Below are 144179 nucleotides of genomic sequence, written 5' to 3' on the forward strand. Positions count from 1 at the left end.
ATAATTTTATTGCATGAAGCAAAATTCTTTTGCTTCGGGCGTAATGCGACGTCCATAGCAATCGAGAATTGATTGCGAGTGTGACAATAATTTCGCGGCCTATACTTTTACTCGTTTCTCGAATAGCAAAATTATTGTCCCTTTATTTTCTAGAGAAAAATCTAGATTACTCGCCATTAATGATACTGCTATTTTTCTCTCAGCGATAGTGGTAATTAAATTACAACTCACGCGGTGCATTATATATGTTGTGAAAAATAAAAATAATATACATTTCACTAATCTTTCTTAAAATATTGAGGGAAATCGATGCGTATGAAATAATAAGCTGCACTTTCCTGAAATGTAAAATAAACATTTTATTAGATTAATTGTGTGGAATGATTACTTATATAAGAATGTTTCTTAGCAATTATATAATTTGCATTTTTTTTAAATCTTCATCAAAATATCATTTAAAGAACATATATTATAATTTCTCGTCGATGCTTATCGATCTTGTAAGAATTTAATATCTTTCTTCTACCGCTCTCTTTTCCATTTGTATTGGATTATATTAGATTATCTCGAAGAAAACTTAATTTAGTTGACTTTCGACACACATAATGTCAATGTGCGTTGCATCTCGTTATTGACTCCTCATTATACTATGAATAATAATTTTAAGTAGAATATATGTATATTCATACTTATATATAAGTATACTTATATCTATATATGCGTATGTATATACACGTTTATTCGCAATATTTACAGTAATTAATATATGGCATTTAAATACATATAGATACACTTTATTAAATAATAACGATGTTAAAAATTGGCGCATCTGATATTCTCAAACGCAAGTCGCAGATCGTAACACGAGGAATGAACAATGATGTTTACAATTATACGTTTCGATCTTAAATAACATTAAAAGCGCGCAAAAGACACAGCTATGACATATTGTTGATTCACTTTTTCAAGCTTTTCCGTTATGGCTATTTTATTATGGATATTTTATTTCAGTGAGATTTTATGTGAGTGCATTTTTACAGACGGAAGAAAAAAATATGAGATAGCATATATGCGATTAATATGTTATGTGGCTTAGGCTCTTTGTTGTGAATCACACGATACATCGTTGCCATTATTACATTGTTTACTATACGCTGTTTGGTCATTGCTTTTTAGATGTGACTCAATGGATGATCGTCGTTATCGGAAAATATATCTAATCAAATAATGTCTGCTTAATTTTTATTTATTTTTAAACATATGTGCAATAATTTATATAATTTCTATCATTGAGATCAACGACGATCTATCTAAACCACATCTAAGTTCTTATTGAATGGCTGCTGTAACGTCTTGTAATCGTCGCAACTGCAGATAATTATTGAATTTGTTCTAAAATAGCAATATCCCCTTGATCTCTTTCTTTTCCAGATTTATTGCTAATCTATTTCTTTAATCTTTAATTTTATATAAATTATTAAATTTATATATTACAAATTTGTATCAGTTAAATTAATAATATATTTTATTTATATAATTAGCATTTTATTAATTAAAGTGATCGATTAAATATCCTCTATGTCAGCCATCTCAAATTATAACATCAGAAATACGTGCAAACAATTTTTATAACTTGCGTATATGTATAAACAAGATCGCTGATAAAATCGCTGATAAAATTTGATAAAAAATAATTCATGAAATGAATTTAAATCGCAAAAATTATTCATCCACATTTCCTCAGTATTGTCCAAGATATTTGACGTAAGCGTCGAGAAACTTTAATATACGTTTCGAAGACTTTTGTATCTTGGTATTAAACTGCGGTTGCGACTGTCAGCCTTCCGTCGAAGAGATGCTCCGTGTAATTTATCAGAATAACCATATTATCGATGCAGTCTTGAGAGATTCTCCTGGACAGTTGCACTCACTCCGGATCGTAGTCGCGCTGCAGACAACGGATCGATCGGGAGATCGTTTTGCGCTGATGCGCCGTGCTCCGTCAGGTGTTGACGGATTGCCTGACGAACAGGTACTCGGAGAATTGCTGGCCCTCGACGCCGCCGCCGTTGCTCGCGACCACCCGAAAGCCGGCGTTCAGCAGTCTGGTGATCGCCTGAACCGAGTTAAGCTTGCAATAACCGTTCAGCGGAAACCTGATTACGTGACGGGCGTCCTGCTGATGCCAGGCGACGCCGGATCGCGCGTCGATCACCGCTTGCGTCGTCTCCGGGAACACCTCGTCCAGAAGGGCCCGTCCGCCCGACAGCATCACCCGCTCGCCCAGATCCGGACTCACGTGTAACGCCACGCACTCGTAGCTGCAATTGCCGTCGTTACCGCGCATCTTCTCGGTATCGCGATTGCAAGGCGCGGTGGTGCAGGCTGTGGTGCCGCGACCGGAGCCGAGCTGACCGGAGGGCGGCGGACTCGGCGACGACGCTGTCATCATCGTCGTCGAGCCGTTTTTTATGCGCTCCTTCTTCATCTGTTCCAGTTGCCTGCACATCGCTGCAAGAGAGATGCGTTTACGTTAGGTTCATGATCTTACGAAGAAGAATGGATTATTTATTTAACGATGGTTCGTATAAGAATGTATTAACCACATTGACAGATAACTAACTTTGAAGTTTGTAAGTTTCTTTTCTGATAATATATTATTGCATTTTATGTTTCTCGGGTATAAATATATATGATAAATTACGAAAGCTGCTTTGAAAAATTTTCTACGAAGCCAGATTTTTATCGAGATGAAGTGTGTACACTGATTATACTGTCCCGCGGGATCAATTTCCTTATTTCCATCATTTTGTAACATTCAAAGTTCTGTATTACTCCAGTAAACAACTACTTTAGACAACCACTTTGTTATTACTATTCTATTACAGAGAGCTAATGTACTGCACAGTTGAAAGTCGGTCGAAAAAATTAGAAGAGAAATGATATATCGCGATTTGTATATTAACTCTCTCGTCAGGCACGGAAATTGTTGCTCTTCTAATATTTTACGATTCAGATTTTTTTTTCATACGATATGCTTAAAAAATTGTTAGGAGTCACACAAGTGATTAAAGTAATTAAACAACGGAGAAAGAATTAATTGAGTAATTAACTTACGGGCAATATCAAAGTATCGTGCTTCCTCTAACAGCAAATCGAGATCGGCAAAGTTGTCGGGTATGAGTAGCCGGGAATTTCGCATAAAATTGAGTATGTGCCGGAACATGCCGCCGTCTCTATCGATGAAGTAATGTTGTTTTAGAGAATCCAGAACGATGGGGATGCTGCCATTAAACAATTTCGCTAGTCTAGATTCCGGATATCTGAAAGAAGTTGTAAGATTTTTTTTTTTTTTAAATAAAATTATCGTATGTGAAAGTCGCAATTTTTTATAGTCTATAAGCATCAATCACAACAAACACACACATGGTAGAAAGTCTTAAAAATTTATGCAAATTTTGTATAGATTAATATCATCAGCATAATTGATTACATTATCTTTTATCAAAAATAAAATAATGTGTTATATTCAAAGTTTAGGAAATTCAATATTGTAGAGATTTGCATCGCGTATTCAATGTAACAATGTGAGAATTACGCTTTCTATTCCTTCGACCAACCGTTAACTGAGTGTTGGCAGGTGCTAATACTTTGGTCACCTGCCGAAATCGCTTCAGGTAGGATGTAGTTTCAAATGATGGTTCAGTACAAGCAGCTGTTCATTGAATAAATTCCGACTCAACGCGCTCGCGCGTTGCTTATCATTAGTTAAATTTAACCATAGTTCAGTATAACAGAGTATCATAATCATGTCATTTTACAGAATTTCGGTGCACGTGTATGTTATATGCTATTAATAATTTATTTATAATATATAATATTTTTTTCCACACATATAAAATCTTATATCAAAATTATATAAAATTATTAATAAATACTTAAAAATAAGAATATTTTAAAATATTCAAAAATATCTACAGAATTATTTGTGTAGAGAAAAAAAGAAAAATATGATAAATATAACAAAAGAGAATAGAGACAGAGTGTAAAATTGAATTATTAATAAAATCCATTAGCTAAAATTATTTATAATATTATAAAAACTTTGTTTAATTCAATTTAATTAATAGAATTATTTAATATCAACAGAAAAAAGAAATAGAGAAGAGACGTATTTAATTCTATCAAAACTTGTCACGCGTGAATGAGGATGTAACAACAGATCTCGCTTACTTTGCTTAGGATAAAAAAAAAACGGACACGTGAAATATGCTTTGGTAGATATGCAGATGCACGCGAGTGTGTCTCGGTCGCAGATCCATTGCATCGTATACGTGTCACTTTTTTCGGCTTCTTTAGAAAGTACCCGTGACATTTTCAAGCGCGTTTCACAGCACGTGTTTACGAATACAACATCGTTCAAAGTAAGCTGCGACTAATCTTCTTATTATATTATCTCGACGCTATCTGCGTTGCCGTTAAGATATCTGCCATACTTCATTATCTCAAGAATAATGAGATTAATGTGACGTTTCGTTACGCGAAATTTCACTTTCTCAATTTTTTTCTATCAGTTTGATGAATTGATTTTGTGTCAAATATTCTATCTTAGTTTCCCAAGAAGTACTTTCGATTGTATTTTTTAACACGTTATTTACGCTATAACAAAGATTGATAAATGTCTTATTTCAACGATAGCATATTTGAAATTAATGCAGAAGATTAAAAATTTCTCCAATGTAAAGCTAATAGCGTTAAAATTCGAAAACGATGAGGTTTGCTCAACGCCTTGTGCTATATATAACAAAGGGTTAATAATGTTACGACCTCGTGCATTGAAACGAATCGCTCTTGTCAAATCCACGTGTCAAACAGCTTCACGCACGCGTTTGGTCGTGTAATCACGAACGAGTGAAGCCGTGCCCTGCGTGCATAGCCGAAGGTCATCGTAATTTAGCATATAATAGACGAGTGCTCTGGGAAAAGGACGGCGGGCGGGGGAGGGGGCAAAAGAAAAGAAAGGGCGAGAACGCGTGGGGAAGAGGATGGATAGAAGGTATACGCGGGTGACTCTGAGGACCGCGAAGGGACGTTGGAGAGGAAGAGAGTCGGCTCTCTTTCTCTCCGCGTATCTCGTCGGTGCGTTATGGTACAACGAGGGGCGGGGGGGGGAAGGGGGGAAATACCGAGGTATAGGTACTCGGTGCCCCCTCAGGCCGGTTCCCATACCTTCCACGGCGATAACATATAATAACGTCGGGCTCGTGGAGCCTGTGGGCGATCTGACTTTAGCGAGGAAGAGAGAAGAGAAGATACCGCGGGGTACATACGAAGGTATATATACATATACAGATATAGAGTGGCTCTCTCTCTCTCTCTCTCTTTTCCTTCTTCCTTTCCCCTTTTCATCCTTCGCGAGTCTCTTTCTCTCTCTCTCTCTCTCTCTCTCTCTTTCTCTCTCGCAATCTCGCTTTCTATCGACTTGCCATTGCGTACCTATCTACCTTGGCTCAAAAGGATAGAGAGAGAATCGCAACGCTGTCAGGATGGGGAAATGAAAATCGCTGGATTTTACCTCAAAGCCTGCGCGAAATTTTATACGGTATAGTTAATTTTCCATAGAATATCGAAACGCGTTATTGTAAGGGAAACTTCACTCCCTTCCTCGACGTGCAAGCCCGTTCCTTTTCTTCATTGCGATTGCCGCAGGTACGTTAAAATTTACACTATAATTTCGGTCAGTGAAGACATGAAGATGATATACTTTCTATTTAAATGGATATCATGTTTCTTTTTCTTTTCAATCTCTTTTATCTAGCGCACAATCGATAAACTTTTTCTTCCTTTATGTCTAATTAAAATGTAATAATAACCTTTTTTTTTTTTAAAAAAAAAGTTCAAAAATTGAAATAATTAATCAAAATTAAATTTTTTAATTCTAGGATTAATTTGATTTTTAGTTCTACAGATAAAGGTGTAACAAGCACTAATAGAAATGGAAATGGAGAAGACAAGGAAAGGAGCTTACGTAATTCGCCTTAAGAAACAGAAAATAAGAGAGAAAGTGCGAAAGTGATCTCATCTCGACAAGCGTGAAGACGACGCGCTAGGCCAAGGGCCAGCGATGTTTGTGGAGGTCGAGGCGACCGAAGAGGGGTGATAGCAGGGGAGGAAATGGTACCAGGGGCGGAGAACGAGTACCGTGATTACCCGCAGCGATTTCTTGGGCTCACCGACCAACCGAGGTCCGATCCCGGGTCAGATCCGTTCGCTATGGGAAAACGCTAAACGATCGGCTCACATCACTCAGATTCCGCTCTGTTTTATATACAGGCTGTATTCACAAAGTTGCCCACTCCTTATTTCACAAATTTCTTGATAATTTTTGGGCTGTCTGATATTTCCTTGAAAATATCTCGTGCGAAATTTTATATCATAAATATTTATTTAACAATGATAAATTAACGTACAAATCTAGAGCGAAAAGTAAAAAAAAATTCAACCTTGATAAGCAGCTTGATAAGTAATAGATATAGATTTTCTTATAACAGAATTTTAAAATATATTCATATTTGTGAAAATGTTCAATCAATTAAGAAATCTATAAAAAAAACTTACTATATTATCTTTAATATAATTACATTGCTAATATTTTCTTAAGCTATTATTTTTCCGATTTTTATAATCAGTCTAAATAATTATTTTAATTAAATTATCTTAGCAAAACAAATTAATTATCTGTTTAACAAATAAATTAATATTAATTGTCAATTTATAATTAATATTAAATAGGACAAGATAGGATCATTTTGCAATGTTAAAATTTTTTTATATAGATTATGATATTGTGAAAAAAAATTGCTAACAATGATTAGAGACAATCATTATTAATAATTTATAATTTTTTATTAAAGTATTCCTTATAGAATTACAATCAAGAATCTTCGATAATTGTTTTTATATATCATGTTGTGTACAATTTTTAGCTCGCAGTGTCATTCAATTCTTGTTTTTCGGGCCTAATTATTTTTGGCGAATAAAGAAAATTCTTGCTCGACGAAAACATTTATTCTTGCCGCGTTTTGATAATTGCATTTTATGTAGGCGAGAGTAGAGATAATTTAGATGAACGTATGTGCAATTATGTGTGGCCGTTGCATATGCAGGACGTGTGAGCTCGAGAACGAGACACGTCCGCCAAGACACATTCCGTTAGGTCCCGCTAAATTATACGTGTCGGGCTAGAGGGTGCGGAAATGACGACTTAGTACTTCACCATGGGATACCCTCGAGGCCCTATGCGGCCTCCTCGACCGGCAGGATGATCGACGATGTTTTAGGGATTATGTGATACCGGAAGCGTGGACTAATGATCGGCTATTACGTCATTTCTGTAAACTCTTGGTAGAAAATGTCGATATGAAACGATTAATCTTCTGCAAGACACGTGGAATTTCACGGCAATCTGCCTTTGATCGATATTATTAATGACACTGCGAGCTAAAAATTGTACACAATGATATATAAAAATAATTATCGAAGATTTTTGATTGTAATTCTATAAGGAATACTTTAGTAAAAAATTATAAATTATTAATAATGATTGTCTCCAATGATTGTTAGCATTTTTTTTTCCACAATATCATAATCTATATAAAAAAATTTTAACATTGCAAAAGGATTCTGTCTCGTCCTATTTAATATTAATTAAAAATTGACAATTAATATTAATTCATGTGTCAAACAGATAATTAATTTGTTTTGCTAAGATAATTTAATTAAAATAATTATTTAGACTGATTATAAAAATCGGAAAAATAATAGCTTAAGAAAACATATTAGCAATGTAATTATATTAAAGATCACACATACATATAGTATCAATTGTACAATACAGCGATATAATAACTTTCGATTTTTTTTGTTCTAAAAACATATCCGTAAGAGAATTGTAAGCGAGTATTACGTTTGTGGCGTATAAACTGGAGCTGCGGGTTTATCGCATAAATAGACATTTGCTAATTAATATCGCGCTAGGCCGGTTGTTACAGAATAATAAACGCGTTTAGCGTTATTTTGGAATTAAAATTGCTGATTATACACCGATAATTGAACTAAATTAATCAGAGGTATGAATTTATGATCCATACATATACATTGTATTGACCTGTTTGCTTCATCAATAATGTCGTACGGTATAAACAAGGCACTTAAATATGCTCGATTTAATAGAAATTATTCGCACGACTGTTCAATCCCTCACGTTTAATTAATGCAAATCAATGATAAATATTTAATTACTTACACGCCGTTTTAAACCTTATCTCAATACTTAATATTTTGTTTTTTAATAGCATTTAACAATAGTCAGAATCCACATTTTTTATTTTCAGAGATATCCTTGATTACGATATCTCTCTTAAAAGTAAGAATTTTTATTTAAAGAGAGAAAGAGAGAGAGAGAGAGAGAGAGAGAGAGAGAGAGAGTGAGAGAAAGAATTATATACAATCTTGAATAGATTACATTCTACATAAATCTCTCACTGCTATACGAGTGCTTCCAAATTTCAAAATAATAATTTGCGAATTTGATGCTTATTGATGATATTATATTTTATAAAAAATTTCATTATTTTTTTTATTAACCTTGCATATATATGTCGTATTTATTCAATCATATCTCTTCCAGCGATCATTTTGTATCATACTTATTATTGTTATCTTCCTGTCACATGTTTCTAGAGCATTCGTTAGCCTTTACATTAGTTAGTATGCATAAATATCGGCACGAGACTCGATGCTAAAAATTATTATCTTAAGTACGAACTGCGTCAATGCTGTTAGGCGATTGCGATGATTTAATCGCTGTAAATCAATTGCACGAGTTGCAATATCACGGTATATGAAATATATGGGATATTCTGTCTGTCTCTCTCTCTCTCTCTCTCTCTCTCTCTGTCTCTTGGCAAGATTTTAACATGATTTTAATATGTGGGAGAAAGTTATCTAATTGACGCGTTTATTCCATTACGAGATAATTAAATCCATGTTAATGGGTGAGCAATATGACACAACGATCACCAAATGCGGGTTGAAATTGCATAACATATTGCAGATCTATTTTGTCGAATGGTAGCTTTTAATATTATTCCTGTAATGCTCTGACAATATATCATTAACGATACAAAGCAATGACAGAAGCACTGTCATTTTATTAATCGCATTTTTGCTCAAGAGAAAATAATAATTGTTCAAACTTTATATCTCAACGTGAGTTATATAATTCGAATTTAAGTGTCGATTAAATAAAAGACAATTAATTAAATCGTTATCAAATTAAACCTTGATATCTTAGAAAAAGATATATGGAAATAAACTTTTTTTTCAATTTCGATTTTGATCCGTTTACTTTTTATAGGAGAGATGCGTTGTCAAATGAGATCGTTTTTTGCATGTCCATATGAGTCTATCTGTGCAATTTATACGCATTTGCTACGCATGATGCAGTCGATATACTTTCGACAAAAATAATAAGCTCATATTGTGTGCAACTCAAGCGTGACGCGATAGAGATGGCAGTGTCGGGTGGACAAGTCGTCGCGATTCTACGTCGTGATATTCATTTTGCGTTCGACACGCCGGCGACACTTATCCTGTCGACATTTCTATAGATTAAATCATATTCGCGTTATAACGGTTCATAAGAACGGACCTGCGCTCCACTAACTCAACTAACGATAATCCGTGCATCGCGTGTAAATTTGCCTCCACTGTGTTGTTATTAGTTTAGTTTCGTTTCGCGCTGATCCTCGATAATTTTGAACTGTTATTGTAACTACTATTGATTTAATTGAATTTTAAAAACTCGAATTTGATTTTTATATATTTTCAGGACAAATTATATATAAGATTTTTTCTTATTTTTGTAGCTCACTTTTCTCACTTGCCCTCATTTGATAAGAAGGCTCGATATCGAGAAGTATGAGAGTGTCCATTACGGTTTTCTTGCTCATTCATTATAAATAGCCTAGATAGAAACATCTTCGCGTAGCGAGTCAAAGCTTCTTGCCTATTCAGTTAACGAGACGACCGGGGAACGATAAGGCCACCTGTCAATTATGATCAGCTTTCTCACGGATGCATCGGTCTACCGGTGCTGCATTTATGCATACTGCAGTCCGACGCTATGCGTTCGTGATCTCCTTGTGAAAGGATCGATTTTCATTGCCGTTAAGCGCGCTGGATATTCATCCAGATTAAAGATGCATATTAGGCTCGTGTAACGAGCATCGCTCGAAATACGAAAAAAGATCACGAGGCTACGGTGACATTTAGCAATCTACTCTAATTGTGTTTTGTAATTGTCAAGATGCATTGCCATATGATATGAAAAATGTGTTATGTAAACACAGAAAATTTATTTAAATTTATATTTATCTTTTATATAATAATATAAAAAAATATATATTAAATTTATAACAGCAATAGTATATTTTTATTGATTATATAAATCTAATTATGTTTATATATATCACGATTTGAATCTGAATTCAATGTATGTTATATTTATATTATTAGATTTAGTCGTTGCAAATAAATCATCTTTCGATTGTAAGAAATATTATTTTATATATCAGTTGAAACTTTACGAAGAGTATAATATTCATGAATTTTTTCTCTCGTCCGAGCAGAGAGGATACCTGCAGGGTGATACTTGGAGGAGATTAAAAGCCTCTCTATAAGCAAAGTGCAGTTGTGCTTTCACGTTACGTCTCTTTTATGCATAAAGCGCACGGGCAGACCGCAAATAGCCTTTGGACACTGGCGGGCACCGGGTAACGGTGTGCCTGATTGCGAGCGATATGTTCTCAGAGATATTGCTCGGTACGAACATCCTCGAGCGTTGTCGATGGTCACGTTTCCGCGATCCGGACATCACGCTCCCTTTCTACTCTCTCGCTCGTTAGAATCTCTTCATGCCGACTTTAAAAGTCACACTCCGCGTGCTCTCGCGCTAGGATATCTCCCGCAAAAGATGGATCCAATCCCGTTTTCAACATACATCTTTATACATTAAATTCCGTTTCCTTTGTTACATCAAAGTCTAATGTTTTTTTTTTTGCGAACGTGTATAAATTTTTTTGAAATAATGTCTCTTTTTCTTTTTTCGAAATATATAATATATAAAGTCCAAATGAATATTACCGGCATAAAATATTCCTCGATTTTGGATTTTGTTGACATACAAATTAGGCTTTTACAATACGTATTACACTTCGATATCGAACGATATCGAATTCCGTTTTGTTCTCTATCTTGTATCATTAAGAATTTAAGGTACATTCTCTTACTTTGTTAACGTCTCGAGGGAGGATGTGTATATCGTGCCACCGACGTCGATGTGGACCGGTGCGGTGTACCTCGAAGCGGCCGCCACACAAGGAATACCGGTCATCTTTTGATTGTAAGTCGGGGCTGCCGGTGTCGGTGGTGTCGGCGACGAGGAATTCGACATTGTGGGCGAGGTGGCCGGCGAACTGCTTGGCGACAGCAATCTGAGAAAGATACTTTTGATATTAAGCATCATAAAATTGTGTGTATACGACTTTGGCTAATAATAGTTTTCTGAGATTTTGTATCACGCGATCTTCATATCAGATATTCATGAATGAACGAAAGGCCAAAAATTCGCAAAGTTTTTATGTCATAAAAATTCAGCAATTCACAACTTTAAATTAGTGAATTATTAATCAAAGTTATGATGTTGAGATCCTTAATAACGCATTTTTCATATCTTTGGCATTCTGAATGCAGCTATATTATCTGTACACAAATTTTTTCCAAATTGTTGCAATTTTAATGTTACATTAAATGTAATAATTTTATATATCATGTTATAATTTATTATATATCATATTATAATTAGTTATATATCATGTTATATATCATGTTATAATTTTGAATAAAATGCTGTAATATGAAACGAAGATGAGTTATAAAATCGTGAATGCGAAATCGCGCGTACATATGTGCGCGATTTTATGACGTAGCGAATAAAATTAAGTCATATTTTGCAGAGAGAATTTCATAGAACTACTCGTGTAAACTTAAATTGGAATACTCGAATAAAGATTTATTTACCTCATTTTAATTTGAGCGCTAGGGAACATATTGCGTTGCGCCGTCAACTCAGCCTTCGCCTCCTTCCCATCGGCCTCACATTTCCGTCTGGAATTAAAAATATGTAAACATTATTTATACGTTATTGCTAGTGAAAAAAATAAATTTGCGTAAATAGTGTGTTGAATTAAAAATGCACGAGCAATTGAATAAACGGATATAATGTAATTTGACATGTTTTTTTATTCTTTATGCATTGCTTTTTTTCCAATATCATATTTTATCAATTATTAATGTAGATAGCCAACTTTTTATTCGACAATATGTCAATCAATAATAAAAGTAATTTTATCAAGTGCAACATCAATTTTTTTGCCTTCATTAAACTTCATTGTTTTTATATTTTACAATTATATAAATATTTATTTCTCCAATTAAGGAAAAATCTTGTGTAACGTTTGCCATATAAATTATCGACATTAAAATTGAAAGCGACGTTTTCTCCATGTGTTCAATGCTTATGCGTTTTACTTGAGCAACGTAGGTGTCGATTTAGCGTATCGATCGACACAACTACTTTCGAATGGCGATAATACTAGTTTAACAGTCCATTGTTTTTGGTCAAACATCGAGAATTATATTGAATGGACTGAGGGCTTGGAACATTAACGCGCAAATTCTCTTATGCATTAATAAGGCAATTAGGAGCGAAACAATATTTGGCAGGCGTTAGCATACCGGCCGTCCAAGGGTATTCTTTTAAACACGCTTCCAGCGGAAAGGAAGGGTCGGTTTGGTTCCACGAGTTACCCCCTCAAATTTTCATAACCCTGTGCTCGCGAAAGGCCAGCTCATTATTAGCTATTATCCTAGTCTGCTGTTCACAGCTTCCGTAATGCGTGGTTTTTAGGGGCGCAATTAAGGGCATTATTTTTCTTGCTTAAAGAAGCCGATAAAAAATAATAAAATCGTGAGATTTCGATAACTTTCATGTAAAATTTTAATTCTTAAAATATTTTTTTACATTTAAAGGTCTATTATGTTACAAAATTGATTAAAAAATTACAATCTTTTGTCCTGAAATCCCGTGACAATCATGAAATTAAAGAAGGGAGCGATGCGTTTATGGTCGGCGACTTGTTTTCCATTGTCCGGCGAAGAATTCGCGACGGTCAGAAGACAAGGTACCACGGGGAGAACAGGAAGGGGGAGGGAGGGAGGGGTACCGGTTCTCTCTTCCATCCACCACCCACCCTCGCCCACATCAGTCTGCATCGTTGCGGTGCATCGCCGCGGGAGATGCCGCGAAATGCGATGCAGCGCCTTTTCTCGGCCGGCGCGCACGCTGCGAGAGGTCGTCGGGCGATGCTTCTCTACCTGAAGAAGTGGGGAACGACGGTCGTCGCAAGTCGGACATCGAGTTAAGGAATAGAGCGAGAGAGGTGGTGCGGCAGAGGCGGACAAGAGGAAAAGAGAGAGACAGAGAGAGCAACAACGGCCATCACGGCCGCGCAGACGCCGCGGGCTAATCGCGAGATTTATGTAGGGCTCTATGCATTTACGAGAGTACAGAGAGAGACGCATACTTGCATAATTAACTCGCGTTATTGTTGTGATCTTTAGCGTCGATGAGGGATCGATCGTAAAACCGCGCGGTAACACGTGTCGCCGGAATGGTTGCACGTTGACGGCCTCGCGGCGAAATTAATGAGTTTTGACGGCACTTCAATCATATTCTCCGTGTTTGAAAGTATGCTCGAATGTCAGATGTGGGCGAGATGAAAAATCACTCGTCGTCGTTGGATTAAAAGGGGAAAGAAGTAACATGGTATTATTAATTATTTTATTACACAACATATTTCCTTCTTTCAAGGATTGTTTGCAGTTTTTATTAAACTTTTCTGTCTTTCATATCATTTTATCGATAATTAAACGTAAATTAAAATAGAGAAATGTGTGTTAATAATTTTGATACATTTTTATCACTGATGAGGTCACGACAAATAGGATATCTTCGATTCGAGCATTGTTAAAACGATGTTATCAGGTGTGCTTGTTGTAATACAGCGCTGAAATGATCGACAGTGCCGACGAAAGAAGAATCCGCGAAACAGCTATAACAATAGCGATGATTATCATGGTCGTTCGGATGCCTCGGGGCGATTGATTGCTATATACAAATGTACATTACGATCGATGTACCGAGGACCGCTCGGCGATTAATATTATGCTTAATTACACGCGTAAAATCGATAATTAAAATTCAACATAGAAATTACTATTCGTAGAAATAATTTAGATAACTTGGTTACACGTTACGCAGCTATTCTCGTGGTAAAATTTTCAATCACGTTCGATCTCACAATTAAATCCTACTACGTGCTACTTTGCGCACAGGGATACATCAAGACTTTCGCGTCGTGAATTTAGAAAAGAAATCCCGGAATATGGTATTCAGAATGAATGTCGTGGTAACGATATATCCGCAATAATGTTTACCGCGACGTGACGATGCCCTCGAGCCAATTGTATCACGTACGCAGATAGTTTTATTACATGCATACATTCGTATGCGTGCGCCAACGGGATAAAGATAAGTGGGGGGAGGGGGAGGAGAGAGACAGAGAATACATAATTATTGTGTATTATCTGCGCAACTGCTCGGGTACCAATACGACTTCTTCGTTAATAAATTGGCTTTCCACGTACGACGATATTAGAGTAATCCTCAAGAGGATACTATGGCTTGCGATAAAGATCTTCCTTCATGCAGATTCGATAAATAAAATTATAAAATATAATAATAAAAATTATTATTGCACAATAAACGCTCGGTTAATAATTTAATAAAATAATTAATTCATCCACACGATACTTTATATGTAAAATGTGAGTGTCGCTGCAAAGAATAGTTTGCTTTATAGGGCGTTTTGCGTTCATCGATGAATATTTAAGAGACGGATTCTTAGAATTCAGATTCTTGACTTGATCTTAACAAAAATGTTGAAGGTAGGAATCATCATAAATATTCAATTTCCAAAGTATTAAAATTCTTAAGAAATAGATTTCTATCTGAAATTAATCAAAATGGAAAATTTTATTACTTTTCACAATTGCAGCACTTATTTTTTATCAAAGTTTTCATTTTTCCTTTTAATATAAACATCAAATCTAAAATATTTTTCAAAAAAATGCAACGTTTCTAAAAATTATATCTAAAGTTATTTCAATTATTCGAAATCAATAACAAGATTCGAATTGTTTATAATTATATGCAGCACGTGTGAGCATTGACAGATGCTATAAGACTCTCCAACTGTGTCTGTGCTAGTTTAATAACAACTGTACAAAGTAGATCGCACTAAAGAAGAGAAAATCTAAGCTTTACAAGTAGTAGTCTGTCTCTAGATAGGCACGTGTCCGACGTCGTAGAGGCGAAAAGTGTTTCGCCAGGCGTGAAGATGCAACGTCGTCGCCTCTCGAACGTCAAATTAGAAAGGATGGCGAGGCAGAAGGATAAGAGACGCGGGAGGGTAGGTGATGCAAGTCGCGAAGACGTCGTCCGCAACGACATCATGATATTCGCGTTATTACCCGAGGCCATCGGAGGCCTCTTACCCAGATATAGTTCTGATACGCACACACGAGCGAGAGGCTACCACCGACCACGCTGCAATACGTATAAATTCGCGCACATGTGTTAAGGAAGGTGATCATAGCTCGAGGATACGAAATGAGGCGGCTCACGCGTGCTAAGAACGCGCGCGTGCACGATGTCGTGCGCACAAGAAGGGCACTACTAACTTTACGTGGACGTTTAATGGTCTGGAGATGTCGACGTATGCAAATTTAAAAGCACTCTGTTACATCGGGCAAACGATGTATCATCGGAAAAGTCTGCTACTAGACGTGAAAACGAGCTAATTTTGTAGTGTCATTTTATAAAAAAAATTTGTATAAATTATATATAAACGATATTAATCAATAAAATATGAAAAGAATTTAAAGAATTAATCCAATCTTTAATTTAATATATTCAAAATTCTTAAATAACAAAGTAATTATTTGCGAGGAAAGGTACAGATAAGCTTCATATATTAGTGCATCTCTTGTAGAAAAATTAAATTAAAATAAATAAATAAATAAAACTAACACATAAAGAACACGCGCGAAAAAAAAAGGAATTTTTTTTTATTTACTTATTTGACAAACAGCTTATCTGATTAGGAAACCAGTGTGTGTTGAGCGAAATGTTACATTTATGTGACTTGAAATTAATAACAAATTCAATAATAATTAATAACAAATTCATAAAATACTGAGCTTTTCTATGCGGATAGTAAATTTTAATTACTCAAACTGTTCTACGAATTTTTTCGAAAATCTTGCATGTTTATGCTCGTGCGGGTACAAAGCTAAAATAACAGAGATATCAGACGGAATCACAAAGTGATGAAATGATATCGCATACATCGAATTCATTTAGACGGACAGACATTTTCCTCTGGTGATTTCATTATGTGGGCCAGTCAGATCGGCTCTCTCTCTCTCTCTCTGAATAATATTTGTAATGGAGAGCCATTTTCGAGCTCGTTCGCGAACCGCAACGTTATTAACATTATAATCTAGAAAATGTAATCTTTGCGCCAAAGTCAATACATCAGCTTTCTCGAAATAATTCGATATCATGAATACATTTTCGAATTTTTTGTTTAATCCGAGTCGTTTTAATCTATCCTCTAGTAGAGATATCTAATAGTTTTTCTATAAATCTATCCTATGTAAAGTTGTCATTTTTAGTTTCTTCAATATATGTATGTGCGAATGGTAGGATATATATATATATATTTATACTTGCAATTATGATTACTGATATTATTTGTAATAGACCGATTTAATTGCGCGATATCAAGATACGTCAGTTAAGATTTTAAAAGTAGTTCAATATTTCCTTCTCATCAATATGTATCTCAAATGCTCATAATTTTATATTGTAAAGGAATTTATTATGCAGGCACATGGATGTAGGAGAACAAACATGAATGTAGGAGAAGAAATTGATTTGGGTGGAGTTGCATTCCATGAATATTGAGGACGCGAATAATTAAAGATTGCGATAAATGCAAATTGCAAATTGCAAAAGAAATGCAAAATAATGCAAAAAGAAATATTGCATTTTCTTTTTCGTAAATAACATTAAATATTCGAAACGTTTTTAATGCTAAAGATGAATTATGGTATCATACGTGTCATTAATTAGAAATATTATTCTGCAAATATAATATTAGCAAATATTATGGTATTTAATTAATAATATTTTTGAATTTTGATTAATAATTATTTTGCATAATATTTTTGAGAGAAATGTGTAAGTATATATATAATATAGTATTTATATGTCCGAGAATTTATAAACGTTATTCGTAGAACACAAAAATATTACCGTTGTGTCTTATTAAAATTTTTTTTGTTACAAAGAAACTTGTGGCAAACGTTAATGACACATAGCACTATAGTAAATGTCTTTTTAAGAATATTATTCTCTCCGCGAAGAGAGAGGAACGTGCTTATTTAGCTGTTATTCGTTGCTATTCACGCGAATGTTTCACAGAGTTTGTATCAATCTCTGTCACGTTTCGTAACAAAATACTATATTCCCAGCTTTGCTTACCCTCACTTTATACATACACACGCACATCTGATATGAATATTTTTTATTTAATAATCTAACTCTTAATAATCCATATGTATATATAGATTCCTATATTCTATTATTCGACACAATAAAATACTAGAAACTATTATAAAATTTTGGAATAATGCGTGTCGCGTTTAAAGGTAAGAATTAAATAAAGAGTTTGTTTATTTGTTTGTAAATAATTGCTCAAGGGAATTTTTTCACTTTTTAGAAAAATCTAAGCGAATCAAACAATAGATGTCTTCATCTTTCTCTTTGATTAGAGTTAACATCTCTGCTCGCGAGACTCGTAGCGTTGTCTCGATAAGTGCATAAGCTACTGCAACGTAGTTGATTGATGGATTCATTTCTTCGCTGCAATTAAGCTTCGCGCACAAGGTCGGCGAGTGTAAATATATTTGTAGCGTTTTATCATCTCTGTCATCTAATGTCCAAAGATGAAAGCATACCGTTATATAGATTGTATTCATAATACAATGCCTGGTCTTTCGATATGCTGCGCGGTGCGATCTCTAATTTAAGAGGCATTTAAATAGCATATTTATCGTTATATAGAATAGTGCGATATTTTTATTAATATAAATAAATTAAAACACGCGTATTAAATCAATAAACATTCGTTATATGTGATATTACAATATTTTGTGTCCAACACTGGTAATTATTTATTACGTGACATAATTCATATAAAATAACGTTGGAATAATATGTTAATGTATTAATATTTAATGCTTACGGCATAATAATTTTAAATTGTTCTTAATACGAGCATACATACATAATGAAGCTTTTGAAATGCTTTGTGCTAATCTGTATTTAATTATACGGATGATTAGTTATATCGATTAGTTAATGATCAGTCGGGGAATGATGTAATAGAGGTTTTACATGCATGAGAAAAATATCCAACCAGAATAACAAATAATCAAAGGTTTTATATATAAAAATATTTTCCAAAATTAATTATTTTGGAAAATATTTTTATGTATAAAATTGAAATTAAATGGATTTTTCGAATTTAATTATAACGTTCTTATATAATTTTATGTAATTACACACACTATTTCCAGTCCCAACTCACAAAATTCCTCGTTATCATTTCATCCCGAATTACGTTCCAGCGTGCTTTTAATCCACACAAATCATGTTTATTTATACTTGAAATTTCTTGTACTTTTTATATCGTTCTATTGACCGCTGCGAATTGCCTCGCGGAAATTCAGTATAATTATCGTCGCTAATATGTTGAAAGTCTTTTGTACAGCTTGAATTCAACGAATAATCGTTGCCAGAGAAAGCTTTTATAATATTAATTGCTATCACAATCGAACGCTACTCGCGGTCGTCATGCTGCGAGCCACGCGTTTGTGTGAGCCTTGTTAAGGTTTTCAGTTGCAACGCATGTTGAACCTCTGCCTGTTTTCGCGAACGCGTCCTTTTCCTTATACTCTCGCTATTTACCACCTGGTACTTCATTACCGGAACGTCAATCGTCGGATACAAACGATAGACGTAAAGTAGTTGTCGTCTACTAAAGAATCATTACCCGCCAAATATGCGTGCTTGTTTCAATTGTGGGGCCACTAATTACTCTATATAAATTAACGATTATTAGAGAGTGACGCGACTGTTTTCCCGATAATTGCGCGTTTTGTACTTGGCTTTTTTTTTCGGCTGTTTACATGTGTATATTTAAATGCATTTTCAATGTACATTAATAAAATGCTCGAACGTCTGACAAATGAGATGACTGTTTTTATCGAGTCATGTATATAAATTTATACTTATCTATATGTTTTTTACAACACGTACTCAATCTCCTATTTGCAGCAGCAAACTTGTCAAACTTGTTCCGCAACGATTTGTCGTGAAAAAAAAAAAACATATAAGACACGTTCGCGGTGGGCGTTCAAGATAATTATAACACATCTCGCGAGTTTACGACACTTTGTCGCGACGATATTTCCATGTCATTTAACGTGGTTAAAAACAGAGAGACGAATATCTGTCACGCGAGATATTCGTTCTCCAAATCGCGATCTCCCGTTGATGTAAGAATCAAGACGCTAAACGCATCGCCTCTAAACGCGCCGCGAGTGCTCTCATCTCGTCGGTTATATTCGCTCGAGTTTTTTTATAATATTTTATCGAGTGGGTGCAAGACACGCAAAGGATAGACGCTCGGTCCACCAGCAGTGTAAATCTCTCTTTGCGGCTCTCTCGGTGTGCCTGGTGGCACTGGCTCGTATATATACCCGGGTACAAGGGGCAGGTATGTATCTATCTACCTGCCTACGAGCGGCTGTTGCAAGCGTCGTTATTTACGACGGATAACGCGAGGTATGTAGGCACGTACCTGCTCACACACACACACACACACACATATATATATATATATATATATATATATATCTATTTATATACATACATACATACAATGCATACATATATACATACGAGGCCTGTTCCGTTGGCGCGGAGCGGCAAGGAGGCACTCCCGACACGCGCCAATGCATGTCTTGCTCCATTTCATCCTCGCCTATTCCCACCACTTACTCACCTACTTACCCTACGAGACGGAAACTCTCTGACCGAGACGACGTGCGGACCAAACGAGATAGGAATTTCATGCGCCGCAAACGCGAGTTATATTGCAACACGTATGCATTATACTCTCTGGTCCGACCCAGGTGTGTTCGCCCAGCGCGGACAGATTTAGAAGAAATTCACCGCACGAAATGCGGAAGCGCATTTTCGTGCTCTCTCTCTCTCTCTCTCTCTCTTTCTTTCTTTTCAAGATTATTAATGAATTTTTCAAGAATTTTTTTCAAGAGAAAAATCTTGGAGTTCCTCATCGCGATTATATTGAATTATAATGTATCTGTCGGAAGAGAAATCATGTAAATTCTTTTTTTTGCATCTCGAAAGAAAATAGATTTTTCATGTGCCATCACATTCGGTAATTTAGATTAATGGAACATATATGCATGTATCAAATTTTGTTTTTTTTTTTTTTTTTTATTTGTTCAGCAGTGAAATGATTGATAAATTATTATAAAGTCAAGAGATCAATTTTTTAAATTAAGTTACATATGCATTCACTGATGCGAAATAATATATAATAATTTTAATTAATATGATATGGTTTAATTTAGTATTTACACGGAGAAAATTTTACAGTACAAATTACATGGAAAATACATTCCCTTTTACAAAATTTATAAAACTGGAATATAACGATATTAAGATATTTATTATATTACTACAAAAATAATAAATTTGTTTTAATGATTATACATTTGTTTGTGTATCAGTTGTGTATTTATAAATTACAATATTCTTGTGTAAAATATAAAATATATATAATATATTGAATAAAGTAAATTAAAATATCATTTCTCTTATTTCTCTTATAAGTTAGTCTATTCCATGATATTTACAAAAATTATATTTTAATTTTTACTATAATCTCTTCTCCGTGTAATTCTTTATAAATTTAGGATGAGTGCAAAAATAAGCGCGGTGGTATTAAATGCAGAAATCAAGCGCGTTATAATTGCAAAGTAGAATTTTAATTAATTAAATTACGGAAAGTTATTATATATCGTCATACAAATTTATTTTCGCTGCGGGCCATATCCATAAATAACGTATTTTCAGGAAAGAGTAAATTATTTCGAGTTTTAACTGCATATATTTTATTTACATGAAGCCTCCTACACATATTGCAAGCTGTAATAAGCGATCGGAGAAATTTCATATTTTATATTTCGTATAATAACAAGTATATGCGTGATTGATCATTTAGTGTTTATATTGAATTTTAATATTTCCCTTTTTTTAATATAAAAAAATACTAACTTACATTTTTCGTATTAATTCTTCTTCATCTCTCTCTCTCTCTCTCTCTCTCTCTCTCTCTGATGTACATTTTATGACATATTTTTATTCTTAACTGACTGTTATTAGTCTATAAAAAAAATAAGAAGAAGACTTTATATACTGACATAAAATTGATTAATTATATGCAGCTAACATGTATTTTATCTTGTTCTTTCTTTTGATTAATGTATCGAATTAATCATCGTACGCTAACTCTTCAATGACAGCGTCAATGTGAAGAAAAAAGAAAAATATTTTGTCACGCACATTCAAGATTTGAAATTCAATTAAATCAATTTTTTTCGCTGCGTAATCTTTATTATGACATGAGTAAAGCAAAAAAAGCTCGATTTATTAAATGCGCGACAAATAAAATATTCTACATAATCTATATCATTAAACGCATATGATAGTTGTGGAGATCGCGGTTTCTACCGACGATTTAATGATTCTTTTATTTTTTTTCGATTTTCTTGTCAATGACGTAAGACGATCGCAGTGCGACCGATCGAGTTCAGTTAGGACTAAAAAAAGGGATAGATCGGAATACGCGGCGCGTTTGTTCGCTCAAACATATGTATACGTACACACTATATATATATATATATATATATATATATATATATATATATATATATACGGGGCGATATCTCGGACGAGGCAAAATATTTACGAGAAAATTTCGCCGTGGGTGGCGCGCGGCTTCATGAATAATTTCGGTCCGCAGGAGACTCGTCAGCCCCGGGCTATGTGCTCGGGGCGCACGGTTCTAATTACGGCAACTGCAGAGCGCGCGTCTGCGCCCCCGGCTATCCCTCCAGCCGGTTTCCAACCTCCCTTTTCCTATCCCAGCACAATTTCCACAGAGCCCACATCCGTTCTGAAATGCTAGCAATCCTCCTCCCCCTCCGGCCTCTCGCCTCTCTCTCTCTCTCTCTTCCTCTCTCGCACGTTTTCTCTCGCGTTCCGCATGCTCTCTCCCTTTTGTAGCTCGAGGTGTACATCGACTATTACGTTGCAACCAATTTTTGAAAAGTTTCTACAATCTATATATATATATATACATATATATATATACATATATATATACATATATATATATATATATATATATATGTGTGTGTATGTATGTATTTTTTTCTATAGTTCTATGTGCGCGTATTTTTTCTACGGAGAAATAAATAGAGTTTGTACATGTTTCACGTCCGATTTTTTCTCTCTCTTTCTGTGCGTAATTAATGCGATTAATACAATGCTATCATTTATTAATGCCATGTATGAGTTTCAATCAAGACCTTTTTTTATATTACAAAGATTTTAATTACAAAGATTATAATTAAATAATTTAATATAAATATATATATATATATATATATATATATATATATATATATATTTCGTTATTTGTATTACTAGTTATTATGTTTATTTGATGCACAAAATTATTTTAGCAAAATTCTTGTAGTAAAATTCCATCATAAATTGAAGTGAAGCTGTTAAGTGCAACCGCTTATTAATTCGCAATGATTGCGCTGAGATATCTAGGGGGAAATAAAAGATTGAATCAAGTAAAAGCCCATGTGATATTAATCATGTTATGATTGAAAATTGCATCACGCATCAACTAGCTAACTACAAATTCATTTTATCGTTATAATATTTTAATCCGCGCGCGAGAAATTAAAATTATATAATTATATATTATATGTATGTATGCTAAAGAGAGGCACATTTTTTTTTCATCTTACTTATACCTTATTTATACTTTAGTTCTTCGACTTGTCTGATTTTTAGCCAATCATTATAAAAATTCATCTATCTTTACAAATTAATGCATTTACTTCTAGATTCCATAGCTCATTGTGTCAAGAGAAGAAGAGCATCGATCCATCAGACACGAATCTCGATGCAATACGAGTCTTGCAGGTTGATTTCACACAAAAATATTTAAAAGGATTATTATAATTTATTTTCTAAGAGAAAGAAAAAATATAATTTAAAAATATCATTATATATGATAGATATTCGATTAATCTTCTTCTACAATCCTATACCTCCTTAAACTATTTTATGTCAATCACTCGCGTTAATCTTGAAGATGATAAGACCATTATTTCGATTTTTTATCAGATTTTACCATGCCATTCGTCTCGATACGTTCAATGTTACGCCAACATTTTATATATTCTCCTCTAGAGCCTCTCTTCTTTGCCTCACTTGTGATTATTCGCGACGCGAAATGCATAATTGATCGTAACTATTGTTCGATGACGAGGGAATGCAACGCATAATTGAGCAATTGCATTGTCCTGTCGTGTTTCTACATATGCATTTCTAAAGGCACCGACACCGTATCGCGCGCGCGCGCGGACACGTCTGGCATAGATTAAACTTTCTTTACCCGCGGTGTCGTGAGATCAGATTGACTTTCTATCGACTCAACTTTAACTCAATTGCATAAAAATGCCCCACCAACGTGCGCGTAGCTGATTATCCGATGTCGTAGCATTTTCTCGCAAAGAAAAATTACTGCGACGGGCATTTAAAAGATGTTACAAGAAAAGATTAAGCTCTTCGATTCTAGTTCTAAAAGAGATGAGAAACTCTTGGCGAGCACTTAGCAGGAACTTGCAATATATATGTTTTTTTTTTAAAAAAGATAAGAGAAATAATATATAAATTATAAACAAAATAAATTATATAATTTATAAATTATAGGATAAAATATATGAGAAAATAATATTTTTGTGCCAAAATGTTGTATAAAAGATTGCTTAAAGTTCAAATTTTATTATTTTCTGTAGATAAATCTATGAAGAACTTGAAATGATTAAAAAATTATCAATCATTATATTAAGATTAAAATTGATCGACCAGTTAATCAAATATATGTGTCTTTTAGATGCTTGTTTTATTTTGTGCTCAATACTCAATCCCTGGAAATGTCTGTTTTTATTATTAAAATTATCTTCTATTTTCGTTAGATTAGACGCAAACTCCCTGTGCGTACTAGAATGATACTTATGTTAGCCGCACCTCGCGAGTTTCCAGCGACATAATTAACAACGTGAAAGTATACCATTTCCATACATGAATATCAGTTTGTCACGCGATGTTTCACGTATCCTATACATATACAACGAGAAAGATAACTTTTTCTAGACGTTTTCCTCTGCCGATAGTACGATGACGTATTTTCTTTACCCGGAAATCTTCGATCAATAAACTACACTGAAATTTATAAAATAAAAAGTCTTTCATAAAAATGTGTTAAAGTGCATGAAATTAAAATAGGCTTGTAATATAAATGAATGTTATCTCAATGCGAGATTGCGTAACATAAATGAATGAATAATTGAGATATAAAGCTCTCCACATATAAATTTGCGCGACGACAATTATATTCTTGGAGCACACTTGCGTGACGATATGGACGAGAAGAGAAAAAAAAAACAGATTCACGAGGTACACGTCCTTGTCGATCTCGCGATAATAATTCTCGACGTTTAATTATCACGTCTAAGCTTTATGTCATAAAGCAAGCAATAACTGTGGTCGATGCAATCATTGCGGCTCGAGCGTATATTACTTTAATCTCGCGGTCAACTTGCTCCTCGACATTTCCGCATATGCAACGTTGAGGATTTACATCTCGACGATTTATTAATATTCACTTAGTCACTTTTATAATTTAACGATTTACCGATTTATCCCAAATTAGACAGATCTCGTCGTGTAAAATAAATTTTTCGCGACACTCCAATTTACTTATACATATATTCGCACGCGCGTATTGCTATATTATTTACATACATAATCAAATAATTATAAATCGTGAAACTTTCACGCTCACCGTTTCTGGCACGTGGGCTCCAGGTTGACGGTTGCTCTCGTGTTCACGGCTGCGGGGATTGGGGAACCCTGAAGTCCCGGTCGCGAAAACTTTTCTCACTGTCTACGAAACACCGTCTCGCGAGCAGCTCTCTCCTGTCACGTACTGGGACCACGTGGCTGCGGTTCACGTGTCGAGGGACAAAAGTGGCGCGAGCCCGCGCGCGCGCCACCGCGGCTTTCGTTGGACTGCGTGCGTTGCGGTTCTCGTTCTCGCGCTGATCCCCCGCTGCCACCACCACACTACCACCTCCATCACACCACACCATCACCATCGCCTATACCGTCATCCTCTGCTACCACCGCTAGCTATTCTCTCCATCCTTGTCGCTCTCGTTCTTCCTGCCAATCTGCATCGGCTCGTCTTCGTTCTGCGAGCTCGCGGCGTTTCGGCAAGCGCCCCGAGCTTGCGACGATTCTCTCCGCTCACCCGATGCATGCCAGTTTCAACCCCCTCTCGTGCATTTTAACCATTTGTAAGAGGATACAGTGATGTCCGATACATTTAGCATTTCTATACTTTTTCTATGTGCGTGTAAAAAAGCTTAGAGTCACCGTACTGACTTTTAAACTTGTTTTAAATGCTTAATCTAGAATGCTTTATAATTATATTTTATACTTTATGAATGTATTCTATATGTGTACGCTATCATACAATTTTTTAGATTTTTTTAGACACGTTACTTTTGACACAATATAATAAAAAAAATTTGACATTAATATATTATAGATGTAATGTAAAATTATTATATATTATATAAGTATATTATATAATATATTATTATAGTATTAATATATTATATATTATATGTATATGTGTGTGTTTTAAAAAAGTATACATATTAATGTATAAATAGAAAGAGAGAGAGAGAGAGAGAGAGAGAGAGAGAGAGGGGAGAGATTACGAAATAGTTTTGATAAATATTACGTTTCGTAGAAAATGATGATTTATTTAAATGTAATCCTTCAGTTGATACAATGCCATTAGTTATTCACATTTGCGGTGTTACATAAGTGCTAGAGAAGAATAAATAGACATATACTCGATAAGTCTCTTGATCATATGATATGACCTTTGTAATCGAGATGCTATCCACTCGCAACATCGGTCATTCGAATAGCATTACGCTTTAATGATCAGACCTACGTCTTAAAGACGATGTATATAGTTCGATTTATTAAATACGATAACGCAAATGTAAAGGTGTCATCGTAGAAATGATTCAGATATTTTTCTTCTAAAAAGCTTTACGGCGTCCGTGAATTTAATCAAAAGTTATATAGACTATCGGCGAGCGCTGAAAATACACAAGGAAATCGTCAATGTTATTTACGAAAATGATTATTGAAATCGAGAAAGAGAGAGATCCGCGATGCCGACGAATGTCGCCGGATAATTGTAACATTTTCGACACCCCCAACCGTGGATTTCGTCTTCGTAAAATTACAATTGGGTACCTCGTCTGTACGATTGGCCATCGGCTATCGAGAATAATGGAGCAGTTGGCGAGAGCCGATATAAGGGCGGGAGGGGAGGAGGGAGGGTGGAGGGGAGGGGAGAGAGGAAACCCAAGCCAAGCTCGAGCCTCAGTCTCTGTCGTATTCGAGGTGCCCCGAGGCCAAAACGGCCACGGCCGACAACATCGTTCCAGAATGCCCCGGGCACTTCCAAACCCACCGGACGATGTTGCTCGCATACGTAAACGCCAACTTCGTCAGGGACAAAGTGACGCTCGTATATATATATATGTTGATCCGGCCGAACGTGGGGAAGAGAAGAAAGACAGAAGAGAGGGGTGGGGGTGGAGGGAGGGGGAGAGGGGAACGAGGGAAAAGCGCGACGAGGGAAGAGCGACTTTGCCGTTTCGAGATTCATTTTAACGTTCGCCTGAAATCGGGCTCGTTCGTGGCTCGTTTCTGTCATTCGCTTTAGGCAATATGCCCGCCAGGCAATTACGGGACGTCCCGAATCTCCTCGATTCCTCGCTTTTGGGAAATGCGTAGCAAGAGCCGCTGCGTGTCTGAGCATTCATGTGCATGTTGCAGTCATGTAACTATTATATATCGCGCGCACAAAGCATTTATATGCGAATAAATAATAATATATATAAATAAATTATATATATATTATTTATTTATATATATTATTATTATTTATGTTATATTATTATTATTTATATATATTATTATTATATATATATATATATATATATATATATATATATATATATATATATATATATAAGTCAGCTTGTCAAATAATATTATATATATTTCACGCCTGTATACAAAAAGACAAATGTAGACACTCAATCCATAGAATAGTTACTATTTAAAGACATGACAGATAGATTGATCTATCTCTTAAAGTAACAAACTTCAACATGGATTTAGCATGACAGGCAAAATTGTTACATTTAACTTTTCTCTCATCTTTAATATATCTTGTGCAAGGGCAACATTATTGTTGTAACACGATAACGCTTTTCGCACTGCGGCAAATTAATTTCCAAAAAAAAGATTTAAAATCCGGAAATACTCGTAGAGATCGGGGCGAGCGTCGTGTCGTAATTAATTAGTCGGTGGTGCGATCGCCGGCAAGCGGCGTTTTCGACTCGTTTTCTAGCGGATACGTAATTCTCGAGGCAAAAGGATATCCCAATAGCGCGAGATAGGATGTGAACGAGGAAGGAAGGAGAATTGTGCGGAGGAGGAGAACGAGAAGGAGAACGAAGAAGGGTGAGAGATCACAAGGGATCGGGGAAGGAGGATGAGCATAATGGTGGTCACATGCCCGCGGGCACTTCGCGGAGGAGAGGAATAAGGAGAAGACGGGAGGGGGAGAGGAGGATACGCGGTCCAGAGAGAGAGAGAGAGAGAGAGGAAAATAATGCGATGTTTTTGTATCATACGATATACACAGACTCTCTGGCGGAGACCAGTATACGCCCGGAGCATCCAGCGGGATGTAACGAGAAGAGTCCGAGTGTTGCCTGTGGGTCCACATATTTTAGGGAGAGAAGCCTTCTCTCCTTTCCCTCTCCCTCCCCCTCCTCCTCCCCCCACGTCCCGGTCTTCTTCGCCCTCTGGTTTGAATCTACGTGTCTCTGAAACGGGTCGTGCTGCGCCGAAGGCGAGAGTTCCGCTTCTCCACCTATCCGTCCAGCGTTCTTATTCTTCGCCCACCCTCTTCTCCCTCCCTCCCTCCCCCCTTCCCACGACCCGGCTTGCTTTTCGTTGTCTTTTATATTTTTTTTTTTTTATACCGACAATCTTTATATATGAATCATCGCGCAAATTCTACTGCGACGTATGCAATGTATCTCAGAATCAGGATCGATTCTTCCAATTAAAAATTTTATAATATAATTTTGTGTCGAATTTTCCTTCGTGAAAAGAGAAGAAAATGGACAAGCGTTTATTAATGTATGTTCTTTTCAATTTTAATATTAAATCCCTACACGATAAATTTTTAAATTAAGTATCTGTTAGAATCGAGATAGAGTCAATTGAGAAGTAAGATCTTTTTTCTATTCATCTGATATTCAAGCTCAAAATTACGTAATTACGCGCGTAATTCTATAATTCCTAAAGTTGAAAAGTTTTGCAATATGTAATGTCTGTCACGTGAATGTGAGAAAACACCGCGAATCTCTAAATGAAATAATTTCCTCTCGCTTCTCTCTCGCTCGATACAATTTCTGTGAAGTTCTGCTACGCGCGACCTGCCAATCAGTTTGAGATTCAAAGTGGATCCCTGTTCCGTTTCTCATCTTCTCTTTTGTCCTCGCGGGGCCATGCATATCGTTCTGCATGCGCAAAGTACACGTACATGCAACGGCCATAGGTTGCGTTCCAACGAGGGGGAGGTAGCCTGAGCGGTCTTTCTCTCCGATGGTTACGTGACCTCCGGTGGGTGTATGTTTAACCTTTTCGATGGCAGTCGAGGCAGAGAGGAGAGTTTCAGCCGGCGGCCCCCTCACCCCCTCCACCCCCTCCCGCCTCCCCCTTCTCGAGTCGACGATCACCCACGCAAGCGAATGTAAATTACCGGAGGCTGTGAATCATTTTTAGAAGATCCCAGACGACCCCTGCGGTCTTTCTCTCCTTCGCCGTAGCTTACCTTTTATCTCTCTCTCTTTCTTTTTCTACCTCCAGCCACATTCTCCTTCACCCTTCCTTTTCTTTAGCTATACCTTCACCTCTCGTTCATCCGTACTTGCCGTCTCTCCCATCGTCCTACTTTCCTCTCTTTTCTCCTCCACGCCGTCGCGCCGTCCGTCCTCGTTTATCCCGCGCGAACTTATGTAAGATAAGAGAGAACGCTCCCTGAGAAAGGTAGGCAGCTCGCGTAGATGTGCCGTGGGATGTGCTCCGGGCCTCGACTCCCACCTAGGCATGATCCGGACCCCGCTAACAATGCTTATTAAGCATCTCCAGCGGATCTTTACGAATCCTGGAAGATGAGACTTTGCGCTGCGGGAAGAAATATTTTCAATCGACGCGCGCATCAAAGCGCTTATCATTTGTGATTTATGTTAATAGCGTAATTCATTCATATCGTTTTGGAGACTTATTGTAAATTTGAAATACTGTTTCGATATTCCGTTTTATTTGTGCGCGTTACTTTATTGCAGTTTGTACTCTCAATTAAAAGAATTATAATTTATGTGGTCAAATTATTTTATGGGAGTATCCAATTTCACTGTTATTAGTAAATTTTATAGCAGAGACTATATAAAGAGCGTTAGATGCTTGACGAAGCGTAATTGGCCACGATACTGCGGGAATTATTTTATAGAATTAACTAATTGCACGCATTATAATAAATTTACGAATACGCATTGCTGATTTTCCACCGATTCTGCAATCAGAATGTCTGTTGCGAATAATCGTGATATTAGAGGCACTAAATGCATATCGATATATCGTATTGCTTTTAAACGATCTCAATTGCTGATTCTCTCTCTAACAGAATGTCTGTTATTTTAATATTGAAATTAATAATTTAAAAAAATCTATTTTTTTTTATCTCGGTGATTTATATGCTTGGTGATTTAATTTACAAGCTGGCATAATCTAAACAAAATCTCAATGCGGCATTAGCAATGACATTTTTTGTGACGTCATTTGTAAAGAAAAACGTCACGTAATAGTATTTACATTCGCGTGCGACCACAATTTAATAAAGAAAGAAAGATTCTTTACGAGTGTAGAAATTATAGTGTATTAATACAACGTTGTTTTATCGTCACCATAGGCTATATTTCAACTCATTCACGCTGCTTTAATGAGGAGGCTTAACCGCAATTAATCTCCGAGAGACTCTCGTCTAATAACTCTCTTATAATCACTCCATTAAGTGCCATTGCTGACTCACCGAGTTCTTACCACGATTTTATATCTTTCTTCCTCCCTTTCGTGAATAAGATTTACACGGGAGCGTTAAAGTTCTGCCTTTTCCTGGATATGCGTAACATTCCGCAATAAAAGTCAACGCATTTCTCACGTAAAATTCCCTTGTACGTACGATAACTCGTTGCCCGCGAGCGTTGCGGTAAGCAAAACCTTTCGATCCTATACATATGCATTTTTTTTTATTTATTTCTCGCCGATGATGTCGATAGTTTGAATCATCATCGCGCCATACGGTCGAAAACGTGCTGTTAAGTAATAAAAGATAATCACGTCGGGCTTACGAAGATAAGAAGATTGCGGACACTTGAGTGACAACGTACTACTTATCGCTTTCGATTAAATAATGTTAGAATTAATTTTCTTTAATATTCCTGATATTGCAGACGGAAGAAGTATCAAGCATCAGTTTAATAATGGCAATTACGAAAGAGGAAGTTCAAGTACATTTTGATTTGTAAATTGCTTTTCCTAGGCAAGTGAGAGTCAGCAGCTTATAGATTGAAATTAAAATTAATTTAGCATTACTTATCTTTGACTTACTAATCATACCAATTGCAATGTATTTTGAAATTGTTTATATTGATGTAAGAGATAGAAGCGAACGAAATGTCGAATTGTGATAGAGGAAGGGAAAGAAGGGGGAAGGAGGGCAAAAGAGGGAAGGAAGGGCAGGATGTGCTGGACCGTTTCTGCTTTCCTCTTCTGTCCCTCGGCGTAGTCCTGTAGGCTTATAGGCAACAAATCCCGCGGCGACTCGTGAGAATCGTAGAGATCGAGCGAGACGGTAATACACACGAGAAAGGCGCTGGTCCATCCTGGCTCGCGGGGGCGTTCGATCGCTTCGAAGCATACGACAGAGAAGAGACACATGGAGCATCGGGCGAAGGGAAAAGAGAGAGAGAGAGAGAGAGAGAGAGAGTGGGATAAGATGAAACGAAGGTGAATATATGGTACATCGCGGAGGTTGGCGAGGCAACGGGGCTGTGCCAGGTGAGAAAGAGAGAGAGAGAGAGAGAGAGAGAGAGAGAAAAAGTGCTTGAAGCATTGCTGAAAAAAAAAGAGAAATAGATCCCTCTCTCCTCTCGCCCGTTTCTATCTTGCTTTCTCTTTACGACTTTCTCTTTCTCCCTTCTCGGTATTCATCTTTCTCTCTCTCTTTCTTCCGTTTTGCGCTCTCATTCTCTCTTTTCCTCCGTTCGTTTGCCTCTCACTGCAATTAGGGAATTGCCCCGGGTATTTTCGTATTCATCGCAATGCAAGCACCGCTGACATGCATTGCCGCGACGACGGTAAAGGTGCGCAATGGGTTATTTTCCATATATTGTTCGCGAAAATGTGGCGCTCGAATTCCGCTGAAGGGCTAAACGCAGGCGGTGCATTATTATTGGCCGGCTGTATAATCGGGATGTGATCGTTTGACTTTCACAAGAGATATTTATCGTTGTAACATAAATGCGTTCTCATTGTCGTGCCACGTGTATACAAATGAATACGATAATTTTATATAAAATTTTACTTGATTGAAGAAATGCAATGAAATAAAATTACATATCAATAACAAATGTGTAATGTTTATCATATCAAGAATCATACGGAGAACCTATGAGTTTGAGCCGAGATAGAAGCATCTAATGATAAAAAAAAAATTTGCTGTTACAGAAATTTATGTACTTATTTTATTTTCATCGATTAGTAGTAGATGTAATTAGTAGTAGATATCATTATGGATCCATATTTAAATTGCAAAGAAATTATTGTGAATTATTCTCAGTGATTTTACTTGATCTTATTGTTAATATGTCTCTCTCTTTTAGCTTGTCTTTAGGATACAAGATTTTTAAAATCTAGCAAAACTATAATAAAACATATCGATATTCTTTTTATCATTATTTTTCTGCGCGTTTCTCTCTCTCTCTCTTTCATCTATAAACTTCTTTATAAAGAGTTCAACTTTTCGTTTCTATTACTTTACAATTTTTTTTGAAAGTTCTTAAACATATAGTTTCAACAATAGCATATGATAAAAAGAAATATTAAATGTAAAAATATAAGAATAATAATAATGACATAAAAGTTTTATATTTTGTTTATATGTATATATGTATTCTTTTAAATAAATAAGAGAGAGAGAGAGAGAGAGAGAGAGAGAGAGAGAGAGAGAGAGAGAGAGAGAGAGAATTGAGCGACACGACCTTCTTCAGATAATACTAGATATTGTTAAATCAAAATGTTACATTGCAATAATCTTGATGCCACGAGAATGACACAGCAGTCGTTTCTTCTCTTCCTCTTCTCTGTTTTCTAGCGATGATTCTTTTACTTCCGATGAGCCAGCCGACTTTTTCTTCGGCACCTGAGGCGTCGGTGGTGAGATGCCCGCGAAAAATGGACGTGCGCTCAGGTACTTCATTAATATTTCATTTCGTTGCTTATCGTTGCCACAGTGCCGCGCCGCGGAGGCCCGCTCCAGGGCATCGTTACTCCCTCCAAGCAAGCGTGCACTAGGAGAGAGAACGCAATAGAGGAGGAGAACGACGGAGGAGGCTATGTGTTAGGGAGATATAAGAGCGTGCTGGCGGTAAAGAAGGACGCCGAAGTACGCTTTATTGCAATTGGGGGGAGGGGGGAGACATTCTAGAAATTTTACGTCTTGGATATACCGGAGACAGTTATGAAGATTTAGAGAGACGTAATGACGCGCCGGAAACATACCGAGAGGTACACGGCGAGAGCCGAATAAAGTCACCGAAAATACTGTAATCATTCGACCGCAGTTGAATATGAAATTGCAACCAAGAAATTATAGAAAAAATTAAGATAAATTAAAGGGACGATGGAAAAACCGAAGTAATGTTTGCATTCTTCCCTTCGCTAATTTTTTACGAGATTAAAACAAATTTTTATTAGAGTAATATAAGAAATTATAAATCGATTGTTTTTACTTGTGTCAAATAATAAATAAAAATAATATCTGTTTCTTCTATATTTTGATAACGTAATTTTTTTTTTTTTTGAAGAAGAAGAAGAAAATGAATTTCTTGCGTGTATCTACGCGTACACAGAATAATTTCAATATCAACAAAAGTTGATGCAAATGACGAACGGAAAGAGTCTCGCGGGGATGAGGAAGAGAAAGAACTACTAGAACGCGAGGCGGGGAGGAGAAAGCAAAGAGGACAAGGAGAGAGAAGAGCGAAGAATCGCCAGAGGCCTAGGGAGACGGGAAAAGAGGGGTGGAGGGGAGGGGGGGGGGAAGCACAGAAAACGAGGGAGAACTACGGTCTGTGCCTTGGAGTCGCCTGAAGCATCACGAAGCGCATTGTCTCGCTGGGTACCCTCGGGGCAACATAGAGAGAGAGATCCCTCTCTCTCTCTCTCTCTCTCTCTTTCTCTCTTTCCGCCCTTCTGGCTCTCGCCCTTCGATCATCTCTCTCACTGGGACACGAAGGTGGAGAGGACCAGGCTCGCCGCGCTATCTTTCGTTTCCGCGCCCGCAGCGGAACGACCGCACCGCTTCACGGTGGGATGCAGCAGCACCGCGTGTCTATCGCCCGGAGCACCATTCGCAGCACAACGATAGCGGACGAACGCAAGAAGAAGAAGGGTAACGAGGGAGGGGGGGGGGAGATAAAGGGGATGAGAGAAAGACGACGTTCTTCTTCTTCTCCCACGCCGCGATCCCGTACCTTCACCCACCGGCCACCCGAAACGACTCTCGCGTATACACACACACACACACACACACACACACACACACATATATATATATATATTAATATGCATATGTGTGTGTGAGTGTGTGTAAGTGCACGAGCATATATGCATGCATGCAGATACGTGTGCCATCGCATCTCGCCGACATTTTGCCTGCATCGCTCGCGGCGTGGTGCGCTACCCCTCCTTCCTCAACTTCGCATTCTACTTGGTTGATGGCATCATTTATCGCGAGAAAAATAATGAGATTAGGATAATCTACCACCGCGGGCGCGTTTTGCAAAATTTACCTTCAAAGTTCCTTCTTCATCGGTACCTTTCCGTTTCGCCTCTTAAAGCGCGCACGCGAACCATAATATGTTATCGCCGTTTCGTTATCGCAAGTCTCATTCAGGCCGCTTCGTATCTTCGGTCGAGCAACCCTGAGGGTGTCTCTCTTCCTCGCTGACGCTACAGGCGCAAGTCGTGGAAAGGGATGCGCGCCTCTTCTTGTTCTACACTACGTAATATTATGCGCTTTTACCCTCCCTCCCCCCCCCCTCCCCCCGAGGGTCAAGAGAACACGGCTCTTGCGCGTGTACTGTCATATTGGCATCTGCCCGGCGTATACCGCTTCCGGCGACGCAAGTGCTTGGTGCTTTTCTTCTCTTCTCTTCTTTCCCTGGCATATTTTTCAATTGCGTGTGCTATGAGAAAAATAGAAACAGAAATTTCAAACAGAAATGAGAATACGGCGATATTGCGGTGCAATGGAAATGTCAGCCGACTCCTGCGACCTTTTAACATATCTCATTTTCCAGCTTGTCTTCTTTATTGCCATGTAATAACCATGTTATCCACTTCAGCTTTACACCTGCTTTTTTCATTTGTCGCGTTGTTTGTAGCGCAGGATCTTTCACTTGTATCTTGGAAAGATGGAAAGTATATAGTTATTTTTATTGCGTATAGTTTTTCATATTAAAAGTTTTATTCGTATAGCTTCTTGATATTTATCTGTACATTTCTTTCAAAGTTAATTATCAAAATGAGAAATAAAGAACGAATGAAAATGTCAATTAATTGTAAAGAAGAACAAACTATCGTGTTTCATATATTTTATATTAACTTCTCTCCCTTCTTCTTCGTTGCGTGAAACTCTTAATCGTCAACTAACAAATACAGTTTTGCATATTAGTGCACAAATATAAATATATATATAAATATATATATATATATAAATATATAAACAAAAATATGCATTATTGCATATTTTGGTTGCATCGCTCATGGCGAAGCTTATCCCTCTCTTCTCCTACACCTCCCCTCTTCTTATTTTTTTACTTCCCTCACTCATTTGCTTCTGTCCTTCTTTAGGTCGCCTCTCTTGTATACGTTGTTCCTTGACCGACCCCTTGTCAACCACCTCAGTTCTGCTCCGGGCAACTTTTCTTTCCAGATAAAAGTTTACGGTATATTTTGCTCGCTTTCTCCTTTCCCTTGTTTTCTCTTATCCTTTTCCTCTCCTCTGACTTCTCCTTCAAATTATCATTGTTCGAGGAACGTAAGAATAACGTATTAAAAATAGCAGCTTTTAATTTTCTTCAATTCCATTGAATTCTATCCTAATTTAAATGAAAAATTTAATCCGAATCAATATAAAGATATTCAAAATTGCAATTACCATATATTTTAGTACCACTGCGAGATAGTCCGTATCTTTTAATCCAAAATTTAATATTACACTAGCACGCAGCGGCGACAAAAATCAAGGAAATAATTTGATATAATTATTAATTTTCTCTCTCTTTCTCTTTCTCTCTCTCCTCCTCCTCTCTTTTCCTTTCTAAATAATAATTATTTTAAAAAAATTTTAAAATTAAATATATTTTGTTCAATGTTTCATCATTCGACTTTACGATGATTTAAACATGATTCGAATTGAAAACGCGCAATAAAATAGTCGAAACGCGGATCCGAATAATTAACGATAAGCTCTGTGATATATTAATTATTAATTTAATAATTGCTTTATAATTTAAAACACATGTATAATTTAATATTCCGTTTGTATATATACGTCATAGTCACGGAAAATATTTCGGCAAACGAATTCATATCAACAACATACAGCCTTGACGATGTAAACATTAGCTACTGTTTACGTGTTATGGTTTTATTATTCTTACGGCGACACTCGAACAGTAAGGAAGTAAAACGCGAGACACTCCATCAAATTTCTCTACTCAATGCGATCGCGATAAGTATCGAAAATAATTTGATATGACAAATAATTAACTATCTTTCACACATTTTAAATTTTAAATAATACGTAATTATATCATAAAGAATTTTGAAGCGCATACTTTGTGTGACATACACATTTAATAAAGAATTGAAATTATTAAACTTAAAATTGTGAATTATTGTTTTGTCGCGATCTCTCTCTCTCTCTCTTTTTCTCTTTATAAACAATAATTATTTTCTTAAAAATACTTGATGTAACTACATTTTATCCGATATGCTTTATTATTCAATTTTTTAACAATATAATCATGATTCGGATTAAGAACGCACAACAAAATAGCAGGCGGATTGATAATTTTATTAATGACTTTTTTGGTCGCGATTATTCACATTATTACGAAACTTATTAAGCTCTATAATTGTATATTAATAATAAATATTGCGTCATAAATCGTTGCTAAAAAGTATCAACAATACTTGCGAATATCGATTTTATGTCTTTTCTAAGAGTGGATTATTTAAAGATTTAATTGATTCTTGATTATATTACAATTACATGTTATTTTCGACAAATTAGTCATCTATCATGTATTAGATATCATATAAATAATAATTATAATGTGATCAAAGATTAGATGTATAAGGTAGATTGGAATAAATTTAGCTATATATGAATATAAGAGATTTTTATTAAAAATTGTTAATGTTTACAATTACATTTTACATGAAAAACATATACATTAGATTAAATTTTTAATTAAATAATTTCATATATTGAACATACATGCCATTTATTTTGAAAATAATGTGGGTGTAATCTTGAAAAATTTATTAGAATCGATAAATAGCATTGGCTTATCATTATTCTTTTAATTCTTATCAAAATTGATAAAAGTGAAACTTTTATAACAAGAGGTTTAAGACACATTTTTATTTTGTTAGCAAAGTTTATATTAGTTATGTATATAATGAATAAATTTATTTCTAATATATTTGTATATCTCATTGGATATAGATACTATTCGTGACATATATCGTATTAAATCATATTATTTAATGAACTTTTCAAGTTCTTCTTAACTGAATCAAAAATTCTCATAATAATCAAATAAAGCTCATTTTTTCCATGTTACATGAAAACAATATACATTTATTTTATTAAAAGAGATATTCTTTTATAAGAAGAAATGTGTTATGTATTTTTTGTTCTGTCTTATTTCTTGTCAAGAGATTTGATATTAAGTGATTTTTTTATCATTTTGTGTGTCATATAATTAAATTAAAACTAAACTAAAACTTGTCGTTGTAATCAGAGAGAGATTATTCTTTGACTAGTTATTATTAGCTTCAGTAAGCTGTTTAAACCAAAACGCAACAAACTTGATTGTTCGGACAGTCGACCGCGTTTTGTTGCAGTCTTGAAGCGCATGCATCCATGCATTCTCCACTATGATGACGGCAATGGGTTCTGAACTCTGATTTAACTGTAATGATAAAGAATTCATCTTTTAAAAAAGAAAATTTTGTAACAGGACGTGTCGAAATGCAACTTCTCAGAATTGAAGATTTCACTGTCGCACAAGAAAAAAAATTCAATGTTTCTTACGTATGATAATAAAATAATAATTCGTTCTATCACTCTAAAAATTGAAGTTGGGTGCCACAGATTTGTCAAATCATTTTTCTGAATAACTTTATTATCTCGATTTATTTTGATTTGGACTTGAATTAGTATAAACTATTATTCTAAAATATGGATAAAAATACTGGTCACCTTTTTTTATTCTTTATCAATTTAATTTATACGTAATCTGAAATTTTTTATGTATTTTCCTGTTTTATATCAGTTTTTAATATTTTTAACAATAACTGCGACAGTGTAATAATGTCTAATAAAAGTGAGAACTTACCTATACTGCAGCATGTGGTACCCTGTTCATGGCACAAAACTTGACTCTTTATTGTTTCCTCGCATTTATCAGGCGTAAGACAATTTTCTTGAGAACATATTTCCAATGCGTTGATATATTCTGAAAATAAATTTACGTCTTTATTGAGATTGCATTTTGACAATTACCGCTTTTTCTCGTTCCTCCGAGAATCAAAGACTATGCCAATTAACGTTTCAAAAACAATTAATTATTTAAAAAAATAATTTCAAAATAATTAATTATTATTTTTAGAACAAACATTTTTTGTATAATTAATATAATGACAATTAAGTATTGTTAAATATTAAACTGCTGAGATAAAATAAAGTTTACATTAGAACTGATGTTCAAAAATAATTATTATTAATAATTAATAATTATTAATAATTAAATATTAGATAAAATTAAAAAAAAATAAAATTTCCTATGTATATACATATGTATATATGTGTGCGTGTTATGTGTTTACAGGGCAAAAATCTCAATTTTATTTTGTTTTGATATGCAAGTATTTACAAAGAATTATTGACTTGTGATATAAAAAAAATACATAAGTTAACTTTTAAAGTAATGGAAAATTTTTTTCTAATGAAGAGAATAAATGTAATAATAAAAAGATGAAAATAAAAAATAGTGACAAAAAAATTTTATTCAATCGTAAGTTTGTAAAATATTTAGCAAAATCTTTTATGATTTTTATTACTACAACAAAATATAAAATTAAATTAATGCATATATGTGAAAAAATATTATTATTATCATTAAATAATAATCTCTAAATAAAAAAACAAATTAAAATTAGTTTCTTTTGTTTCAAAAATCACTATGTGTTAAAAAATACATATTTATGTGTTTAGACATTGTAAAACTATTAGTTATATGATGTAATTTATTATTTTACATAAAAAAGTATTTTACTTACTGGTGTAGAGAAGGACGGTCGCGAGAGCGATAAATATGAGCGTGCAAGATCTCATTTTTTTGGCGAGTAAGAGTGTCTCGGAGTGTAGCGTGTGATTCTGACAGCCGACGATTCAATGATCTCACTTTCCTGGGACGCCACCATTATATAAACACAACCGACCGCGGCGTTACATGTCATACATACACACATACGTTAAAATAAATGGCACGCACACACGACACTATATCGCTCTCCGTGATATACGTTATCTCCTTTTTCGTTTTTGCAATGTAGAAGTAACGTTGCGATTCGCATCTTCGTGATTCATCGAATGATAATAATCATATGTTCTTAGGAAAATTACTGGAAAAATTGCTTTAGGGGATTTTCAAATTTGTTCTTTTCAGTTATTCGTGAAATGTGTAGAGTACCAGCATCGTAATTCTTTTACACTATTGATAAGTTGACCGCAGATAACAGTTGAAAGTTTGTAGAGCCGATTATGTCATAGCAAAAAGAGTTCATTTTAATGCACAAGACAACATTTTCCCTATGTAATTGTGTAATTGGCTTTCAAACTGTATGGTTCTTTTTTATCTTTTTAAATTATCTTTTTCTATCCATTATATAAATTCTTGGCAATGCATATAATATTATTCTCTCTCTCTCTTTAACTGAATTAGATATATTTTTAAATAAGGATGCAGCAGATGTTTGTAGATATAGATTTTATGTCTCATATTTAGTGCTAAATATAATCATTACTCTAATAGAAATATCATTAATTTTTTTTCCATTCTTATTGATCTTATATGCAATGACATTTTGTCTTAGATATTTTCTACCTGATGTATATTAAAAAATATAAACAGATTAAAATCAAGTTAATTATCTTCAGTGCGTTAGACAAATATTATTCTCTAATATTAATCTGATTTGTGAAATATGACATAATAAGTTTATCAATCTTTCGCTGGTCTCGTTATCGTATAATCTTTTTATCGTGCAACGACACCACAGAGATCATACATTGATTTTCCAAGTTTATTAATCTTTATCAAACGATGTAATATTCAGTTCTTATATTGTTATTTAGAATGGTACTCAGTTATGTACAGTGGGAAATTTTCCATATGTATTGCAAGAGATAGATAAACTTAATAAATAAATGCGATAAAGCTTCTGTAAAATCAAGGAAAAATTTATGCAGAAAAAATAAAAATAATTAGCTACATATTTTATACTGCATAAGACGTTTTCTAATATATGAATATAATTTCAGGTAGTGAATTTAATATATAAAAATAATAGAAGACGTTTATTTAAACGATTATCTATCTGTGTGATTTTTCTTCAAAATTATATTAATTTTAATACTTTTAAGAATTTTAATATTTAAATAATATTATTAAAAAATACTGTAAAAATGATCATGTTAAACTTGAGCAGCTTTTGTTATTAATCTTTTGACGTTCAAAATTTTCCATTATTTGCATTTGACAATTTTCTTCAATGTTCTAGCCGAATATACCAATATTATTTGTGTTAATATAGATATTCCTTTAAATAAAGCCCATTAGTAAAAGTTCAGAAAACTTTTGGCAATCAATCAGATCAGGTCCTCCACGACGGAGTTTTTAAGTTATTATTGAAAAAAAAATAATTGAAAACAAGCACTCTGGGTTTATCATTCATCGAAATTGATTTTGTTTTTTTTTACATAATCTTTACTAAATCGAAAATAATTATGATAAAAATTATCTAGAATTTTTTGTAGGCCACTCAAAGGAAAACAATAAGTATTTATTATAAGTTTGCAATTTTGCCTAAATTAATTCTTTAAATTAATTCTTTCAAAGAACAAGTTGCATTTTATTATTTTTGGACTTATTCACATATTTTAAAAGATAATTAAAATACAAATTAATTACAAATATGAATAAATATAGCAAAAGTTATTATAATAAAAATATTATATAATGCAATAAATAAATTAAAATATTCTTTATCATGAAAAAAAAGTAAATGTGTTTTATTCTTTTATCTGTATGTTAATTTTCATTTTGTATTGCTATCCTCGATATACTTAAGTGTATTTGTAATTTAAAATTTCAACAAATATATGGCGTTTTTTTGTTTAAATCTTTATTAATTTTCTCCATTATACTTACTATATAGATGTTCTTAGCATTTCTCCGTTTTTAAATAAAAACGAGCGAAGATATGTATTTATATTACGCGTTCTTGGGAAGAACATACTTCAAGTCTACACCACTTAATATAGTTTTAAATTTATAAACAGAAAAATGGAATAATAAGTACTTACTACTGAATGTACAATTGTTGACTCAGCTGAAATTTTTAGGGCATAAGACGGTAAGCTAACAAAATTATGTCGTGCCATAATATCTGTATTTAATCCACTAAACACGTCTAAACTTTTCTCAAATATTGCTCGTGCCTATTATTACGGATACTTTTTACAATCGAGCCACATTAACTCACACCATTAGTCACGAATTTTAAAGCGAAATAATAATTACATTAGAGCCATTCCTGCGTATCGTAAAATTTGTAGACAAAAAGAATAAACAGAATAACATAAAAGAAAAAGGAAAACAGCTGTCGTGACATCTACTGCCGTAAAAATTTCCCATTTATCTAATGTTAAGACTTAAACTTTATATGTACAAATGGATAGACTTTATCAGTACTGAGCATAGTGACGTACATATTACACATTATTTATGCTAGAATACTGTACACGATAGCACTTTCGTGAGAATTAAAGATTCATAGTGACTAGAAAATGAAATTTCATTAGACGTCCAGACAAAAGTGACGCGACTTTACACTCGAGTCGAAGAACAGCAAAATTTTTGAATATCTAAAGAAAATAAATCTAATATTTGCACGATAATTATACATTTCTCTCCCCTCGTGCTTTCTGCTTTGGCATTTCGATATTACGATATCCGTTATCGCCATTACTTTCGTCTGGATAACAGATTACCAGCGATAGAATTTGCTTGGATGATAATCTTTAATCGCCGCTGAGCTTTGCGCTCGCAGCGCGAATTCTCTGCATTTGTTGTCGACTTTTCTGCGAGAGAAAAGAGACACAAAGTCCAGCATCTTCGATACACGTATGTTTAAAACTAACGATTGTACATTTCTGGAGAATCTGATTCGCGAGGCGTCATGTCTGGCGAATCTATAACGATCTCGTATAAACGTTCCGTCCTGCTTGAAATATTCCCGACGATGTATGTGTGTGTGTGTGTGTTGTCATTCATATTCAAAGAGATTATTAGTTCATTCTGTATCACAGTTAACCGAGATTATTTATGCACCGGGTCGATAGTCTGCTATTATGTTTTTGAGGAACGTGTAGATATCCTTGAAATTTGGTCGCGATGTCTCGTCTCTTCTCCAACATGAACACATCATCCGATAGACTTCTTCCGGGCACATTGTTGGTTTCGGCAGAAGTACCTGTAAATACAAATATTTAAAAATAAACAAGAAGCTACGGAGGAGGAAAAGCTTCGTGAAATTTTCATTCACGACTTTTGCAAAGTCAACTTTAATTGTGTTATTTTATGCCAATAATTATTTTTATAATATATTAGTGTTTTTAGTAAATAAAAAAACGAATAAATGCAATATGTGAGAAATTTGATGGCGCAAAACTTGGCTAGTTTGTAATATATACTAAGATTAAATCCTCGAGTAAAATTAAATTCTGAAAAATGATTAATCGTAAAGTAATCGCTGTGATAAACGTTCACCTGTAATTCTCCTCCGTAATACATATGCTCAGCGTTCTGAATAACTTGATCATTTGACAGATGTTGAAAGGGCTTCTCCCTAGCGAGACTCATTACCTCCCAGAGTGTCACGGCAAAAGACCATATACTACTCGAACATGTATACCTATCCTGAAATTTAAACGGCTCTTTTGATGTTTACGTTAAATATTGATTGCAAATTGATTAGAGAATTAAAATTAAAATTGCAAATTGCGGGACATTCTTTATATAATTAAAAAAATGTATAGCAGCCTAATTTTATAATCATGAACAATCAAAAGATATTTTAATAGTCTTACTAGTAGAATGCTTTCCCAAGGTAACCATCTAATTGGTGCGGGGGGTCTGCCGCCTATATCGCTGTAATCTTTCTTGTAAAGATCGCTGCACATGGCTATGTCAGTCACTTTGACAGTGTAAGAGCGACCGACCAAACAATTTCTGGCCGCCAAATCTTTATGCACCAGATTCTTCGATTCAAGGAATCTCATGCCGGATGCTATCTGTGTACCCATATACAGCAGACAACTTTGACTGGAAATAATAAAAAATTTACAATTCTATGCAATTATTTTACAGAGATAGGTTTATATTTTACACACGATATTCCATCACACATTTCTTATCATAATTTGTATTTTTTTTTTTTTTAATGAGAAAAGTAAAAAAATGCTTCACTTTTCGATCGTCAAAAGAAAAGACACTTTTTATTCTAAGAGCAAGTTTACCTAAGGGTCTTTAGATTGCAGTTTGGCCTGAGCGTTCCCGTGAGTGGTACACTGTACTGAAGATAATGAGCCAGATCACCGAGTTCTGTATACTCGATAATCGTCCATGGCACTGGCTCGACAGTGCAAACCCCTAATACACGTGCCACATTCGGATCGGATAAACACGACAGAAATCGCACTTCTCTCATCTGTTCGACTGTGCTATTTGTTCGAATATCGCTGGTACACAAGGGTACGCGGGCAACGACTAATCTGGGAGCGTCAGATACAACCTCGTCTAGACCGACAGCCTCGCATATTACAGCCTGCAAAGCAAATATTTTCAATATTCCTGTGACGTGTAAAAAAATATCGCACATATATGGTTCCTTTATTTCAATAATATTAATCAAATTGCACATCGTTAAAAAATATTTATAAAAATTTATCGATTATTTTACACGTGTTTGAAATTATTAAATATTACCAGAAGAAACAAATATAACAAGATTGCAGTAAAGTGCGTACGTATGTTTTGGATAAATTACGTTGTTTAGATAAATATGTAAATTGAATTTTTCGCCATCGTGCCCGCAACTACCATTAGGTGTAAGTAGATTCAGAAACGCGCGTAACTGCGGGCACTTTTGCACGTGCTGTATCTCAAATATGTAATTATATGAACTAATGCCCCAAGTTTTTTCTTCAGTTTTTTTTTTTTTTTTATAAATTAAATTTAGTTAAAGAAAAAAGTCGTATCTCGAATAACCTTTATTACTAACGCGATAATGTGCAATTTGCAAAGAATATTATACCTCTCCTATGTTTCTCGAGCCAAGTTTTTCTGTCGTTCGTAGGCACTGACGAGGTATATTAGTTGGCTCAATTTCCTTGCATTTGTACGGTTTGTTCATACTGGGCGCAATATTCCAACTGACGACTGGCGCTGGTATCTGTAAATGAGACGCACGTTTAATTATCGATTATTATATAATCTTGAGGTCTCACCGCCGCTCTCGCGTCCCATCCACTTCTACTTTTAACGTAAATTTATTTCCAACAAGTTAAACAAACCGACTTAAATTACAATCTGGCATCGGGAGGTCAAGAGAGTTTCAAGTAGCGGTAGTTTGACTTCCGGTTTCGTGGATGCAACATACTTTTCCTTTGCCCTCGCGCAATCAGTCAAATGCACTGTTAAATTGTATGTATATGATGGTAAATACGCAGCTAAATGTGTACCTTGTGCTTTTCCTTTGGCGCTGTGTGCCAGCGTTTTGAGTGAACGTGATCGACGTCCCTTTGGTGATTCGGCGTAACCGCGATATTGAGTTTCCTAGTTGGACTGCTATAACTTTGAAGGGTCCTGTAATGTTGGGAATGACGAGCCGGCGAGTTAGTCGGTGACGAGGAACAGCTAGACGGACCGATCGCAGATTCCGGTCTTGCGTCCAGTCGCACATTCTCCTCCGGTATTTCTATGTTTTCGAAATCCTTCGAAGATTCTAAAAAAGAAAAAAAAATGTCTCATCATTTTTCATTTCTCGTGATCAATTTATTTATCGCTTTCCGTTGTCACTAATGTACGATAAGCTGTTTATTCTCACCAGAATTTGCTACGATCGCGTATGTAGATTTGTATTGCGGACTGACGAGCGGCGAATTAAATTGTTCCATCGTAAGTGACTCGTGCATGCTGACGTCTTCTGGCACGTCAGGTGAAACGTGATTGGCGGTTTCCGCTGTCAGCATTCCGCCGGGCGTTAAATTTAAAAGTAGACCCTGTAAAAAAACGTAAATTAGTTATTACATATTTGTCCCGCGGGATGAGCAAGCGTAATTTGTTTTACCTTCATATTTATGGCGAAGCCAAATGGATTTTTCAATACTGTCGGTGAGCTCTGCAACTTCTGTCGTCGATTTAGAAATAGGATAATGAAGAAGACCAATAAGAGCAACAATATAATGGCAGTGAGGACACCTATCAGTACCTCCAAATATTCTTGACCATCTCCTGATGCTGTAACTATACGAATTTATAGAGATACGCGGGACATACAGCATCATTGTTGAGTCAAATAATAACAAAAAAAATTTTTTTTTTTAGTATACATTTGTCTCTACATTTAAATTTTATTCCTTTTAGCCAATAATTGGAAACAATTATTTTAACCGAGAGAAACCATTTTATTGATTGTAAATTAAGGTGGAATTTTTTTTTTAACAATTGTTATTGATTTACATTGCAAAAACTAAGTTTGTCGTACATGTGCCCTAAATAAGCTATGGCAGTACGACTGTGACATTTTTTGTGATGGAAATAAATAAGTTCCTCGAACGGGCGCTCGCGTGATAAAAATCGAGACTTTTCTTCGAATAAGCGCCAAATAGGCCAGGTGGAAAACCGTGACGAATCATTGTTGTAAACGCCAATTTTACTTAATTCGAGAAGGGTTCGTCGCAAGAGCACCAACGCGGACGAGAAAAATCTGGATTTTAAATGAACGCTTCCTCTTTCCATCGTGCAATTGTACAGAAAAAGAAAATTGCCCGAGAAGCGCGGAAACGTTTTTAATTTCCATTCTTATGCTCATGCGTATCCCCTTCGTTCGCTTTCCCGCTTTCCTCGTTTTTTTTTTTTTTTAATTCTTTTTACGGTTCTTTGTTTTTTGAGGGGACAATGGATAACGCTATTAAGAGATAAAACTGTATTCGCGATTTGGCATTATGCACATGTATAGCATTGGACTCTGTCGTGATATTTACCTAGTTTTTTTCCCCTTTTATTATACAATTTCTGGTTCTTTGTTTTTCTCTTCAATGCAGCACGCTGATTGCCTACACGTATCCGTGGCTTATTCTACTTTTTCGATCGAGCGGTGGCAGTCAGCTTATCATTGCTTTCTTTGAGCATTAAAACATATTTAGCAAATGTATCGCGCGTATTGGATTTCCGAATGTCATTTTGACACGATGTTGTTGCATCCGAATCAATTTTATTTTCATTTTTCTTCATCTAGTATCTATTCATCATCTATTATCTTGCTTAACCCATTCTCGCGCATATCTACGGAGACCATATGCTTTTAGCAAGTATCCGTTTTACGAAACTTTTTAGTTTGTTATTAAAATAAAGTAGAAAGAGAAGACTTTACTTTAAAATAAAAGTTTCTACTCTTTTTATAATGAAAATTCATAAAATCAAAACATCTTTATATTCTTCGTATTTAAATTTATAAACACGTTAAAATATTCGCATATGTAATTAATATCACCTTGTATATGTAATTAATATCACCACAATAATCGTTTTTAATATTCCAATATTCTAATATTGTTAACATCTGGCGGTGTACAAATGACATTGCTGACATTTCAAAAATCCGATAATAAATAAAAGAGTTTTACAATATGCGCATTTATGTGTCTTTCTTTATTATTTCTTCGATTAAATAATTATTGTTTACTTCTACATTTTTATTTGCAATCAATCGGAGAAAATATCAATAATCAAGAGAGGATGAAAAGAGTAAGGTTTGACGTTTGCACAATCCATCTCAGAGATATGTAATTATCGAATCGACTGCTCTGTCTGTTTCTCCCTCTTTCTCTCTCTCTCTCTCTCTCTCTCTTTCTCGTCTGCCTTATTTCTTTCATTCTTTTATGATTCTAATCCTCCCTTGCGTTCTGTCGAATCAAACATTGGCTAATCCGCATAATCGATCGCACGGCTATCGGCGCTTGAATTATGAAAGCGTTGCTCTTTCTTTATCTTTTCTTCTCGTAAATTACATAAAAAGTTGCGTGCACAAAAACTATATAATATACATAAATATTAGCAAAGGCGACACCACACCTGCCGCGTCCTTTTGAATTCAGACCACCGTAAAGCGGTCGCTCGGTTTACATGTTGTTTTTAGTTACTTTGTTTCTTTTTTTTTCAACTCCTTGTCGCCCTTCCCTCGCGCCATCTTTTTTAACGCCGCATTTGCGCGGTGGGCGATTTCGCGGCTGTTTTATTTGAGGACCGTTCGCGTTTCCTTTATTTATAATGGTAAACCCCGGGAAAGTGCTCAGTCTATTTTTTCGTCCGGTGAGGTGGAGGAGGAGGAGGAGGGGGGGGGGCAGGGAGGTTATAGGAGGATAGGATTCGTTGGCGGTGGAGTATATCAGAGGACCGTAATTATACCGTAATCGAGTATTTTTTCCTCCCAACATCCTCTCGCGTCCTCATTTATCCGCTGCATTTCCTGTTATCTGTACCTCCTTCAACCCCCCCTCCCCCTCCCCCGTCACTCTGTGCTCTATAAGATTTTTTTTTATTTTTTACTCTCATTTCTCGTCCCCCTTTCGTAACGTAATTTCCTTTTCCGTATTTATGCACGCTTCTCCGTCTATTCGGGCGACAAATTATTGTGTTTTATTTATTTTTTTCCTTCTCTAATATAGTCCCGACGCGCATTTCTGTGCACTTTTATCACACGTTTTAGGACACATTGCGCGGATGAAAAAGCTAATGTAATTGTTTATTCCCCGTATCGGAGAAAAAAAAAAAAACTGGTGGCTTTGATTAAAACTATTTGTGTACATGTTATAAGTAGAAACGTGTATAAAGTGTGTTCCAATTAAAAATACTTTAATATGTCGGAATTTATCGCGCCTACACGCATTATATTCTTGTCAATATTCCTTACTTCTATTTGTCGGTCTCTGTACAACGGCTTTTAATTTTTCATCTGGATGAGCAATTCTTTTGACTAAAATACATTCAATAATTTGAGCGGAAAATACATTTTTTAAATTTGTTTCGCGGTCTGCGGGAAGTGCAGCGTAGGATTTGTTGTTGACACAAATTACGAGATATATGTAATTATGCCAGAGTCAACCTCACTTTTCTCTTCCTTTCTCAAACACTACCTCTTAACTCGACTAATTGTTTACGTTACGAGGGAGTTGCTACGTAAATTACAAAGTGTAGCTGCATTTCTTTCTCTTCTATTCGTCGGACAATGACCTTTCCTAATCGCATCTTCTTCTTGGCAAAGAATAACGGCTTCGCTTAGCTTACAAAGCTAGCTGAATAAATGTCGTGTAGTCTCAAAGCGAACTTAATGCGCGTATATATTTGCGAATTTCTTTATTCAATTATATGTATATGAATCTAATCATCTAAATCATCTAAAAAGGTAAAGATAAAATTCCGATAAATATTAGGCATAATGAATCAAATTATCAACAAAAAGTAATTATTTAAAATAATGATTTTTTAATGTCTTTTTTTTATTATTTTAATAAGATAAACACGCGCACATAAATGAGCTTGTAGAATATTGTTAGATTCTTACTTGTCTTGACGATAAAAATTTATTTTTATTATATGCTGGCTATTTACGTATTAATTAAGATTTAAACTTTCAAATACTGCTTAAGTTCCACAGATTAAATTCATGTGTACAATATCATTATTAAAACATAGAAACGTCACAGTTAATGTAAGTAGCATTAAATAATCAATAAATAACTGCTTGTGACATTTATTGGTATATATATATATCTACCCAATAATTAAATACGAAATTAATTTTGAACTGGCGATGATTAAATTTTAGAATTTGGTCGTAAATATAATATTCAAAATAAACGTGCGTGCAAGCGCACAAAGTATTAATATGTAGTCTAATTACGTGAGAAACGCCCGAGATTATACGATGCGCAAATAAAACGTAAGATATTAAATGTATGAAGTATTCTCGTGAATTTATAACCGTCTACTTAGAAGCATGCGGCACGAGAAATGAAAAGTTTCTAGTATCCGGTGCTTAATTAGAACGAGATTGATACGAATTAAATGCCACTCTCGGTAAGTTACTTACTCGTTTGTAAGTTGAGATCCACTTCGGGGTTGACTGGAATTTCCCGGTTGCTGAACTCGGACGCAGCCTCTTCAGTAGTGTTTTCGTAGGGATTTGCTGAAAGCGGAAAATGTAGCTAATTAAAATTTATGGCAAATTTTAAGATTTGCGAAGAAACTCGTATAAAATGCAAATGTTTTCAAACGTGGATCATTAAAGTTTTTATAATAATAAAAGAAACGATATTAATCTTTGCGTGTGTTAAAAAGTAAACATGCACACACACACGCATGGAATTAATATTATTATATTAATTATAGAAAAATTGAGATTATATTTTATTTTAGAAAAGCAAAATACACAAAACGTAATTATTATTATTATTTTAATAGCGGGAGATAATAAAAAAAATTTTTTTTTTCGGTCTTATGTATATCTGTAATCGAGAAATATTACATATTTCGCGTGCATATCCGCGCAGAGATTTAAATGGGATTATCGTACGTGTGTTACATATCGACATCGTTAATTCAAATGGTCATTAGTGCGGTAAAATTGGAAAAATATTCGCCGCGGATATTCGAGACGAGAAGATGTGATGGTTATTAAACGATAATTGAAGTGGGTAGATACACGCGAAGGAGAACGAGATAATTCAGCGGGAATTATAACATTCATTACAAGATTTTTGGAAGCATCATAATCTCTCTGAATTACGCTTGAATATACGCTCGTTTATGGGTATAAGTTCTTTCTTCTTATTCACGTCATATTTAGGTCAGGTCAAATAATATACAAGGCGTTCAAGGAAACTCGCGGGATCTATCTAGAAGAACATGACAGACTGTTTCTTACAATGCGACGCGAAAAGAGTAATGTAAAAAACTAAGGAAACTTATTGTTTGTCTAGCTGTTCCATAAAATGTTACAGAGACAGAGGAAGCTCACTTGCGTCGAACGTTACTTCGCTGATTATGATCCACCGTGCGGCGAAGTACAGATGTAGCTTGAGAAGACTTCCCTGTCGTCCGTGAAGACCGATGGAAACGTTCCGCGCATTCTCCAGCACTAAGTCCGGTATATAAGAATAAAGCAACGGTTCTTCTTCATAGGTGTTGCCGTCATTGCTGAACCATATAGCCGCCTTTGAAAATACCTGTTGTGCGAATCAATCTCGCATTGAAATGTATATATACTATTTTTGAAGAGTAGCTCGAGAGATGAAGAAAAAGAACTTTAATTTTTTTTTGTAAAAGACATTAAAAGAGAGAATTGTTCTATGTGAAAAGTGAAAAATATTAATACTTTATTGTTAATTTTTTTTTTTTTAATTTATAGAAAAAGAAGAAAAAGAGAGCTAAAGAGAGAGAGAGAGAGAGAGAGAGAGAGAGAGAGAGAGAGAGAGAGAGGGAGAACTTTCATAATATTTAATATATTATGAAAGAGGACATAAAAAGGAGATGTGCTAAAGCTTCTTTTTATTCTTTTTTGTGCTTACATTCGTTTTTATTGTAACAGTTTGTGATCAATGTACTTTGATAGAGTAAAAATTTCTTTATGCCACGGACTGTGTGAGGGCATTGACATCAAAGAAATGTTATAACTGTCATCATGAAATAAATCGTTAATCATGTCATTTATAAATGTACGTTGCAAACCGCTATCTACAAATGACATCTATAAAAAGAGGTAATATATTTCTCTTGTCATGAATATTTTGTTTTATCTTTAAAGACATCTAATTGGCATCATCTTAATTGACATTTGCATTAATACGCGGTATAATTGTTTCATTCACGTTTAATTTGTCAGAAAGCAATAATCATCATTTAAATCCTTTTAATGAAATTGATGAAAATCTTAATAAATACATTCGTCAAATCCTATCATATCTTGAAACGTTTTATCAGTGTTTTGGATGTGATATGGTTTTTTTTTCATTTAGTTACATACATAATTAAAAATGTAGAGAGATATAGATGTTTTCAAAAATATATTAAAAAATTTCAGATATTTTAATGAGTAAAAATGAGTATTGTTGCAAAATTAATGATTATGAAATATTTTGCGAAAAGTTACATATGTTATTAAGCACACTGTCGTTAAACTTTAATTTCATCTTTGAAAGAAGGATTTATGAAAGTGCATGAGTAGAAAAGAAATTGAAAACGCAAGGACGAATTGAAGATTACCTGCACGTCCATTGAGAAATAATTGTTGGTATAGATGTGTACCGCTTCGAAGATCAACGTTGCCTCGAACTCGAAGATGAGCTCCACAAAGTTCTTCTCGAAGGCATCACGAAGCCAAGCAACCCAGCCCGGGCCTGCAGCCAATAAAGGAAACACGTTCATAGAAAACGCAATAAACTATACTTTGTTGTAATTCTCTATGACAGTAAACAAATACAATTATTGTATTACAAAAGTTTATATGTGGCAATAATTTCTTAAAGTTATCTTTATTGACAGGGGGAAAACGTAAAAGGAGAAAGTTTATATCATGAAAGATAAACTTTTCACTTTGAATTCATGCAACAAAGTTACGAAACGTAATTAAAATACGTTGAGAGCGAAGCTTTCGACAATGAAGCATATATATTGAATGCGGGCAAAAAAATTATATTTTTAATGGATTAATAATCATCAAATACAAGAATCATGGATTTTTTCAACAAATAAGGTTTGCCCGGAAACGGTCTTAATAGATAGTTATTAAAAGATATCTTCAGTTTGACATTTCCGCTCGTGTATCCACCCACCGATTACCTTTTCCATTTCCCAAGTCCAGCTTGTAATTATCCGCGCCGACCTCGCCATCGACTAAGCAGCCTAAGCCATTCGTCAATAACTTATTCTGCTTCTCACCGTCGTACGAAATATCAATGAGATCCGATATGGAAGCATCTGGTGTGGTGTAGCTTACGATGCCACCTAAAACAGAAGAAACTTTTCGCGTGACTACCGTGGTACGACGGAGTAGTTTTCTTTTAAAACACACTCGTCTCTCTTTCAAACTTTTACGTTACACCTGACTTTGCAGCGTGCTATTAGCTGTGTTTTGTCTTTCGTTGATGTTCTTTTTCTTTCCTACGCTAAATGATTGCGCGTTGTTTTGGAACTTTCGAATAAAAAGTATATAAAATAAAAGTGTGTATGTGTGTGTTTGTATGCGTCTTACAATACGAAGAATTTATCAAGGAGATGTATCCAATGAATAATTATCTAAATCCTTTTGTATATATCTTAGATTTAAAAAGACACGATATTTTCTTTTGTGCAAGTTCCTTATTACACTAATTATTATTATAATAATTAAAAGAATTACTATAATTAAAAAAGAATCATTTTTCACACTATATTTTACTGTAAATTTACCATATATTAAGCTGCGCTCCAGTTCTCGAATACACTTCGAGAATGAAGTGTCGTTGCTTAATAACGTGCCGTGAAGTGCCATAGCGGAAGGAGCTTAGTTAAAATTAATCAATTAAAATTAATTAAAAGGACTTGGTTGGCGGGGGAGGACGGTCGGGTAGGCGGGGGCGTCCGCAGGGAACGGACGTTGGATTTTCGTAGCGAGGAAATTATTAACGGACCGCAAAAATGGCGCGGTGCGCCCACTTTGCCATGTCGTGTTCAAAATCGCTTAACTACTCTTAATATTTCACGGTATATATACGGTGTGCGGCCGGCCGTCGTTGTCACGCGATGTGGTCAAGCCAGTTTTGGTCAATGTACCTTCGCCTGATTCCGTGTCACGTGGATGACGCCGAGGTAATAATTTTACTTAGAACAACGTAAACGCCATGCGGCTGTTCTGCAACTGGCATCTACCATATAAGAATCATACCGTACGATTGTACGATTATATGAAAATAAGAGCTTGGCCTCGTTCTCGAATATAATGCTCGTCCTTTTAATCAAGATATTTGCGTCCTCTCGAGAAAAATTTTATTTCTCTAAAAATTATTAGATAAACGAAATAGAAAAAAAAATGTAATAAAAAAAAAATGTTTTAAAGTTGACAATTTATTAAAAAGTATATTATATTTATTATATTTATAGAAATATGTACAGCCCGGACATAAAGACGTTCAAAATTGTACGGTTGCAGCAGTGACGTTGATAAGTTGACGATAAGGGAATAAATGGCGAGTCAAATTAATCCGCAATTTGAGGAAGAAAGTCACCTCTTGGCGTGCACTTTTCACGTGCTCGAGGATCGTTCGTGTAAACTGGTGAACATTTCATCGATGTGTCGTTGATATTCCTGCGATTTTTGAAGGTACGAATTAAAGGACGCCGTATTTCAGCACGCGTCAGAAACATTGCTCTTACAGGGACTCTACTCTGTAATCTGGCAATCAGTTAATCTAATCTGCGCTGACAATCTTCTTCCCGTCGGCGCTCCAAAATTATTGTGAATTTTCATTGGGATCGTTAGAGCAATTTCCCAGCAAAGTGCAATTCCTAACAAGTATCGCGTTAATGTAACTTTTTTTAGGCACATGTGAGGAGATGTTAACGATTAACTAATTTTTATATATAATAGATTATTATTACTAGATTGAGTTTTATCTGCTGTAAAAGAAAGGGAGAGAGAGAGAGATATATATATACTTGAAATAATTTATCTTTGCATTTTGCATATACAGTTGACGCACAAGCTGTCCCACTATTTGCAATTTTAATTTTAATAACAAATTTATCTGCAAATAATTAATAACCGGACATCATCATTTATTACAAATTTTTAATATTTTTTTTATTATACATTTTTTATAAATATTAAAGTAAAATTTTATTAAAACAAAATCCACCAGAAAATATAGTTAGAAGAATATTGTTTTGCAATTTGTTGGCGTTTCTCCAACTTATCTGGCGAAAAGCTTTCTTTGCAGATTGTGAGATATTCTATGTAAGAGCGAAAACTCGCGACATATAATTCTTTGCATAACATTGGATATAAATTGCTCGAATAATTATTCTAACAACATCATATGCGTGGGGGAGTAAATAATACCATTTCGATCGAGCTTTAGTGCTGGAATTTAGCACACTTGTATTGTGTCAGATCACGAATGTCAATATCAGAGAGGAGGAATTCCGTTGTGGATTCTGTATTACGTTGACCGAGTAAGGGCCGTATTGCCCACGATTCGGGAGTAATTGTTCGTGTTCGCCAGCACGGGGTAGGGCATCAACGTTGTTTTAACCAGATGCCGTGCACGGCTTCCATAAATCCGGCATACCCGCCCAAGTCGATCTCACACGCTCCGAATACTTCTTATAGCGCGAAAGCTCTCATGTCGCCGTTTTACCGCACTACAACGCTAGCTATATGCATGTGCCATTGTACGAACGTGTGTGTGTGTGTGTGTGCGTTCTTGCTGTTGTTAGATATTGGCGACCCAGAAAAATGATTTATGCAAATATCCCTCTCTTGGCTCTAGATATTGATAATAAAGATGGAGAGATTGTGTGTATGAAAATTATTGGGATTATTCGGCTCTTGAAATAATCAACAATAATAATCATGTTTGTTGGTTATATCTATTTATCTTAAAGTCTCAAATGATACAATCGAAAAATATCGTGAAGGCAAAATAAAATCTATAGACTGTGTAGATAAAAAATATGTTACAAATAGAATTATATCTAAAATAATATAAAAAGTTATAATAACAAATTTTAATATATAAAATCTTTAGTCATATATATGACGATAAATTCTCCGTTATACATATTTTTGAAAATTCCTATAAATTCTTTTTTTAATTTCATCACTAATTAATTCAATGAATGAACAATGTTTGAACGTTCTTTTATTCTATCGCTCTCATTTATTTTTTGGAAAATAAAAATAACCGTTTACGTTAAACAGAATAAAGAGGTGAAGCTCTTTTATGGTTAATGCTTTTTTGCATTTCTCGTTTTGTCTTGCTTTATATAATATTACCGGTTAGACTTGTACGGCTTCTTTTCTTGACATAAAACACATATTCTGACGATTAACTGACTTCTTAACTTTTTACTTGAAACAGGAATGCTTTTGCTGTTGGTAGATAATGAGAAATTTTTTAACGGGGGTTCTTTGTGTTATCTTATCATTCTGGAATAATAAAAAAATATAGAACAAAAAATACATATTCAGATATGAGAATAATGGAATAAATAAGTATTATAAATATATTGTAGTATTTAAAATCTGAGATTGTTCATTTAAATGTGGAGAAGAAATTTTTATTTATTTATTTATTATTAAAAATATTATTAAAATTATTATAATCCCGCCAAAAAGCGACAGTTTATTGGTCTATAATATGTGTTGCTTTCATTTAAGTTTTGCGCACGCGTAGTTTTGTAGAATTTATATAAAATTATGTCTTGAATATTTTTTTTAGCAGCCGGGTAAAGCAACACGAACGAGAAAAGAAACTGTATGCAAATTTATGTAAATAGCATTGTGGTAGCGCGCAGCATGTTTGTTACATATAACCCACGCACCTGTATATAAATTATGGGAATGAGTGTCGTATGCGTCACGAATACTTAACATTCGTTACTTTGTTAGATCAAAGCTAAGAGCTCGGAGAGAAAATAAATTAAAATGTTGGCATGCTCGAAATGTTATTCAAAAATGCTACAAGTCTAAAGTAAAAATTGAGAAAAATTTGAGATGAGATGAGAAAACATTGCAAAAAGTGCAGAAGAAATTTTTCAGTATTTCTTTTCTTTTAATTTTGCTATCTTAATGTATATAGAGAATTATTTTATTGATAATACAATTAATAAAGAATTACATTAATAAAGAATTAAATAAAAAATTATTTTATTGATAATACAATTAATAAATTTTATTTATACATATGCTAATTATTTAAATTAAAAATAGAAATAATACAATTATTTTTTTCATATGTGCTCTTTATATTTTTTCTTGTGTTCATTCACACCTTTATGTAGTTTTTTTTTTTTAAAAAAGTTTTATTAGTTTAGAGTAAGGTCTTTATGAAAATCGAGAGAATTTTTAAATTGTCTCTGGCAACTTCTTATTAACGTGCCTTATCATATGAGCGTTAAATGATGCATTGATTGTACATATAAGAGACATTAAGGTTGTTAGAATTGGGTCGAAAACAAATGTATCAAGTCGACTTAGAAATGAGTTTGTCCATATAATGCTATTACGTTACATTAATGAGATCTAGCATTGTAGAGCCATTGTTAGAGCCGGCGGCACCCTGCCTTTAGCCCGTTTCAACATGTCTCGGCAAATCGAATGAAATTGCAATTTGAGAATTAATCGTCAGATATCTACTCAAGCACCGTTGAGTCATTCTCGTGCAATCACATGTACTACACAATTGCATATATGGTTCCGAGATCTTAAATGTCCACAATTTCAAACACTCAACGTTCAATTTTCTTGATACAAAAATAAGGTATGAATGAATCGAGAGAATCAATTAACATCACGAAAAAAAAGACAACAAGAAATTTCGACAATTTTGACTAATCAATTAATGCCTTTTAAAAAAAATTTCTTAATAAAACATGTGACGTGCATATCATAATACTTCAAACGAGAATCATATTTGCAAATTAATGTTGTTTTGTTTGTTGTGTTTATTAATTTATTAGTAACACAGAGATGACTTTAATATCCACGGGCTAGTAATAATATTCGACGTAAATTATCTCAGTTATGTAATTTTTAATGATAATTTGGTTATGCAATATCCAAATGAGTTCGCTATGCACAGCAATCATTTTGCGTGCAAAAATTTATCTGACCGGACGTGATGGATAATGGAAACATTTGCTTATCCGCATAAAAACCTTTTTAATGAACATGATATTCGACAATTGTCATCATCGTTACCAATTATACTGCTATTATTATAAAAGTCTAATATAAAACATATTTATTAATAATTTAGACAATCTCATTTAACATTATTTTGTTTATTTTATTAAGATATAGACTATGTTTAAAATTATATTATTAGAAAAAAAATTTTAAATTATATTATTAAAAAAAAAGGTCTCTCTCTCTCTCTCGCGCAACTAGATTTTAATTTTTTTTTTCGCACGTGTATATAAAATTAAAAATACTTACTCGTATCCCGACATCCTTTAAGCTCGATGCGAAGGCAAACTGTACGTCTATGCTCGGAATGCGGTAAGATCCTGATTTGGCTAGCAAAGATAGGTGGAACTAGATTGTGCGATACAACGGTGGAGGTGTCGCTGTTGCCGGCTAAGACCTGCAGATCAGTGCAATACGTATTTAATAAAACAGTAAATGTGGTGGAATAAAATTAGCGATTTTTCACGCTTCAATTGACACGAGGATCAGCCTTCCGAATGACAATATTGTCACTTTACGAAATGAGAAAGATTTTTTTTTTATTTCAGCGTTGACAAGAAGAGGATGATTTTTTTTTTCTTTTTAATCACCTGCGAATTTGATGGTGCGACTGTTATACTGAGTTGATATGATTGAAGTAATAGTAATGGACATTCACAATGAGTCTGAAAATTTTGACATTTATAGACATTTCAATTTAGAAGTCGGTTAATATGATGTTAGCGGATATATCTGAATGTGAACAATGGCGTTAGATGTCTTGAATAGAAATATACAATCGGATATCAATGACAGTTATACGTTATGTCAACGATAATGCATTCAACACATCGCGCTAAATATGAATTTTCCGATAAAATTTCGCGCCGCGAACTTTCGTTGAATAGAAAATAGTAACAAAGCATTGCAACTTTTAATAATCAATTATGCATAAAATTGTCTGCAAATATTATATTTTATCTGATTTCATTCCAATTTTATTATCGTATTATATAGAAATTTATTAAAAAGATTATTCAGCGCATATGCAACGATTATGTTATTAAATCAACTTTATTCTATATTTCACGACCAATCATATTGTGCATCAATAGCACGGTAAATTACTAACTACTGTTTTATATAATAAAATAAATGTGTTGCACAATATAAAGTATTCATCTCGAAATACAATGAAAATATAAAGATTATTCTGCTATTAAATTAAATAGCATAAATCCATTATCATTTATCTCATCGTTTATTATTATATTATTCCATACAATTATAATATATTTATAGTCATATAATATTTGTTACATACGATGAGATACTTAATAGTATTATATATTTATGTAAGACTTACAACATTGAATGCGGTACCAAACGGAGCGCGATAGAAATAATTCTACAATAGAAAGGCGCAATGTCGAAGGCAGCGATGCGTGATTCAATCTTGTGCGCGATATTCGAGGAAAGGAGAGGAAGTTCGCGCAGAGATGGGAAAAGGCAGGGCTGAAAATGTCTAGCTCTCGAAAAGGGGAAGTTGCACTTTTAGCGACGCTTAACGCCATACGTTATACGGTACGAAGACTTTACGTGCAATTCCAGCACAGGAGTAGATCGCTTATCGATTGCCGTTTCTCACTTCCCTGTTTCTCGGCTGGATCCTGCGAAGGAAGACATCGCAAAACTCGAAGGGAAGGAGGGAGGGGAGGGGAGGGGGAATATGGCGATCCGATTGATCGTAAAACAAAAGGATTTTGATATTATTGTAGAAAAAAATATATTTTGTCTAAACTTCTTTTGAGAGATAATTGATAAAAGCTTATCGATCTTTCATGTGATAATATTGAATAAAAAAAATTCTGTGTTAATTAAATTGTTAATTAAATTATAATATATATTTTGTGCAAACATTTTGATAAAATAAAATTTGAGGATACATAAACTGTGAGAATCGAACTGTTTTCGAATTTCTTAGAGAACATCTAATAAATATATAATTATCTGTCTGAAAGCATCTTGTAGTGATGTAGTATCTTAATAAAACAAGAAATTCATCATCTATTTTTGCACGTAATTTCTCTGCAAGAAGCATTAAGCCAGGATAAAAAAATTCCTCACGGTTAATTAATTGGCATAAGAAAAGTTCCATCAATTAAGCATCGTTAGGGGAGTGCCAAGTAGAGTAGTTCTAACTATGACTTTGCGAATAAGCGACTTCGCGCAACTCGAAGTCTCTCCTGTATTTCAATTGAAATAAAATTTCAATTCGACACGAGAGCACGTGAGCGCGTTCCCGATCGATTTCGCAGTTTTGTTCTACGCGCGTATCGTTTACGTAGATTTGTTTGAGTTTGTTCCAATTGAGACACAGAGTAAACTTTAAATAATCTGTACACGACAGGTTCTCAAGTGAAACGTTCTACAATCGAATGTTTGTTGCAATTAAATTCTACAATCATTTTCTTCCCTACGGCATACACTATTCAAAAAATACTTTATATAAATCTTGCACATATTTTAATTTATACAAGATGTAAAAAGAAATATATATTGGCCATAATAAAATAATTGCTTAGTAAAATAATCAAACATTAGTAAAAAAAAAATAATAATAATTGAAAGGTTGCTATAAGGATATTAAAAATTACTACCCAGGCTGCTTTTTAATAATAATCTCTTCTTATATTGATATAAAGAGCAAAACATTGTGATCGACTTTGTTTCTTAATGCCAGTTAATTAACTAAGGATCGCCAACGATAGGGAACGATAAGCTTGGCAAATTGAGCTCAACTTATTACTTGTAGAGACTATCAACAGATGTGCAAGTCTTGCCTTACCTCTAAGTTGTCCAGGCGCTTATATCGGCGCCACTCAACGAAGCCAGGACGTCGATATTCTATCGTGTAACCCTCAACATACTCCTGACCGCGACCGTGATCGTAACGGCCCTGTGTCTGCACACCGGTAACGACGTGAGCACCATGTAGATCGACTTGAAGCCATTCGTATACCCCTTTCTCTATTTGGCTTTTCGGACACCAAGCACCGCCGGCGGTTTCCTTCCGGAGTCTGTGTAAAATATTAATGTGCTCCCTAGAGATATTTCTCTCATACAGCTAACATCTGTGACTTAATTTTATAAGAATACGCGAGATTTTTTCAATAATTTTTTCTTTTTTTCTTTTAATAATAAATTTATATATTTTCATATACAGTGTTTAAAAAGTGACACCTTATAAATAAAATATTGTATTTTATAATATTTTATAATATTTTATTTAGAAATTTATAAAGAATAATTTGTAATGGATATAAACATAAACATAAAGGATGTTGGACATTTTATTTCAAAAATTAAAAAAGATAATCGTTTTATTCGCAAAATTATCATTGATCTCTTTTCGAGTATAAAAAGGTCTGCTTTTTTGCTCGATTATATCATGCAATTTTGTTGCTATCGTTTCAATTAAATCGGATAAATGGCGAGACCACGTTTTTAGGAACTTTCTTAAGAATTTCCACCTTCTGAAAAGTATACTTAAACAGTGAATTTCATGATTCACTCGCGCCCTTATTCCTTTATTCCGTTTCGTTCACGTTTTTTCTTCCTCCGTCAATTATTTACATTTGTGTTAAACGGCTCCAATAAAAGTTTGCCAGCTTCAACCACTTCTGGCCAAGTGACGTCCCGTACTTAATAACAAAGTTAACTTCGCCCTAGATCGAGAAAATTTTCGCTTTTTCCCGCCGCCTTTCATTGACGATTGACTTCCGAAGTAGCGTTTGTGCCACATTAATTCGTATTTACCGTTTACAATTTTTACATAACATAGTCTTCAATATAAAAGAATCTCACATTGTTACGGAGAAATTTTGTGTATCCGCGGTTGATAGAAATTTCATATTATTAAGTAAATTGCGCTGCTATGGAAACTTTGTACGCGTGAGGAGTGCCAACTAAGTATGAACAAAGCTCTCTATTAATATTGTAAAGCCGCGAACGGGTAGAACGTGGTATCTTCCTGTGCCATTATGTAGAATATTGAGTTATTTTTCGCTCAAGCTAAAGCTTATATTCAATGTTGCAAAACTTTGGCCGTCAACAATGAATAAACATCGCATCTGTAGTACAATTTTATTGCATTGAATTCTTTGCCGTCTCTTCTTCTTTCTCTCTCTATTCACTGACGCTATACAAAAAATATGTAACAATTGCTTTTTTTCGTCAAATTTTTTAAGAGTGCATTTTTATAGATATAAGCTCTCCTCCGAATAATTTTAAGTGTCCAAATCTTCGGGCGGTACTGATTTATCAGGTTACCCTGACGTCTGATCAATGATCGCCTTTATCACTGTTTTAATTATCCGCCGCTGAAACGTAATAATCTGGCGGAACGATCCGTTTCTCAATTTACATATCACATATGTTTTACTTAATTAGACATCATCTGTTTAATTCGCGTGTTTTTTATAATAAATTTTTATATTCTGTTCCAAGAGTTAATCGGCTGCAAAATGACATGAATCATTTATTATGTGTAGTGAATAAAAAGTTCAATTTTTTCCACCTCCTTTACTTTGCCCATATTTTCATATCAATGAAATGAGTCGATTAATTAAATGTAATATGCGTTATTTTATACGCTAAAATGTACATTTTTTAATTACGATGGGTAATTTTATTCTTAAAATAAGGTTAAAAAGTATCATTTAAATGGCTTAAATAGATTTCTGAAGTTTCGTAGAAATGTTACGCCACTCTCTATCTTCACAAAACGCGATTAGTGCTTTTCTTAACCGGATTGCGCGTTTGATAGTCGCAGGCGCATTAGGCATGTAACTTGAAGGAAATTAGGTTTGAATGAGTTAAATTCCCAGTGAGGCGTTGAATCAATATCGCTATCGCTCGGGAAAGGCAAACTTTCCGGACGGATAGATGGATGGATAGATGAATGGAATCGTTGATTTACAAACAAAAACGCGCGCGATACTTTGGTAAAATATAGAGGGATAGACGCGAGGAAAGAAAGATAATGCATGGGTGCACTCGCGGATGATATTGCGTTAAACTCGATGATGGACGAAGTTGAGTTTGCCCTTCCCCGAGTGCATTACAAATATACGCATACACACTAACGTATCTTTTAACATTGAAAATGGAGATATATCACAAAAGTAATAAACTCACCGAGCATTTCGTGGTCCGACGTTCGCCACGTACGATGAGGACGCAGTGATAGCTGAATCCGGTATATCACCTGACTCCATCCCCAGGGACTGGTTGCATGATCCTGAAACATAAGGACGTTTTAATTTAATAGATGCTCTACTAATGTCGTAGATTATCTTTATTATTACATTCTCGATTCTTATGCTTTTATTTATTGTTATTTTTACTACAACTTAATTTTGCGGCATCTCTCTCGAATAATCGATGTAGAGTTATTCGCCTTACATAATTGTAATGATTTAATTCTTCCGAATGGATTAAATCTGGTGCAACGGATGCTGAAATCAGTTTTAATCAATAGACAGAGTTTTTTGTTATTATTTCTATTTGCGTTCCTCTGAGTACACGAAAATTCTCTTGATCGAAAAGTTTGGAAATTATCGCTCAAGAATGTTCATTTACAAAAATTATATGTTGATTAAAAAAATGTAAAAATTGTAAACGAGTTAAAATGCAAATAGCGTTCTTTTACGAGTAAAAATTTTTTAAGACTCTCCTCATATTCCATAAAAATGATGATGCTTTGCTCGACAAGCTTTTTAAAGCAATTAAAAGAAACAATAGGGCGTGATATCGCTATTGCGCTAGCAGGGAGCACTCTTTAAAGTGCATTCACGGGAATCACGGACGTAAACAGCAATTACGACATCATCGTCGTTGCAATCGTCGTTCGCGAAGTTGGGATAAGTGGCAAATGGCTGGAAGCCCCGAGGCGCATCGCCGCCGGGGTATTATCCAATCACTATACTTATTAGTCTTTCAGCGATCTCATTCACGTTTCAATTCGCGTTACGTTTACTGTCATTCGGTTGTAATCTTTCCATTAAAGTTTTCGTTAGGCAACAAAAAGCTGTGGCGCGAATGAAAGTCCGCGATAGGAAGACTTCATACTGTCGCGCGAGGATCAATCGCCCTGAATAAATTTGCTCTACGAGATCGAACGACGATCCGTTATCCTGCGATTTTATTTACAATTAAGAAAAGATCAAGTTTACAGATTAAATTGCCAACTGGTTTGACATTTTTCTCTCAACCCTCCCGCCCTCTCCCCCCCTCGTTTTCTCGTCGAGTAGAAAAAAAAAGAGTACGCATCTCATCTCGTTGTCATATCAATTACAATTCCCTTTTTTTTATCCTTTTAGAATGGATAGAATGAATATCAGAAAATGTTAGTGATTTATTTATAGTGAATAAGAATAGCGAGTGATTTGAGAGAAGCGGAGGAAAAACACTGGCGGAGAGAAACGTATCTTCCGGTTCTCAAATCAGCGAGCAGGAAGAATCGTTCGCTCGTACGAGCCTGTTTTTATTGATCTGAGGCAGCGTACAATTGAACGTGAGTACGCGTATGGTCGATTAAATCTTTTCGCATGCCTGTCAGCTCCGCGGTTTATGTTGGTTCGGCAACCCTCTTAGAGAAATCACACGTGAAGCGAATGATCGGGCGAGAGGAGGTTTCTTCTCACGATAGTAAAGTCACAGGCACTCTCGAGTAATAAACATTGCGATTGTCGTTATCGCCGTGGCTCGTTCGAAAGTAGCCCCACGCGGCAACGATACGTCTCTCAAAATCTACTAGACGTCGTTACAACGAAATCCACTAAAAACTTCATAGATCTGTCAATGGCGAGAATCGAGAATTCGCAAGGGAAAGCTTTGCGTTGTTAGAAAAACGAAAATATCACCAAGAGAATGACAAAGGCTCGAAGCTAAAAATGTTTTTCCAAGAATTTAATCGACTAGTTTGTAAGACGATATAAGAGCATTTTAATAACATCAATTTTATTACAATTTTTATTTGCTTTTTATGTTCTTTGTGTCATAGCGCGCGTCTATTTTAATGATGTTTTATTATAAATTTTAATTATTAGTGACACACGTAATAATTGCATATATAAATGTTAAAAAAATTATTATAAAAATTCTTCATTAAAAAAATTGTGAAATATAGTTTGCGGGAAGGTATATTTATCCTAATATAAAGAAATTTAGTATAACTTTGCACTAAGTACTTAAGTTTGAATTGCCGTATTACGGTACCAACAAGGAGCTGTTTGTAACCTCCCTTGGATATCGTACATTTGAGAAACACATGGAAATCACATGGGCATTTGAACTTGGAAACGTATTCATAGAATTCTCGCGCTCTCCATCTTTCTCATCAGTTTACGCAAATATTCTTCCGCCTCGCGCTTTGTTTCGATCCACAAATAAAGCGGATAAGAGAAAAGGAACACATGTCAAATGTTCGATCGACAATAATGGGAGCCGGCGCGCTGTCTGGTCTCACAAACGGCATGAAATAACGCAAATCCCAAGAGAAGTGATACTTCGTTGCTCCCATTTATCGTCTGTATCATATTCGCGCGAGCTATGTAACGGAATAAGTATCAAAAGAGGATGACGATTTAGGAAAAAAAAAAAAAAAAAAACAGAAATCGACAAAGGCAAATGAGATCCAAGAGTTAAACGCTTCTACGATCAAAAGAATTAAAAATCAAATTACGATTTAAAAAAATTAAAAAAAGAATTGTTAATAGAATTAAGTTCAGTATTGAAATATAATTCTCGTATTGTTTGAAATATATCTAGGATATTGAGCCTCTATTAAATAAGATGCTTGAAAAGACGAAAGTTCCACACCAGCCGAGTTTTGTTCGTTAAGCTGCTTATATTTTCTAGATATAATCTCCCAGAAATTCTCCGTTTTCTATAATTCAATCTGTACTATTTGTCGGAATGCCTGCGTGTGTGTGTGTGTGTGTGTGTGTGTGTGCGCCTCCCTTGACTACAGCGCCGGTAAGTAACAGCTCTCGTACCATTGTCCAGATAGGAGAATCCTGACGCGGGGCCGGTGGTATACGAGGCGTTTCGTGGATTCATTGCGACGCATTCCACGTCGAACTATTCGTCTTGCCAGGTGGCGTGCAATTTGGCGAACCAGAGGACACGACAGCCGGAAATCCGGACACCTCGGCCGCAGTCAGCGCCGCACGAGGACACCTTCCAGGACTGGCGGATGCGCGTCTTGGCACCTCCATAGTCTCGCAACCTTAGCATGACGTGTTGGGGATAATGTAGATTGTTATACAAGTTTCGTTTAAGACGCTCATTATATTTATAATATTTCCTTGTCCATCGCGATATTTTTGCATCTTGTGTCCTTTTCTTATCGTTTTATTTATTTATTTTTTTTTTTTGATAGATATAATAGTAATATTTCCGTTCTCAGTAATTTATAGAAAAATGAAGGAAAATCTTGTCAGCAATTTATATAGGAATCATAAGAAGTAAATCTCTTGAAAGTCAGATTTTACAGACGCTATTGTCAAGCTAATCCCGTGTGTGTGTGCGTGTTAACGTTTCACAGGAATATGCTAAAACTGCGAGGTGTTCCTCTGGTCCACTTCGCTCTCTGTTATTACGAATGGAAATCCGGCTGGAAAACTTTTCTGTCGCGATGCTCTCTGCACAATCCGGCTTTCTCCGTTCTTCGGGTACGTTTGTTCGCACGGATGTTCGCAGCGTACGGTGACCGATGGGTCTCGTTTTTGCACGACTATTTCTCCAGTTTGTCCCTGTTTGAAATAAGAATTCCGGATTGGGGAGTCTCGATGTTACCTGTTCGAACTCAACTATGCTGGGGGAAGCAAAATCTTCCTTTTTCTCTTTCGATCTCTCTCTCTCTCTCTCTCCCCTCTATCTCTTTTCTTGCTTGTTTCTTTCTGATTCTCAATTCGTTCGGACTCCCCGATGGGAGTACGTCAGGTGTCCCGTCTATAATCCTGCGAACTAAGCACGAAGGCAACTGCAGGGCTAGTTGATCCTTTGCCAATAGCATGGCCATGTTTTTCCGAACCGCACTTGACCCGTCTTCCATTTTTAGGAGTTATCGATTCCTGCTTATAGTGAACGACCGAAGGCCATGAATTATCAGGGATCAATGCGATAAAAAGCGAGGATTTGCCAAACGATTTTCTAAAAGCCTCATTTCATCGCTTTCATGAAAACACTGTTAACGAAGATAGAACGTTCGATGCAACGTTACCGATTCTATTTGCATGCAAAATTCCGGATTATTACAAGATAATTACTAATCAGCTTCGTCGGCTCGTTATCGCGTAGTCCGAGGCGCAATTCGAAAATCGTGTTAGCGGTGTACGTCGATGGACTAGACGATCATTCGTCCATTATCATCGCGCATACACGCTCGCTCTCGTCCCGGTGCGCGTCCCGGGATTACAATACCAAATGATAGCCATCAGAAATGCACGACAGAACTTCGCAACAGCCCCTTCGCTCGTCGTAGCGGCTCTCGGATTTACGTGCCGTGGGATACGTAGATCGTCATCTGCGTGAGTGTGTGTTCGCCACGACGTTAACACGAGACACGTTCGCGTTTCCAGGAGCGAGCCACCCCCTCTTTCTATCGCCGGCAATTCGGCGAGAAGACAGGTACTGCGTGGCACTGCGTGGCTGAGAAGGGTGGTCCCGGCTTTCAAAAACGCATATATATAGATGTGTGAATATAATAATACACACACACACACAATCCACGTATTTATACTATACGTGGACACGCTGATCGCCCACTCACCGATGTCGCGGGACCACGCTATTCGGAGAACCATCACGCCACTAGGCTATATTTTACCTCGTAAATGGATGTGTCTAGCCGAACGTGAATTTCTTATATCAACTGTGCCGATACTCGGTGATATCGATGAATAGGATGGGCGAGCGCGGGAGCGTGTATCCGTACAGCTCGCGGATATGTAAGCATCCGGTTCGTCAGGATTTTTATTATACCGCGTAGATATGCGCTCTCTACGCTTTTTCATGTATGAAATATCACATGTATCCCGTTACGCACGAGCAGCGATTTTGCGGAATTTGCCTTTATTACATTCTCCACTATTTTTTGTTTATTTTTCGTTGGATTATTATTGCATTTACGTACACGATTCAGAAGCCAGTGATGTCAGCGCGGTGAATAATTGTAACCGAGTTAAAATGCGTGGGATGCAGTAAAGCGAATAAACAATCACGGATCATATAATATTAAATAATAAGTTGAAGTTTTTTTTTTTTTTTTTAATATGATAATGTATATAATTATGCAGTATACATTAAAATTTTTATATTATCAAATAACTTTCTTTTGTAATAATTTTTTGTATTATCAAATAACTTTTTTTATTATCAAAAGATTTATGTTCACAAATGTAAAGTGTATAGCTTAATATTTGTAATGCTTTTTCAAATATGCATATCTTTAACGACTAACGAATTTTCTGTTAAGAGCCTAGGACTGAAAGGTAGTAAGGTGCATTTTAATATGTCACGGAGTTAGTCGCGAAATTGTTCTCGGCCACTTTGCCAGAATATTAAGACTAGGAGTCTGTGCCATGGTGACTTCTCAGGCGTCCATCGTAATGGCGTGTTTATTGTAACGAGCGAGTTGGAAGAACGTCATAAAGTTAAAGACCAAATGTCTGCCTCTGTATTACAGGGAAACTGCAATAGAATTCCAGGCGATGTGGCTGCATAGCAATTCCAAATTAGTTTTTGGCTGGGCAGTTAAGTTTAAGATGATATTAACTCAGGATATTTGTTATTGTGTCATTTGCACTTGATTCTGTTTCTTTTTTTTTTTGTAAAAAATATCTTGGTAATATGTTTGTTGTAGATATACGTTATTTTCGAATAGATGATGCTACTGTTTATGTATTTGTGGAATTTCATGTTTTTGATCTACGGACAAAGAAGAGTAAATTTTTTTTTAAACAATTTAAAAAATTGAAAAAAATTAAAAATAGAAAATTTTAAGAAATTATTAAGTGAAAATAAAAAAAAAAAAATTAATTTGATATATTTTAACTCTTATTTATCTCTCCAAAAGGAGAACCGTGTAAATAAACAAAATACAAAATTGTGATAGACGTATGATATTACTTTAATGCAGTTAAAAATATCTTTGTGAATAAAATATCTTGCTTTTATATGAAGTGATATTTTTTAACTATTAACTCTACATATATGCGTTGATATAATGCAATTAGCAATTATTTTATCGCGTACTTTTTCGCTACTCGATGCTTTCCAATCTCACGCACTGTTTCCAGTCGACGGAGCCTGTATCTATCGTACGATATCATATCGCATCGCTCGAACACGAGGAATAGGAGCGCGAATTTACGTGCTACGTGTTCCGCACATCATAAATTGTAAAGTTACGAAATGGACGTATAGCTCGCTCTCGGAGAATGCCGTAAAGCTTTCGCAGCTCGGCGTTGGAAAGTATGCGCGCGATGCTACGAATTTTTAAACGCTACCACAAATCTGAATTACAGTTAACATGAGAGAAAAGGCTCCGCGCATGACCTCTGAAGACAAAAATTCGTAAGACGTAGTGTGTGTGTTACAGCAGATAATACAGGAGAAACAATTGCGCACAATACAACAAGATTTACAATTCAATGATTTTCATTGATAAGAAGGGCCAGCGTTATCTCTTTGCCAAGCTTTAGAATAAACCTTTTTCGATTTAGGTGAGCTGGTGATTTTGTTTAAGCACGCATGCCATATTTCTCATCTTCCCCTCTTTGCGCGTGATAAGAAAAATAATCCGCCATATAATAGCACAATGAAACGGCAAACATTTTTTACAACGGAATCTCAGGCGAGAGGAACTCATATCGCCGACACGTAGTGGAAAGATTCCTTCAATCTATATGGCGAAATTCTATTAGCTAGAGCACATAAAGTCTGAAAGAAGATAACGTTATCTTGTGTGCACGTTGAGTAAAAGGGCAAATTTACAAATCATATAATTACATTTGGCCAAACACTCCAAGAATTTTCGTTTCGTATTTAACTAATTAATTAAATATATTTACATACATGCCATCTCTTATTACTAGTTTTAGTCCTTTGGAATATATTTCCTTTGCTTCGCTTCGCTGCTTAAATGTTATTAAATTATTAACAAATCTAACGTTTCTCATCATATTTTCTCTAGTGCCGAGAACGACGAAGCCACCACGATCTAATTCTGCGCTGTTTATTTTGACGTTAAAAGAGTCACGATCGAAGAGTGACAGATTTTCTATCGTGCACTTTAATTAGCGGCAGCGGATGAAATCAGTAGCCAGGAAAATAACGGACGTTGGGAGAGTTTGTGAACTCAACAGGCATCAACGTGCTGATTACAAAACAACGAGAGGCGGATGTGCGTGGCGTATAAATACCTTTGCTAGAAATGAAAGGTCCTGGAAAGTGCAAAGGCAATGAGATTTTCGCATATTAATTTGACATATTCGAGTAATCGCGCGTAAAACTTTAGAACGCGAAGGATTTACAAATAAATGTTTTAAAATGAGAAAAATGATATTTTTTAGACGGTGGCAGAAAGTGTTTTGAGAAGAAGAGGAAGAAATTGAAAGAGGCAAGGAAAATGGGATATAGATAAGAATTATCTTCAGGTGGTTGCTCTTGTAAAGGACTTAACGTGTATGATGGGTCGCGAAATTGACGCGTCCCTTACGAACTGCTATTGAAAAATCTGACGAGGAGAGATCGATCATCGAAAAAGTAAGGAACATAAACGAGATATTCTTCCATCTACCATATTGGTTATTGTGAGATTAAAACATCCACATAATAATTATATTTAAATCTTAACATTTTTTCTATTACTTTTTTCAATTACAATTATTAATTTACTTATTATTTAATAAAATAAGACTTTTCTCTCCCTCTCTCTAATATATATTAATTACAATATATTTAATCAAACATTCTTTTCGTATTCATGTATGTGATTTATTTTTCTATTTAAAGACAATATTGTTGACGCAATATTCTCGCATAGCGTACTTATCTACGTTTCGCGCACAAGACATGGCATAGAATATGAATATTCCGTAAAGTGAGAAAGGGAAGGCGTTTATGCGCGCTGTCGGGCGGCTCGAAGCCCCAAGATTGTTGGCCGGGAATAAGAACGGAATAGGATGAGAGTTAACGTGCACGACGGTTCGTAGGATTGACGTGTTCCTTATAAACCAGAAGGGCGAGGCGAAGATAGCGCAACGGAGGAGGTACCATCAGACGCGCGAGGGTGAAGGAGGAGGATGAGAACGACGGGCGAGCGGGTGAATGGAAAGGATGACGCGCGGAGGAGGAAGACGGGGATAAGGTAGGAAGGCACGTCGCGGCGTCTGCACGCCGTGGAAGCCCCGATTGTTCTCCGCAACCGACTCTGTCTCATTACTTCGAATTGGCTAGCCGTAGACAATGCCAGCGGGTAATACGATTATCCGCAAGATGGTTTTCAGCGGCCACCCCTTCGCTTCCATCGCCCCTTTCCCCTCCCCTTTTCCCCGACGTTCTTTCGCGCTCTTACATTCCATCCCTTATGTATAAACCCTTTTTCCGAAGCGTGTTCGGAAAATCGGGACCGCGGGACATACGAGATTGAAAGAGGAGGCGGGCGAGGTGACTCTAAAGAGACGACGGACCGACACGTGCATTTTCTCGTCTTATCTCGACTCTGGAGATAAAAGTCGAAGATTAACCACCTATACGCGCACGGCTTCGAAGTCGATGATTCGACGATGGTTTTCGGAAGCGCTTTGAGTGGAGGGGAGAAGGGACGAAATGCCTTTCTCCCCAACGCAACAAAAATGGAACAGCTTTTCTAAACCGTATTCCGCGGAACTCTCCCGTTGCACTTCGCTCGAATATTTCACCGCTCTCTCTGATCTTATATCAAGGATTCGCTATACGCCGAGCTCTGCTCCGTTCGAGCATGTTATGCGTGTCTGGTATTCAAGGGGGGTAATTCGGTGCGACCGGATCGAATCTACATTCGACATTTGGCTTCGAAATCTTTGGCTAATAAAAAGTTGAAACGTCTTTCCGAGAGAAATTACGTAAATATTATTCCCCGCGTTACGGAAAATTCTTTTTTGTACCCTGTGATATTTCTACATCGCAATTTTGTAAGAGTGCTCTTATTTGATTTATTATTTACATTAGTCTATTGTGTTTTTTAATAGAAATGAACCTTGTTGCCAAGGATGGTTTGCCAGCTTGAAATTTTCATCATAGATATTTTTGTCAGATAATGCAAACGGTATTTTTTGATGCATGAAAAACGCGAGTTACTTTAATACAATGAACACATTTACTCTCTTTCTCTCTCTCTCTCTCTCTCTCTCTCTCTCTCTCTCTCTCTCTCGCATATAAACGTAAAAAGATGTTTAATATTTCAACAGATTTCAAAGACGAACTCGGTCAAATCTCGTTTTAAAACATGAGTTCATCCCTTTTTTTTTTTTATTTGTAAATATGCCACTGTAACTCGGCTTTCATCGTGTCGCTCATTTGAATTCCCTTTTTCAAGTTGCTTCGCTTAAGAAAGAGCTGTCGAGCGCGTTAAACAAAGATTAGATGAGAAAAAATTGGACGACGAAAAGAGAACGAAGATGAGCTGGAAAGACAATGAGCTACTATAAAGGTGACGTTTTCATTCATCTGCGTAGAAATGAAAATCGAAGATTGACCTACAGTTAATAAAGAATGTCGTTTCTCTACAAAAAGAATCGATTTTGCATTGGAGAAGCAACAAAATTATTTATAATAAATTTATTTTAACATAATAAATATTTTTAAACATTACATCCTACTGCACGAGAAATTTGCGCCCCAGAATTTTTTACACACATATAATTTATTATATTTCTGGAAATTTTCAAAATAAATAATATGGAATAATCCATAAGAGTATATTGTTATATTTCAAACGTGATTAATATTTTTTTTTTCTTTCGTTACCGTTATTTTGCGGTTTATTAAAATGCATACAATACTGTAAAAAATTTTAATGTACATTTCTATATTGTAGACAAAATATAACAAATCGAATTATGTGCCTAAATATAAAAATTCTAATAATAGTATAAGAATAAAAGTAGACAAAATTATTATGTTTATAAGGATAGAATTTTAAAGTTAAGAAATGATATTATTCTTTTTGCTAAAAGAAGCCATGGAATGTACTTAATATTATTTATTTTTCTGGCATTATATAATTAATTCTTAAAATTTCTAATATTAAATGTGTGTAAATAAATGTTAATAAATTTAAAAATTCCAAAATGTTAGAAATACACACGTTTGATATTTTTTCTCCATTTCTCTTGAAACGCAAACCATAAGCACACTTCTATATTTTGGAATAATTTTCGAGGCTGTATTTTTGTTTGAAATCCGGATCGGGATTTTAAATGTGGCATTACGGATTCTCTTTCCAATATAACTTTGAAAAGGAAGGTTGATTTATTATTAGCAGTAAACAAAGTTGAATATAAGTAACTATAAATAAAGATACGACCGACTAAAAAGACAATGAGCTACATTTGTGGGCAAGCTTTATTTTATTTCCGGAAGGATAAGATCTTAAGATATTAACTGGCGACGCGACTTAGACTTGGACAAGACATTTCCACTTCACTGTGGATTTTCATTCTCGGGAAAAACTGTTCTGCATTTCAAATCTGAGGAAAGTCAGGTTGCTTCTTCACAGATGGTCGATCCAGCTAAGCGATGGTGGGAGAACAGAGAATGGGAACATTCAGACAAACAGAAACTGAAAAAACAATTTTATATATACATCGATTTATCATAAGGTCGATTATATCATAAGATATATTTCTTGTCGCATTAAAATATTATTTATATTAAAACATTACTTTTATTTTTTAAATAAAAAATAAAATATTAAATTTAAATCTTAAATTTGATTATTACTCGTTTGACTTTCTCCGCACGGTTGATTCAATTTTCTCAGTGATATGAAAGATTGATAATGAAGAAGCAACGTTACACGTATAAAAAAATCCAAAATTAACCGACGACAATACGATTTCGGATTTAGCTGGGAATGCTTGAAGCTCTTCTGCATTTCAAATTGAAAGGTTAGGCGGAAGAATCGTCTAGTGGAAAATGGGAAAAAGGGATATCGAGCGCGATATCAAGCTAAACGGGGTGACGTGAGAAAGTAAGAAGAGCTGTGAGAAGAAGAATAGGAATTTTACTCGAAGCGTCAAAATCATCGCCAAGGTGTAATGAATTTGATCCACCGGCAATGACGCGATAGGTGGCAAGAAAAAATTGGATTTTGATTGAAAGAAAGTACAGGGAACACAAAATTACAGTATCAATCATTTCACTCGTCTTGATCAACAATTTCTGTGATTATTAAATTATATTTGATTATTCGACGATTAAATGGTTTTCCAATCAGTCTGTACGATATGATTATGCATATATAAAAAATGAATGGTCATGCTAGATATTATATATACAAATACAATTTCTCTGTTATAATTTCTGCTACAATAAAATCAATTATATAAATATTACAAAAGCCAATAATAGTTATTAACGAGAAGTATTAATTTATGAAATATTGCATTTGTTGCTTTAATAATATAATATAATAAAAAGTTAATAATTATAATACTGAATAGAATATTGAAAGAGAACCGTTTATTAATAAAGGAATATGTAAAATGTTTTTTAGCATTTTAAATAGAATATTAATATTAAACATTAAAAAGCAATACGATTATTTTTATGCTTTTAATGTAACATTGTTTAATATTGCAATAAAATTTTGCGATAAAAGCTATGTAATAAAATTCTGCAATTTTTTTCAAACTTAATGAACATATTACGTAAAATATGCTTATTGCATATGAAGAGAAAAACTTAAGGGACAAACTAATTTATAATTTTTGCTCGTGTACTGATAACATTCATTGTGATGGACTTCCCAAGTTAAGCAAATTGTCACCGAGTGCTATATCTATATAGATAGGTCATGTAAGTAATGCGAGCGATGCCGAAATCATTACCAAGTCAAATATTGAACTTGGCTAATTTGTTATCGGCGAGAAAGTAGAACGACGTGTAGAAATCTCCCTTGCCGGCAAATTCGCCCTAGTTACTCAAGTTATAACGTTGTTAAACGCCTCTGGTCGACTTATGAGAGCTGGTCCGACCGAAGAAAATATATAGATCACCCTCGAACGGATTCTCGTGCATGAAAACAGACGTTTAGAATAATAAAGGGTTTTTTTTTTTTTTTCGGAAGTACTTTAGAACAAAGTTTAGACGATCATGCTGAAAGTATTAAATCGAAGAAAAGTGTAATCTAAAGAAGTTTAGAAGAAAATTGTCTAATTTTTCTGATAACCGTTTTGGTTCTTTATCCTGCAAAGAATATTTTTACTATAAATTATTTTACAAGTTTATTGTGGATTAAATAATATGAGTTCTTAATTTTAATTTTCTAAATTTATCATTGGGTTTACTATCTCGCAGATGAGAGCAAAAAATATCAGACGCGAATCCCTCAACTAGATGTAGAGATTAGAAACCTTTCATTTATTCTTACGATTAAATTACTTAGACTCTCTAATATCTCATTAATATTATACATCTACACTACAATTTATGTAGACATTATTATTATACATATTTTAGAAAAAAACAGGCTTTCTGCAATAACGCACGTGCATGTGCAACCGATGCACGTACTTTCAATGCAAGGTGCAAACTGAAATGATTTGCTGCTCGTGGATAAAGAAAGTCTTTGTGCATCTTTAGTAGTCGCTAAGAGCTCACCGGACACCTTTTAGAGAATCTCCACTACGACAGTCGTGAAACTATCGTTCGTCCAAAGGACGGAAGAACAGAGAGCAGAGATCCTCGAAACTGTCTCGAGACGGCGACGCTAGCACTTATCGTTGTGTAACTGTTTGCCCAACCACGTAGACAGACCATTTACCATAACGAGGGAAACGCCAGTAGAACCTGGTACCGGCAAAAGCTTGTAACAATGGTCGCCCGCTTGCTCTTCCCTTTGCCCTCCAATCCTTCCACAGTCCTGAATAACCTTCCTTCTTATATCCGCCTTGCAATCCGCCTTTTAACGTTCTTCTTCGTTTTTTTTTTTATTTTTTTGAGATTTTATTTCTGCCAACTTGACGCTTGGCGAGAGTTTCATAATGATGTTACAACTTTTAACGAATCACTATTGTGTGATTTTTTTTTTTTTTATTGATAGACAGATCGTTCATTATTACGAAACGCATTTTTAAGCTAAATGAAATTGTTTTAATAGAAAAAAAGAAAGAGAAACATCTTTAAATCGTGGTCAGAGCATTTGTGTCAACAGCGTTCCACGCGTTAGGTGGTGTTCCTCGTCGTTTCCTCTACTTCCACGACCTTTCGTCCATTAAGTTGTCTCTCGAGGAAGTCGTTACCACAAGGAAGGTGTAAGAGTAATGGCGCCGACCTTTTGCAAAATATGACATAGTCGTATATGTAACGATATGACGCAACTGTACATACACTTTTCATATTTAATATGGTATAAAGTCGGGATTATATTCGATTAATAAACATTCAAAAGGTATTGCAAGATGGCTTGCAAAAATGAATTATTCAAATAGTCGAGAATTCTAAAGGAAAGAGGTGAATTTTTAACGCTCGAGTGCGAATGCAAAAGTTCTCATATATATAAACTCGTGTATTGCACTGTAAAGGCGATATTTTAGGCACATATATCATCGCACATCGTATTACAGCCAAGAGGAGATGGAGACACGGCTCCTTTATTGCAAGCCTCGCGGAAACATCAATAATCTCGGCAACTTCTTAAGCGGCTTGAACGTTCTTTCGAAAACCATAGCGCTTTATACGCCGATAATCGATTGTGGAAGAAAGAGTTTCGTTGGGAATTCCAGCAACTTTCGCACCACAAAAAAGACACTCCCTTCAAATATTTCAACGAATCGTTGCAAATCAACGATCGTCTTTGATCAAAATCACTCGAGCGTACACAGATTCTCAGATATATACTCCGCAAAGCTTTCCGATTTAAACTTCTCTTCGATATTTCTAGCGCGTTTGATATTTGTTTGACTCTGTTTGCGCTTTCATAAAATTTCATTTAAATAAAGATTTTTTTTGATTTTATTATTCTAAAGTTAAAATATAAAATTCGTTTGTACATTTCCGTCCATATGATTATATAATGTCAAATTTTGCATAAAATAAATTGACTTTATATATATATATATTAAATATTATATTTTGTTACATATATATATATAATTTTATTACATATATAAGAGTGATATATTATTTAAAATATTATTTAAAATAATGTAAAAAAATGCAATTTAGATCAAATGAAATGAATAAAATGGCAATGTAACATGTTAATCTGCCTAATATTATTTATTAAAAATGAATATAGAAAATTAAAACATTATCCTATAATTATTTTTATTAAAATTTTTATTAATAATTATTTTTATTTTATTAATTATTTTTTATTAATTGCGATGCAACTTTCATCAAACCAAAATATAATAGATAACTTTATATAGTGCTTTATGTAATTAATATTTCTTATGAACATAGTGACATAACATAAAATCGATACGCGCTAACTTTTTGATCAATTTGCCGAGATGCAAAAGGCTTATATTGCTCGAGGTGAGAGGGCTGTGAGAGGGCTGTTTTCCGAGGGCGACGCGCTCCTCTGAGCGCAAAATCGCTGCTCTTCCTTCGCCGGTGACCCCCGTAGTAGGGATGAAGGAATCGAAGGAGAAAAGGAGGCGATGGAGGGATCCTTCCGCGGGATGCAATTTATTCTGTCGCATTAGATTCAAAATAATTGATCCCCCGGGCGGATGGAGAATAGCGAGTCATTACTTCAGAGTGATAGCACCCCCATCGCAGTGCAGGCCGAGGAGGAAAATAAAAACTCGGAAATCACCTGCTCCCGATGAAAAATTTGACAGCCGAGAAGGAGCGAGCTAAGGGGATAGGGAGAAAGCCGCCGGGCGCGGTATACCCAAGTAAGGATAGCACCTCTCTCTGCAGAATGGGCTTTCCGCAGCTGCAACAACCCAGAATTCGCCCGGAAACACATCGTTTGACTTTTCGTGCAGCTGACTGCACGCGATTCTCTTTCTCTCTTCCTCTCTTCCTCTTTGTTATTGGTCTGTCATTTCGTCCGCAAGAATTGTGCGCTAGTTTCAGCTCAAAAAATATCTTATCGATATTTCACAGCAATTCACGTTTTTTTTTTTTAATTGATGCTTGTTGCAATGTTTTTCGAAAATATCGAGTTGTATAAATAATAGAGAATTGAATGCGGAAACCAAAATAAAAATATAAATAACTCAAGCAAAAATATAAATAATAAAATAAATATTTGATTATACAAGTGAAACTTTTATTCAAAGAAAGAAATTGATGTTATCTTCATATCTTTTTACTTTGGCACATACGTCAAGTTATAATAGTTTTAAAATAATTTTATATCCTGTCTGTTTTAAGCATTTTTTTTTCATATTTGCTAAAATAGACTGTAATACTTGCGTTTTTCGTGTGCTCGCTATATATATTTTGAATAAACTGTCTTTATAAATTTTGTACTTACGTATATCGAGTGAGTAGACATTTGTAGCCGATCCAAACAGAATCAGCAACGTACATAATTTAGCGATTATCGATAAATAATCGGCCTTCATGTTCTCCGTTGAGTGAAGACTTCATGAGAGCACTCGACGAATAGCTGTAAGCATAAATAAAAAATATTTATATATTACAGCGTGTACATTGTCTTTTATTTCAGTTAGTGTCGCGCGCATGGTTGGTATTTGTTGTTGCAAAAAGGTAATGTTAGGCAAAACAGATTTCGCAAAAACCCTTGAGAATTCTAGTTCTCGCCAATCTCCGGAATCAATATTTAAAGCAGAGAAGACGGACTTGGCGCCTCGTACGAGAACGTGCTTCGGAAGTCCACGTGATATTGCCTTGCCTTCCAATTTGCTGCCATTGTTTTCAGGTCGGATAAAACCTCCGATCGCCCTTCGGTCACGTCTCTCACGAGGCGAAGCACCCCCGGAGATTTTAAAACCGCCTCTCGAAATATTTTCAGCCCAGGTGCGCCTGAGGTGGAGGCTCGAGTAAAAAGGAACTTAATCGACTTAAGAGTAAAACTACACTCGTCTATGTATTCCTTTTTCTTGGCACAATCCTGGACGGCCAGTCAGCCCTCGGTGGTTTCCGTGGTACGTGCGTCGCCTAGAGAAAACATGGAGAGACCGGCTCGAAATCGAGTCCCCGCTCAATTAGCTGAACCCCGCGTTCGCGTGTACTTTTCGATAGAGAACACAGCCCTAGGAGGAATGTGCGAATGAAAGAATAGGTAGTGGACAAATGCCAACTATGCAATAATAAATTTGTATAAAGAATTTTGTTAACAATATAAAATAAACTATAAAAATAATAAATTATAATTTAAAAACAAACTAGTGTGATATTTAAATATATGTATATCTTTTGGGCTTTAAGGAAAAATATTTTTTAAGGATGCTAATCACTTTGTATAAAACTTTCAGACGTGAGTAATATCTGTAGAAATTATTGTCTCTCTATTTCTTTTTAATATTTTTTAAAAGAATTAGAAGGAAAGGGGAGAATATTATTTTTTCATATTTATTACAATAATTGAAAGATTCTAAATTATCTAAATTATTTTATAAGAAATGAGAAATTTTATAAATATTAAAAATTTCTATATTAGAGAGATTTTTAATATTTATAAAATTTCTCATTTCTTATAAAATAATTTAGATAATTTAGAATCTTTCAATTATTGTAACAAATATGAAAAAATAATATTCTCCCCTTCCCTTCTAATTCTTTTAAAAAATATTAAAAAGAAATAGAGAGATTATTGATATCTTTGTATCGAGTAACGTAAAGATCAAACAATATGCATGGCTAATGTTATATATCATCAATCCGAAATCAGATAGGATAAGAAGAATTGTTTTGTTTTGTTTTATTGTTTTTATTTCGCTGCAAAGTTAAGCTTTAAAACTCTCGCAAGTATCACGGTCGCAGTTCATCGCTGATATAAGGAGAGAGCAATATCCTGCTAGAAACTAGACGAGAGAAGAGTAATTAGCTGCACGAAGAGTAATTGATCGCAAATAGAAGGTTCGAAACTAACTTGTTAGAGAGTGCAGCTTCCACGGCGCTGACTTCGTTTATACCATAGCTAGGTCGCAAATGTCCACGCGGAAGGAATTCACATCAATCGGCATTAATTAATCGCTTTTGCTCGGAAGCGACGTTGCGCTGTCACGCGATTTAATATCTCTCGCGGGGTAACTCCACTGGCAATTTACCCTTTAATAAATACCTCGAATTTTTTGACCTAGTGAGCACATCGAGAGAAAGCAACGTACACACACACATACAAATATACAGGATATAGACGGTGTTTTAGTTAGTTAACGTCATTCACCATCCGGACCTATGTATGCCGACCTCTCCCTGTATGTGGGTACTATATTTAACGAGCGGAAACTCGTCGAATAGTGCACAAATCCAGAGGAAGAATGAAAATAAATTTCAAACTCAGAACGGAAATAGAGCACTATACACAGGGTGGTCCCGAACGTTCCAGCCAGACTTTGAGATCTTATAGGAAATTTAGTTCTGAAGAAAAAATTTTCTATAAACATGAGTCGAAAAATGCTTTCTTAAGAAGTTATCGCTCTGAAAAACCTCTGAAATTATTTTACACATTTTTTCAAATATCATGGAAAATGTGCGTCTTTAAGCAAAAAGTACCGAAACAAAAGTTGTAGAAAATTAAATTATCTTTTATATGAGATTAAAATGATTGTAGTATGTTCCTTAGGTTTTGAGATAACCAGTTTCAAATGTACAAAAAATATTTTTTTTTGCTGTCGACATAGCTTTTTAAAGATACTCTTTATTTAAAAAATATTCTACAGTGCTATTTTAATTTAAAAAGAAGAACTACTTAATTTTTATGAAAAAAAAAAAGATTTTTCTTTTTTACTTTAATTGATTTTTCTCCAAGAAATTTATTAAGTTTCATCTTCTGTTTATTTTGTTTCTCAAAACTTATGGAACGTACTACAATCATTTTGATCTTATTTAAAAGATAATTTAATTCTCTACAACTTTTGTTTCGGTACTTTTTATTAAAAAACCGTATACTTTCCCTGATATTTGTAAAAAAACATATAAAATAATCATGATTTCAGAGGTTTTTGGGTGCAAACTGCTTAAAGAAGCATTTTTCGAATCCATGTTTATAGAAAATTTTTTGTTCAGAATTAAATTTCCTATAAGATCTCAAAGTGTGGCTGGAACCAGCCGTTCGGGACCACCCTGTATATATATATAAATGTTCTATGGCTCAAATCAATCCGCTTACTGAGAGTTGATGCAGATACGAAAGGATTTTATGTTTACAAGTATATACGCAAGCACACGTAAACAAACCACGGACGCAATCACAGCTCGTAGTCGCTGTATTTACAGATGTTTATTTATGTATTCCACTATTAGAGAAGCGGATGTTAATGATAATACGCGAGACGGAGAATTGAACGATGAAGCAATAAATATTGATATACAACAATTTTGCGCCATATTTTCCTATAAAAATTACGATAATGATGAATTTTAAAAAATATTATTTTAATAATGTATGCATATTATCTTATATTTCCATTTTATTATATATTATTTTAATAAATTATAATAAATACTGAATGTGATAGTAATATTAAATGTAAAAACTTTTTTATTACATTAATTTTCAGAAATTTTTAACTCATAACAGTATTTAATATGTGTGCGCGTGTGTGTGTTAGAATTCTGTTTTTTTCCAAAACATTCCAACACACATAAGCACGGTATTTGCGCGACGAATGCGATTAAATGATCATTTGCACGATTCAATATTGTCGTATGAAGCTTTTGCTAGTCACGAATAATTTCGCGATCGCATTTTGATAGATTGTAAATGCAATGTGACGCCACGAATCGTACAAGCCTGTGTGTTTCTTGGCGTACAAGGACATGTAGCATTGCTATCGACGCAGCGTTAATTAGTGCGCATTTGTGACCCGATGTTACCGAAATACCATTAACGGCCCTCACGCGGAGAGCGTATCGCCCTCCGTTTAGATCGCGTTTTCTGCCTGCCGCAAATAATTAGCAAACGGCCGGACCCTATATAACTTGCACGCCCCGCTATATAGCGATTTGGACATTGGAGGCGCAAATTAGGACGGCGTCTACCTAGACGCGTTTGCCGATAATTTAATTGATTATTGACGTACGCGAGCGCGCGCACACACACGTGCATCAACATCGATCTCTCGATGTGGCGCGGAGGATGTATTTGCTCTCTTACTCTCTAAGATGTAGGAGCGAAGCGACTGCTTTGTTAGAGAATTTAGATCAAAGCTGAGAATGCGCACGTAACTGTCAATAGCAGAAACTTGATAATTAAATTGCTGGCAATTTATACATGTAATGGGGCTCGCAAAGCGTACCAGACTAATTGATATACCGCTCGAACAGCCTGATTTGGTGTTAACATGTCGTAAAAATCCCGCTAATTACTTTCTAATGATTGCAATTTTCTTTCAACGCGGAAACGCGGAAATTAATATGATTAATTTAAAGGAAAATCAAACGGATATTTTTCGCGAATAAAGTGCGGGAAAATATTTGCAATTGCAGACATTTCTCAAAAAATCAACAATTTTGTAAAAAATTAATCCTTTAACCGATCCTCACTAAATGTAATATCAACCATCTTTGTATTATGTTCTATCTATGGAAAAAAAGAATTAATTTAAAATTTGCAAAAGTTAGAGCGTGTACAAATATTTCTTAAAAAATTCAAAATTTTATAAAAAATTAATTCTGTCACCGATCAAATGCAATATTAATTTAATCTTTAATGATACTCTATTCATTTAAAAAAATTTAGTTTGATATCTTAAAAATTGTGGAAGTTAGAGGTTGTACAGTGTACATACATACATACATACATGCATACAGACATTAAAAAAAAATAAAATTTTTTGATGTTTTGGTTACATTTTAAATACATTGGCATAAAAAAACTGGACAAATTTTGTTAAAACTGGACAAATTTTGTTAAAACTGGACAAAAACAAAAAGTTTCCTCTATAAAAAAGCAATATAGAAATTGTAAAAATATATATATTTATAAATTATAATATAAAAATTGAAAACGTAAAATATATAAAAATTTTTTATACGCTGAAAGCTATTTACACTTGTTTATTATAGCTAATAAAATAAATAGAAATTGATTGAGCAAAATGACATTCTCGTGTATATATAGCAATTATTATATTCGGTATACTATTACATTTAGTTTATTGCGGTATAATTAGCTTTATAATGATTGTGTCTAATCCGCATATAAGCAATTAGTATTCTAATGTTAATTTACGTATTGATGTGATGCCAAAATTGTGTTTATCTGTGAGTGATTAGTTAATTTTAAATTAGCCCGCTTGATGTTTAAATTAACCCGCTTGATGTTTGCTAATATACACCTCATTCGTACTATCGGTTATACACATACGCACATCTCTCTGTGTATGTATACATTCAAAGGGATCTCTGGCAGTGCAATATCGATCGTGTGATATGACGGCTGTGCTTCGTTATCTTGTGCATGATATGTCGATACCTTGTGATACACTTAATTGAAGACATTTCACCTCATTAGCTATACTGATTGGACGTCCCGGATTTCGCGATTAAATATTGCCTTTACACATGTCATCCATTCGCGTCCAATCATTATGCGTATCACGTTAAATTTTAAATTGCTTAAACAAAGAGGATATAGAGTTTTTTTTTTTTAGAGCAACAATAAATTAGAAATAAAACATGCACGATCTGTGCTCAATTTATCGTCATCATTAATTTACAATAATAATTAATTATAATTTTAATAGATTTTTGATATCTGTGCTTTATTAAAATCAAATAATTTTAATATAGCTTTCATTATTTTCAGATAATTTTTAAATTTATTAGTATTAATTATATAAAAGGTGCAATATTAATTAGTTAGAGATTAAAGCAGTGTTATGTTTTATTAAACTGTTAAACTGATGTCGTGGCAAAACAGTTTAGTCGTTAGAAAATGACAAGGAGGACCTCGTGAAAATTTTCAAGACTCAGAAGTACTTTCCAAGAACTGTTCCGTAATGACAAGAACTCCGAGGCAATTTCTTCTTGCTGCCGTTGCAAAATACATTCGAGATTTTATGAACCTCGATAGCCAGAGTCAGTGAAACTTACGGATCGTACAAGGCAAATATTCCGAAATATTTAAAGACAAGTTGAGAGGTGGATGTTTCTTTTAAACATCCAAGACTATCAGTTTAAATTTAATTCACAATCATATATTTTATTAAATATTGTTAATATAAATAATACGTACAAACAAATATCTTTATTCTTTTTTCTATTTTTTTAAATACCATTTTATATCATTTCTAAGCTCTTTGCGGATACAATTATTTATTAATAAATAATAAATGCCTCTACGCGCTTCTCTTCTTTTGTCCGAGAAAGTTTTGTAAAACACGATACTAAGTCATCGTTATAACTCAGCTGGCCACAAAATAATGAATCGCTCGACTTAATGCAAGTATGAGTTTGCGCAGTAGAAAATTGTAGCGGGAGGATAAATTACTTAACTTTAGTTAGCCACCACCAGCCAGCTAAGGCTACCGTAATTCCCATAAGAACCCCATTTAGACTTTCAGCGCTCGTTTATTCTAATGCCACCGCGGTGTGTGCGGAAGAGAGTCATCCTGCTCTCCTCTATGCCTCAGCTCTCGCTACGACGTACACTCACGATCTTCAACTTATTGTGCTTTCGTGCAATAAGCTAAGAAATTCTATTTGGCAGATTCCGGGCAAAAACGAAAATCGATAAGTGCGCTTGCGAAATTACCGCATACAAAGTCAAATGTATTCCCTAATCATCATAAATTTGTTTTCAATGCTTGTTCGAAGAAATTGAAGATGAAATCGGATTTATTTTAAATCTATCTTTATATCCATATCTCTCCTCAAGATCTGAGTAAAAATACCAATATCCATAAAGGATTTTGCATTTTGTAAAAGCTATCGCAGTGCAAGTAAACTCTTGACCCTTCATCCTAAGAGGACGCTCAAGCAGACTGGAATCGAGAGAATAACGGAATGTTGCGGTGGAAATCGTGAGAATATTTTCTTCTTGCGGTATTATTTCTCTTTCGCGAAAATTTCTATTTAACGCGAAATCTCGTACGATGCGAAATGATCGTGGAATATCCTACATGATATATACATGTACATTTTGGCATGTTTAGGACGACGAAGCTTGGCTCTCGCATAGTTGTCCGCGTACAAGACGTGATCCCAAAGGAGGCTGTGTCCCGGATAAAGCCGGTGGAACGTCGCCTATCCCGGTGGACCTATCGCCAGCTATTATCGCGTACCTTGCGGTTTTAAGCTATCGCGGTACGTAAAAGTGCCAAGAGAACTTTGGTCCTCCCTAATGGTGGACTGCCCGCCTGCTTACCCCTTCGCTTCCCTATATATGCCAAGGATCTACCGACGTCGCAGAATCTCCTACATTCGTCGTGCCGCATGTCCTGCGGCCTTCCATCGTCCAGGCCGAGATAACGGCAGCCTGTTTGTACAAGGTGTTAGGCATTTATCAGTATGTATGGCATGGATGTATTCCAAAGCACACGATATGTCTGTAATATTTCATGGTTCGCGGTTTAATCTGGACTACATCCAAACATCGACTAAGAACATACACCCCAAAGGCTGGTTTTTGGAGCTACCGCGTATTTGTCCGCAAGATTAAGTTTCTCAATATATAAATTAATACGCAGTATGGGGATATTTGAACAATTACAAGAAAATCTGATAAAATTTATTTTGAATAACGTTAAAAATAAGGATATTGGATTTATCTCTCACAACGTGGTTGTCCTATATGATATTATGTTTTTCAACGAGTTTCAAATTTCGCAATATCGAGTTACATAAGCAACAGCTTCGAAAAAATTCATTGACTGGATATTTACCGATATTTGCTGCATAGATTTTATCGACAACAAATCTGTGCTCACCATTATTATTTTAACACAAATGTCGATAAAGAATATTGGCACACAATAGATGGCTTGAATAGTGTTTAATACGTGGCATTTCTTCTTTTTGCAAAGAGATATACAAATATTACGTAGCCGTTTGTATTGCAATATCGTTGCAATACTTCTTTTTTGAGTGCCGTATATCTATCGGAAACGTTACGTTTCTAAAGATCTCGAGCGCCAAATATTTGTTTGTTTTTTTTTTTATTGTGCTATTATTTAGCTCGATGTGGTACAGTTTTTTGGATCCACATATCACGTATTGGCGTCTTTTCGGCTTCACATATCCACGTTTTCTGTATTGCGTGACACAATTCGGCGTTGGTTGTACCGTACAATATTGTTAAACAATATGTCTATCGATATATATATATATATATATATCTTTTAATAACAAGACGTCGTTTATCTAGAACAAATCTATGTCTGTCAAGCTCACTTATTCTTTAAGTCACGTACAATCGGAGAATGACACTTCTTATTTTGATGCTATATATTGATGCTAAAGATTTTCAACAAAGAAAACATACACGCGCGCAGCATCTCCGAGACTATTTTTGTGGCTAGGGCCAGATATTACGTCTCGAAAGAATAATGGTGTACAAGCTCCAGCGATTTTGCAATATTCGACGCTGTATATTCCTTGGCGTAATGCATATTTATATCGCGATATGAATCACATGGCTCGAGCACTTTTCCACGACCCGCGTTAGCCTCCACGTTTTTCGGCATAATTATAACAGAAAATTCATGAGATTATTTTAAAAATTGCTTTAAATAATTTATTATTAGTTACGAAGAGAATTTTGGACAGTGTCTTATCTATAAAATGTATTACATAATATAAAAGGCATTTATATTTATACCTTTAGAATTATATAATATTTATATATATATATATATATATATATAAAATTAAATTTATCTTACATTTTATAAAGTCTTACTGTGCTAAAAACACATATAGACAATAAATTAAAAAAAAATTGATAAAGACAAAGATTTAAAGTTTAATTTAAATTATTATTTATTTAGAATACTTATGATAAAATTAAAATTTATATTTTCATGAATTTTTGTGTATAGTCGTAGTATTATAAAATTTTCATGATACTCTCTGTTTAAATTAATAAATAATAACTATAATTAATTCAATATATGATAATGTAATTTACAATTTTGAGATTAAATTATATTCGGGGAAAATCTTTATTTTAATTTATAAATTGATTAATAATTTTATATTTTAAAAGACTCAAGATACGCTTTTTGCGCAATATCAAATTCATGAATCTCGAAATGTACTAGATTCATTAACTTTTGACATAGCTGATCCGCGTCTAGTTCCTCCTTAATCGACGATGTTGAAGTATTATCGCATACCATTGACGCGCGTAGCATTAAAAAGTATCGATAAACGATATCCTCGATAAGTTCCGCTGTTTCTGCTTCAATTGTCGTGGACCAATAGTGTAGTATGCGTTATTATCCGGCGCGGCACTGGGGCGCGTTTGTGCTCGAGAACGATTCTCTCTTCTCTTGGGGAAAAAAGAAAAAAAAAGAGAAAAAAGAAATCACATTTCCGAGAGAGAATGCGACCCCGCCGCTACGCGTCTACCAATGAATCATCGCTGCGCGCGGCCATACATCGCGCGCCATCGGGTAATTAATTATTCTGAAAGAGTACGAGCGCGGTATAACGAACACATCCTGCTTATAAATATTTCCAACGTAGGAGTTTTTGCATACCGGGTGCACGCGGCGCATCGAACCGTCCCCGTACATTGCATTATCGCTATATTGCACGTACCATTCGAGCGTTATCTGCGTAAAGCGGAAGCGCGCGGAATAAAACGACCTTCTGCAAAAAGGAAGCGTAATGGACGCGAAACTTCATCGTGAATTCAATGCGCGAAATTTATTTAATTCGATTTCTCGCACTGTATTTGAACGCGAACGAAATTGCGGCGGGCCGTTCATATTCAAGGCGCTCACATATCATCGAGCTGCATTTTTTTCGGACACCTGATGCGCGATCAACTTTGACTTTATATATCCTTATCCTTATCAAATTATGATTACGTAAAAAAACTTGATGAAAATAATGATACTTAATGATAATTAATCGGAAAATCTTATTGGAGTAGATTCTCGCGTTGACATGACGCATGGAAGAATTTATTGTCACGCGGACAATTGGATTAACATGCGTTCTAAATAACTAATGTATCGTTAAACGATACCCTCGATGCGTCAGTTTGCTTTGGTTCCGACAGTTGGAGGAATTTGCGCGTTACCATTGTAAGCCTGTATTCTGTCGCTTCGCGCTGTCAATAAACGTCGTTGACGTTTTTCGTCCTTGTGACGCTAGGAGTGAAAACGTCCTTGATACGCGACGTCCGCCTTAACCACCATATTAAAGCGGCGATTTTTAATCGTTCCAGTTACACAGCCATTCTCTCTTAAGAGTTTGTAAAAAATTTCATGCATTTAATCGAGGTGTCGGAATATTTTCGCGCGGAGGAAACGATGATGGCGATGATGTTGCAGCGGTCTTATCATCGCTGTATACTCTCACGTCCGTCGTGTCTACGATTACGTTCAGTGCTCTCTCACACCGATAACGTCGTCGCTGCCACCGACAGCAACGATGCACCGTTACATTGTTCGGTTAACCTCGCGTCATTTCAAGGGATACAATTTTCCCCCTGCGCGTACGAAGTATGTCATTGCGATAAGAGCGCGTAATACGTTTCTCCTCCACCACCATCTCCTCCAACCACCATTGCCAACATCGTCGTCCTATGTCTTTGTTCTTCCGCGGTGTCGGAGATATTCGCCATCCCTTTATGGACCACAAAGCACGGCTCGCCTTCTCAGCGAGATCTCGTTTTCTTGCTATGGGCACCGCAACGCGACTGTCAACGAATTCTCCAGCCGCGGAAGGTATCTAATAAATCTCTGACGGAGACGAGAGTTTCTCCACGCACACATAGATGCAACCGCCACGCGAGAGGAGTTTTCGAGGATATTTTGCGCGGCAACGGTATTACTTTAAAACCATCGCGTGTGTCTGCAAATTCTGCAATGCCACTACACATCTCCGTGTCGCTAATAAAAACTGCATGTTTAATCAGCGCCATTTAAAGCCGGATGTTTTTTTTTTAAGTCTAACGTATATCAAAATAACGTATGTTTACGAATGTTGAAAACATTAACAAGTAAAGAACAATGAATCGTGGAGACTAAAGCGTGGGGCAAGAGCAAGCAGCATGTGAGAAATTAAATAAAATTGGACTATATCAAATCAATTGAGCGCGAGCGATATAAATTGTTGATTAAAAAATAATTATATGTGAGAACAAATTTATTTAATTTTTCCCAAGTCATTATTTTGTTGTTATATGAATCATATGTAAACTAGAATACAACAAAGCAGCTTGATTTCGAAGAATAAATTTCATACATATTTTATTTGTAAAAAAGAAGAACCCGGAAGAAATGCTTCCTTTTTCAGAAAATATTTTTTTTACGTATTTTCTCTCGACTATATGTACTCGGTTATATTTTTTCTTCTTAACTTTTTCATGTTTTTCTAAAATATTTCTCTCTCTCTCTCTCCCTCTCTCTTCTCATGTTTAATATTTATTAAAACCTAGGATCCTCGCAAAATACATTCTTAAAGTCCACGAATTACCTAACTTCCACAACGTTTTTCCTCGCACGCTCGATTTTTTTCAATCTTCGTGTTTCTTCGCTTATAAAACATTCATCTTTTTTCGCGATGGTTAATAAATTATTAAGGACACGCGATAAAACCTTCGCGCTTAGAAAGTACGAGGCAAAATACACGTGTGCACGCCGCCTTTTCCAGCGGAAAGCAGAATCGAACGACGCTTATCAGCGACGCCGATACGTCTGACCGCTGCGTATCCGCTGCTACTGGCGTAGTCGGAAGCGGCGTGCATACGTTATCGTTCGGTCGCTCGGTGTACCACCGGCACCTCCGACCCCTTCGATGCCGGGTGACGATAAAGTGCGAGAAATACACGTGCGACACGTTTCGCCGTTGCGTTTTGTCCACCTTGCCCCGCTTTGCTCCCCTACCGCCCCGTGCCTTATCGCCATCATCGGCGACCCTGGTCGCGTTAAAGCCGATCATTAATAGATACACCGACTGTGCGCGCCTCATAACATGTAAAGCGAGTTGTGAATATTTCCAAAGGGCGCACACGTTCTTCGATTAGCAATATTCATCATCGCGCATTTCCGGATAAAAGCATCATCATTTAATAGAGATATATATTCCTTAAATTTTCAATTTATTAATTTTATTACAAAGACCTTTCGTCAATCTTTATTCTCAAAAAGCACTGTATCTAGTCGTCCTAACAATTGGGCGAGGCGTGAAAGATTTGAACAATTGTTGATAAATTAATCTTCGTAATAGAATGTTATATTCGTATAATACACGCGTGGGATAGAAATTTCAAAAATAATGCGAGATATTCCGTGCGTTGCGTTTCGTGTCATTGCGCTGTTAAACTGGCAGTGCTGCCGGAAGCGACGTGTAATTTACTACAGTAACATTTAATCATTAATGCAGTGTATATACGCTGTGAAGATGTACGAATCGGATAACACAACACAGCGTCAATGCGTATAAATAGTTGCAGTAAAAATATATATATAATAACGTCTTTTTAGCTCGCCAACGATATCAAACACATAGCTGTAATTTATTCTTTTATCTTATATAAAATATTCGTACGAAAAAACGATATCCAAGGAGTTACTTTATTATAAACTTGTTCAACTGTTATAATAGCTTTTAAAATACCAAGAGGAAGACTCCTATTAAGCGCAAATAACAAACTTGTAAAAAGAACGAGATACAGACAAAGAGAGAATAAAAAAAGTAAAAAAAAAATTTTAAACATTATTCACAAACGATGGTCATTTTATTTCCCTTCATAATGTAGAATGAGAAGAGCATGTTCTTCTCGAGCCAGATCAAGCGTGAGCAAGAATCTTTATCATCGTCAATGAGAGACGCTCTTGAAAGCTATTTTGTGCCTCGTAACATCAATGAACGTCGTTGTCGCGTCGTTAACGTCTAACATTGTTATCGAAAGTGACGCGTAAATTACCATTCAAACAAGAGGCGTTCGGCCAACTAGCTACTCGAATGAGCCAATATTTTTCGATACGAGCAACCGTTATATGATAAAATAAAAAAAATGTTCCCGCCATATATATATATATATATATATTTTTTTTTTCTCCATAGCGTCTCTTTTACGCTTATTTAACCTAAATCATCTCCCGTTTGCTGCTCCTCTAGCTCCTCTTTGCGCTTTACGAAAACACTGTCTCATCGTATGTATATATCTTGGATCTTCCTTCCCATCGCGAGAAATTATGGCTCCTACCTTTCGTAATCCATCGGCCAACGTAAATCACGAATGCAAGCAACAGAGGCCGCGAATGAGGAGAGTCCGAGGAGGATCGCCGCTTACCGAGCTCCCTCGCGTCTCAAAATTATGGTTCCGACGAAGGCGTCTTTGAAATATATTACCCTTTAGTTTCGAAATCTTTACCGCGGCAACGATGATTAATTTGCATGCCGCACGACTATATGTGATCTCGAAATAATTTCCCTGTCGCTTTATACGCTGACCGAGATCTTCGATTTACGACTTTAATAGGTGACTCCGGAGATTCTCTCGTGGATGAGATAGTGGAAGAGAGGGTCAAACTTTCAATCTATGAAATATCGCTATTGCCTTCCTTTGAGTTGCTTTAATTTCCTTATCTTTCCATCTTTTATATGTATCTTTTTTTATATCACGTAATAAAAATTAAGATGAAGTAAAATTGACATCGTCTTTTCTTTTAACTTTACTTAAACTAACATTCTTGGCATTCTAATAAATTGATGATTATTCTGTTGTTATTTTCGGTATAGTAAAATAAGAAACAGTTTTTTTTACCTTGCTATAATCAGCAAATTATTTATGCAGAAGCGTTTTTATACATAATATTTTATGCATATAATGAATGTTTAATCATTTAGTATTCTTAGACTATCTAGAGCCCGTGGAGTCTCTGATTTTTTTAGAAATTCAGGTCAAAGCGTATAGATTTCAAGCTGTAATCGCTATAATTAGCGCTTTACATTTCCTACTATTGTTTAAAATTCTGCTGCCGTAGTTACAAGAACCGCTTGCACTGCCATTGAAGAATCTCAACAACTGAGCTGATTTGATACAGAATTTGAGCTCGCAGAAGAGAAGATTGCGATATTAATTATTTGAGGTATAAAGAGACTCAAATAGCGTTATTGATGTAAAATGCTTGCACGCGTCTGAGTATGAAGATGCTTTGCGAGGGATGCTCGATTATGGTTTACATTGCTAATTTTCCAGCGCGTCTTGAACATCAGTTATTCGCATGCGATGTGTATGCGTGATTTGAAAGGAAAAGAGAATTTCTGTCTTTTTCTTTTTAAGTCTTAAGTTAATAAATACATATATCATGTGCTTTTTTCTGGCAAACTACTCTTACTATTTAGGTATAAAGTTGTCGAATATCGTATTAACGGTTTTTTCTAAAGCTTTTATTTCGTCGTTATGCGTTTCTGCTGGCAAATATTTAATATAATTTTCAAATATTTATTTCTTTCTATATTTATTTCTTCAAATTATTCATAAGTCAACAGTTTAAAAGAAACATGTTGTTGGCTGGTGAAATCTCACTTAGTGAGATCCTCGCAAAAACATCGACTATTTCCGTGCGATTTTTCTTTATAGACGGTTGGATGTATACGGGTGAGAAAGAATTAAGTTCCGCTGGATGTTTGAAGTATTCTCACGGCGAAAGGAATAAACTCGTTGCAACGCTACAAAAGTGAGGAGCGTGAAATAGCGCTCGTTGTTATTTTTGTCTACGAAGCTGTGTTGCTGCGCTGCGTGCTCGAGAGAGCACCGCGAATAAATGAAACATACAAACGCCAATGAGAAGAAATAAGTGAGAATTCTTCTACCGATCGTGCTTTTACAATCCTGTCTCTCTCTCTTCCAAATTGCTATTGATTGCCGTTGAACCAATGTTCCTGCGAATCTTCTCTACACGCATGCTGGATCTATCGCGATCAAGCTAAAGTTAAAAGTCAAACTATCAAGTGCAAAATATTTCGTCTTGTCGGTTTCTCCCAATAAACCCGTCTTTCTTTCTCGCGGGTCCTTCCCAAAAATCCATTCAATGGACGGAGAGATATCCGTTCCAATTTAACGGGAACGGGAATAAAAGCGACACACCACTTTCTGGTGCACCTCTCCACCGTCTCCTCTCACTTGTGTGTCCATTTCGTCACTCGGTCGAGCATGCAATATGTTCGCACGCGGAATACATACGGATATACGGTGTAAGTGCATTTCCACTTTGAAAAAAAGCGCGACGCAGGTGGCAGGGCGTACTGTACGACAGGGGTACGGCAGAGAAAAAGTGATAGGGATGAGAGGGCGGGGGGGGGGAGGGGAGGAATGGGACAGGGAGAACGTCACACACAAAAAGAAGGGGGATATAAAGAAACGGGAACGCGATTCCCCGCAACGTATTTCAGTCAGAAGCGGCTTTTGAAATTCTGACGCTTCGTCAGTTCTCTTTGGATGCATTCGCAGAGTGGCATTATCGTCGCTGTAGTTACGAGTACATCGCGCACGTTTTTTGTTTTCTTCTTTTTCTCCCCTCCCGCGAGTGTTGCAGCTGCAGTTTCGGCTCCTGACGTTTCATCGCAGCAAGTGGGCATCGCGTATATGGCTCTGCCTCTTTTTTTTTTAAGGACCACTCAGTGCTAAAAGTCCAATATCCCTCTCTCTCTTCCACCGTTTCCCTCCCCAACCTCTTTCTTTCATTTATTTTCCCTCTCTCTCTCTCTTTCTCTCTCGCCCTTTTTTTCCCTTGTATCGTTCTCTTTTTTCGTTCTCTCGTGCTTTTTCCTTTCCATCAATGTTCCATCACATTCTTCTGCCTTCAAGAACTTTTCGTCGAAACTCTCGTAGTTGCTCGAATACATTCAACTGCAGGTATACACGAGTATTGCGATTTTAAATAATGTATTTCAAAAATGTTACCGACTATTCTTTCTGGAGACAAACGCCACACGCATTATACCGTGAATTTAAATAAACTCTATAATTTTTTGTGGATCATGCGACTTTTCTTATTATAAGAAAACATTTAATTTAATTGTTCACACGCATTTTGATGCGGGATAATTAATAATAATTATGTCAAGTTAATTCGAGAATATAATTCGATAAATTATAATGATAAAATTAAACGAAATATAAATATCCAGCTATTCGCAAAAAATGTATTCTCCTATTACGTCAAATAATGATAAACGTTCCGAGCTTCTCCCCGTTGAAACGGGCGATTATTTGGCAAATGCGACTTTGACTATTGGACGTCGTTTCGTCCTCTTTTCCTGCTTTCACAGATGAGCTGCACTGAAAAGGTAGAGAAGTGCACACCGAAGAGGGGCTGCATAATCGTCGACGACAATGACGAGCAGGACGGCGGCAGGAAGCGACGACGAGCCACGTCTATTGAACATTGTTTACATTCGATCGAGCAAATCGGTTCGGCGCCGCTTCTTGTTTCTCGCTTGCACGCGTGAACGCGTAAGTGCGGTCCCCTAGTATACCGTGCATTACATTATCCGCCGCCATAGAGGAATATGAAGGAAAAGGGTGAAGGAGCGATCGACTCGCTGCTCGGTCAACGTTCTCCGCGTTCATCGCAGCAACAGCAGCAATATCCGCACGAGGAAAATCTTCGTTTCGCTGGGCGAGCATGACCGTGATATCGCGACTCTGATATAATTAATAAATCCTATTGGGAAGCCGGGATTTAAGTCGTTCGACGCTGCAGAAAGTCACGTAAAGGCAGTTAACTAAGTGTTGCGGAAGTAACGTAAATCGTGTTACCTTCTACGATCAAAATACGAAGTTGCGAGTATTCGGTGCTCGTGCACGCGCGCGCGCGCTCAAAGCCAGCTTCACCGAGTTATCCAATTTTCAGTCTACACGAGAAATAAGATATATTTTCTATTAAAGAGACTTATATAAGGGAGAGAAAAGGAAAAAGGGGAATAGAGACATTTGATCTTTTGACACGTGTATAAATTAAGGTTTTTCGACGTGGTGCACGCGGACAGAGAAGAAGCGCGGGAAGAGAATGTAGTGAGTTAGTATGGTTCGATGAATACTTCGCTACGTGCCGCTCTATTAATTCCGTATCTCGAGAGGCGAAGAGCGCAGCTGCGACCGCGATATTCTGTAACACTATCAATTCTGCGGCATGGGAGGTTGAAATGTTTACGTACGATCGGACTGCCATTTGTTACACGATAAAGTATCAGCCACAACCCCAAACTGCGAGGAAACTTCGGGGTAAGCGGTTGTAGGACCACTAAATATTCCCGCTGAAAATCGGCCAATATTTTCTACCTTTACTCATATCGTTGCAGCGATACAATGACGATTAACACGGATGAGCAAACTCTTGCGGAATCAGTTAATAAACTACGTTAAAATGTTGCTCTGCGCAAACAGACGAGAAATGTATATTCTTTTACTTTTAAAAGTTATTTGATAAGAGAGAGAGAAAGAGAGAGAGACATATAATTTATTAAAGAGTTATTAAAGGAGATTTATTAAAGGTCGGATGAGATACATCTGTGCGTTAATTTATTTCAAACACATTTTTCATGACAGTATAGTTTGAATAAATTTCTTTTCGCGTAATTAAATTCTTTAATGTTAGCATTTTGCTTGTATGGTAGCTTTTTATATATTTCCTTTAAACAGAAAAAGTTGTTTATCTGCCATATGTTCTGTCAAGCTCAGTACATCCAAGTATGTGCTAGAATGTTAATGTTTATCATGTTTTTATAATATACTGTTAGGTTACATTCTTTAGATGATTGCTTTTATCGCTAAAACATGGTATAAGCGATAGATATAAATTTTCATTTCTCATAAAATATGAATGAATATGATATTTTCTCCTTGAAAGCAGTGCAACGCTTCAGATTATTAGCTAGAATACTTGAGACTGAATGCATGGCATACTTTCAGATTACTTGAAAGATATTATCAACAATAATAAAGCCACATATTGATGCTGGCCATAGTAACAGAACTATGATTTTAATTTGTTAATTATGCAATTTTACAAAAAGTTTTTATATTATTAAAATATACCAACCTTTTTTAAAATTACAGCAATACAAATTCATATATGCAAGAAAGATCATAATATTTAATTATTAAAAAATATTAAAAAAGATAAATATTTTAATCTCTTGCATTTAATAATTTTCATGTTAAAACATTACGGACAAAGCTCATCATAAATATTTTAATTTTTTTTTTTTTTTTTTGTAATTTTTTTGTAATTTGCTCTAAAAAATATGTTTTAATATTTTATGAAAGATAATAAATATAAAATAATATATATATATATATATATATATATATATATATATATATATATATATATATATATATTGTAGTATGACATATATGCTGCAATGATCAACGAAATCAAGCTTGTTACATTTGATTAAAATAAATAAAAAAGCATAAATAAAAAGCATATTAACCTAGAAAGATAAGAGTCATCCCCTTTTTGTGACAAACAAAATGTGAAGTTGGTTGGAAATAGTCGTATCAAGAGAGCAGAAACGCTGAAAGCAGACCCACAATTGTGGCGCTGCGAGACTGGTGGAGGGTGAAATAGAGCAGGAGGAGCTTTTTTTCGGTGTCCCACTTCTCACAGCAATACAAATACAGCGATCGGGTTCGTGAGGGTTGTACAGGATCAAAGGTTTCCTCCGTCGACCTCAAGTTTCCTCCCTTACGCCGACTCGCTCCTGGCCGCAGTTCTTAGCGGTTAAACTCGACGGTAGGGTGGCAGTGATCTGCCACTGTCAATGGTAGTGTACCTACCACCACCACCACCACCATCACCATCGCCGCGACGTTAGCACTAAATTATGTAGCATAATGGTGAAACGAAGAGAGGACGCGAGAGGAAACGAGGGAGAGAGCGAAAGAACGAAGGGCACAGAAGCGCTTTTCTACTCCATTCGTCAATGTCACGACCTACGCCTCTTTTCAGAATATCACAATGATGGTTAAAGCGATCCCCTTAATTCACTTCTATTTATTTTTACTCGTGTAATTTTTCTGTCAGATTTTTCGCATCCAATTACGAAATTCTTTCGCCTTGCAAAAAACAAAAATTCTAATGTCGTAAGAGCAATTATAATAGCATCTGAATGTGTTTTTTTTTTTTTGCATTTTTATTAATAGTTGCACACGTGTATGTGTTTATGGCATAAAAGATGTAGTCTCTTTTGCATTACATCATTCCTTAATTGTTTCAGATTGCATAATAAAAAAAATAAATAAATAAAATCTGCTAATGTATATGTTCTCGAAATTTATAAACAGATGTACACCTTTCCTGTATCATGAATATTAATAAAATTTCAGTTCCAGGTGGCGTTACTTTATTCGATGATAGGAAAGCACGAAGTGCTACAAGGTACGCGAAAGAGATACCAATGAACGCAGGAATACCTATTCTTGCGTCATTTGTCAATGTCATGAATTGTGCCTCTTTGTAAAGCATTGCTTTAGTACTGCAAATGGTATCGCGCAAATCCTATTTACTTGCATCCACGCACTATCCGCCTTAAATTTTATTCACGAGGTCACAAGCCCTCATGCGATTAATTTTTTACTACTATACAGAATTAAAAATCTAATTGCGCGAAAATGAAAATGCTCTACCTCATAATTGCTCTTTTTTCCCTTAAATTTTATAAGTTTTATGTTAATGTGTTCCATTCGATTAGGCAAATAAGCGTGCGCGATCTCTCATATTTTATTTGCATATTACGATTTAAGAAATATAAGTATATTTATTTATAGTCAAAGCCAAAGTTTTCTTTTTGTCATACTTTATTTCTTATTCTCCGCAAAATAATGCAAAGATAGAATGATGCGATAAAAACAGGACCAAATGAAAGATCATGGTTGGCAATGCGATCGAAATAGTATGTTGATATCGCAATGTCCACATTTCTTTTCAGATTCTCATCGACTTCGCGAGTTTTGCGTGCGTAATTAGTGCGATTGTCATCAGTTGAAATTCGTGTCTCGGCAAGAGAATTCGTGTTACGATGCCCTTCGATGTGCACGACATACGTTCAAATAAAGCTCTGCGTTCAGCATTGAGAGGTCAATTACGATTAATAATACAAAAATATTCGAAACGTATATATAAAAAAATCATTACGATAAAAAAGTTTTCAAATCTGCAAAATAACATAAATCTGTATAAATAAGAAATACAAACTATAATCAATAATTTATTATTATATTCCGACTGTCTCTCTCAACATGCATAAGTTTGAATTAAATAAAAATATGTCAGAACAATAATAATACAGTAATTAATCTTACTCGAAAGTCCACAAGGAATTTCTCCAATTATTTCGGGTATTCCATGGTCATTTTCTCATTACAGAATAACGTGTATGAAATTTGGGAATCTCTGGCGCATAGATATTTCTAACCATGATTAATTACGAGAATGAAATTCAGATATAGAGAAAACAGGCAGGGAAGAGGAAACACTTGCGGAATTAGAAAGTATATTATTATAATTGTACTATCTTTAAGATATTTATTACATTTATTCTAATGGAGGAAGATAAATATATTTCACGCCTAAACAATGGCGTAACATTATTTCGTTTATTGCAGTTTCTTGTGCACATATTTATAATATTTTTACATCAAGTTTAAAAAAATATAAGAAAAGTTTAGACGGAATCCTTTCAGTTCTCACGAATACGTACAAAGATAGATAAGTAATTATGTAAAGCAACATTTTATAAATTATATAATCTCGCGATGTTTATATCATTTTAAATATTATTTTTATCTTGCCATCTGGAAAGTTTTATTCGAAATATATCGACATTTCGCAAAAAAACTGCATATAAATTGACATTTTTATAAAACTCCAGTCAGCTTATCAAACTTTTTAAAAAGAGTTTCTGTCCCCATTTCTCAAGATGTTCGAAATCCATTAGTTTTTTCGCAATATTTCAGAAAGCCGTTCATTCTACCGAGAAAGGTATACAAAAGTTGTTTCTATTAAAAAACTCGGTCAATGGAGTGTTTGAGAAAGAATTTTGCTTTTGCTCTTTATATATTATTTTTTTAAGAATATTTAACATTTTCTTCAATCACTCCCTCTCTTTTCTTCTCTCTCAATGTAAAATATTATAGATTTCATTAAATAATATAACGTAAAATAGAGTAAAATTCTTCCGATACGTTACGTTATCTAACATTAAATCTGCCTTGATTTCATTTTACAATGCTACGAAGAATTCATTGTTGCTATATGTATCTAACCATCATTTCAACTCTGCTTTTCCTAGGTAATTAATTACAGAAGTAATGTTAATAAGAGTATATATGAACCGCGCGTTGGTTGCGTCAGTTATATAAGCATAATCGGCAAGAATCCTCGTGCGAGCAGCAACTATTACGTTACCGAGGCAAAGATTTCCTTCGGTTTTTGTTTTATATTTATGAATACGCATAATACAGTTTTTTAATTAATTTTTTCCTTTTCTGTTTTTTTTTTTTTATAAACAACAAATATACGCTTGGTAGTAAAACGTAATCCTTGAACATTACCGGGTTGTAAGCGCAGGATTTTCGACGTAGCGCGTTTTCTTAAATTGACCATCGTTCGTATTACAAAACTGACCTATAACTGCAACGGCAAAAACCGCAGATTATACCGTTACGAGGCCATTAATTTTTCCCCGTCCTCCACGATGTTTTTCTCTTCCTTCTCCCCTCCGCCGCGCGATTCCCCGTTTTCAGCCCGGTATAATTAATTTCGGGAATTACTTTGCTAATCGCTAGTATAAACTGTAATAGCACGTGTCAGTGGCATGGCTGTAATAAACGAAAATATTTATCTTCTAGTAGAAACCCTCGTTTCAATTTTGAAAATGAATAATTAGTAAGATATTTTTAATTGTACAATATTATAAAAGCATCAAAATAAAAGAGTATAACAGAGAGAAGGAGATAAAATATAATATAACAGAATATGATAGCGTAATCTTTCTATATAAATCTCATATAAATCAGTATTTTTTTGTTATGCTTTGTGGACTTTTTATCATCAATTTTTTTACATGAAAAGAAATATTATGAGAAATATCGAGATATTATGTTTGTTAAAAAAAAGATGGTAATAATATTGTTTGGAGTTATATCGAACAAATATATGAGTTTCTCAGAAAAGCTAAATTAATTAATTTTATCTTCCTCTTTTTTAAATATTGATTTATTCTAACAAATAAAATATATAAAATATAAAAATTAAGAAATTAGGAAAAATAGAACCGATCATTTTGACTTCTGACAGATTCATATACCAATAATTGATAATTATCATGCCGCTGATAGTATCTGTATCAAAAAGTGAAATTCTCAGAGTGATAATCAAGGCGCCTTGCAAGAGCCAGACACCTTACGTCTTACGAGATTACGATTGAGAGAGGAAGGCAAGTCGTGGAGTTCTCTCCGAGGAGATAAGTATTTTCGCGCATTTTTCTCGCGGTATCGCTTCTAAAAGTGCCGACTTTGAAAGTATTTTCCTCCATGGTAGTAATGAACATTACGTCTTTGCAGACGTCATTATGGGTGTACGAGATTAAAACCGAGGAAGAAAAGGCGGTATACGCCGGTGTTGAGGCGGAAGGGTCTGCATGGTTCGGCGCTTGCCAGTGCCATTAGTTCACGTCAGAAGCCGCGTAATTCGTACAAAGTATCCCGTTATGACTATTTACTTTTCCCCACGCACTTTTCCAGCGTTTCCACGTCCGTGCGCGGATGATTAATCTCACGGGAGTTATGCGCCTCTAAATATGGATCTCAATTTGTGCCCGTCACTTACAGACGCTTAATCGTTTGAAATTTCCTCGGATAAATGATTAGCGGCATAGTATCGAGAAAAAAAAAAAAAAAACAGAAATCTTCTAGTAAATGATTAGAAATATCTCATATATGTATGCGTACTTATGTCATAATTTCCCTTTTAATTCGTATCATGTTGATGCGATTAAGTTCCTGTATTATCATTACACATAAAAAATTTGTTTATAATATTTTGAATTAAAAATACAGTGTTTAATAATGTGTAATGAGTTGTTAAATAATTTGAAAATAAAACATATAATTCAATAGTGATGTGACGTTGATGAAATATTTAATTAAAAATCTTTATCTGATAATATAGACTATATTATATATTATAGACTATATTATTTCATCTACGTATAATTAATCCAATGCATCATGTAGCCGCATATGCACAAGCGCATTTTCTTTGTATTTCCAAAGTAATTATCGTACGTATAGTAATGTTATATTACGTGTACGTAATTATAAATGCAAATTATTTTGAAAATAAACGTAGTATTATAAAAAACGGATTTTCATTGGGATAGATATCATTATTTTTGCTTATTTTAATTATACGATTATTTATAAAAATAACATGATTATGCAGTAATTTGTTACGTAATGCTGTTATATAAACAGGAGGAAATTTACGTTTCCCGAGAAATCCACGTAAACGAGAAACCTCGGCAATCGATCGTTATCACGCCAGTGGAACCCGAGTTAGTCGAAAGACGATCGGCGAACAAATTTCGCGGTGACTAGCGCGGTTGAAATCGAGTTTAAAGTTTCGACGAGTAGTCCCACGGATGTTAAGTACGTCTAACTGGCGCTTAACACCCGGAAGGCGCGACGGCTCTTCCTTCCGTCAGATTAGAGCTGCTATGAAACATCGAATTAGTACTCCGTCAGTTTCCGCGTTACCTACCCTGCGTGCGATAACTATTTCATATAAGCTTCCTCGTTGTTAGTCGTTATTTTTGTCATTAATTCTGTAAATGGAAAATTATTTGAGACACGCATTTATTTGTCAAAAATTTTAATCAAAGTTTGAAAGTGCAAAATAAAATTTACACAAAAAAAATATGTGTGCTTTTAATTTTGAATACTATTAATTACTGAGCAATTTCTTCATATTATTATATATTTATTAAGATTACATTGCCTGTAATCTTGGTATATATTATAATTCTGCTTTCAATTCAAATTAATAAAACATAAAAGTGCATTGTGTCAAAAGTTTGTATTAATATTGCCAATTAATTTTAAGTTTTTTATATGAAATATATTATTACTTTATATAGATAGAGATCATAGCCACATCTCTGGGATCTTATTTTCCACTCAAACATCCATTTGCAGAATTATTTTTATTATCTGCGATCGTATAAAGTAGTCGGGCGAGACAGATGTATATTAAATTTAAAGTTTTGACATCATCGTCGCTTCGCCGATATGTCAAATTCACGTACTTGGTGAAAACAGTTAGACAGTTTTAGATTGTTGACTTCCTATTTTTGTGCTGGCATCAACTTTCCCTTTAATTAATTCAATGATATGCAATTGAAACTTTCACACATAAATTCGTTTGTTAACACAAAAATTAGAATTAATTGCTTAAGCTACATTTATTATCTATTAAATTGCTTATTAAGCGATTTAAAGATTTTTAAATAAGCTGGCTTTCTAGTCGTAATATATATTATTTATTTTGCATTATATATCGTTTAGTTTTCATATAGAGAAAAAAAGAAAGAGAGGGCAATTTTGTTTCAAGATTGTTTTATGATGAAATTTGCTTTTAATTTCTTTATCGTACCTATTATAAATGCATTTGTGTGTGATATTATTTCTTATATTATATTACGGCAGCATAATTATGTGTGATATAAGTTTTCCTTTTTTTTTTTACATCGTCCTTGGGAAGGAATTTGAGAATATTTATATCACCGCTGTGATACTATGGGCGGCAGTTTGTGTCAGGCGGCTGGTTGGGGGAATTTCATTATTCGTTGCATATTATTACATTTTCTCGGGCGGATACTAGTAACGGTACATCGAATTTAAAGTTTGGGGAACTTCTCCAAATGTTAAATTCGCCTAAAGTGTCGCTTGAACTCCTGTAAGAGGCGCGACGCTCCTCGTCATCGTCCATGTCGGATTAAGCGACGTTGCGAGACATCAAATTACCTTCGTGTTACTTTTCGCAGCAGGGATAATCCACAACGCTAGTATGCGCCAGAGAAAGTAACGCACGTATAGACGCGGCTTAGCATGCCATTGTCCGTCCAGTTTGCACGTCAAAAAAAAATGCGCAACGTGCGATCGAATCTATGTTTCTTTCCAGCCAATTAGACCGTCTGCTTTTTTCTACAAAATTTATCGGAGCTTTCGAATTGATCCTGCATGAAGTAGGATTTTGTTCTTGTCGATAAAATATCGCCAGTAATGAAAGAGATGTTTCAAAAGCGCACGAATTTTACGAAATTTATTTTATGTGCATTCCGATATTTTAAAAAGACGTTTTCAGTTCATTGATTTTTTCCTCCCTTTTTCATTGATATAAATAGCAAGGCTGCTTTTTAGAGTGAAAATTTTATTTTGAAAAAGATCTATTCTGGCTTCTTCAAAAGTGAAATAGTATTTTTCTATAAGGCAATATTTGTTCGATGCACGGTTCTTTTCGAACAATTGTTGCTCCGCGAGCTCGATAAGCTATTCGGATACGATTTCGCCGAACATCGATCGGCCGTGGGTTAAAGTAAAATGGGTTCAATGCGCTCCATTTTAAAAGCGGCTGCTTAAATCATTCAACCTAAAAAAGTATTTTTCGTTTTCTACAGCGAAAAATAAGACTAATTTTTTTAAGCATCTTCCTTAATTACATTAAGTACAGTGATAGGTTTTTTTTTATTCGTACTGTTTGCATCGCCGCTTATTGCACTCCTTTTTGATGGCAAATTTAATCATTGGAATAATACAAGCGCTCGTAGATAGTTGAAAAAAAAATATGAGAAAAATTTTGCATTTTAAACACACGGATATAATATCTTACCGCTAAGACCGGATAAAAATTTTTATATACGCATGCGTATATATATATAGTCTTCATTCTATATCGTACTATATTCTTTATTCTATATCGTCTGTTCTATGATACATAAAAGATAAAACTATCTAGGTGATAGATAATATATGATACTCGATAACATTTTTATATCCTGAATGCCGTCATGATTGTATTAGAGCGCATCCATCCAGGCACAAAGTCCGATCGAAGGATTTCATTCAACATTCAACTTTTATGTTTTACTATTTTATCAGATTGTTTCCGATTGCCAGTCCGCGATCGATCGTATCCGGTATCGTGATTCTTTGACCTCGGAGTTTGATATTGGTGCCGATAAGGCCGCTGCAGATTTCGCGCCACCCCGGCGTGATTGCCCGAGGATGATATCAGATCCATCTTCTTTGGGCGTGAAGAATTCGAAGGAGCAACCGAGGCTGGCTTCTGCCCCCTATATAGGTACGAACGTTTCGCGCGAGATTTTACGAAAAACCTGCTCGAGAAACGTCTCGAGGATTATATAACATCGAAGACGGTTTACTTTACCAAGGTGATCGTGTCATATATTACAGTTTGTTACTATCTCGATTCATGATACCGATATCGAGTCTAATTAGCTAATTTTCACTTAATCATTGAATTTTAGCCGCAAACATTCGGATACATTCTCTACTCTTTGAAAATGTTATTAATTAAAATAGTGATAAGATTTCATCAAAGATCAATGAGTATTTCTCTGATTTTCAGTGAAAGAACTCACACTTTGTTCTTCCATTTTACGTGTGTATGTATTTTATTAATTATAAAGTAAGATTTCACTGAAAAATTAGCCACTAATTAAGTCTTCTCAATGAGACTTCATACTGTTTGCAGTGCAGTACCGACATACTTAAATGTATTTTCTATTTTGCCAAGAAACCGCCATTTTGAATGATTATTTATTCTTACTATAGCTACATAAAAAAGAATCTCTAATAAGATCCTGTCGCAAAAGCCAACTGTTGATATAAACGATTCATAAGATGTGCAGAAACTTTTATAAGCGCATTATATTAATAGTCTAAAGATCTATTTTAAGGCAAAAATCAAAAAGCTGAAGCAAAATGCTAAATAAGCATTTAGTGGAAAATTACGGACTCTTTATGGACTTTATGTTAATGGCACTAATAGCTGATGATAAAATATTTCTATACCGCAAGTTAAATTCGAAAACATAAAATAAACCGATTATAAAAATTTAATTTGCGTTAGCAAAAAATAATATTCTTCAAGTTTTATATATATATCATTATTTTTTTTTTTTTTACCCGATATTCCGCATGTTATAGGAAGAAGTTTAAATAGAGATAAAATTTTGCAAAGGCAAGAAAGTGTTGTACAATTCATATGACACATTTACTCTTTACTTTTCCTTTCTCGTTTTCGGGACGAAAAAATTATGTGTTTCAGGTATGGATTTTATCTCTCTATCCTCAACGAAAACAATTATTTTGCACTCGTAACTAAAATTAAATCGACTTCGGCGTTTAGTTAATGCAGATTCATGCCCGCCGATTTCCGCGGCTGCGTGAGCGTTTTTTGCCGGCGCAGCGTATTCTCTCTAGATTGCTAATAAAATTAAGTTCCGCCGACCAATACTTTCGCGTCAGCCGTGAAATATTTCCTTGCGCCGAGTTTCCAGAGGGGATGGGGAAAAAGGGGCATTAGCGTTGCGCGATTCACCACGATATGATTCAAGCATTTTTCAGCACGAGGAATATCGAGTTAAATTTAATGCAATTTCACGTTACATTATTCCGATAATCTTATCGCGCGTCATTGCCCATTAAACTTATGAGGAAGGCCTTTATCCTTTGCTCATCCACCTCGCACCGACTAATTAATTTATTACATTATAGCTGGCAGCTGAGAATTATTTATATAATATCATTACCGCATATAAATATATGCTATCGATTGTGTAACGTTATCATTACGAAAATTGTTATTACGTAATACATAGACTTTTAGAATTATTATACTTATTTCACATCTTTTTTCTATCTATCAAATATACATATATTCGAGAAATTAATAAAAATAAATATGTAATTTTAAACATTTTGTTTCCATACGTTTAATTAATAATATTAATCGAATGAAAGAAAGAATAAATGTTATTATATAATATTGAATAGAAGTGTTATAAATATATTTAATATAAATATTTATGCGTAATTTTGAACATTAAATCAAAAATTGTTTTATATGAATTAAATTCTTTACTGTCTATGCATATGTGTGTGTATATGTCTATATATGGGTGTAAATATAATATGCGCCAGATATAATATATCAAATTTAAACTTTATATTTTGTTTAATTTTTTAATATTAAAATATAATTTATCTATAATATTTATCTATATATAACATTTTTAATATTAAAATATATTAAATTAAAATATACAAAATGTTATACAAAAAAAATGTTTAAAAGTTAGAATTAAATTTAATAAATGTAAATTTTGTCGTAAAATAATATTATTGCTTATATGATGACCATCAAATAACAAATTCACAAATGTGGAACTGTTATTTTTAATTATGTCATTGTATTCAATACGATTGCTTCTCCAAATTTTTTGTCTCTCTTTTCCTTTTTTTGTGACTTCATATATATTTCATATACTACTCTATATACTTTATATGTCTACAAATAGAATCAAACTGTTGAAAAATAATGAGGAATTGAACGTTGGTGAGATCAGATTAACAAGTGCATTCACAAGTGTCAATGTACGCAAGCAATAGAAGGAAATGATTCTTTATGCCACTTTAACATCTTGCTTGAAAGTAAATGCACGGTTGTATCTACGTGTTAGAAAGCAATTTAACTAGGCTATTCTACATCTAATTGAAAGCAGACATTGTTCAAACACAGTTGATGAGTGAAATGCTTGCAAAGTATTTGACATTATAAATATTCTATCCTGAATATATCTAAGAGAGAGTTTTTCTATTTATGTTTTTCATTACAATAGTAGTAATTCATATATATATTAACAATCAGTAAATATTAAGTAAAATATTTTAAATAAAATTAATAATATATAAAAGAATTAATAAAAATTTCTTTAAATTTAAAATCAATAGAATTTTGTCAGCAAAATATTATTTAAATATTTTATAATTAATTTAAAAAGATTAAAGTTATTATAAAAATATATCTTCAATATTGCATCAAAGCCATCATTGAGAATCTTATAAATAAATAATCTTATAAATAAATAAATCTTATAAATAAATAAATAAATAATTAATATTAAAATATTAAAATAGAGAGAGATTTAAACTTATACATAAGATAAAGATTTAAGCTCTGACGGCGTTTGGAAATCAGGAAATCATCTAGTGATTGCTCGTTTAATTGTTACGTGGGGTGTAAGAATCTTAACGTATAATAGACACTCGGATAATATCGTGAGCAGTCTAACGATCGAGGTGAGTCGACAAGGAGAGAACTTTAGTACTCTTGAGTGAGCTTCGAAGTCGGTTTTAAGCCGTTATTAAGGAACGCGTATTATCGATGACCGAATAGTATTTGACCACTCGAGAAGATTTACGCCGAGATAGAACCGGCGAAAGCTCATTTAAAACAATATAAATGTATTGTAAGAGTATTTTTCATTAAGTGCGATATATTTTTCACGAATGCGCTAAAATAATAGATCATATTGGAAGTGAGATTGTATATATAAGTGTAGAACTTTAAAATGTTATAATTTTCGAATATCGTTGTTGATTTAAATGGATATGTGGATTTTAACAAGAGTTTGAAAAATTCAACTTCCTCTCTCCCTCTTTCTATATCGTTTTTTAAAATAAATAACTTATATAAACATAGATAGTGAATACCCACTTGATGAAATTTTGCCCGTTGAAAATAATCGCGAGCGATATTTTTCTGCTTACACAAGCAACTCTGCATGACAGCTATATAAAACATTTATATTGAATTTAGCAGAGGCTTGATTCTCTCTCTCTCTCTCTCTCTCTCTCTCTCTCTCTTTCTCTCTCTCTGGCGAGTTTTGCGCGTCGACGTGCGAGTTCGCGGACTGTTTTGCGGTTGCGAGGTGCCATTACGATTTCCGACATAAGTGGATATCGGGGATAACGTCGTACGACTTTAACGAGGCAGACGATCACCGGCCCCAAGTACGGAAGTTCGACATTCTCCGAAGCCTGCCTTAAGCCGCTATTACTCGATTCATCCTACACAGAGCTTGCAACTTAAGCGGAAAGTGGAGCACGAGGTGATTCCTTCCATGCAACGGAAGCTCGTCTTGTTATAAGTATATCGATGCTCGGCAGTTGTCCGTTCAAATTGTCACGATTATTATACGTTTTGCATTATGTCACTGATTATTGTCTCGCTTTAAGTCACGTTTATCGAGACGATCCGCGATCCGTATAACAAGCGCTCGTTATAATTCTTGTATAAAGGCAATCATGTTAACGCGACCAGTTAACATCAAATGCAATGTGCGTGCATTACATAGATAATGATTACGTAGATAAGAGACGGATTCTAATTCCGCAGGTCATTTTACTGGAACATCCCGCTGATCTACAAGAGAGTCGAATGATAGTCTAGTATCGTGGAACAGCTTTAAGACAGACGGGCGCTTTTAGTTCGCAAGCTTGGAAGTTTAACAACCTCGGCGCGGGCTTCTAACGGATCTTGAACCCTTATTACAGTACACGTACATCGATAAGACAGTTTTCCAAAGTCTGACCTCTTGAACAAAGGCTTTATCTGTCGGGCGCAGAGCAAGTTAGATCCATCTATCTAGCTATAATCTTGCTGGTCAAACTCGCCTTTGCATGCACCGTACGCTGACTCGTTTAATAAATTATTCTTGTGTTATTATTACATTTGTGAGACATTTTTAATAATTGTGACTTATTAATTATTAAAAATTAAATTTAATGTCTTCACGTAGAAAAATTAGAAAGTTGAAATAAGAAATAAAATTAACTTTATTAATTATTATATTATATTTTACTAATTATCTATAATATTGAGTTTTACTAATTAAACTATTCAATTTTAATTAATTTACAATATAAATAAATGAAGATGAAAAAGAAGATCACAATGTTGCGTTTTAAATTTTAAAAACCATTTAATTGTAAAACTGGCTAAATTATTAAATATACAAATTGGACACGCAAATATAACGCATAATATAACAGTATTTAAAAGATACTGGTATATATAATGAATTTATTGGTGAGATAATAAGCAATGATGGGAGTTTGTTAATTTTCAGCGATCTAATCTTCTTGCACTAAACTTCAGATGAGAACTAAGAAAATAGCAATGAATAGGTCGGAAAATGAAAACCATGAAAACCAAGGGAGCTTACGTACGTGTTGCGAATAATGGAAAAGCACGACTGCTTGTTGCCTCGAAGCGCACTAATGACTTGAGAGTCGAACTAATCATCGTCAAGCCATTGATCGATGGATAAGGAAGTAATATGGACGGAAATCGAGAATCGACATCGTCATCAACTACGGGAACAAAACATTTCCTATTCATCATCCGCATTGGGCATGTCAAGCTACTTAAAACTTAATCATCTGACTTCATATACGAATAATCCCTAAGTCGCATTACGTGTAATGGGTATTATATTTAGCTTTCTCATGCTCTTAGATAGGACCGCAATTTTATGTGGTTAATAGCTTAAACAATTATATTTTTTTAAGCAACAAAAAAATTAAAATTTCTGTATTGCAATTTAACGATTCTATTCAATTATGATTAAATATAACAACCTTTCTTTTTAATAATGAAAACATTTAGATTACTATTCTTTTTCTCTCTATTCTTTTTTCCCATTCCCGTTACACTTATTACCATAATTAAAATGTTTAACTTGGTTTAAGGCATTAATTCAACGATTAATAGCATAATCGGTTTATAATAGGTGTTGTAGAACTTTTGTACAATGAAAATAATAATCCTAACGCATGGTCGATGTTAAAAGGCACTATTAATAATTAGGGATCGAACGCAATGTTCCGCAATGTTTATGTTAGTAAGCACAATACTTGGATATTTACGCTCAAACGAAATGAACTACGCTAGTTATCGCAGTAGTTAGGGACCGTGTTTGTCAGACTGGCAGAGCATACGAGTCACGAGCTGGTCAGTATTTATTTACGCAGTTATTTACACGTTTTAATCGTGAGCTATTGCGGACGTTTCTTGTTGATTGTTGTTTTGGCTAAAATAAAGGCGTCGGGAATTATATGCGGAATGAAATGACGGCGAATGGAATTCGACAAAATTGATTTTGCTACATCGATTGTAGGCGATTAACAAACGTCGTCGCCGTGTCTTGACGATATATTGAATTTTATTTACGACTACAATCAATTCCACATGCCTCGTCAGTAATGATCGTCAAGCATTGCAAATCGATGGACGCAACAGATGGCGTGCGTCGTTATTTCTGCAAAACCCAATTGGCACGTGCACAAATTTACTTCACGTGTGAGTATAACACTTCGAGAAAATAATTAAATAACAGCGAGATTAAAAAAAAAAAACTATGGCATCGTAATCAATCATCGTTTGAATGCCTGAAATTCTATACTAGATAACTTTGCTTTTTCAATCCGTCAATAATGCTCAAGGAAAATACAACAAGTATTAATCTTGTTTAGCTTGCAAACATGCTCATTCGCAAAAATTTTCACAAATTGCAAATTAATTAAAAAAAAATATATCATGGATAAAAGTGTGCATAATGAGATAATTATTGCATTTCTATCATTGTATATACCTTTCAATTTTTCAATTAATGTCTATAGCAAACAATATCCGGATAATTGGCCGAGTGCGATTACATCAATAAAACGAGCAATATGTGCGATAAAACGCACATCATGCCGTATAATTGCCGAATTGCCTTTTTTTTCCACAAAATAATATCTATTCACAAAAAAAGAGGAAATGTTTGCCGTATAACAAAAAAAAAAAAAAAAAGAGAAAAAACAATTTTGCACGTTTTCTCATATGCGAGATGTATTTATGCAGGAAAATATGAATAAACGTGTAGCAACACATGACCTAGTTTTTTTAAAGCAATTCCGCTGTACGGGGCATTATGTTATCGTTGTATCCTCGTATAACGCAACTCTGACAGTTACGTGTTAAAATAAATTTAGTTTAAAACTCGATATTAAACTATGCAATCAGTCCCAAATGCGATGCATCTATATCTATATACATTAAAACAAAAAAAAAAATATCAGATGTACAAAATAAATAATATAATTAATAACAATAATAAAATCGATTATTCAATCGCACAACGTTTTATTTTATGCAAGTAAAAGATTTTAAAATATAGCTTGCTTCAATATCGCCACACGCGACCTTCAATAAGAACCCGCTTCTTGACTCGCTAAATAGACCACATCAGCCGCAATTCGCGGCTATACACGACAATAAATTGCAATTCGAAACAAGCTTAAAACTTTGTGCATTCTGTGGCGTGACATTGGCATTAAACGCCATCGATGTGTGCGCGCCGCCGTTTACATACGCGCGACATACATTGATACTCAGGATACGTTGCTGACTCCATGACACGGATTGAAAGGCTATTTGCCGCGGTAGACGGTGTCCCCGCTTTCAAGTTTCGCTCGCGGCTAAAGTAAATTTCGCGTGTCCCAAGAGCGGCACCAACTACAGACTGGGGGATGTTCAGCAATGAGTAAGCGATGCGTGAAGCTACAGGCGTCGCGCCCGAGAGCAACCCCTATTTGTATTACCGTACCGCACAGCCATAGCGCATACCGCATACTGAGGCCAGACATATGTACAGTCACGGGTATACAAATGTCGCAATTTAATATCGTGTTCAAGTCCACCTGTTTCGGAAGTGCCTTTTATTCTTCGCGTCGTAAACGCGACATCTTGATCGCCCCTTCGTTTCACTCGTCCCTAGATACCCGTCGAGACTAAAGGACAATACATATGTGCGCGCGTAATAATATTTTTACGTGTCATTATATTATCGAGTAAATTTATAGCCCCGCAATCTTCGTTTGTATTTTCCTCGCGTATTTTGGTGTCAAATAATTTATAGTCCGAGAAAACTCGCTATATATCTGTATATACATACGCGAATGGACGATACGATGCAAGTCCGCGGCTTTTAATCGTAACTGCTGGCTTAACCAGCCGGCGAATTCGTCGACATATCCGACACTGAAACCGTTTCCATGTAATCCTCGAAACTCCGCATTCCTCCCCCCTCGCCTCTCCACCCCCTTTACGTTATTCTATACGCACGTCCGATTACTTCTCATCGCTCAATGCTAGTTATTTTTTGCTTACATTTATTCGGGATTTAGTCTGGATATTTTTCCCTTGTTATTATGAATCGCGATATCTCAGGGTTTGTTTTGTCGTGATGAAAAACTTTTTTGAATTTTATATTTCGCGACATTAACAAGGTCGATTTCATTACCGAAGTTGATGAAGCTCGGTCTGAATTAATATTGATTGATACGCGGAAATGATCCCGCTGGAAGCGAAAGAATCTTCATAAGAGAGCTAATTATGTGCGTAATTAATACGCGTGCTGTTGAATTTTAAATGAATATTAGCACGTATATCCGTTGCATTTATGTGAATTGTAACAGATCCGCAACAGTTGGCAATTTTAATTATCTCTTTGCATGACATATCATTAAATTCTCCATGTTATAAATAAACTTTAATTTAGTATTTTGAGATTTATAATATAATACATATAAATCATTGTTAGATCAAATATATGTTGAATCTGAATTATGTTTTTATTAATTAGCACATCACTTTATATCCTAGGCTATTATACATTTTAGATATGTGTGTGGAATAATAAGTTAGAATCTTAAAACTCTCTCCTCACATTTTTTCCTATCATTTATTTATAGTTTTTATGGTAATTAATTTAAAGCCAATTAAAAAAAAAATCAAAAGTAAATAGTTATGAGTCGAAAATAAATACTTTCCAAGAAGTAAACTTCACATAAAATTACAAACATCAAAAAGAAAATCACATTGAAAAGTAAATTTGTATATTAAACTTCAGACAAAATTTATTTACACGGATTTTTAATTTTAGAATTTTATTTGAAAGAAAATATTTTAATACATTAAAATCGTTGAAGTTCAATAGTCCTTACCAATAATAAATAATGATATTTCTCGATTAAAAAAAAAAAAAAATCGATTCCAGATTAAAGAATGTGTTGATGTGAAAGACGACTCACTAGGCTTAAAACAACTCGTCTACATAACTCGCTTAATATCTCGGGAAGAAAACGTGATTTTTGAAACGCACATTGTCAGGTCGACACGAAGCACGAAACACAACGTATACATGTAACTTTGCTAACTGATACGCGCAACCCTCGTCGAAATAGAGACTGATAGGCGAACGCGTGCAGAACCGTATTTCCACAACAGATTGCTCTGTTGGATCCTTACATGCGAAATCCAGAATAGCGATCAATGAGCGGCACGAGGGGGGAGAGGGGGAGGGAGGGCTTCGAGCTCGAAGCGGGACTGGCATCGAAGGGTGAGGGGAGGGTGGAAGAGAATGGCGGGAGGAGGGGAGGGGGGGAAAGGGACGGGTGGCTGAAGGTTGGCCGCGGCATTCAACGGGGCTAACTCTATCCTGGCAAATTACATTTCCATCCCGCTACGTGATAGGTGCAGCAAACATGCCCGTCAACGTCCGACTGAGTTTCTCGCTGATTAGTTACACTCGACGTGGATTATATTTCCGAAGCAATTAATTAACAAAGTTCCGGCGGGTCGCGTATGTCCGTGCATGTACGACCGTATTCGCGAAGAACGCGTCGTCGTGCGGAGATCGCGATTAAGAAGAGAGAGTGAAAAGAAAAAAAGGAAGAGAGAGATAAAGAGTGAGGGGGAGGGAGAAAGAAAGAGAGAGAGAGAGAGAGAGAGAATTTGAGGATGTCGGGGTGTATATACGGGGGTGACAGAGGAATGAAATTTCTTGCGGTAGAACGCGCGAGAGAAACCACCATGGGCAAGACTTGTCGGGGGTATTATCGGTTCGCCCTAATGGAAACTGTCACTGAGATGTCCACGGTAAAGCCGACCAAGGGCTGACCAATCGCACATTCGACTACTTGCGACGGATATTGCTTCATATAAACGATGTGGCAATCTTTTTTCTTTCTTTGGTAATATATGGTTATTTTTTAATCGTTCTCTGTATTTGTATGAGCTAATGTATATATTTTGTATTTCTACAAAATTTATTTAAAATTATAACGGAGCTTATTTTATTTAAACAAAAGAAATATGATCCTATCTGGACGTGACAATGTAAGAATCAAAGAGCGTATAAATCTGCGCGAGTATCGTAAACAATGTTTACCGATAGTTTAACGTTTACATGACAAAAATATAAACAAGATATAAAAAATATATATACAATATATAAAATATTGTTGGAATTGATAAGCGTTTGTATATGTTATAAGACACTCGTAGCGATATCAGTTGTTCTTCACAACAATTTATTTATTTTTTGCGTGCCGAGTCGCGAAAGCGTAATTTACAATATTCCTTTGATACCGTATATCAAAAATGAATTGAAATTTCAAGAGACATTATCAATTTTTACTCACCGAATCAGCAGTTCTGCCGGCGTAGAAACGGAGCGCGTTGTTATTCCTTGCGACAGCGCGTTCATCCAACATCCAACCTCCTCAAGATTGCTCCGGAAAGATGCAACAGTGAAACATCTGATTGCAGAAATTCATCGTCGACACGACATCGGCTCTCATCTTATATCCACCTTATCTTCCACCTTTTCTCTCTCTCTCTCTCTCTCTCTCTTTCTCTCTTCTCGAAAGTCCTATTTGGTACACAAGACGCGCTTCATCGATTGAGTTTCTCGCTTTTTCTCTCTCAATGTTTTTCCAAACTCGCGTGATATAGATACGCGAGGAGCAAATGCGAGGGGTAAAAGAGCGAGAGGAAAGGAAAAGGAAGAAACGATGTTATACGCGCGGTTGCCAGTCGCAGACTGAACTCGCGATCCGCGAGTAGCATCGATTTCGGTAGAGGGGGAAGGAATACGGGCGGGAGGGGAGGGGGTAGAGCACTGTGGAGCGTAGTAGGGACGGGACGGCTTGTGGCGTGAGAGCAGGTGAATCGAGAAACGGGAAGATCAACAAGAAAGAAGGAGAGCAACGAAGCAGTCCAGCCTATGTGCGGTATCATGCTAAAGCGAACGGGCTGGACGCTTACATCCAGTGACTACTCCGAGTAGTAAGCGCTAGGGTAAGCTCCGGCCCCGAGCCTGGCCTGCTGCTGGTTATGTCGGAGCAGATAAAGATAACAGCCGCATAAGTGATTCGGCCGCGTGGCTGACTATGCACGCACAGCAGCCACTAACTCGTTGAGAGAGTGTTTTGATACGAAAAAATATTTATAGGTTTTTTTTTTTTCAATTTTATATCGATTACGATTCTTATTCTGTCATGACGATTCCAGATAATGATAAATGATAATCCGTGTATCGTGCTTATTCCATATTTCATGGAATTATAATCTTTTTGTTTTGCCATTATTCAATATTATCGTATTATTTTCGAAACATTGTAAAGATATTTTTGCAAAATAAATTGCTTTTTTATTACTTTTTTTTGTGAGGGATTTTTTATCTAACTGAAAAGGAATTTAATTATACATTGATTAAGAAAATACATGTATGTAAATTATTATTGGTTTTTTTTTCTGTTTATTAAAATAAAATGCAGGAATTTATGCAAGTAATTTTGTGAAAATTTGATATTGATTTTTATATATTTTATATATTCTATTATTTGCTTTATTTAATTATTATGATCAAATGAATTGTGTGGTTTATATTAATATTTATCATAAATATATTTAAAAAAACATTGTAATATAATAAATGTTATTTTATTCACCAACATTTATTTAAAAAATATTGAAAATATGCACAATGTGTGTATATGTTTTAGTACTGTAATATTATTTAATATTAAGCATTACCAGGATACCAATTCAGTCTAATTAATATCGGTTTATATCTGCATGTTATATTTTTTTGCAAAACATCTATTATTTTACGATTGCAAAATATATTTGTATTGTATTGTATAAAAAGTTTTCACTTATAATTGTTTTATTTTATTTCAATTGCGTTCTAAAAAAAAATTTCGTAATCGGTTGACCTCAAATGTGCGTGGTGTTGAATGGTTCGCTAATGCCAGAGTTCGTTTGTTGCGATTGTCGATCGATACACGATGGTGACGATAATTGTCTATCAAGGACGAATTCAATGTTGTCACAATTGACAACAACAAGCGTCAGTAACTTATAAAGCGTAAATAGATTTTATTTATGTTGCTACGAGAGAGAGAGAGAGAGAGAGAGAGAAATATGATATATAATTATAAATTATATATGTATAAGAAGAGAGTATATTAAAATAGCCATTTTCTTCTTGTTCAAATTTTATGACATTGTCAAATTCAATTTTTTAAATGTAATTTTGTTACTTTTCCATATTTACTTATTCTATATTTAGTTTTTAAATGCAAAGCATTTTAATTCTAGAATTCAGGTTATCCGTCAATCTGTTTAGGTACAAATTGGTAACAATTTTCAATAAGACAGACGTGGATATATTTGTAATATGTTTTTAAAAAACATATATATGCGTATATATATATATATATATATATATATATATATATATATATGCATTATATATATGTGTGTGTATATATGTTTGTAGATAAAGTGCAATTTGTGCTCCTTGATTTTGCATTCCATTTATTCTTCTTTTTTTTAGAAAGGCCATTTGTACCGATATCGAGCATGTTATCCGTTTGATTCCCGGTTGTTATGAAGAAGAATATATCGACAAGAGTATAGCGAATTGCGCACTCTGCAGTTTCATCTACCGATTGCCGATCCACTAACATTCGTATCCATGCGAGATACCGAAACAAGCCTTGCAATATCCCTTGCAAACGTGGCCTGCGTTCGTTTTGCGTTGCGGCATACGCCGATTAAAATAGATGTAGATATATACAGGCATGGGACTGCAATTGCAACGCTTTGTTTTGTGATCTTGTTTACCATAAGCTTTATTTTTGTTGACTTTCAGCGACTTGCGCGTCCAACCGCGACTTTACGTTCAGACAAGCTTCACGCGAGTATTCTTATGCGATTAATTAGCTTTTTACTAGTAGATATCGCGCGCATGCAAATGCGCGCAATGTAATCAAGAATGAATGAATAAGCGTAAAATAAAGTTACTTTGTCACACCTCTCTTAAGATCTTAACGCGCAACATGTGTAGACCGTAACTTTTAATTATGTACCTCACTAAAAGAAGTGAAAACAGCGACTCACGATTTTCTTCGATATATTCCTCGATCAATAATGCGTCGCGATAGCATGCCGAATCGCATTATTATTACGATGGGGGACTAGGCTTTTATACGATCTAACGTAAGTTATTTTTAGTTCCTTTCATTTATAGTCAGATTTCTGAAATTGTACAAAGGCAAAGTCACGAAGAACTATATTATTATTGATAAGCTTTTTATATTTTTCTTGTCATCAATCTTTTATATTAAAATTATTATTTAATATAGTATCGTAGACGCGTACTTCATTAATTAAGTTTATATAAAATATGTATGTGAAAGATATTTGTTCTTTTTGCTTTTTCTCTCTTGTCTCAGAAATTAATGATAAATCGTTCACAGGCACGCCACTTCCAACACTGATAAACGCTGATATAGATTGTGTATATGTGTAATATAAAGCGCGGATATGTCATCGACTTTTACTCATCAGTCAATTGAATTATTTAAAACGTCTCTTAGAATTCGTAATTGACAAGTATAAAATAGGTAAATTTTTGTCTATAAATTCTAAATATATTCTCGCTACAGTGTACCTTATTTTTATATCGTATATCCTCTTTTTAAATTATTACTTATAAAACGATTTTCTTGCGAAAGTTTTAGACTCGCATGGCGATTATTTCTAGTCCGATAAAAGAAATATTCAATTGTCAAGCGAGCGCGACTATCATGCATTATTTATCGAGTTGAGACGATGTTTGTTGATTCGTAGTCGGCAATTTGGCTCCGCCGTCAAAACCAACAAACGAAGCGCGGTATTAAATCGTGCTAGCAGTATGGGTGCATGCCATATAATCGCCCTATAATTCCGAGATCGATACACGACAAAAGAGACGGGACGCACTGACATCAGCCGGTCAATTAGGTATAATGCGAAGAAAATTGTACGTAATATCATAGGGATCGTACAAGTTGGCAGTTAAATGCTTTACGACGCAATTGGATTTCGTCATTAAACATGAGAATGCTAAAATCGACAACTTATAAACATATTTTCGTCTGGTCGAATAAAATAGATTTAAATCGATAAGATACGCATATGCAAAAAAGATGACGATGCAGTTAAATCAGACGAAACGGATATAAATAGCACAATGATTTCATAAAATTGATAATTTCATTTTGCCGTAGCTATTTTCATCGACTTTCATTATCGAATATTGGGCATTATAATGATTTAACAACCGTACCAGAGTTTGCAGTTAGCAGCTAGAGTAACATATGTATGTGCGGCAAATAATGGCAAGACGATGATAAAATTTGATGTGACAAATTGCTCGTAAATGATGAGATGATCATTATCGATATTAGATAATACCGTCAGTAACAAAGGGGCGATATTGGTTTATGATCTGATATTGAAATTAGCAGGAAAGTCGATTAATTTCGAAAATGTTATGCAAATTCTTGCGTTGCATTGTGTTGACATGAGGGGCGCTCGCGGTAGTCCTTTATTGATCTAAAGTGGCGTAATAATGAGGCTCTACGTAATTCATGGCAATTATTTTTTAATTAATAGTGCAAAATTAATCAGGACGTCGGGTGACCTCAACATATTTCGTAAATCCTCTTAATAAATTGCATGATAATTAATTCAAACGATGAGTATGGCAAGCGGTGTCAAAGCTTTTAATGCCGTTCGTAACGTAAAGTGGCGAACGCATTCCTGAATTGTTAATGAGATTAACATGCAAACTATCGAAATATTTTCCGAAATTTATTTCCCAATTCTCTGTTTTAAATTGATTATACATATATATATACATATATATGAGGAATATTCTCGCAAATAATTTCTCATCTGACAGTAAAGCGGATCATCTTACCTATCGTGGGCTTACTTACTACGAGAATGTGACACTGCACTTCATCATTAAGAGTACAGGCAGTCGTTAAGCCTTGTTCCGGCATCACGTTGCTAGTATACCGGTGAAATATTAGTTATATTAAGATACATGACGCGAAAATTTGTGCTAAGAACTATTCATAATTAGATCGATGATAAATATACTTTTGGCTTAAAAGAAAACGATACAATATCGTTTATAATATTTTTAAAGTTTACATTGTCAAACAGATATCTAATTTATCCTGCTAATTTATAGCGGGATCGAGAACCTGCTGTTAAACAATTTTCTCCTTTATCCGGGATTCTCGTTCTTGTCGGACATACAAGGAATGACGTGAAACAGCTGATTATAAGTGCTTGTAAAGATTGAATTTCTGCAAAGTTTATTATCCTAATCATAGTGTAAAGACGTTATTTTTTACGATTTATTTTACGATATAATGAAAAAGAGACTGATTTAAATAAATAGAGTATAAAATAATTTCTTCCAAACTTTAAAAAAAAATAGAGTTACAAGAAAGTTGCTAGCAATAAGTCCGTATCTACAAAGACATCGAAAGAGACAGAGAGAGATCGGTTGCAGGACAGGAAGGTCTTTGTGAGAGAACGATAGACGATGGTCCGTCGCACCATGTGCTAACTTAACTGAAAGGATTACGGGCTTAGTTAATGGATGCCTCTCGTACGGTTCGGGGTGACCACTGTGTTAGCCTACGTCGTGGATACGATGCCCCTTAGCGCTCGATGGATTTCCAAAATCTTTCGTAATAAATGCCGGGTTATGTGACTAGGGTCACCGAGGCATTTCGTGGCCCTTGGGCCGTTTATGGTCTTCGGAATTAACGGCTTTGGCCAACATCGATTTTAGATTAGCTCGTAAGGACCAGCCGAATTCGTGGTCGAGGTTCGCTATTTTCACCATTGTTTATTGAAGCAACCTTGCCGCAATGGAAGATAATTGATCTGTTTAGACTTTAATGCAAGATAAAAATTTCTTTTTTTTTGTCAAAATTTATTTATATTCAAAATTAGTATACTATATTAAAAATAATGTATTGTGTGCACATATCATTCTCTTTTTACATTAAATATTCTTTTTTATATTTATTATTCTCGTTACGTTATAAAATCACTCATATAATTTATATCAAATAGAATTAAATATTTGAGAATTGAAATTTATGATGTGATTTTAAAATAATTATTTCTTTAAAATAATCTTAGGACTCTTAAGAGACGCGTAAATGCATTATCCTTTATCCTACTTGGAAAAAAATACTTGGTTATATTTCCTTGATAAATCATAGAAGATTGATACTAAATTTTACGTAAGTTTTTACAGGATCTTGTGCACGTTAGGCTTGATCTAGATGACCGAGAAAGTCGACGAATAATGCGCGCTCGCGTTATTTATTGCCGGCAGGTATAGTTGGTGAAAAGTTGCCGTGATATCTCGGCAAAGAGGCAAAGTAGAAGAGGCCCTCGGCACTCACAAATCTGCAGAAAGATATTGGCAGCTTGACTCGACTCGTTCTATTTCCACTTTTTTATCCGAGAATCAATTCTTGACCGGCTACGTGCATCGGGAATATTTTCTCATTTTGTCGTGGAACTAATCCTCGCAGTCTCTACATACATGAATGTATTGTATAAAAATTGTATTTTTTTACTTTGACAATTTGTTTCTGGTAAACTAAATATTTGTTAAATTGACGAAATCAAATATGATATTGAACATTTGACATCCAAAATAACAATTTTTATCAAACATGATAATTGATTGTATTTTAAATCAAAGTAAAAATTAAATACAATGTCGAGAATCTAGTTTAAAATTACAAATTTAATATGACGGATTAAAAAGTAGAAAAATTGTCGAGTTTCCATAAATATTGCTTATATCGTGAGTTCCTTCGTGCAACAGCGAAAGCTATGACAACAATGCTCTTGCATATCACATTTTATATGCAGGCAATTAGGGAGAATAAACCGAGAGGTACAGCAAACGTTTGCGATCTCTTGAAGAGACGTGAAATATGATTTTATGTGCCAAGACCTCGTAAATGTTTTACAAGAAAGATTCTTATCTCGAAAACTCACGAAGTTTGAAAACGACCGATCATATGATAATGATAGATGCACGCTACATTATTTTTTCATCGAAATTAAGTGTAAGCAAGTGCGAGTATCAAGTCAACGTTCATACAATCATTATCGTGTTCATTATTTCGCCAGAACGCGCTCTCTTCCCTCTCGTTATATTTTGAGTGCTCGCAGCTTCCACGCGTTTACGTATCGTTGTATCGCGAAGTGCTTTTGAAATTGATACCATCCAACCGTGGCCGTTGGTAGAGCGTAATGCCAGTCATTTTCGGGCACTCGATCACCTATGTGAGTCCTATGGGTTACACAGATCAGTTTTTATCATTAGCATCCGAGCGCGCTCTTATAAATATTTCATTGTCGCAGTAACAGCCCGTGCTCTTGCCGTTGCTATTGCTGTTGCGATCCCACCGCGTTCGCGAATTCTTGATTTCCATTCGTATCCACGCTGGGGATAACTCGCCAGAAACTGACCGTGGGCAGTAGATAGCGCGCGCCAATGAAATCCCGCGGGTTCAATTTTTTCCCCGACCTCGTTTCTGTTCGATCTCCCTTTCCCAACGAGCGATTCTTCCGCATTTTACATTCTGCCGTCCACGTTGACCGCCAACGCAATACGTACGCACAACCAACCGCAAAATTGCAAATGCATCGCGATTCTCTGTGCGAGCCTCCTCCCCTCCTTCTTCCCCTCTCACTCTCTCCCTCTGTTTTTTTGTTTCACGTGCGTCTCTTTATTTAAAATCATAACTTTTTCAGCCAGTCGATAAACTGCGCGTAACCATGCGTGTACGCAGCATCGTTTGTCGCGCCGCAGATGCAGCAATACATACCGCAGGTGTTACAAACACAAACTCCATCGCGAACAAATCCCTCGGAAAACGGTAGCTACCATGATTAACTCCTAATAAGCCAAGGGAAAGGATACGTTAATAATTGAGTTTGCAAGCGTAGGTGAAGCCAGTCCCGGCAATAGTCATTGACGATGCAAACTTCTCATTACGGAGGATAATTAAAACACGCGAATATTAAAACGATGACCTTAATTACGGCGCATCGTACGTTGTTGTTAATGCAACACAGATAACGCTTATTCTCCGCAGCCTTTGTGTTAATCCAATCATAAGAATTATTGATAATGATTGGTATATTTAAATGCCCCCGAGATTATTTAATCACGATATTCGTGGAGACAAGAACTAATACATTATCAACTGTAATTATTGATATAGAACGACGTAATCAATGAACACTACCGTCTCTATTTATACAAAAAAAAAAAAATTACAATCAATCGTAATTAAAACGACATTAATTTCGAAAAATTGTTGATTACTTTGTTCATATCAAAGTGTAACAGGCTTCGTTATCTAGCAATGTCATTCTGGCTCTTTTACGCGTGCACACGCAGCGTCAAAGTATATAAATATTAGGTGCGGCGGTCGCGTTGGCGTTTTGTTAGGCTACTGTCAGTGAAATATTCCCGCGGTGAACGGACGATTGCGTGTACCGCGTTGGTTGCACGCGAAGAATTTTGCGGCTATTTCGTAGCCATGAACCGCACCGATGATGTACCGGCCATATATATTTGACGTATAGCGTCGACATCGGTCAATCGATCGCTTTATTATTTTATATGTCACGTCTGCGATATCATTGAGGTGTCGAAGCGATGCGTGTTTGACAGATAATAGGATGACTTTCCGATCATTAATAAGAGTAAAAAGATATATAATTCTAATAAATCTTTCGGCGATAAGTCAAGTTTTTTCCACACTATATAATAAAATTGTTCTAGCTATAGAAAGAAAATAACAACTTAATATTCTTGTTATTTAAAGTTACATAAATATGTTATTGCGTGTTGCTATTTATTGTGCTCTTGCTCGCATTCTTTTTCAAACCGCGAAGGCTATATGAATATAAAGTTTAAAAAAAAATATATATATATATATATATATGTGACAATATTTTAAGTTTGAAGAAAACTATTTTATGCGGCAAATTCGTGTATTTATAAATGCTTATGAATAAACGCAGTACAAATAGATCGCAGGTACTAGATATTACATGTCCAAGTATACGCAAAAGACTGATTAAAATAGAATAAGATCGCCGTTGACACAAAGCTACCGTCTAATAATTGACGCTTTTATAAAATAACATAGAGTGAGGTGTCATTGACATCGGGCTATCGATCAAAACTCGTTACCTTATGTGCACGGTATCGCAAAGACACACCGGCCGCACAACGTCGCACCTCGAGGAAATAATAATTTATCGTTTGATGCGCGATCGCGAGTGAAGCATCGACGCTTCGATGAATTAATAATAAACACGATGCATCCGCGTAGGATGTTGCTTTGCGAGGCGTGCCGATGCCCGTCGCAACTATCGCTATCCCGACTCGGCCGATCGATGATATTAACGGTTAAACGGAAAATGCACGCCGAGATGAAACAGTGGCAGTTATTTAGGTCAGTGGAAGAAAGATCGTTGTAACGTTATATAATAAAAAGGATCGATCTAACATTCCCGATTTTTACTTCTGAGATACTAATGCAACGATGTCGTGAAGAGAATATTTGAATGCTTCAAAATGTCACATATATATTCGATATTCTGTTCTTTCCTCATTGTTAGACTTTAATGACAATCGCGTGAAATTTTGCTCATAATTGACATTATTGATCGCATTAATCTTTTTAATCTTAGATGTTAAATTGCGCTATCTGGCAGCGCCGAATTAACCGTAACGCGGCTATTTATTAGCCTTTCAATTTCGTTTGAATTATGAACGAATCGTAAATTATGACTGAATTATTTCTAAATGCGAACAAAATTAATTTATGGTTTAAACGATAATCAATAAAGACAGGCATTCATCGTCGAAATTGCACGGTATGTTTGATTAAGGTCAATTATATATATATATATATATATGTCAAGCTTTGAGAATTCTAATAAAATAATAAAAACGCGCGTGTATGAAAAGTGTTCGATCTTATTCGCCGCGACAAAAAAACCACGACAAAAGCATTCTTTCTGTGGTTGGCTATTTCAGGTTGACATTAAGACCTACGCATTTTTGTGCGTCTTTCACCTCATTATATTAAGTATAGTGGAGACACGTGTGCGACAAGTGTACGAGCTGTTGAACATTACAAAAGCGAACGTCATGTCGAACAAAAGATACTCGATCAAAGCACACGAGATATTGGATAAAAATAACGTCGTAATTCCGATAAAAATCCTCGATTTTTACACTGACAGTGTCTTTACAATCAGATTTCTCTCTCTCTCTCTCTCTCTCTCTCTTTCCTTACCATCTTCATTTTTATAAATCTAGTCTCTTATTCAAGGTGCAGTCAGTCATGAGAAAGATTCACATTAATGATCTTTTCAAAACCAACTATCTCCTTTTACTGACTGAAGTACGTTGAAAAACAGACGAAAAAATTTATATCATTAAAAATTCTTATTAATCACATTTTGACCTATTTGAAATATTATACTCTTAAGACATTGATTGCGAGTGAGAAGAATCTTACTCTTATGTGTGTGTGTGTGTGTGTGTGTGTAAGAAATATAATTCTATCTTTGCATTTTAATATAATGAGATTCAATTACTGCTGTTTTTTAATAATAATAATTATAACAATAATTATTCTTTTTAAAGAGTCATCTCTCTCGTGCTTAAAGCTGCTTTCCCCGTTTTACAATCGATCGCATGGCTTATCATGCACGGTAACGGGTGGTGCTTCGAAATTTACTTTCTGCGTACTTACACGTAAACGTTTGTCGCGTTTCGCCGAGCAACTGATCGATCACACGCGACACTCTTAGAACATGTCTCTTGTGCTTCGTTGGAAGAATATTCGTTTCGAATCGTCTTCTCCACGCTAGGCGCAAAAAGTTGCTTCGGGTTTTTCTTTTTTGTCATGCCTGTAGATGCAAACTTGTAAGCGAAAGCTCATCGAATCAAGATTCCATTTAAGATTTACGAGAATCTCTCGCTCCATCTTTTTTCGCTCTTTTCTTCTTCCTTCTTTCTCTATCTTGAATTTTGCCAGCTCTCTTTAGAGGATTTGAAAGACGTGGAATTTTCTGCACGATCATGCATGTCATTATGTTTCCAAACGCTTGTTTACGGTTTCCTATCTTTTAAGCATAATAACGGATTATCCATTAATTTTTTTTGCACTCATCAAATTTACATATTTAAGTAATATGATAATCTCCCAAATTATGGAAAAGTATGAGTATATGGATTCTATGCGATACTTAATATAATGAGAAACATATGTAATAGATGCAGACAATGCAGTGTATGTCTTGAGTACTTGACTTCCCATTCACGATAATTCCTTTAGGTACTAAACCGTTCCACCAACGTCAAGGTGTACTTGTTGGCAGGGTTATATAATTTTGTAATATAATATAATTTGTAATTTATTTTATAATTGAGGAATTATATCGCAACTTTCTTTTTCAGTGATGCGATATAAATATGTTTAAAAAACATATGAGAAGAAAAACAAAGAGAAAAGAATATGTGTAACAAGAGGCCAATATAATTTATAAATTATTTATTATTTGTATTATTTTCAAAGTAGACATATTTCTCATTTTTTGTTTGTTTTCTTAATTGTATGTGTGTGATTTATGTGATTCATTCTAAATTATCGTATAATATTTTTTATTTAACCGTCTTATATATAATTTAACGATCGAGCAATGTGAGTATAAATATATATTAAGTAATTTGTGCGTGATTGTGTGCAGAACGCTTAGTTTCACCAAAGTGCATTAATATTATATCGGACACTTGCTTTTGGTTGATAGAAGGATTTCACCCCGCATGACACAATCCACTCGAAATTATAGTAGCGCATTCAATGTGTAATCCGCGTACATCGTTATGCGATTACATAAATTCATGTGCTTTTGTGAACATGACAAATGATCGGCCACGTGACGGAATATATTCCGCGTTGCAAGTATACAATTCAATTTTTATTCCCAAATGGATCTGTTAGCCGGTATTTCGATGAGACAAGCACGATATATATATATATATATATATATATATATATATATACGATTCGGACGTAATTTATGGTTTTCGTACGTTATCGTTTCCATCTAGCTCGGGAATAATCCTATCTTTACAGATATCGATGTCTCATCGGTGGCTCAAACTTCGATTTCGTTTGGCGATGTATTCTTGCAATCCGTTGTCAACCCTTCTTTGACGAAGGTCGGGGGGGCTGAACGATTATTTACCATATGCCGCTTGGTATTGCGGCCGGACGGACCTATATATATTTTATAATGCATTTATATTGCATTACTTTCTTTGAGAACTATCTTATTTTTTTTTCTTATAGCAATTAATTTTATATAAAATATCTTCTTCGATTGAAATTTATCTATTAATGTATGGCATAACGTATTTAATTATATTGGTTTTAATTTATGATATTAGAGATTTTTATTTTTATCAATGTGATGTAATTGAGATGGCAGTGAAATTGCCGTAGAATTACTATACTTAAAATTTAAAAGACGATTCGATCGAAAACTTTGTCAGATGGAAATTAGAGATATATGATAGTTCATCACGTGTTGATTACATCTATTCCAAATGGTCGGTTGTGAAAATTTGTATATTTATATCCTGTATCACGCAGGAGGAGTGATTTATAATCGATTTTGTTTACTCAAGTGTCTATAGCCTTTTCCTCGCTACCGAGAGATAATATATCGCACAAATTTATGCATGATCACGCTACATCATGTCGCAAAGTACTTCATAATTTGTCACGATGCTATCGTAAAATATATGATATTCTATGTAATAGCAATTATTATAACTTGTCATTCTCTTCGGTGTTGGAGCACAGAGATTATCCAAATCGCAATAAACTGATCGATCGTAATTAAATTTATGGCTTACTATTTAAGAATAATTGAAAACGGCGTATAATTATAAAATTATCACGAAATTCTCCAGTTTTCCAATAAACAAAAATCTGTTCCTCACATCCTTTCATAGCAATGTAATTCACGATTTCTCCGTGTTTTTTTCAATTTTCGCTGGATTTGAGAGGTTGAACGTATCAGACTCCAATCACCACGGATCGTAACGAGGGCTGCTGTATGGCAGTTTATCGGCATCAGTGATCCGTAATTATAATTAAACGTTAATCACATAAAATCGGAGCCAGTACACCGCTGAATTCGATTGCCTCATATTAGAGGATGAGGGAGGAAAGGCAAGGGGACGCTGGCAGGCTCAATGCTGAAATACAGAAAACGATTGTTCTGATGAACATTAATAATATAGCTCAACATTGTCCACTGCATCCCTATGATTGAAGTTTCACTTAATTATCACCGATTTATCTCGCATTGACAGTTCATAATAAATACAATTTGCATCACTGATTATTATGCTTGATTGGAGATTCTGCTTATTAACATTAAAACATAAAAGCATACTTTAAACATAAATATTGTGTTATAAAATTGTAATATCAATGGAGAGAGAATTGGAAGAAGAAAGCGATTATAAAAATAAATATAAAATTATTTCCTCTCAATTTTTCTTATTTATAAATATCATATAAACCGTTGGCGAATGATATTTGTAATAGGATATTCATATAAAATCATTCGGTTAACAGCAACATTCGTATGAGAGAAATTGAAGCGCCGCAAATAGGAAACCATTTTCTACACATTTTGCATAAAATAATAATCATGATTATAATTAGCGGGTAATATGCCGTTGCAGTTAATTATAGTTGCGAGCGAATGTTAATTGATGGCATTGGGCATTGCACAAAAGCAGAGAAGCAATTAAATTCAGCGGATATATGGGAAGGAAGATGGACGGCGCCGCGGCGAGTAGAGAAAACGTCTGTGCTCATGGCTGACGTTAAGTACATACGTTCGACATCGTCCGGTTTTCGGGACGTTTCTCTACGATCCACGGTCGTTAGGGGATCCGTTCTGCATCTCCGTACGAGAGAAATTATGCACGGGTCCCGAAGACGCCGCCATATATTATTCAGGATTCTGTTCGTGGGAGCTCAACGACGAGCTACCGTACGAATTCATTCCACCTTTGCTCGTCCTCCCTCTCGGACGGCTTTTTAAACGTTTCTCTTTCAATCCTAGACGATAAATTAAATATTACTTTCATATTTGTGGCCACCAGCTGCGCCCGTCAAGCTATACATACATTCATGTCCTTCTCATGAATGCCCGGAGGAATGTAAAAGCTCGCATAAGCTACACGTGGATTCGCGAGTCTTTCAAAAATTCTGCACGAGCGGTCGTTGCACTCACGTTTCAAGTCATTTCCTTCGATCATAATTGCACGTCTTTACAATATCGCGACTCATTTAATTAGAGCAATTATAATCTCTTCGATTTTATAGATGCACACTTAACATGTAAAGTTCTTATAATAGATATGCCATAGAATTACCAAGATCCTTTCATTGAACTTGATAAAAGGAAGATAAACAGATTTAAATCAAGTAATTTACGAAAAAATTAATTTAATATTTTGTAATAATAAAAAATAAAGAAAAATCTGCTTTCCTTGATGAAGCATTACATAGCAAGACTGATTAATTTAGGAATTATCAACAAATGAACACTTCGACACATGTTTGTCTCACCGCGAACAGTAATAATCATTTAATTGGATTACATTATACGCGACACTGTGACCGCAATGTTCCACTATCGTGCCAAACACGTAACCATCGCGGAGGATCGTGGCGGGCTGCAGTAGATTCATCTGATGCAATAATCCCGAATGATGTACTTTCGCGGCGAGTGCCTCAGAGTAAACCGATTATCATGCCGGTTCGTAGAAGGGGTTTTAGAGGGAGAGGAAAGGGGTAAATCGAATAAAGTTATTCACGCGAGTACGGGGGCACGAGCCAGGAATCGCCCGTCATTCCATTCCATTCCAGCAATATACATATGTGGAATACGATGCGGTATACATCTACCTTTATTACTATGAAGACTTTCTTCGCTGTATCGTATTTTGAATTATCGCAGCTATTCTCAACGAAGCATTGATCTATGGCAGCGATAAAGAAATTCCGTGTAAAGAGATGATATGCGGAAGAAATCGAATAACTTGAAGAAAACTGTTTGAATCGAGGCGGATATCAGTCGGACGTGAAAACGGGCAGGAATTATAGTGGAACGACGTTCCTTTCCACCACTATGTGTTATGGAACCTCGCTAATTTCTGGAAAAAGAAAAGGAATATTCAGCAGCAGCGTTGCATAAAATGATGTAATATAATTGCACGTGGAAGAGGGGGTTATTCAGTAGTTAACAAATGGCACGCCAAGACAATGAAATGTCTGGAAAATGCACAAGGGCGAGGCGACTAAAGTTATTCACGCGTAAGGGCCAGGGAGCGAGGCGACCAGAGGAATTGCCCGCCATTCCATTTCAGAGTGGGGTACCTAGATGCGCGCCAACATCGGGTGTGCCGGAAATATCCTTCTTTAACGTTGTACACCATAGCCTTACGGAGGTGAAGCTTTCAACAATTTTAAACCGAGTCTTAATTACGTCATCAAGCGATCCTCTGCATAACGTCGTCATTACGTTGCATCTCTTTTTCGTTTCACCGTTTATCTTTTCTAATTTAGTTACAAGTCTATCTTTATGAAAGAGAAAAAAAAAGAAGAATTTTGCATGTTAATGCGATTCAAAAAATATATTTATAAACATATACATATTTTTGCAACGATAAGTTTTTTTTTTTTGATAAAATCATTGCCTCATTAAGCTTTAATTTAATCAACATAATTTGAGAATTCCTTGTCAGATATTCTTCGAATCGATGCAATTCTGTCTGAGTTATTCTTCTATAAAGATTCATTTATAAGAAATACTGTTTCACTCATCTTTTATATATTTATCTCATATTTTTTATTTACATATCATATGATTGCAAATGCATTCTCACAAATACGCAGATTACATCTCCTATTTATAATCTCACTAATTTCGCTGTTTATTATTTCGCGAATGAGTTTTCTACACACCCTATACGGAGAGCATTCACAGACGCTCGTACGGAAGCGCGACGTGCCGAGGATGAGCGCAACAACCGCCATGTCTGTCGGTCAGGACAGGCATGCAGATGATGCGTCGCGGTCCAGCACCAGCATCCCGAGTGCCCGCACGTCACCCAATTCGGATTCCTATATATTCTAGGGCCGAGTGTCTCGCGTCCCTCGCGCGATGCCCGTTTCTACCATCCAATAAAATGGAAATGTCTCCGCTGCTGACACGCGAAGCGTGTAGGCGAGGAGGAGATAGAGGTAAGGTGTCCGGGAACGCTTTTATTGTTCCCCACGTAATAGTAAGAGCAGCGTGCTAGCACGCGTAACGTATGTATGTATATATATATATAGGAAAACACGCGTCAGCGCGAAACACGTCGTGTCTGTTCCCTTTCGATGGGGAACGACGCGTCGAATGCTTTTCATGGCGATCTGTCCTCGTGTACTTTTGTATCGAACGAGAGATGAGAGGATGGGGCGACGAAGGGATGAGGAGAGGAGGATAAGGGAGAGGGAGGGGATAGGGGGGGGGGAGGGGAGAGCGAGAGGGCCCGTGTGCGTGGAACAATGTTATTGCTCCGCGATTCGAGAGACCGTAACGAATCGCGCGTCTCGTATATACGATCAATTTTACTGGACGCTGAATATTGCAAGAGCGGGTTAATGCCAGGAATGTTAGAAAATATCGGTGTCTGTGAATAATGTCAGTATAGAATATATATGACGAATATAGAGAAAATAGCATAGCTATTTCCAAAGTTCGCAGTCATGGTGGAGGGATGAGCGAGAGTATGACAATAGCGACGATTTAATTGAATTACATCGATGGAAATATTCCGTTGCGACCCTGGAGGGTCGTGTCCATCATGCTTTTCCGTGACTGTTACTGTTTTGTTTGCTGTAATTATTAAGTAGATGCGGAACTTTTTATCAAATTAACTTTTTCTGCATGTAAGCTGATGGATTTTTGTTGTATTACTCTGAGAATGAAAGAATTTGTTATAATTTTCGCACGAAATTGTTAACATTTTTATTCAGTCTCATATTGTCTCTCGAAAATCAAATAACTCCCGTGTTGTTTGAATCAACTTGTGCTACGACAAATTTGACACGATAAGTTTCGTAAGGCAAGTACGACACGACTTACACGCACACACAATCTGCACTTGTTTGTTGATTACGGACCGCGATTATTCTACGGGAGTAGTAAGTAGGATTAAGGGATGATATAGAGGGTTATCCATCCTATGTGTGCATGACACAACCGCTCCTTCATACACACACAGCTGTCACTTCTTTGATAAATTGAAATTTGAAAGATATCTATCCATACCCCGATCTCTCTCTCTCTGATTAATGTGTGATAATCAGTCAAAAAAGAAAAAAAAAATCGTGCTAAAGATAGGATTACAAGCTTGATAAAAATAAAGCAAATCACGATATCTTTTACATAATGAAATTTTATTATTTATTATTAGGATGATAGAAAGAAAGACGATAATATTTTTTTGTGTGTGTATATATACAATATATATATATATATAAAATAATTTTACAAAATAATATTTTATAAAAAATCTGTTGGAGTTTTTTCCTTTTGTAAATAATATGCAGTTGTAAAAATAAAATAGTAATAATAATGCACATAGTTAATGTCACAAATGCAGAAATATCTATTGCATTCATGAAAGACTGGTATTATAGCAAAAACAGAGAGAGATAAATAGTATTCGATACTACGAGGAAAAAGACGTATACGAAGTTACCTTATCGTGAAAGTTGGATATAACGTAAGCTACTAGTATAGAGAAATAGTAGGTTATCTGATACATGCCCATCCAGCAGCCAAACAGATCTATACCACCGCGCCGAGTTGTCAGCACGCGAATAAAGGTATACATATATATATAATAAAGGTATATACATATATGTGTGTGTGTGTGTATGCATGTATGTATGTCGCTTTCCAGCCTTCGAGCTGAGATACGTTCGTTGGTCGCGCAACGAAAGCGTGTCTTCGCATATCAATGAGTACTGTACATAAGGACGAGAGAGAGAGAGAGAGAGAGAGAGAGACGTGGCCGTATTCGCGTTTGCGTTCGCTCGACGCGGAAGATTTTACGAGTAAAACGAGGTAAATCGAATATGCACTTCTCTCTCAGTTCGAGAAACTATCGATTTTTCGCGCGCGCCGCCGGAAAAATAAATGGGTCACACGTGCGAACGTGTTAGCCGCGCGTGAAAATTTGTTTCCGGGGGGTGTGCTTGTCGGCGGGGATCGCGATCTGCGAGTGCATGAAAGTGCGCGAGAAAAGTCGATTCCAAAGGTTAAGCGTGGATGCACTTTCCAACACTCATCTGACTTTATGAGTAACGGGACGCGGGAATGCCTTCAGCCTCGTATGTGTGTGTGTGTGTGTGTGCGCGCGTTTTCTGGATAGCCCGGTTGTTGGCTGGCCTCCAGAGAATCTTATTGTACGTTCTTCTATTACTCCACGGAGATAGTATAATAATTTACTTTGTATGTCGCGCGCGCGTGCTCTCGTGAACTTTATGAGATTCCTCGGCTTTCAATTTCGATTTCGCATGTAGAAGCCTGTTACGCTGCCGCGGTATTCATGGCGATTTTTCCGTGCCGAGGACGACGAAAGCATTGAGTAACTTAAGGAAGGAACACGCGGTGACGTGGCCCGCGATATTTCCACCTTTATGTCGCGGTTCGCCGATTCTTACAAGACGCCTCGATATTGTTGGTACTTGAGCGAGACATTCCAAGAGGGATCCCTCTAGATCCATACGAAAATGTATAGGATAGAAGGAGTGTTTATAGAATAGCATATTTTACTGACAGCAGACCAAAGTACTCGCGTTCTGGCTTCTTTCCAGAGGAAAACACATTATAACACGATCCTCTCGTTTACGATGCGAAAAAGCTTATTACAATGCATTTTAGCGCTGTCTTCTCACATTTTGGAGAGAGTATCCTATTCTAACATAATATTGTAACACATCACTTAAGCATATTTTCGTGGAAATAATTCAGGAATCTTATGGTGTTGAGTTATTCATAGATTTTTCAGCGAATAAATGATTGAAGATATTGTCGATAAATAAAGCCTTGGTTCAGCTTCCGGGCCGAATTACTCAATGCATTGAGCCGTACTAACTCTCGTTCAAATAGATGATAGAGTTGATAATACGGCGCTGTTGCCGACTTTGCATGGAGCAAACTTCCCTTAATGCCGAACGAAAGCGTGTCGATGTATAATACGTTCGTTCCTATAGAAAATCTATAGTCCTATAGGAGATAGTGTACGGCGCGTATAGTTGCAAAATGTTGCATAATATGGAAATGCAGGCGGGCGAGAGGATTGGCGCCCTGATCAGCATCGGTTCTATCCATTCCTTGTAAATACGGGATAGAACTAAAGGCATATACATAGGTGAGCTTAGTGAAGCGGATGAGCTGGCAGTGCTCTACCGAGTGCCTTCGGGTTACAGCGAATAAATGAGCGTCATTAAGCCAGGCTGTTTTAAAGGACGACGCGACACGTTCGCACTGTCGAAGCACATCTCGCATTTAAACTCAAGAATACTCGACTTTCCTCATTCGTTCTTCCCTTTGCCAGTCGGTCCACTAATTGTCATTATGAATCATGCTATTCGTCTTATTGAGAATTTGCTATGAATAAATATAATCAAAGTTTTGTGAAAAAAATTCTAATTAACCGTACCATTGAAAAATATATATTATACTCACATTAATACACTTGCTCATTATATATGTGTCTTTTACATAGAAAATATTATGTTAAATATCTAAGGGAAGTGTGGTTAGAAAACTGCATATTTCTCGTGCTTACTCGTTATCTTATTATTAATATTTGAAGAATTAAAAACACAATTTAAAGATAAAATAATGCTAGCTTTTTATTCGAGAAAGAAATACTTAATCCTTGATAGCGATAAGTAAAACTTACTCACCTTATTGCTTCTAATTTATTATTAATTTTAAAAATGACGTGCAAAATAAAAAATAAGGAATTATTTTATAATTTATTTTAAATTTAAAATTTAAAATAATTTTAGACGCAACCGCATTTTATGGTATGCAAGTTATTCTCATTACTCTCTCAATACAGGCAACTAAAATACTACGCTACTTATCTAGAATTAATAATGTATGCGTGAGAAAGGAGTCTCGCTGAAAAGATATTCCAAATTGAATTTAGTTACCGAAGCCGATATCGTATAATGCCGCTTTAGTTGTAGCACGTTGTTGCTGAAGCGAGCGTTTGTATAATGCTACTACTTCGTAACTGGGTAGACTCAAGACTACCCCTAGTAGTAGTTTTCATGCAGTATATACTCATGTTATGCATGCGCTTTAAGACTCCGACTTTTTCCGTACACTACTGACACGCAATTTTCCCGACTTTTCGTAGCAAGGCAATATCATGTATTTTATCATGGATCAAATAAAAAATTATATTTTCTATCTTATATCTACGTGTATATTGACGTAAACAGCGAGCACGTTAAAGATGAAACTTAATTGCTTATGTAATATTATTTAATGAATTAAAATTGAATAACGTCTCAAAAGATTTTAAGGATGTGACATATATCGAAATACTAACTAAAACAAAAGCATTAAAATTTCATCATAGATTGTTCTACTATTTCTTCTGAATACTTGTACAAAAACTAAGCACAATTCTCTTAATGGTTTGGAAGTTATTTAAAGTTACTATTGATTCTTATAGAAAATCGCCTATTGTAGCACTTATTTGACAAATAAAAAATATTACCAATGAAATAAAAATTTTTACATATATTAAGGAAATTCTGATAAATATTTGTGCAAAACTTGATTTAGATCCACTTATCCGTTTAAAAGTTATTTACTGAAAATTGTAGAAAAATATTATCTGTCTCTTTTTCTGCAAATTACTCGTTTTTCATTGTTTTTTGCAGTTGATTTCAGAGAGTATTCACGATCAAAAGTTTTTGCCATAAATTAGGAAGAATATTAATTACAACTATTTTCTTTTTTACGAAGACGTCAAAATCCATATTATTTTGTGATACTTAAATTTTTTTCATAATCCAAACTTATTTTTTTAATTTTTCAAACAGTATAAACGTAAGAAACACGTTTTCTTTTTAATTTTGACAATTTTTTGCTACTATTGCACATCCAGAACATCCTTAACGGAAATTTGTAAAAATTACTTTTTGCTCGAAAAGTTTATTTAAATATATATTTCAATAAGAAGAATAATATTAAATTTAAATTATATTTATATTATTATAGAAACACACTCGATATCTTACATTTCCTTAAGGTTCGTACATTTAATGAATTTAAGTTTTTTTACGTTATTCAAAAATAGATTTGACCGCTCGCGATTTTCTAGAATATAACTAGAAACGCCTCTCGTAGAAAATCTTTGTCTTTTCTCTTTCGAATCCTCAACAAGTGTTACACGACAAAGGGCTACACCACGACTCATTGAGCTTTAATCGAGCGCAGCTTGCCGCGCGCGGTCGCTTACATATGTAGTACACGCGTTACCGCAAAAGACGTTTTCGCCGCTTTGATTCACTCTTCGGAGGCACTTGGAGGCAAACGCCAGGCAGAGGATGTCGATTTATAATCCTAAACCTTAAGCGCCACTCCGAGCTTAATCATTCACGTTCACCCCCTCGGCGTAGCTTTACATTTCGAGTGTTCTCCACGCGATTCCCGACTGAAATGGCAGTGTGGAAATCGTCGGAATGGAATACTTTGCAAGAGAAATGGAAACGAATCAAAGCCGATGCATCACTATCCCTTAAAGAAAAACACGCACTTTGCCGGGGACGCTAAATGTCGTCGCTTATGCCTTAAGACGCTTTGCTTTTACTCTGCCTCTTTGAATATGGAACGAAACGACATAGACACGACGTCGCATCTCTCAAATATTCGAGTCAGCTTTTTCGCTACCCTCGGAAACTACTCTAGATGAATGGATTTTTCAATCGCTAAAAAGCCGTCTTTATTTAATTTTAGATTAAAAGAAGATATCTCGTATGTATGTCATAAGAGTATTAATAGCCTTTTATTTCTATCAATGTATCAATGATTATTCTCATATATTTCTCACGTAACGTACTATTATGAGAATAATTAACAACGACTATATATTTATCGCATAGCATATTATTATTCATTGCTAATAAGCGCCAATAAGATTACATTTAAATTGTGAGAATATTGATGCAGTCTCATTTGCTGCGACAAATATATTAAGAGAGGACAATGTCTTTTCATTTGACAAAAACAACAAAGTATCTTTCTCTTTCTCTGTATCTCTAACAACGTCCCTTACAACCGCTTTTTCCCAATAACATTTAATTTACATTGCGTGGCTCAATGTATGCACTTTGTGTTTCACATTACACGGTATTACCGCATTACATACATCGGCGCGGATACGTAAAACAAACACATCGGTTCGAATGGTGCAGTTACGGGAGGTTGCACCTACGTGGCAATTTCGAAATTAAGGGGAAAGAGCGCGGTCGTGCCATATCCCGAAATTTAATAATCTCGGTAAGCACACTTTGCGGTGCGTTATAGCGGATAGCGAGCCGGCGCAAAACGTTTAAAGGGGCAACAACGAGCTTTCTCCCCCGATGAGAAAACTTGTGATGTAACCTGCGTTCCATACGTAACGCACAATGTATCACGATGCGCGACACGACAAGGGACGAAAAAAAAAAGGGAGATCTACTAGAAAGAGAAAGACCTAGTTTATCAGTTGGAAGATTTTTACAGCCGGTGATCCTTTTGCGAGGGTGGTAAGAATATGTTATTGATGATCTCGTGTTCAATCATCGACGAAGCAAGAGACCCTTTTCCGTGTTAGAATTTAGAATCATTTCAAAAATTATTGCTCATTTCAGGCATAAGCGATATATTATAAACAGTTAGAAATTTATGCAACAGTTTTGATGAGACATTAAATTTTGTATAAGTATTTTTATTAATGGGATTTTATTCAGGATACAACATAATCAATATAACCATTAAAAAATCGTTAAAAAATGTTTTTACAATATTTATTGAGGACGAAAATATATGGAGAATGTGCATCACTTTTATTATTTGTTATTTTAATAATTAATTTTTTATTAACAACAAATATTATAATATTACGTTTATAAATTTAGACGATTGATGTTTTTGTGTATATATTTATCATTAATTATCTTTTGTTGTATGTCTTAATATTTAAAAAAAATATTTTCTTTTATAAAAAATAACAACATATTTGTATGTAGTATGTTATCACTGTACGGTTGAAATATCAGTTTTTTCTTCTTAATGGATATTTTTTTCATTCAAACATCAATATCATGAATTTGAATTTTACAAAGCTGGGAATCCCGAATTTCAGGTTCTCGTGATTAAGATTCAAGAATATGAAAGCGAATTGTGCCAGCGAGTCGGACGCTTTCAGAGTAAATGCTTTCATTAGTTTTGATTGGGTAAAGCGGTCGTACTAACACTGAAGTAAATTTCAAAAGTAAGGAATTACTTATAGAAAATGTCCCTTTCGTGGTAATTATTTCACATCGCTCTTTAAAAAGATTCTAAGAGTTGGTCTAATAGAAAATCTCATGTAAAAGGTGTCACGCAATTTGCAAACAATAAATAACGCCTCGTGTGTAACGCAAAACCGCACAATTCATCGTTTCTTACACATATAAGTACAATACGTTTTGTGATACATATATAAGTCCATAATCGAGGCGTGCGAAAGAACAGAGAAAGTCCGGGGAGGATTGCTGGAAAGTTACCTTACATTTAAAGCGAAAGAGATCCTCTTTACTGGAGACCATTTAGAAGCGTATACGCATGTTGAAAGAAAAAGTCCCAGGCGCCGTATGGAAACGCACGGGGAGGAAATGGAATTTTTGCACCTGCATCCCATTTCTCGAGGAAAAACGAATCGGACAGAGGGGGACGTTAAGAGCGTCGTCTCTCCATTCTCGCCCCTTCGTTTAAGAAAAGGAAAAAAAAAAAAAAAAAGGTTTAGTCACGTTCGCTCGAACATCGATCGACTCTCGGTCACGAGATACCGAGGACTCGATTCCGCTTCGTCGAGTTCCTCGTCTTAGTAGTATCTTTCGCGTTAAAAATTCCCTCTTGATTAGGATTAAATTGATGCAAGCCGCGAGACTGCCGACTGCATTCAGCGGTGAAAGCTGCAATTTCCCATCTTTTCATATTTCAGCGCTTTGCGACGCACTAGGACATTCAGAGAGATGTCGTTAAGAAACATTGGTAGCTTTTAGCTTAAATCGTGCCGCTTAGCCGTGTGTCGCGCGATATGTATTTCTATCGCGAAACAAGATGGAAAAATACGGCCACTCGTTATTCTCAGAGAAGATTTAAATTACGACGAAAGAAAAAGGGATAGCAGTTTCTGTACAAACACAGCGAAGGATTTGTCCGCCTTTCGTTGCTCTTATTCGCATTATTCCTTCTGCTGGCGCTGTGAAGAAATTTTTCTGTCTTAAAATGAAATCGCGTACACACATCCCACTAAGCGCATGTCGCATGGCATTCGACGCGAATCTTTTTACATTTTCCTCACCTTTGTCGACAGGTCGCTTTGCGCTTCGTCGCGCAAAGAGGGCCACTTTTGCGATTGGGATTTGATTTTAGAAAGTCGACCATGGATCGACTTGCACAATTTCCTGTCCGACAACTTTCAATAAAAGCAATACTGGAAATAATTTTCCGATGGTTAAGTGCGTTTCGGTGAATAGATTTTACAGACTTTTATGTTGAATCCAACAAATGTGCGATAAGCAAATATAGAAAATTAATTTAATTAAAATGAATAAAGAGATTATGCAAAAAAAAAAAATAAAAAAAAAATAAAAAAATTGATTTACATTGAAACTTTATCTTAAAACAGCTTTACATTTTTTAATATTACAGGCGTGGTGATTCAAAGGAGTTATGAGGATATTAAAATAACCATGTCATATGCGATATCGTATTTACAATGCTTTTTAATATAAAATTAAATTTTATATATTTTGCAAGTGTGATATAACATACACAAATATTTTCATACGACTCTTATTTGATTTTAATCTGCAGAGTGGGGAAAAAGATTAAAATATATATTTGTAGGCTTTAGAGAGAGCTGAACATGGTGCGCCGAAAATTCGATATGCGGCATGTTTTTACTACGCACAATTTTAAAGCCGTTATATGTAATGCAGACGTTATTATAAACGCATCGTTAAAGTATTCAATTTCATACTGCGTAATTGTTAGTTCAACTCTTGTATCTCATAAAATTACATTCAAGTGCGCGCGTGTTGTAATTATATCTTATTTAACATGGCAATCATGCTGTATTGTTCACATATGAAATTAATGCCGATTTCCAAAATTCTGGCATTGATGATGGATATTACGAAAACAAAAACGCCCGCTCGGTTTAATGAAATCGGAATTAATTCATTATATAACATTGCATGATTTTAATACGCAAGCATTTTTCACTGTTCGATATGATAAGTAAAAATTTATTAAATTTTTAATTCATAAAATACAACGATTTTTATTCAAAATCGCGAGATGCAATAACATTAAATATACTTATAAATATAAATATATACGCAGATATTTGGGACAAAATTCTTTCTCTCTTTTTTCTTTCTATTTCGAGAATAAAAATGCAAGTACTAAACATAAAAGTTTTTTAATTAATATAATTTTAAATAGTCAATTTTGGATTTTCTATTAATGAGCAATAATCATGTACGTATCCACCGCGTATCGTAATTTAATTTGATTGACATTCAACAGTAATTCAGCCCACTAAATTAATTTTGTAAGCCAATCTGACTTATTTCATGTATGTAACTCGAGATATGCGGTTCCCAAAATTGGTAGCATTTCGTTGCATTGGCTGCAAGGATTTTATTCTCGTGTATGTTTCTTTGCAAAAAAATATATACGATCTGCGATTGTATTGCAATCAAATAAAAAAGGCTGAGACATTGTGATAGCTCAAGTTTTTTTTTCATATCGGATTTTCTTTCAATAATAATTTTTATGAGATTAGATAAAATTGTCTCTCAGTGCCATTAACATAACGTTCCTTACATTCCAAAATTGGGTTACAATTGTAATTTATTACAGATTATTCGTATAGACACAATTTTATATTGCAGTTTTATTATTCATAATGTAACAATCAAATAATGTCTGATAAAGAAAATTGCGAGTTTGCCTTATAATAATAGTAGCAATAATAATGGCATAAAAAGTTTTTGAATTCTTTATTATTTTTCAAGTAACGTTTCCCGACGTTTTCTGAAAACTCTGAATTTAAATTTTAAGGTAAATTTTGTCTTTCATTATCGCGTAGAGTCTCTTTCTGTTCGTCGCTTTTATGTCGCTCTGCTTTCAGGTCATAACTCTGTCTCTCCCTATAGCCCCAGCTTTTCTCTCCGACTTCTCTTTAACTCTTAAATTATACGAGTATCCTACAGTTCTCATACGCGTTATAGAGTGTCTCCTTGGTCCTTTTGTGTGCATGTGTGTCACTAACGTGAGCAGAGTTTCAAGAAGGAAATACTGTTGTGATATACTCGTTGGCATCAAAACGACTGTAAAATTTATTTTTCATCCTTACTTTTCTATATTCTTTCTTTTCACTCTCATTTTTTTCACACAATATTTCGAAACGAAAGAAGTTAGGGAGAAAACAGCTACAGAAATAAACCTGAAAAAATTTCTTAAAACTGAGAGTAAAATATACGTGTTATATTTTTACGCAGAATTGGAAATGAATAATTTTTAGCAATCTGATACATATTCGCATTGAGTTTGTTCGCAGTTAATATTCCGTATTAATGTCATTTGATACAAAATTAATGAAGCACAGCTCCTCGTATTCGATTTAATGGAACATAGTCCATGAGAAAAAAAGAAGCTATTCCACAGCTATGTAGGTTACCGTATGAATTTCATTAAGCTGCTTCCATTGGAATTGATTTCATCTTTCATTTAGCTATATTGGCTGGGACTGTTGCTGGAAGCAGCTATTGACGACGTTATAACTGTGTTTCATATTCTCGAATATGTATATATATATATATATATATATATATATATATATATATACATCTGAACTATATACTTGATGTACATTCGACTTCATTGTCGAGCACACTCGGCCCGCAGGAACTTGGCGAAGATCTTGCCGCGAGTCGCCGGATCGACGAGAAGTCTTTGTTCGCCTTTGTTATTCGATATCGTATCAACATCCGCATCTCGCCGATAGTGAATATTCCGGTAGAGCGCGGAGCTCGTGTGTATGTGATAAACGGCATTCACACGGCTTTCGTTCCCCACGAGCGACAATCGTAAGAGCAGTCTCGTTTATTCGCGGATGTACTACTTACTGCCTGGTCATTGAGCAGCAAACTCTGCAGACAATAGCGAATGTGTTCCCGCTGCTGCAGAGAATCGGAGAACAGGCGCGTGTGCGAGTCGGCTTTTAAGAAGGAATCGTGGACGAATCGCCTACGTCTCAAAGTTAATAAATCTAATGCATTTCGAGATATTTATATGAATTTGACGCACATTTTCAGTATTTTAAAATATAAAATTAATAATCAATTTTTATAAGTTAAAGATTCAAAGTCGGTATAAAATTTTTATGCTCTTGCTATCTATTAAAAAATCGATAAGGGTTCGATATAATATTTACGATTTGATAATTATTCTACAGAGAAAATTTTCACTTTAACACATAAATTAATTATTTATTTTATATTTTAAAAGGCTGAAAGTGCTTTATGTGTGTATCTGCGCAATGTCAAATTCATGAATCTCCAAATGTATGTATTATATTTATTAACTTTCAATATAATCGATATATGTTTTAGAACATGAAATATATTTTAAAGATTTTCTTATTAAATAACTGAAACCGTGCCAGAATAGTTTGATGGCGACAGTCATCTCCATACCGGTATACATTCTGAGTCATATAAATTTTTTGCAAGCGTGACGCGCGGTTTGCAACATTTATCGTGCGCAATCAATAACGTATGATGTTGATCGGACAACGAAGAACGACAGGTTTTGCCAAGAGATAAAAGAGAGGCCGGCGCGTATCGTGTACGGATTGGGTTAATTTAATTGAGTAATCGCGAATGGTGGGCGGGAGGTGGAAAACATCTCGTTGTGCGGAAACACACGCCGTATACCCGCCTCGTTATTTTGAGAGAATAAAACGGTCGTATGATATTTATTCGCTATATATCGTTTTAATTGAAATTTACACAAAACAAAGAAGGAAAAAAAAAAAAAACTGCCCGTTGTGCCCGTGCTATTTTCGAATTAACGGGATTTTATGTTACTGCTGAAAATTACGCGTATATCATAAAATTGCTTGTCGTGTGCTCTGCTCTTTATTTTTTTATCCTTCTATCATTTTGCATTACTATTTTACAAAGAAAATGCATTTTATCAATTTTGTATCCTATTTTTAAAACAATAAGTCTCGCGCATTATCATATTAACGTGATATAACATCATGACAAATGTTAACAAAAAAAAAAACGAGACAGATAAATGATAGATATTACATTTGCATGTTAAAAATAAATTTCTAAAATATCACTCGCCACTGCAATCAATTGCTCCTCAACGAGATTTTTTGCAAAGTATCGACTATTTAGTTTTTGTTCTCAACGTCGCGCACATAGATGCTCCAAAATTTTACATGTCGTTTTACATAAAGTTTCGATATCTTATGGAAAAAGATTTCGAAAGGAGTTTGCTGGCTGTGAATAAAATTCAGCAGCACAGAAGGAATGCGATATTCGATCCGTTGATCATTCTCAAGACAATTCCGCAGCTTTTTAAAGTTCGGGATATATAAGTCAAGTGAATGGGCACGCGGAATTAGAACTTCCGCGTCTCCCGTTTATTTCCGCGGCGTCAAAAGTCTGCTCACGTTCTCATCCGTTAAGCTACTTCCTCGACGAGCAAACATC

At 35.2% G+C, this 144179-nt stretch overlaps 3 protein-coding genes across 3 annotated transcripts; all 3 read right to left on the bottom strand.

Annotated features, from left to right (window-relative positions):
- Nucleotides 1–778: 778 nt before the first annotated feature.
- Nucleotides 779–25769, bottom strand: LOC126853377 (BTB/POZ domain-containing protein Tiwaz). The gene is made up of 5 exons (XM_050599048.1): nt 25554–25769; nt 12142–12228; nt 11352–11555; nt 3118–3323; nt 779–2511 (listed from the first exon to the last, which is right to left on the bottom strand). Exons 2-5 carry the CDS (start codon nt 12168–12170, stop codon nt 2003–2005), a joined length of 948 nt encoding a protein of 315 aa, XP_050455005.1. The 5' UTR covers nt 12171–12228; nt 25554–25769; the 3' UTR covers nt 779–2002.
- Nucleotides 25770–37615: 11846 nt separating this feature from the next.
- On the bottom strand, nt 37616–39957 carry LOC126853385 (uncharacterized). Its single transcript, XM_050599063.1, has 3 exons — nt 39800–39957; nt 38857–38976; nt 37616–38430 (listed from the first exon to the last, which is right to left on the bottom strand). The coding sequence occupies exons 1-3, from the start codon at nt 39852–39854 to the stop codon at nt 38306–38308; spliced, it is 300 nt and encodes a 99-aa protein (XP_050455020.1). The 5' UTR covers nt 39855–39957; the 3' UTR covers nt 37616–38305.
- A 2465-nt stretch (nt 39958–42422) lies between these two features.
- On the bottom strand, nt 42423–115628 carry LOC126853359 (discoidin domain-containing receptor 2-like). Its single transcript, XM_050599011.1, has 17 exons — nt 115242–115628; nt 78777–78911; nt 63209–63311; nt 60858–61089; nt 58280–58427; nt 52924–53088; nt 52348–52481; nt 51104–51311; nt 50177–50272; nt 46154–46329; nt 45911–46085; nt 45546–45808; nt 45119–45256; nt 44322–44629; nt 43893–44127; nt 43573–43722; nt 42423–43276 (listed from the first exon to the last, which is right to left on the bottom strand). Exons 2-17 carry the CDS (start codon nt 78865–78867, stop codon nt 43127–43129), a joined length of 2772 nt encoding a protein of 923 aa, XP_050454968.1. The 5' UTR covers nt 78868–78911; nt 115242–115628; the 3' UTR covers nt 42423–43126.
- Nucleotides 115629–144179: the final 28551 nt, after the last annotated feature.

This window comes from Cataglyphis hispanica, chromosome 12, assembly GCF_021464435.1.
Source record: "Cataglyphis hispanica isolate Lineage 1 chromosome 12, ULB_Chis1_1.0, whole genome shotgun sequence".
Lineage (NCBI taxonomy): Eukaryota > Metazoa > Arthropoda > Insecta > Hymenoptera > Formicidae > Cataglyphis > Cataglyphis hispanica.

Bases quoted from the DNA above. Each gene is read 5' to 3' on its own strand.
- LOC126853377 (XM_050599048.1), bottom strand. From the start codon at position 12,170: ATGTTCCCTAGCGCTCAAATTAAAATGAG. The intron at 11,556-12,141 runs GTAAATAAATCT...TATCTTTCTCAG, and splicing joins AGCGCTCAAATTAAAATGAG to ATTGCTGTCGCCAAGCAGTT. The intron at 2,512-3,117 runs GTAAGTTAATTA...TCTCTCTTGCAG, and splicing joins ACGATACTTTGATATTGCCC to CGATGTGCAGGCAACTGGAA.
- LOC126853385 (XM_050599063.1), bottom strand. From the start codon at position 39,854: ATGAGATCTTGCACGCTCATATTTATCGCTCTCGCGACCGTCCTTCTC. The intron at 38,977-39,799 runs GTAAGTAAAATA...ATTTATTTTCAG, and splicing joins GACCGTCCTTCTCTACACCA to AATATATCAACGCATTGGAA. The intron at 38,431-38,856 runs GTAAGTTCTCAC...TTATCATTACAG, and splicing joins TACCACATGCTGCAGTATAG to TTAAATCAGAGTTCAGAACC.
- LOC126853359 (XM_050599011.1), bottom strand. From the start codon at position 78,867: ATGAAGGCCGATTATTTATCGATAATCGCTAAATTATGTACGTTGCTG. The intron at 58,428-60,857 runs GTAAGGCAAGAC...ACTGATCTGCAG, and splicing joins AGCGCCTGGACAACTTAGAG to GTCTTAGCCGGCAACAGCGA. The intron at 46,330-50,176 runs GTAAGTAACTTA...AAATTCGTATAG, and splicing joins GGATCTCAACTTACAAACGA to TTACAGCATCAGGAGATGGT.